The sequence below is a fragment of the Nomascus leucogenys genome, chromosome 13 (genome assembly GCF_006542625.1).
Source record: "Nomascus leucogenys isolate Asia chromosome 13, Asia_NLE_v1, whole genome shotgun sequence".
NCBI classification, from domain to species: domain Eukaryota; kingdom Metazoa; phylum Chordata; class Mammalia; order Primates; family Hylobatidae; genus Nomascus; species Nomascus leucogenys.
Genome location: NC_044393.1, coordinates 56,719,075 through 56,837,484, shown reverse-complemented (window position 1 = coordinate 56,837,484; position 118,410 = coordinate 56,719,075). Strand labels below are relative to the sequence as shown.

Sequence of the window (118,410 nt, the reverse complement as noted above, 5' to 3'; positions counted from 1 at the left end):
CGCAGCTGCCTCCTGTTAACGGGGACACCTAGCAGGAGTGTGCCGAGTGGAGCTAAGGGGAGCGGATAGAAACCGAGGGAGGGGAGAAGAGAGCGCGTAAGGCTTGGCCGGAAGGAGAGGTTAAAAAGGAAAGGCCTAAAATAAGGAAGAGAGTTACCACAACAGGCAGTACCTAGTTCCAGTTCTTGGTCCCAGGAGTTGGTGGTTGTTGCTGCTTTCATCTTCCTCTGCCAAAACAAAAGGAAAGTGCCAAGGGGCGATTCCTAGGACCTTCGGTGCAGTCTCCACCTTGCGGACTTGGCTCATTTGTGTCCACTCCTTTCTCCAACCTTTTACACTTGATGCTCTTGGATGAATAGAAAGGAGCACAATTAATGGAAAACACAAGCTTGGGAGTCAAGGGATTTGGGTTCTATTCTTGTCCTCCCTTGGTGACGACATCATTACCTTGGGTTATTCAAGCTTTCAGTGCCAGAGTTCCTATATCAATAAAAGAGTATTACATTGATCTCTTAGAGAAATGTTTTCATGGTACTGAATTGCAAATAAAGTATATGTAGCAATGTGTTATATCTTTGTAGTTGTTCGGTATTAGCTGTGAATCATACTGTGATGATCAGTGCGATTTAAGTGCACCATGTTATTTGGTGATTATTTTCCTGAGATCTTGTAAAAGATTTTTCCGCTATATATATGCAGCTTTATAAACAAGTTTTTAGGTACGTTCACAATTAAGGACATTTGTGAATCAAAATTATCCCTGCTTTTTTTTAAATGTAAAGTTCTGTATTGCTAGGTGGTTTTCAAGATGCTTTCAGTTTCCGGGATTATTGTTTTGGGCATTGGGGCTTGCCTAACCTTTTTCCCATACCTCCCTATTTTTCTAAATACACTGTTGATATAGTCAGGCATTTTTCACCAATTTGGGTTTTTTTTTTTTTTAAGTTTTCACTTAGAAAGTACTTCTTTCTCTTTCTTTTTTTTTTTTTTTTTTTTTTTTTTTTGAGACGGAGTTTTGCTCTGTCGCCCAGGCTGGAGTGCGGTGGCGCGATCTTGGCTCACTGCAAGCTCTGCCTCCCGGGTTCACGCCATTCTGCTGCCTCAGCCTCCCGAGTAGCTGGGACTACAGGCGCCTGCCACCACGCCCGGCTAATTTTTTGCATTTTTAGTAGAGACGGGGTTTCACTGTGTTAGCCAGGATGGGCTCGATCTCCTGACCTCGTGATCCGCCCGCCTCGGCCTCCCAAAGTACTGGGATTACAGGCTTGAGCCACCACGCCTGGCCTCTTTTTCATATTAAAAAAATTTTTTTTAGAGATGGGGCAGCCCAAACGAGTACAATGGCACAATCAGCTCACTGCATCCTTGGACTCCTGGGCTCAAGGGGTCCTTATGCAGCAGCCTCCGGTGTAGCTGGGGCTATAGATGCTCACCACCACTGGCTTTGATTTTTTTGTTCTATCATACTTAGCCTATCAGCTAACGTTTAACCTTCAGATTCATACAAATCCAGGTTCAGAATAGTATTGTTAATGTCTGCTGATGCTGATGTTTAAATAATTAGAATTAAAAAGAGCTTTCAAATTGTATTTTATATAATTTAACCTGTAAGTTAGAAGTTTTGTTGGCATTTTATGGTGCATCAAGAAAATTTACTGAGAGAAGATGTACTTATTTTAGATCTGATAAAATGTTAAACATTTGTTTGATTTGATTTGACATCTCTTGCAGGCATTGCTTTAGCATCTGTGGTCTGTATTTACCCCCTTAATTGTGGTTGCCTTGAATTACCAATGCAGTAGCAGTGTGATAAATTCATTTCTTTACATATGTTTTATTACTGCCCTCTAGTATCTCTTTTCAGCGACCAGCGTGCTGTAACCAGTCATAATTTCTTTATCGAGTTGCCATTAATTTATAGAGCATAAGGTTTATATTAATTTATAGAGCATAAGGTTTATATTGCTTATATATAAGCTATATATAGTTTAGGTGCTGACCTAAGGTTTATAAAGGTGAAAACTTATTGTAATGGGCAGTCTGAAGCACTGAGGCGCACCTTTTTATCTTATTGGCAAGGCAATCTACTACGTATGAATTATAAGGTAGTGGTCTCCAAGATGTTTTGATAGCCTCCCATTTACATAGTTACTGTTTATGCTATGAGAAAAGTAAGAGAGGGGTATCAGAGAGCTTGTTTTCCCCAATAGCCTGTTACAGACTCCTCAGTACCAAGTAAGGACAAAAACCTTCATCTCCTAACACTCTTTCAACTGTATCCCACTGAGTGCCTAGGACTGCATAAGGCAAAAGCTGTATAAATAATGGCCCTTGCTTCAAGGATCCTACAGGATATCATTTATAGAAATATGTGAAGATCTATATAATTTAGTTCTAAGTGTTGAGAGGAAATTCAGTGCCACCTACATTTAGATAAAGTAGTGGGAGTGAGGGTAGTTAGATTGGCTTTATGGAGGGATTTAAGCTGAGCCTTATGTGAATGGATAAAATTTGGAGAGGAGGAGAGCAATAAAAGGCATATCACACAGAGAAAAGCAAGGGCACCGATGTGAGAATTGTATGGTTTATATAGAGGACAGTGAAGAGCTTTATTTGTACTCTTGATCCATGTTTGGGAGTTCTAAAAAAATAAGTTATTATGGAGCACCTTGAAAAAGTAAGATTTCAGAGTAACAGTAAAGAAATAGAGCAGTTAAGAAAACCTATCGTAATATATTCATATAAACAATATAATCCAGCAAGATATATTCAAAAACAATGAGCAAATCTTAACTTTGGGGTGGGGAGATGAATCAGTTGATGAACAATCAGTCAGAATTGAGGTGTAATACTATTACACCTAGACCAAGAACAATTGACCAGGAAGCCAGAGATACCTATGATGGCCAAAATGCCATGAAGTATGAATGAATTGTTAGTAAAAAAAAAAAAAAAAAAAAAAAAAAAAGATCCAGATAGTGTCCAGTATATGTTAATACATTCAATAAGCAGAAATGGAAAAGGCAGTAAAATATCCTGGTTAGATATATGCCTTATCAAGCTATGGTAGCCAGCTTTTCAAATACCATCAAAAACTGGGCAAGAGACAGATTCAGAGAATAAGAGGGAAATAGACTGTAAAAACAGAATGTTGCTAATTGAAGGCATTGTCCCATTCCTGTCTTGAAGGAGATTACATTCTTGTTGAGGCCTGGCAATATATGTATTCATTTGAAAAGGAACCTTTTGATCTAGAGAGGTCCTGCAGCCTTCCTTCTTTTCTGAGAAGGAAAATTTTGCAGTGGATATCCTTTGAGCTGGGTAGACCTGCCCCTCCCTACAGCTTCTTGGCTAATATAATTGCCTCCAGTTCACTACTAAAATAATGCTTAGGGTTTTAAACTGCTCTATAGTAAGCAACTAGTCTGTATATTGTTTCCTAAACTTAAGAAGGCTTTTGTTCAAGGGCCCCTGACCCTAACCTCGGCTGCCACTCCATGCCAGTTGAAAAAGGCTTTCAGCCTTCCTTGGTGCTATGGTTTGAGTGAAGGTATTCCTCCAAAATTCATATGTTGGAAGTTAAACCCCAAGGTGGTGATATTAAGAGGTGGGGCCTTTTGGGAAGTGATTTAGCCGTGAGGGCTTTGCTGTTATGAATGGTATTACCATTAGAGTCTTCAGAGAGCTGCCTGTGAGCCATGTGAGGACAGAGCGTTCATCCCCTCCGCTATATAAGCAACAGGGTGCTCATCTCAGAAGCAGAGAGCCCTCACAAGACACTAAATCTGCTGACACCTTGATCGTGGACTTCCCAGCCTCCAGAACTGTAAGAAATAAATTTTTATTGTTTATAAATTACCCAGTCTCAGGTATTTTGTTACAGCAGTACAAACAGACTAAAACACCTGGTCCACTTGGTTTGTAAGTAGATCCTGTTACTGTTAAATAAATGTTTCTGTCAGAAATACATTCTACGTCATAGTCCATTACATAAACTCACAACACCTAAGCATATATTTAAGTGTCATGAAACTATACTTACCCTTTCTATATGCAGTTCTCTCTATTTTTATTCTGTCCCTTTAAAAAAATGTTGGTTATAATACACTAAAATAATGTTAAAGTGCACTAATCGGTTATAATTCAAGTTTGAAAACCACTGCTTTATATCTCTCATGATGTTTTGAAGAGCTTTTTGTATTGGTCAGGGTTCTCTAGAGGGACAGAACTAATAGGATAGATAGATCCTATTATTATTAAATTATTAAATATCCTATTATTATTAAAGGGGACTTTAAATATTAACTCACACAATCACAAGGTCTCACAATAAGCCATCTATAAGCTGAGGAGGAAGGAGAGTCAGTCCAAGCCCCAAAACTGAAGAACTTGGAATCTGATGTTTGAGGGTAGGAAGCATCCAACATGGGAGAAAGATGTAGGCTGGGAGGCTAGGCTAGTCTTGTCTTTTCACATTTTTCTGCCTGCTTTATATATTCTAGCCGCCCTGAGAGCTGATCAGATGGTGCCCACCCAGATTAAGGGTGGGTCTGCCTTTCCCAGCCCACTGACTCAAATGTTAATCTCCTTTGGCAACACCCTCACAGACACACCCAGGATCAATATTTTGCATCCTTCAATCAAGTTGACCTTTAGTACAAACCATCATAAGTCTACTTCTTGAACCCATATACATCTCCCAAGATCATACATAATCTTCAAATAAAGACAATAATAAGGTCATAATTACATCTAACATGATACAACCATCCTTTGTACAAACGGAAAAGCACCAATTCCCTATCCAAATACTATTACATAAAGTTAACAATATTTAAATGCTGATGTGAAGTCAATAAATCTTATGTCACATGGTAACAGAAAAAGGAAATAAAATGAAGATATTTTCTTAGTACAAGTGTATACATGCACAAACATGTTTTTAACAAAAGAAGGAAGAAATACTCATGACAATTACAGTCCTTGTGTCTGCAGCTGGTCATGTGGTCGTAGCTGGTATTGATGACTACCTTCTTCTACTATCTGTTCTGTATTCCATTTGCCTTCAGTAGGCACCTCAGCAGGTCATGGTTTTTTCCTGGTGGAGTGACCCAAACCTTCATTCCTGAAGTGTCTAGGCCATTTGTAGTCCCGCTTGGATTGTGCTGTTGTAGTTTCCCATTAATCTTAATCACAGGGCATGGTAATACTAAGAGACACCCTAATGGATCTCCTGTATTCCATGTGTACTCTTCCCTACCTCTGTTGCGGAGTAGTAGACTGATTTTGTCTTGATAGCCCTGGTCATTCACCCCAGCCAACACTGTAACTCCCTTCTTAGCCTGTTGACTTAAAGGTAGTAGGAGCCCAAAGTGTCCAGGTAGCAATCTTAACTTCCAGTTTAATGGAATCGTTGTGTCTCCTGGTGGCAGCGTTCCTCCCTCTGGAACTAAGACCTCTAGGCCGGCAGAATGTAATGTTGCAGGAACAGGAAGCAAAAATTTTACTAGTGGATCACTAGGGGTGATGGTGAGTGGTGCCACTTCCATTTCCACCCCTTGATTCCTGGACTTGTGAATCCTGGCTATGGGAGAAACAGTACCATATATTGGACGCTGCTTCAGAGCATCTATGGCTTTCTGGAGAACTTTGGCCCAGCCCTGCAAAGTACTGTCACCTAGTTGGCGTTGTGACTTCAAAAGGCCATTCCACCATCCTATTGATAGAACAGTGCTTCAGGGTAATGGGGAACATGATAAGAAGAGTGAATTCCATGAGCATGAGCCCACTGCCACACTTCTTTAGCTGTAAAATGAGTGCCTTGGTCAGAGGCAATGCTGTGTGGAATACCATGACGGTGGATAAGGCATGCCATGAGTCCATGAGTGGTCATCTTGGCAGAAGCATTGCATGCAGGATAGGCAAATCCATATCCAGAGTAAGTGTCTATTCCAGTGAGGATAAGCCTCTGCTCTTTCTATGATTTAAGAGGTCTAATATAATCAAACTGCCACCAGGTAACTGGCTGATCACCCCGAGGAATGGTGCCATATCGAGGGCTCAGTGTTGGTCTCTGCTGCTAGCAAATTGGGCACTCAGCAGTGGCTGTAGCTAGGTTAGCCTTGTTGAGTGGAAGTCCATGTTGCTGGGCCCACGCATAACCTCCATCCCTGCCACCATGGCCACTTTGTTCATGGGCCCATTGGTCGATGGCAGGGGTGGCTGGGGAAAGAGACTGAGGTGTGTCTACACAACAAGTGGGTCATCCTATCCACTTTATTATTAAAATTCTCCTCTGCTGAGGTCACCCACTGGTGAGCACTCACATGGGTTACAAATACCTTCACTGTTTTTTACCCCTCAGAGAGGTCCATCCACGTGCCTCTTCCCCAAATTTCTTTGTCACCAATTTTCCAATCATGCTTCTTTCAAGTCCCTGACCATCCAGCCAAACCATTGGCTACAGCCCACTAATCAGTATATTGTTGGGAACAGGCCACCCAAAATCTGGCCATAAACTGGCCCCAAAACTGGCCATAAACAAAATCTCTGCAGCACTGTGACATGTTCATGATGGCCATAACGCCCACGCTGGAAGGTTGTGGGTTTACTGGAATGACGGCAAGGAACACCTGGCCCACCCAGGGCAGAAAGTCACTTAAAGGTGTTCTTAAACCACAAACAATAGCATGAGTGATCTGTGCCTTAAGGGCATGTTCCTGCTGCAGATAACTAGCCAAACCCACCCCTTTATTTTGGCTCATCCCTTCATTTCCCATAAGGGATACTTTTAATTAATCAAATATCTATAGAAACAATGCTAATGACTGACTTGCTGTTAATAAATACATGGGTAAATCTCTGCATGAGGCTTTCAGCTCTGACGACTGTGAGACCCCTGATTTCCCACTTCACACCTCAATATTTCTGTGTGTGTGTCTTTAATTCCTCCAGCACCGCTGGGTTAGGGTCTCCCTGACCAAGCTGGTCTCGGCAGTATATAATCACACATCTGGCCATTTCTCCTTCCATGCAAAGTGCACAACCAGGTGCACTGCTCAAAGTTCTGCCCTCCAGGAAGATTTCCCTTTACCACTGTCCTTCAGGGATGTCTTAGAAAGAGGCTATAGTGCTGCAGCTGTCCACTTTTGGGTGGTGCCTGCATACCATGCAGAACTATCTGTGAACCAGGCCCTAGTCTTCTCTTCCTCTGTCAACTGATCATAGGAAATTCCCCATGAGGCCATCGGTACAAGCTGGAGGAGAGAAGGCAGGGTGGCAGGATTGGAGACCATGGGCATTTGAGGCACTTTCTCATGTAACTTACTTGTGCCTTCAGGACCTGCTTAAGCCCAATCACGTTTGTACCACTTCCACTTCATGATGGAATGCTGCTGTGCAGGACCCATTTTATAGCTAGATGGGTCAGAAAGCACCCAGTTCATGAGGCAGTTCAGGTTGCATGATGACTTGATGACCCACAGTCAAACATTCAGTTCCCACCAAAGCCCCATAACAGGCCAAGATCTGTCTCTCAAAAGGAGAGTAGTTATCTGCAGAAGATGGCAAAGCCTTGCTCAAAAATCCTAGAGGCCTCTGCTGTGATTCACCTATGGGGGCCTGCCAAGGGCCCCAAACAGCATCCCTATCAGCTACTGACACTTCAAGCACCCATTGGATCTTCTGGGTCATATGGCTCAAGTGGCAGAGCAGCTTGCACAACAAACTGGACCTGTTGCAGAGCCTTCTCCTGTTCTGGACCCTACTCAAAACTGGCAGCCTTTTGGGTCACTCAATAAACGGGCTGGAGTAACACACCCAAATCAGGAATGTGTTGCCCCCAAAATCCAAATAGGCCCACTAGGCATTGTGCCTCTTTCTTGGTTGTAGGAGGGGCCAAATGCAGCAACTTTTCCTTCACCTTAGAAGGAATATCTCGATAGGCCCCACACCACTGGACTCCTAGAAATTTTACTGAGGTAGATGATTCCTGAATTTTAGTCAAATTTATTTCTGGTCCTCTGGTATGCAAATATCTCACCAGTAAGTCCAGTGTGTTTGCTACTTCTCACTCACTGGATTCAATCAGCATAATGTCATTAATGTAATGGACCAGCATGCTATCTTGCGGAAGTGAAAAGTGATCAAGGTCTCTCTGCATAAGATTATGGCACAAAGCTGGAGAGTTGATATACCCCTGAAGTAGGACAGTAAAGGTATATCGCTGGCCTTGCCAGCTGAAGGCAAATTGCTTCTGGTGGGCCTTATGGACAGGAATGGAGAAAAAGGCATTTGCCAAGTCAATGGCTGCGTACCAGGTACAAGGAGATGTGTTCATTTGCTCAAGCAATGAAACCTGATACAGCAGCTCCAATTGGAGTCACCACTGGGTTAAGCTTATGGTAATCCACTGCCGTTCTCCAAGATCCATCTTTCTTCTGCACAGGCCAAATGGGAGAGTTGAACAGGGATATGGTGGGAATTAGCACCCCTGCATCTTTCAAGTCCTTGATGGTGGCACTAATCTCAGCAATCCCTCCAGGGATGCAATATTGTTTCTTATTTATTATTTTTCTAGATAGAGGCAGCTCTAATGGCTTCCATGTGGCCTTTCCCACCATAATAGCCCTCACCCTACCAGTCAGGGAGCCAATGTGGGGGTTCTGCCAGCTGCTAAGTATGTCTACACCACTTATGCATTCTGGCACTGGGGACATAGTCATAAGATGAGTTTGGGGACCCACTGGACCCCCTGGACCCACTGTAAGTTGGACCTGAGCTAAAACTCCATTAATTACCTGACCTCCATAATCCCCTACTTTAACTGGAGAACCACAATGACATTTTCGGTCCCCTGGAATCAACATCAGCTCAGAGCCAGTGTCCAGTAGTCCCTGAAATGTCTTATCATTTCCCTTTCCCCAAGATACAGTTACCTTGGTAAAAGGCCAGAAGTCTCCTTGGCGAAGGATGGGGGAAAGATACTGTCGGTAATGTAGTGGGGTCCTTCATCAAGGGGACCCAGCCTCCCCTTCATTCAAGGGGTTCTGGGTCTGTAAACTGGCTCATGTCTGGAAATTGATTGAGGGGGCATGATTCTCTGTTTTTATAATTTAAATTAATATTTTATCCATTTGACCTAGAAGTTTTCTGCTTATATAAATTAAGTAGGAATGCAGTAGGCTTCCTATCAATTTCACTTCTAGGAACACTGTGATTAATTAGCCAATGCCAGAGCTCTACATGAATCAGACTATTCTGATTGCCACTTTGCCTCTGCTGTCCATTACAGTAGCTACACCCACCTTGCCTTTTACAGTTGAGTGCTGCCACTTTGCCCCTGCTACCTTGGGATCCAGTTATTCCCATTGTATTTAAATTTTATAGTTGAGTGACTGTGGTTCCCACTGTTAGCTCTGACATACAGAGAAGAGCAATTACAGGGCTCTTCAAAGATGCAGATGCTGCCCTCCCAAATATATTTGGCAAGGCATTGGTCAAGGATATAGCTTCTGGACCCTCTCAGGTGGGATGAGTAGGTCTAAAGTGACTAATCCACTCCACCATCCCAGTCTCCCTAAGCCTTTGGATCCCTTCCTCTACATTAAACCAAGAGAGATCAGGCATTTCCAGCTTGCTCACAGTGGGCCATCTTTTAATCCATGTTTTAGCTAACCAAAAAAATAAATTATTAGAACCTTTTTAACTCCCTGAGCTGCAACATTAAATAGTGTCCCTACTTAGTGGGCCCAATCAATAAATTCAGCCTGTTCTAATTCTATGTTCCTTCCACCATTATCCCACACCCTTAATATTCATTCCCATGCCAGTTCTCTAGATTTCTATTTATATAAATCAGAAAACTCAAGCAGTTCTTTTTGACTGTAGTGCACCTCCTTATGGGTCACACTCTGGGCACCCACCGGGACTTCAGTCTAGTTATAGGTCTAGAAGCAAAGAGAGGTGTTGGGGGAGTCTCCTGAGAAGAATCAACATTATCTTGCCTGGCAACTGCCTGAGGGGAGGCCATCACTGTTGCCTCAAGCATCACAGGTGTCTCCTCAGACAAAGGTGGAAAGACTGATGGCAGCATGGGTCAGGGAGGGGATGTTGCCACTACTGGGGATGGGGAAGCTGTTCCTTCTGGCAAAAAAATGTTCATCAGATCTTACAAGCTCAGTGTCCCCAGCTTCATTAGGGTCCTCCCACGCATCCTCATTCCAAGTTTCAGAGTCCCATTCTTTTCCAATCAATGCCTTCATTTTAACAGTAGACACCTGGCGAGGCTGTGCATGCACCTTTCATTGCAGGTCAGCCACTCACGTGATAAGAGCTTGTGTCTGTTTTTGCACAATTTCAGCTCTTTCTCTACAGGAGGTAAGACTCTCACTCAGGGCAATCTCAGCAGATTTGAGGCTCGGTGTCTGTTTCTGAAACTGGGGGACAGAATCCCTGAGTTCATTATTTTCTTTCATCATTTTGTCCACTGAACTTAGGAGCAACCAACTAACCAGCTTCATTATGTTCCTTGGTTCTCCACATATGGTCAAAGGTATTACGTATAGAGTCACTAAACTCCTTGTCTCCCACAAGCAATGAATCAGGAGTGTCAAATGCATTTATTTTGCATAACTCTCTAAACAGTTCACACCAAGGACTATCAGTGTTCTCTATACTATTAGAAGTAGAGTCCTTAGCATGTTGGGGTCTAATCATATTAAGCAGCCACCTCCAGAAACCCCCAAACCAACCTAACTACTCCATTCTTAATATTCTGTTCCTCTGAACCGCATTCCTGGTACCAAAATCTCATATATATATATATATATATATATATATATATATATATATGAGTTTATTCAGTATTAACTCACACTATCACAAGGTCACACAATAGGCCATCTGCGGGCTGAGGAGCAAGGAGAGCCAGTCCGAGTTCCAGAACTGAAGAGCTTGGAGTCCCATGTTCGAGGGCAGAAGGCATCCAGCAGGAGACAAAGATGTGGGCTGGGAGGCTAGGCCAGTCTAACATTTTCACGTTTTTCTGCCTGCTTTATATGTGCTGGCAGCTGATTAGATGATGCCCATCCAAATTAATGGTGGGTCTGCCTTCCCCAGCCCACTGACTCAAATATTAATCTCTTTTGGCAATACCCTCACAGACACAACCAGGATTAATATTTTACATCCTTCAATCCAATCAAGTTGACACTCAGTATTAACTATCATAAGCATACAGGCAAAAGACAGTCATTTTCAAACATGAAGGAACTCAAGCAACACAACATGCCTGAGTTTTTCTTGGGACGGGGGGAAACATCTGTGTATACGTGTATGTTTATTTATACACCCATATGCAACAATCAAATACAATTAGAGAGAATTTTAAACTCAGGAAGTAAAAAATTGGGAAAATAATTTATTGAACAACAAGTATTTATTAGTGCCTACTATGTGCCAGACATTCTTCTAGACACTTCAGATACATCAGTGAACAAAGCAAATAACGCATCATGCCTGCATGAAACTTACATTTTAGTAAAGTATAGCTGGTTTAAATATGTAGCTTTACTAATGCTAAACAACTATGGAAATTATGATTACAGAATAAAAGGCAAATATTTCAAACCTGGATAAAATAAATACCATGTAACTGAAAAATTGTTGTGGAGAGAGGAAACAAAGCTAGTAGGTACTAATTTTTCACAAAGTGTCTACTTTTACTGTTTAAAATTGAAAAGCAGTTTAAAATACAGTTATATGCTATATAATGATGTTTTGGTCAACTGCACTTGCAAAGGTAGCCCCATAAGATTATAACGAAGTTGAAAAATTCTTAGCACCTAGTGACATCATAGCCAACCTAACATCATAGTGCAACTCATTACTCACACGTTTGTGGTGATGCTGGCATAAATAAACTGGTGCTACCAGTCATATAAAAGTGTAGCACATAAAATTATATACAATACACAATACTTGATGATAAATTATTATACTAGTTTATGTATTACTGTACTTTTTATCATTATTATTATTATTATTTTTGAGATGGAGTCTTGCTCGGTTGCCCAGGCTGGAATGCAGTGGTGCGATCTCGGCTCACTGCAACCCCCGCCTCCTGGGTTCAAGCAATTCTTCTGCCTCAGCCTCCCGAGTATCTGGGACTACAGGCGCGCACCACCATGCCCAGACAATTTTTGTATTTTTAGTAGAGACGGGGTTTCACCATATTGGCCAGGCTGGTCTCAAACTCCTAACCTCGTGATCTGCCAGCCTCGGCCTCCCAAAGTGCTGAGTTTACAGGCATGAGCCACCATGCCTGGCCTTTTTATTGTTATTTTAGAGTATACTACTACTTGTTTTTTAAAAATGTCAGCTGTAAGACGGCCTCAGGCAGGTCCTTCAGGAGGTATCCAGAAACAGACATTGTTATCATAGGAGATGACAGCTCCAAGCATGTTATTATCCCTGATGACCTTCCAGTGGGACAAGATATGAAGGTGGGAGACAGTGATACCGATGATCCTGAACCTGAGTAGGCCTGTGCTAACGTGTATCTTTGTCTTAGTTTTTAACAAAAGGTTTTAAAAGTGAAGAACATTTTTTAATAGAAAAAAACTTACAGAACAAGGATATAAAGAAAAAATATCCTGTACAACAAAAACACAAACAGCTATATAATGTGTTTGTGTTTTTAAGCTGTGTTATTACCAAAAGAGTCAAAGAGTTAAAAATTAAAAAGTTTATAAAGTTAAAAAATTACAGTAAACAATTATTGATGAAATAAATATTTTATAATTTTAAGTTAGCGTAAGTGTACAGTGTTTATAAAGTCTACAGTAGCATATACAGTAATGTCCTAGGCTTTCACATTCTCTTACTGACTCACTCCATATATGGTAAGTGCCCTATACAAGTGTATGATTTTTATCTTTTATGCCATATTTCTACTGTACCTTTTCTGTGTTTAGATACATAGATACCATTGTGTTATAGTTGCCTACAGTATTCAGTACAGTAACATTCTGTACAGGGTTGTAGCTTTGGAGCAATAGACTATACCATATAACCTAGATGTGTGGTAGGCTGTACCATCTAGGTTTCTGTAAGTTCACTGTATGAAGTTTGCACAATGATGAAGTCACCTAACACAATTCTCAGAATATGTCTCCATCATGAAGTGATGCACGACAATTAAGAATAATATCAAGAATAAAAAATATTCAGCCTCTTGGAGATTTTCATAATTTCTTAACCTAGAAAGAGCCTTTGGAAAAAATACTTCCCATGTTAAAGAAAAAAAATTTTTTTTGAGATGGGGTTGCTCTGTTGCCCAGGCTGAAGTGCAGTGGCACGATCTTGGCTCACTACAACCTCCATCTCCCAGGTTCAAGCGATTCTACTGCCTCGGTCTCCCGAGTAGTTGGGACTACAGGCATGCGCCACCATGCCTGGCTATTTTTTTTTTTTTTTTGTATTTTTAGTAGAGATGGGGTTTTGCTATGTTGGCCAGGCTGGTCTCAAGCTCTTGACCGCAAGTGATCTGCCAGCCTCAGCCTCGCAAAATGCTAGGGATTATAGATGTGAGCCACCACGCCCAGCCTGAACTTTTTTTTTTTTTTACTTCATGTCCTTTTGTTGTATGAAATTTAAATAAAATTAATTAAAATTAGAACATTTAAATTAAAGAGCATCTATTGTAGAGCAGTCAGGGTCTAACTAGAAACTACTTCAAGTATTTTAAATGAGGGAATTTAATACATGGAATTAGTTATTCAGGTAATGGAAGAGCTAAATCAAACATAATAGTAGCAGGTGTGGTAGCACTTGCTTGTAATCCCTGCTACCTGGGAGGCTGAGATGGGAGGATCACTTGTGCCCAGGAGTTTGAGACCAGCCTGGGCAACACAGCAAACAAACAAAAATAGAAACAAACAACAATAACAACAAAAACCCAAAGCATGATAGTAAGTTAGTGTGGTGATTAGTAAGAGCCAGAAGCCACTCCGTTTTTAGACTGAAAGGACAAAGCAAGAAAGCAGTGTTCACCTGAACCACAGGGGCCCAAAGAAAGCACAGCTCCGCCAGGTGCAGTGGCTCACGCCTGTAATCCCAACACTTTGGAAGGCCGAGACGGGCGGATCACGAGGTCAGGAGATCGAGATCATCCTGGCTAACACGGTGAAACCCCGTCTCTACAAAAAAAAATACAAAAAAAATTAGCCAGGCGTGGTGGCGGGCGCCTGTACTCCCGGCTACTCGGGGGAGGCTGAGGCAGGAGAATGGCGTGAACCCGGAAGGCGGAGCTCGCAATGAGCCGAGATCATGCCATTGCACTCCAGCCTAGGTGACAGAGCGAGACTCCATCTCAAAAAAAAAAAAAAAGAAAAAAAAAGAAAGAACAGCTCATATGAAGACTATACCCCTAGCTTCTCCTTTTCTCATACCCTGCAGTTTCCACGAGTCTCTCATTGACTGCTTCCAGACAGATGTCAGCTGACACACAGGAGCCTGGGAAAGGCAGACTGCAGAGATGAAACTCCTTGCAGTACTGGTAGAGCAGAGGCAGGGCAAGGAACGGGCATGTAGGCCTTGGATTGAATATACAGTACTGTAGTACTTTAGAAGTTTTGTTACCTAGCTACACGTATAGATATACAGAGAGATAGTTGGGTGTGCTCTTCACCTGTCAGTGATAGTTGTCTTAGTCCATTCAGGCTGCTATAACAAAATATCATAGACTGGGCAGCTTATAACAACAAAAATGCCTTTCCCACAATTCTCAAGGTTGAGCAGTCTAAGATCAAGGTGTTGGCAGATTCAGTTTTGGTGAGGGCCCTTTTCCTGGCTCATAGATGGTTTTCTAGTTGTGTCCTCACATGGTGGAAGGGGAAGGCGGCTCACTGGAGCCTTTTTTTTTTTTTTCGAGACAGAGTCTTGCTTTGTAGCCCAGGCTAGAGTGCAGTGGGTCGATCTCAGCTCACCTCAAGCTCCACCTCCTGGGTTCACGCCATTCTCCTGCCTCAGCCTCCCGAGTAGCTGGGACTACAGGCACCCACCACCACAGCCAGCTAATTTTTTGTATTTTTAGTAGAGACGGGATTTCGCCGTGTTAGCCAGGATGGTCTCGATCTCCTGACCTCGTGATCTGCCCGCCTCAGCCTCCCAAAGTCCTGGGATTACAGGCATGAGCCACTGCGCTCGGCTGGAGCCTCTTTTTAAGGGCACTAATCCCATTCATGAGGGTGCTGCCCTCATGACCTAGTCACCTCTCAACAGTCCCACCTCCTAAGACCATCACATTGGGGGTGATATTTCAAAATATGAATTTTAGGGAGACATAAGCATGCAGACCATAGCAAAAGTTATTCCTGAGTAGAATGATTTAGTGTGATTCTTAGAATTTTATTCTAGTATTATTTGAGGGGTTTTTTAGTTGGAGTTTTAAAATTTTTCACCCACATATTTTGATGAGCTAAATCACTAATGAACTTAAGTTTAAAACTATGCTAAATTGAGGTAGAATTCTAGAATCATAAATATACAGTGTTTTTCAGTATTATCACCACATAAGTCAATCCAATATGTTTACTTGTGCAATTGATAAGCTTTCCGATTCCACTTAGGTAAGAAGTTTAAATTAAATCTGAGGCAAATTAATTATGCACTGTATTTTTGTAACAGCTTTCCCCCCATTTCATTGGTAAGAATTTCAGTATGAATCTCTAAAATATAACATAGTGACAATGCCATTATCACACCTTTGTCTCTTCAAAAAGTCAAGGTCATGAGGGGAGGAAAGGGTAGGAGGACTTTTTTGGATTAATAAAACTAAAGACATTTAATCATTATTATTTTAGAGTATACTACTACTTGTTTTTTAAAAATGCTAACTGTAAGACAGCCTCAGGTGGGTCCTTCAGGAGGTATTCCAGAAAAAAGCATTGTTACCATAGAAGATGACGGCACTTTTTCAAATGCAATGAAACTGACTGGATCCAAATTCAGGGGAAAATAGCTATAAAAATTTGGAGAAATTTTAATATAGATGGGCCAGAAGATGATATAAGAGAATTATTTTCTTGAGTGTAATAATGGTATTTTGGTTAGGAGATGAATGCTGACTCAGTAGGAGGTAGCATTTCGTGATGTGCAAGTTACTTTCAAAATATATACAGGTAGATAGGCACATAGATAAGGCAAGGATGGCAAAATGTTAACAATTGGTGAATCTTGGTGCTGGGGGTATACTATTGTATCCTTTCAACATTTCTGGTGTTGAAAATACTGTATAATTAAAAGTTGGGGAAAAAAACTCTAGACAGATTCATTTGTAACAAAAATAAATGTAAACAAAAGAAATTAAAATAAAGGATATCTGGTGCTATAAATTGAATATTTGTATCCTCCCAAATCCACATGTTAAAGCCCTAACCCCCAATGTTTATGGTGTTTGGAGATGGAGCTTTGGATGATAATTAGGATTAGATGGTCATGAGGGTGGGGCTTCATGGTGGTTTCAGTGCCTTTATAAGAAGACACACTGAAGAGCTTTCCTCTCTCTGTCTCTCTCCACACACACGTGCTTAGGAAAGGCCATGAGAACACACAGTGAGAAAGTAGCTGTTTACAAGCTAGCAAGAGAAGTCTCACCAGAACCCAGCCATACTGGCACCCTCATCTCAGACTTCCAGCCTTCAGAACTGTGAGAAAATAAGTTTCTTTTGTTTACATCACCCAGTCTACGGTATTTTGTTACAGCAGCCGAAGCTGATTAATACAGATTTTGGTACCAAGAAACGGGGTGCTGTGTAACAAATACCTAAATATGTGGAAGCAGCTTTGAAACTGGATAATGAAAGACTGGGAGAGCTTTGAGATGCATACTAGAAATATGAACATTAAGGGCAATTCTGGTGAGGTCTCAGACAGAAATGAGGAACATGTCATTGGAAGAATATATTAATTGGAGGGAAGGTGATCCTTGATATAAAGTAGCAAAGAATTTAGCTGGACTGTGTTCTAGTATTTTGTGGAAGGTAGAACTTGTGAGGCTGAATTGGATATTTTACTAAGCAAAGTGTCCGAGGAGTAGCTTGGTTCCTCCTGACTGCTTATAGCAAAATGTGAAATGAAAGAGGTGAACTGAAGAAGGAATTAAGCAAAAGGGAACCAGAGCTTGAAGATTTGGGAAAATTATCAGCCTATCCATATTGCAAAAAATAAGAAAGCTTGTCCTGAAAAGAATACTAAGGGTGTGGATGAACATCCATTTGATAAAAAGATCATGAGTGCAGTTAATGAACACAATCAGCCATTTCAACAGAAAGCAGGCACAGAGATGGGATTATACCAGCAGAGACACCACCTGTTTGAACTAAAGAGGACAAAGAAAGAGAGGTCCCAGTGCAGTGGCTCACACCTGTAATCCTAGCGCTTTGAGAGGCTGAGGCAGACGGATCACTTGAGCTCAGGAGTTTGAGACCAGTGTGGGCAACATGGTGAAATCCTGTCTCTACAAAAAATACCAAAAAAATAAATTGCCAGGCATGGTGGCATGCACCTGTAGTCCCAGCTACTTGGGGGAGCTGAGGCAGGAGGATTGCTTGAGCCCAGGAAGTTGAGGCTGCAGTGAGCTATGATCATGCCACTTCTCTACAGCCTGGGCAATAGACCCAGACCTTGTCAAGGAAAGGGGAGGGGAGGGGAAGGGCGGGGAGGAGAGGGGGTTGGAGAGGAGAAGAGAGGAGAGGAGAGGAGAGGAGAGGAGAGGAGAGGAGAGGAGAGGAGAGGAGTGGAGAGGAGATCCTGTCAAGGAAAGGAAAGGAGAGGAGACGAGTGGGGAGGCGAGGGGAGGGGAGTGGAGGGGAGGGGAGAGGAGGGGAGGGAAGGAGAGAAGAGGAGATCCTGTCAAGGAAAGGAGAGGAGAGGGGAGGGGAGGGGAGGGGAGGGAAGGGGAGGGAAGGGGAGGGAAGGGGAGGGGAGGGGAGTGGGAGGTATGACTGACTTCTTGGATTTTACAGGACAGGTCCATAGAGCTATTCAGCTGTGCAAGTGAGCTACTCTTCAAGAAAAAGGAAAAAAGGACCCCAAAGGCAGTTGAGAGATCATCAGGACTGCCACTCCTACCACAGGCTAAGAGTGCATGGGCCCAGGGGGACCACGTAGGGCAAGACTGCCTCCACCTTGGTTTCAAAGGTCTCTGCCCGGCAAGGCTGAATGTTTGTGGCCGCACATTAGCAGTGGGGGTGATGCTACTACCTCAATGAGTCTGGAAGGCCAAGCATTGAGCCAAAGAGGAATTTCCCTTGAGCCTTAAGATATAATGGAATTTGCCTTGCTAAGTTTTGGGCTTGCTTGGGACCCATCACTCTTCCTTCTTTCCTATTTCTTTATTTTTGAATGGGGATGTCTATTCTATGCCTGTCTCACCATTTTATTTTGGAAGCACGTAACATGTCTGGTTTCACAAGTTCATAGCTGGAGAGGAATTTTGCCTCAGGACAAATCATACCTCGAATTTTATCTGTACCTGGTTTAGATATTTAAATGAGACTTTTGACTTTAGATTTCAGAATTGATCCTGGAATAAGACTTTTGGTGATTGTTGGGATGAAATAAATGTATTTTGCATGCAGTAAAGACATGAATTTGGGGGACCAGGCGGCAGAATATTATGGAGTGTATTCTCCCCCAAATTCATGTGGATACTGTAACCCTCAGTGATGATATTTGGGTATGGGGCCTTTGGGAGGTAATTAGCATTAGATGAGGTCATGAAGGTTGGGCCCTCATGATGGGATTAGTTTCCTTATAGGAAGAAACACCAGAGAGCTTGCATGTGCCTGCCCTGAGGAAAGGTCTTGTGAGCCACACTGCAAGAAGGCTGCTGTCTGCAAGCCAAGGAGGGAGCTCTCATCAAAACCCAGTCATGCCAGCACCCTGATCTGACTTCCAGCCTCCAGAACTATGAGAAAATAAATTTCTGTTGTTTACACCACCCAGTCTATGGCATTTTGTTACGGCAGCCCAAGCTGACTAATATACCTGGGAATGACCTAATTTCCCTGAGTTGCACAGAAAATCCTTTGTAGTACCATGAAGACAAAATATACTAGAAAGAGAAAAGATTGGTACTTAATTGCAGTGAATCTCTCACTGAGAGGCTAGAGAATAATATACTCTTTCTTTGTTAGGAATAAACACTCCAGATTGTCGGAACAGAGTGTGAGCTCTCTATCTAATTTGCTATAGGGGGAGGAGAGTGTCAGTCTTTACCTAACTTTAGCTATTCTATTTATTGTTACTGTTTGCTTATCTCCTGCAATAAGAGGCAATACAAATGATAGCCTAGTTCTCCTTAACCTTTACCTAGGGCACTAGAGGAATTCAGAATGAATCTTGTCTGCCCAGTGTCCAATTCAGGACGTTTCTTTGGCCCTTTCTTAATGCCCCGGGGAACAATCTATGTGCCTCCTTGGACCCCGTTAGCATTTAAATCTTTTTCAGCTGTCTCTGGGGTGTTAAACCACACCATCAACATTCACTTATCAAAAGAAATTGTACTGATTTCTTTAATTGTAGAATTGACTCAGTGTTTTAGAATAGTAGTTAAAGGATTTGGGCTCTGGAATTTTAGCTCAGCAGTTTACTTCCCGAGTGGCCTTCCTTAGGCAATTCACTTAACCTTTCTTTTTCTCAATTTCCATTATCTTTAAAATGAGGATACTTGCTCCCACCTGTAGTGTTTTTGTGGCAATTACATTAGCCAGTGAGGCCAGGTGTGGTAGCTCACACCTGTAATCCAAATGCTTTGGGATGCTGTGGTGGGACAATTGCTGGAGCCCAGGAGTTTGAGGCTGCAGTGAACTGTGATTGTGCCACTGCACTCTTGCCTGGGAAACAGAGCAAGGTCCTGACCCTAAAAATAATAATAAGTAAGTAAATAAAAAATAAATTAGCCAATGAATTTAAATAACTAGCATCACAACTTTCACAATGCCTAACAAATAATAAACACTTAATGACTGTGAGTCATCTTCATCTTTGTCTTCATCACTCTCAAATTTGACAGGTAGACAAAAATCCTAGACAGAAACCGTTTTAGGAGATGGTGTCCACTAGGTGGCACCAGCCACAGGTAAATAAAGTCTCCCACATGCGTTTCACCAAAAGTTTGGAAGTCATGAAGAGTTGTAAAATATATTGCATTATTGCAATGGCAATAATACTATATATAGAGAGATATATAAATATATTGTGGCCCCAAAACTAGATATTTCCTCCAAAATAATTACCTAATGGATGTCTTACAAGCAAACATGTTCTGGTTTGTGATTCCCGGGCCCCAGGAGATTCTGATGCAGGGATCAGCAGACAAACTTTAAGAAACTCTCCTATTCTGTAGCTGGGTATGATGGTATGATACTAAACCTCACCATAGGGTCAGGTTTGGCTAACAACTGGAGCTTTTGTTTTGCAGAAATATGTTCCTCCTACTTATGTTGTAGCAGGTTGTGATTTGGAGAAGAACCCTGTTGAAGGTCAGAGATTTTGTACCTAACATTCTGTGGAAGGAAACTCTTTGTGGGCAGTAGGGAGGGGAGTAGACAGCTGACACAGGGACAAGAACTTGGAAGAGCAAGAGTTCAAATAAGGTTTTTAGGAAGTTTTTCTACATGGCAAGTAAATATCCTCAATCCTTTTGTAATTGGATGTTTTTCTGATATCTGAGAAACTCTTAGTAAAGCAAGAACAAAATGGGCTGGACATTTGAGTTATAATACTTTTTAACTTTTCTGTCTTGACTCCTTTCTGTTATCCCTAAGCCTTCAAGCAAAATCTTATTAAACATATCCTAGTTATGTTTAAGGGAAGTAAGGCTGTGTCCATCTTGAGATGTATTATTATACCAGTTGAAACTGAGTTATAGAATTAAGGTGACAAACTTTTAAAAATGTGAATGCACTTATTAATAGAGAAATTGAATAAAAGCCTGGAATTCCTACATAGGATGGACCGTTTTGTCATTTGGGTATCAGAGGGCAAGGTGATCCCAGAAGACTGACCATGGTAATACTCTAAATCAGCAGAAGACCTAGGGGCTGGAGATGGATCCCAGATGGGAAGAAGTTGACAGAAAAAAAACATAAAAGGGTAAAAGTGAAGAGGAGATGTAAGCAAGTTGGAACATAATTAAATTGGGTAGAAGTTGAAAGGAGCATTTTGGGAAGTCGATCTGTCCTGGCCTTTCTGTCTTAGAAAGAAATAGAAGAGAGGCCTGTGGCAGAACCATTCCTTCACCTTCCTGACCCCCCACTCCCATCCCGTCCTAAATTCCTTTCATCCCAGAGAAAGGGGAGTATTCATCCTATACAAGTTAGATCCCCTCTTGTCTTTTGTCCACACACCATCAGTTATCTATTTCCTTTTGTACATTTTCAATTCTTCTTTCATTACTAGTTCTACTCTCTAAGTATGTATGTATGTGGGAGGATCCCTTGAGCACCAGGAGTTTGAGACCAGCCTGGGCAATATAGCAAGACCCTGTCTCTATAAAACAAAAAATGCAAAAATTAGCCTGGCATAGTATGGCAAGTCTGTGGTCCCAGCTACTCAGGAAACTGAGTGGTAGTTTCACTTGAGCCCGAGATGTCAAGGCTGCAGTGAGCTGTGATTGTGCTACTGCACTCCAGCCTGGGCAACAGAGGGAGATCCTTTCTCAAAAAAGAACATAGTATCAATGGTCACCAATATTTTTAGCTTTCCTTCCCTTCTTAGACATTTGGAAGTATTATATTTGCCCACTTTTTTTACTTTGGCCACCGAAATGTGAGTGAAAGTTACATGTTGCTTCTGGGTGGAAATATTTGAAGCAGGTTCACAATTCTTGCTTTCTTTATTGTTTTGTTTTGTTCTTCCTTGCCTTCAAGAAAGGCGATCCTGTGTTGAGATAATAGATGTCTAAAATCAAAGCAGCCTAGAATGCTAAGTCATCACATGGAAAAAAAAATTGCCTTGACCCCCACAGCAAATATTCAGCAAGAAAAAACCACCCCAAACTTTTCTTGTATAAGTCACTAAAGTTTTGGTCTTTTTAGTTCTGAGGTATGAATGTGTTAGGTTACTGTAGTATAATTAAACCTATCCTGACTAATATAAATGCTATGCAGACACATATTTTAAATACATCTATTTTAGCCCCCACTTCCAACTAGCTGGCCACCCATAAGCCTCCCTAAACAGAAATTATGGAGCTGCCAACGCTTGTGAACTGACCCTCTTCAAGTCTCCCATATTTCAGTAATTATCATCACCATCCACTTAGTTACTCAATCCAGAATTCAAAAACAGGGATTATCTTAATTCTTCCCTCTTCCTCCCCTCACAGTCTGATCACTAAGTTTCCCTAAGTCTGTCTCAAATAGATCCTGAACATCTGCAATGGCCTTCTTCCTGTTCCTACTTCTGGTCTTGGAATATTTTATACATACATGTATTATATATATATATATATATATAATACAATACCTTCTTGTGGTACAAAATCAGAAGTTAATAAAGGGTCACAGTAAAAATTCTGCCTCGAACCCCTGTCCCCAGGTACCCAGTTCCTTCCTGCAGGCAACCAAAATGACCAGTTCCTTTTGTATCCTTTGAGACATGCCCTGCACATAGAAACAAACAGTCTACACTTCTCTCAGAATAATCTTTTTTTTCTTTTTGAGATGGAGTCTTGCTCTGGAGTGCAGTGGCACAATCTTAGCTCACCACAACCTCTGCCTCCCAGGTTCAAATGATTCTCCTGCCTCAGCCTCCCAAGTAGCTGGGTTTACAGGCGCGTGCCACCAGGCCCTGCTAATTTTTGCATTTTTAGTAGAAACAGGGTCTCACTATGTTGGCCAGGCTGGTCTCGAACTCCTGGCCCCAGGTGATCCGCCTGCCTCGGCCTTCCAAAGTGCTGGGATTACAGGTGTGAGCCACTGCGCCTGAGCAGAATAATCTTTTAAAAATACAAATCTGACCATATTTTCCCAGTCTGAAGCCTTTCAGTGCTTTCCCATTACAAACTTTTGATTGTTTAGCATCCTGCTTTGGTGACTTGCTTGCCTTTCCTCTCTCTTACCACCCTCCAGTCCTGCTGGTCTTTCGCTTCTGAGACAACCTCCCTCCCATTGAGTTCTATCCTGACTTAGGGTGTTTACCTATGCTGTTCCCTCTGCCTGAAAACTTTTTCCCCAGATCTGTACATGCCAATTCCTTCCTTCAATGTTACCTCTTTAGAGAGTGTGCCATTCTTGTCGTTCTCTATTATTGCCCTCCATTTGTCGCCTTCAGTCTCTACCTCCTTATAATGGCTATGGCTATGTAAGTAGTCATTATATATTTATTGGTATGTTTGCTTCTTCATTGACCATCTCCCATGTTAAACTATAAGTTCCATGAGAATAGAAACTGTTTTGTTTTAATCATTCCCTGGATACCCAGCCCCTAGTTCTGTGTCTAATACAAAGTAGGTACACATTAAACATTTGATGAATGAATGAATGAGGAACTAATGGAAAATCTAATACTTTGGGGTAGGAATGCAGATGGGCAGAGGAAGATGAAACTAAAAAGAGAAACTAGCCTCAACTATTTAAGCAGGCAAATTTGGCCTCCATATTGTTTCTCCCCTGAGTGTAGGTTTTTATCCCATGTCTGCTTACACCATGTGGCTGGCTCTGCCTCTGGTTAGGCCAGCCACTTACTATGCAGAAGAAGGGCTGGGGAGAAAGAAGAGCAGAGAATCACTCCCACACTTTCATGCCCTTTAATTCTTTGGGAGAAGGTGGCAGTAAGCACAGAATGCTCATTTGCCACAGCTTGTATTTTGTTGTAAACATTTAATAACTGGTTTAAACAGAAATATTGAGCAATTGCTCCTTGCTTTGTTTAAGGGACCAAAAGTTTCTTTATTACAAGCAAGTAAAATCAGATGAAACAATGACTCCCACATAGAAACAGTAACATGTTTATAAGGAAATTTTAACTCCACAATCTCAAATCAATATCTACTTCTACCTATATGTTTTTAAATAGCACATATTTCTTTTTCTACTCATAAAAGTAGTGCTTCCTATAATTATAAATAATAGAATACTAAAATTATCTTTAAAGGACAGGCTATGAAAATAAAAATCACGTCCATGGAACAAGCCTTTTATTTCTGAATCACAAAAGCTAGTATGTCTGCTTTCATCTCTTACTCTCCTTGGAAACTAAAAAACAAAAGCCTCATTCATGTCCACTTTAATTTCACCTTCTGAATTTATTTCTAGATACCTAGATCACCTGATTGGATTAGTGAGGTAATGTAACCCAGCCATTTGTCTTTATCTCTTACCACACTGGAGGATAAAACCCAGGCTCCTTTATGTAGTATATAAGGCTTCTCGTTAGCTGGCCCCAGGCCACCTTCCAGCCTCATTTCTTACCACCTTCTTCCCTTACCCACTTAACTGGGAACTTACTGGAGATAGGTCATGGGCTCATGTGTGTGTTCTAAAGGTCTAGCCCTCTCTTACTCAACCAAATACTTCTGGGTCAGGGAATAGAAAGATGTCCAGACCTCCTTCTTTTGTATATGGCATAGGCTTGAAGGAATGGGTTAAATGATCCTGCTGTGCTGGTTTACTGCAAATCGATGAGCTAGGAAGTGAATGCAACTGGAGTGAGTAGGCTTGACTACTTTGGTCAACATGCGGAAATAAGAGCCATCCTCAAGTGTTGGGCAGTGCCACTAGTTTACAAATGCCTTGATGAGAGTCATACCTGGTCTTTCTTGTGAAGAGTCTCCCCCAATTTGCAGTACTGGCTGGCCAAGGACTTGTAAAATTCTTTAACATCTAAAAGGTGACCTTTACATGCTCCCCAGTATCACCTAGAGCTCCTCCATGGCTGAGGTGGCTGTGGGCAAAAGTGAAATTGCAAAGAAAGAGTATGTCCTCATTGGAGGCTCATCAGAAGTCATTGCAAATGAATTCTACAACAGAATATTCAGTGTTCAACTTACCCTGACTATAGAAAGTCTAATATCAGAGCTATTCCTCTAATTCAGAATGTCTTTGTTCAGCCATAAGTCTGGGAATGGTGTCAGAAGGAGAGGTATATCTGCACTTGGAGTGCATTTTTAAAAGGGTCCCCAGAAGGAGTCTTGTGCTGATGGCATAGTTAAGCTTTTTGATTGTGGTGGTGTTTACACAAAGCTATACATGGGATAAAATTGCATAGAGTGCCCCAACACACACACACACACACACACACAAACACACACACACACACACACACACGAGTCCATGTATAACTGGTGAAATGTGAATAAGGTCTATGGTTTATACCAATGCCAATTTCCTGTTGTTTTTTTAAATTGTACTGTAGCTAGGCAAGATGTTAACATTGTGGGAGGCTGGGTGAGGGGTGCATGGGAATCTTGCCATATATTTCTTTGCAAATTCCTGTGAATCTATAATTATTTCAAAATAAAAAGTTTTAAAGGAGCTGGAAGGGGACTCAGAGTATTGGAGCACTTGATCTAAAACAATGCTTTGGGAATCACTTTGAAACTAGAAGACCTTATGCAAAGACAGTACCTCAATGTTCACGCCCAAAAATGTTCCTGAAGAAAAGGATGAAGTGGGCTGACTTGGTTGGCATATTCAAAATAGATATAGACATTAAAGGGCCTTTAATTCCCTGAAGCTCTGTTAACATACAAGTGAATTCCCAGCCCCTTTTCTGGAGACCAATAGGTAAGGCAGACAGGCAAGCAGGTGAGCTGTCACAGTAAGTCTTTGGAATAGGCCTGCAAGCTCAGGAAACTCTGAATGTCTCATGTACTTAATGACTGCCATTCTCAAATTACGTTAACCTTACTCAGCATCATTGACTTTAGCTTAATGTATTCATCCGACAATATTTATTGCTCCTCTACTGTGTGTCTGACACTCTTTACTTTTCTGAATACTTGGGATATGTTGAGGAACAAAATAAAGAACCCTGCCTTGGTGGAGCTTATTTCTAGTATAAGCGAGGCGGCAGGAAGAGAAACAGTAATAAATGAATTACAGAGCATACTAGAAGCTGATATTAATGAAAACAGCTGGATAAGGGGGACCAAGAATTCAGGAGATGGTGTGGCATGTGGGGGAGGGAGTGTTGCTCACTTCTCTGAGTTCTTGAAGGATGTGATTATATTGAAATCAATCCTCTATTTGGATTTTATTTTCCCATTATGAAATTCTCTACCCCACCATTCCTTTCTTCTTCTTAGTCTTTCTCTTCCTTCTTCTATTTTACCTTCCTCCTTATCTTTTTTCCATTAATTTTCTCTTTCTCATTTCTCTTCCTTCCCTAATTGTCATTCTTTTTCTCTGTGGTTCTCTTACCTTTTTCTCCCTTACTTTCCCCTCTGACCTTCCTTTCCTTCTCCCCTCATTGTTTCTATTTTTTCTCTCTTCCATTCTTTTTCTAGCTATTTGTCATTATGTGACTTTCTTACAGAACTGAACTTCATGTGATTTAAATAAGTTCATGCGGCTTTTGTTACACTGTTAAATTGTTTGCATGATAAATGCTACTGTAACTGAAATCCAACCTTCTTCAGATACCTAACCTGATGCAAATGGAAAATAACCCTAATTTCATTGATTCTCACCTCACAGATCTAAGCCCCAGATAGAGGAACCCCACCCCGCCAAATATTTCTGGAATGTGCAAGGATGCCTCACAAGAATGTTCATAGTAGCACTATTCATGAGAGCCCAAAACTGGAAACCACACAAATATCCACAAACAGTAGGATGAATAGATAAGTGGTGATAAATTCTACAATGCAATATACAGCAGGGAGAATGAATGAATAATTGCTATATTGAATAAGATGGATGAATCTCTTGATTATAATGTTGAGTGAAAGAGGACAGACACAAAAGAAAGAGGCAAAAAAGAAATAATTTTTGACTCCATTTCTATGCAATTCAAAAAAACAGATTTTAGAAGTCAGGACAGTAATTGCCCCCGGCAACCAACTAAGAGGGAGCATGAAAGAGTTTATGCAGTGCCGGTGGCATTCTGCTTGTTGATCTGGGCACAGGCCACCCTGGAGTGCTTGTTTTGTGAAAATTCTTCAAGCAGTACACTGTGATTTGTATCCTTTTTTACGTATGTTGTGCCAGAATGAAAAGTTTGCTTAAAATAATAATAACCATTGCAAAAAATAAACTGGAAATATTTGGATAAGAATCACAAGGTTTAACTGTGATATTTGTGAGTAATGTTTATTTCACTGATAAATCTACAAAAAGAAATTACAAACAGAAGTGGTGCTATAAAGAATGCCTCATAATGATGACTGATAAGAGCAATGACAAACTTAGAATGAAGTATTTTTATTATATTATATTTTATTTATTTATTTATTTATTTATTTTAGAAACAGGGTCTTGCTGTGTTGCCCAGGCTGAGACTCTAACTCCTGGGCTCAAGGGATCCTTCTGCTCAGGCTTCCAAGTAGCTGAGACTACAAGGACGTGCGCCACTGCTCCTGGCACATTCTTTATTATATTTAATAGTTTTGTTCAGAAAGGACACATCGGAGTAGTTTAAAAGACACTTGACATTTATTTTTAAATGTTGCAAATATTTTCAAATGTACATGATTTGATTTTTTAATTTATTAAAACTCATATGCAATACTGGAATCTTAATCTATAGGTTAAAAATATAACAAAAGGCAGCTTTAATTTCAAGTGAAATTTCCACTGATAATACAAAACTAAAATTATGCTTACTATTCATAAAATACATAGAAGAGACAGTATTCCCACAGTTTACTGACTTATGTCATCACAAATGAACCCAGAATTTACAAACTCTAGCCTTGTTGTAAAATGTAACTTTGGCGTTTCCTTCAAAAAAGTGAGCAGTGCATATTTCCTTTATTGAACAAAGGTATTCATTCATTTTCTGCAAGACTATTACATTCACTCTTTTTTTTTTTTTGATGCAGTCTCGCTCTGTTGCCCAGGTTGGAGTGCAGTGGCATGACCTCGGCTCACTGCAAGCTCAGCCTCCCAGGTTCACGCCATTCTCATGCCTCAGCCTCCCAAGTAGCTGGGACTACAGGCACCCACCACCACGCCCGGCTAATTTCTTTTTTTGTATTTTTTGGTAGAGATGGGGTTTTACCATGCTAGCCAGGATGGTCTCGATCTCCTGACCTTGTGATCCACCTGCCTCGGCCTCTCAAAGTGCTGGGATTACAGGCATGAGCCACCACGCCCAGCCTACATTCACTCTTTAGAGAGATGCTTTGTTGTCAATATAAGCAGGTAGTGCTGTCAAAAGGAGACAGCATTATAATCCTAGTTATGCTGTAACCAGATTTACAACCAGAATTCAGGATTAACCAATTTGTATAATCATTAATCATATTCTTTCAGAAATAGACACATTGTTTCTGGTTGTATTTCAGAAGAAAAACAGAGAAGCCATTCTACCTTTGGGCAGGGGTGACTACAGGACTTGAGTGTGTACAAATTTTGGTAAATGCAGGGGTCCTGGAGTATACCAAGGGATGATGTAGTTTTCAATCAAGCAAGACATTCTCAATTGGGGACCTGGGTATTACTTTTCTCTAGAAATGAGGTACAACTTCATTCATTCCAGTGTGAAATATATGGGAAAAGTCCCCAAGACCAAAGCCTGTGTTATACATAATACCTAGAAGATTGTTGGCACTTAGGGAAAAAATAAATAAAAAGAAAAGATATAAAAACTTTTGGTCAAAAAAACCTGTATTTTTCAGTATGTACATTCCAAATGAATGTTTTTATACTGAGTTCATTTAGAATGCTTTGTTTTTAAAAATTCACTTTAAACATAGACTACTATAGGCAGTTCAATTTTTAGATTTCTTTTTAAGTGGTCAGAGTTCAGATAAAGATTACTTACTTTATATACTGCTAAAACTTTTGAGAAAAAATATAAACTCATTTTAATCACCATGGTTACATAAGCACATCAAAAAAATTTTCACTCAAAATAGCACTGTTTTTATGTCAGATTTTACATAGATCATACCTATATATGCCTCCATGCAATGATCATTTCTATAGACTAAGATAATTAAAACTACGTTTTTAAACAAAATAATCTGTCATATATTTTTCTTTGATCTCAGTTGTGATCATGATTATTATCATATCAAAAAAATGATTTTTATAAACCATGAAAATCTCTTTATTATTTCATTTGTCTGCATCGATGTTTCAAAATATATTGGCCTGGTTCTGTAGCTTTAAGGTAAACCATTTCCAGGATCAAAGAGATCCTCAATTCTGGCTATATGTAATAACACTTCATTATTAGATACTAAGCAAATTTGCATTTTTAAAACTCCAACTTATTATCCAAAGTTATTTTCAAAGGCTTTTATTGATAAACGCATTAATAATTTTATTTCAGCATTTACTAAATGTGACCTTACATGGTGATCAGTGCAGCTCATGGATATCCAGGTCAGTCAAAAACTGACTTTTCTTTATGATTAATCATTCGTGACTCACCTGACCACAGAGGCTGTTGGGTCAGCACTCACTCTAACTGAACAGAGATATGCCAGTACCCACGTGAACATTATTAGCAAATCTGTGATGTGGATCAGCAGCGTATTATAACACCAGCTTATCCTGGACACTGCCAAATCGTCCGAATAATTCTTGCCATTTTGTACATGTTAGGGATAAGGTGTTTATAAATAAAGCCTAGAAACAGTCTTAGTACTTCTCTTTCAATGGCTTAATAGAAAAAATAATGAGTGTTTTGAGTCTGAAGAAATAGTCAATGCAGTGAGGAAGTTTTGTCTTGTATTCCTTGCTCATAGAGACCTGCTGAGCCCACTTTCAGGATGCAAGTGTACGCATAGCCTGCGGAAGCAAGGAGAAAACAAAGTGTTGATACAACTGAATTTTCCTAAAGTCTGCATTATATTTTTTATAAATATGTTTTTATAGTATTGATTGCTTACTGCCACTCATCTTACGTGTATATCATCACAATAGAAATAGAGTAAAAACTTAATTTTGTATTCATTATGCTTTTTTTTTTTTTTTTTTTGGAGACTGAATCTCACTCACTGTTGCCCAGGCTGGAGTGCTGTGGTGCGATCTCAGCTCACTGCGACCTCTGCCTCCCAGGTTCAAGCAATTCTCCTGCCTCAGCCTCCTGAGTATCTGGGATTACAGGTGCCCGCCACCACGCCCAGCTGATTTTTTTTTTTTTTTCAGTAGAGATGGTCGGGGGGGTTACCATGTTGGTCAGGCTGGTCTCAAACTGCTGACCTCAAGTGATCCACCTGCCTCGGCCTCCCAAAGTGCTGGGATTACAGGCTTGAGTCACCGAGCCTGGCCTGTATTCATCATACTTTAATTAGATTTATTTAAGAGCAATGATTATTATTTATTGAGCATTTACTATGTACAAGGCACTGCTCTTGTTACTTTACATGTATCCTTTAATTTTCACAACTCTGTGGTATTATTACTACTTTACATGAAGATACTAATATTAAGACAGGATAAGTAATTTGTCCTGGGGTGCACAGCCAGTAAGTAGCAGATTGAGGACTAGCACCCAGGTCTGTCTCGTCCTAAAGTCCATGCCCTTGAAACTATTGTGCTATATTGTTTTACCATCTATAGAAACCCTCCCTGAATTATTCTTTTACGTGGCAACCAGTAAATATCCTATAATATAGCAGTCTTAGGTTCTAATTTTGACATATGAGTTTTTACTCAAACTAAGGCACCCTATATCCATAGAGTCATAAACTACTAGAGCTAAAAGGACTTCTCAGGTCGATAATGACTTTCCTGGGCTCACTAAGCTAGTGGGCCAAGATGCAGGTACTGTGATTTTCACTCTAGCAATGTGTTTCCTCCACAGAAATCTCTGCCTGTCATCCTTACTGCCTGATGTCACTATAGGGGGTTGAATGTTTTTCTTTGCAACATTTTTTCAAGACCTAGAAAAAGGCAGAGAAGGCAGGCTTATCAGATTTGATTATGACACCAGGTAACAGGTAGTAGGGTAGACAGTATCCTGGATGATACATTCAAAACACAAAACTGGCCAATGTGATGGCTCACGCCTGTAATCCCAGCAATCTGGGAGGGCAAGGCGGGTGGATTACTTGAGGTCAGGAGTTCAAGACCAGCCTGGACAACATGGCAAAACGCTGTCTCTACTAAGAATACAAAGAAAAAAAAAATTATCTGGGCGTGGTGGCGAGCGCCTGTAATCCCAGCTACTTGGGAAGGTGAGGCACATGTGAGAATCTCTTGAACCCGGGAGGGAGGGGTTGCAGTGAGCTGAGATTGTACCACTGCACTCCAGTCCAGGTGACAGAGTAAGACTCAGTCACAAATAATAAATAATAATAATAATAATACAAAACTATGTCAGTAAACAAGAACCAACAAGATGCAATCTAGCAGAAATAGGTGTAGTTCTGTATTAAGGTCAAAACTCAATTAAATAAATATAAGTAGGGAACTCTACTAGACCATAGCTCGTATGAAAATGCCCCAGTCTTTAGTTGGCCCCTGCTCAATAGAAGCCAAAATTCTGACGTTGCTATTATGAAAGGAAACACATTTTTAAGCTGTAGTAATAGGAGTATCTTGATGAGATCAAGGTAGATCATGGTTGAATAATCTCCATGCTGGCCTGGCCACATTTAGGGTTTTGTGTCCCCATCGTGACCAGAGAAGCATTGACTGCATGTTTGTAAGGAATAGAAGGAACTAGAAGAGTCTCAACTGGAAGAGAGTCTGCTGGAGACATGAGAACTATTCTCAAATATTTGAAGGGCTGTTCAGTGGGAAGGTTTGTGTTGCTAAGGAAGGCAGATCTCAGTTCACTAGGTGGTTACTACAGAAAGGCCAAATTCAGTTCTGTAAGCACAAGTAACATTTAGAGACTTCCAACCATGTAACAAACTCCCTTGAGAAGCCACTAGTGGCCAATGTCTGGAAATGTTCACATAAAAGCTGAATGAACATTCATCGGGGATGGTGTAGGAAGGATTTCTGCATGGGCTAGAATGTTAGACTACTTGATTCTAAGAAATCTTTCAACTTTTTACAATTCTGTGATCTTCCTTCAGTGTTCACCTCTTACCCAGTGGTGAAGCTGCAAAATTTACTCAGATGCTACTAGTTCAGGCAAGTTTCCTAGGAATAGTCTGATGTCACAAGAGCATCTGAAATACACAGAATCAGTCTAGGGTGGGGAGAGTGTGTTTTTAAAGCCTTTATCAGTCATATGAAGGAAGGTCATAGGCTTTCTGCTCCTCACATACTATTCCTGAGGCTTATAAAGTTCCTGGCTTAGAAATTTCCTCTATTTGGCCGGGCACGGTGGCTCACGCTTGTAATCCCAGCACTTTGGGAGGCCGAGGCGGGCGGATCACGAGGTCAGGAGATCGAGACCACGGTGAAACCCCGTCTCTACTAAAAATAGAAAAAAAATTAGCCGGGCGTGGTGGCGGGCGCCTGTAGTCCCGGCTACTCGGAGAGGCTGAGGCAGGAGAATGGCGTGAACCCGGGAGGTGGAGCTTGCAGTGAGCCGAGATTGCGCCACTGCACTCCAGCCTGGGTGACAGAGCGAGACTCCGTCTCAAAAAAAAAAAAAAAAAAGAAATTTCCTCTATTCATTTTTTTCCTATCCCATGGCCTTACATCTCTGGAAGAGCAGTATGCAGAGGTGTAGGGATCAAATCAGGAGCAGTGTGTTGGCTCTTGCCAGTTGCTGATCATCCCCAAATGCCTGGGTCAAAAGATCCCCAGGTACTTAACGTCTTCAAGGGAGAATTTTTATTTTCTCTTTTTCCCTGCTATGAAGCCATCTTTTTTGCATTTGGGGGAATTATGTTCCCTGACAGTTCTTAATCACATATATTCACTATTTGTATTGCTCTAATTATTCAAAATGTAATCCAAATATTTTCTTCAGAAGAAAATGATCATACCTCATCCTGGACATCAAGTTCTTCTTCTGTCAGCTCTGTTTCTATTAATTCAAGGGTATCTTTACAGTCTTGAATGAGGGTGATCTTGAAAAAGAGAACACAGGGTAGAAACAGAGTAGCATCAACCCACCTGATGCTCCACTGAAAATGATTTGAAGCTTTCCTGGTGCTTCTCATCTATCTTTATATACATCAGAATCCTCTTCAGCTGTATTGTTCTTTTATATTTCCCAACGAAAATTTTTTGTATATCATTTTTTTGCACATTCAAAGGTGAACTGGTATAGTTCTCCATTGTCTAAACTCCTTTTCAGCTCTCTTCCCCAATCTCTCGAGTGTATGCCTCTTAACAAGTCACCCCCTCTGCCTAAATGATTCAGCAGTCAATAGTGCATCTCTCAATGGCTAAGCTAAGAGCACTTAGCACAGCGTTGAGTGTGCAATGAATGCACAGTGAAGAGCTTGTGACTGATGACGAAAAACAGTCACAAATGGAATTGGATGGAAATTAATTCTATTGGAGATGGAAACCAATGTCTATGGACCAAGTTGGTTATTCAGAAAAGCTCTACTTTTTAGAGGTAGCATGTAATTTAATCTTCTACACAGAGGAAACCTACAACAACTTTGCCTTTGTGTTTTGCATGGAAAAGGACATTTTCAAAGCAACTCCAAATATATTTCCAGGCTAAAATGACATTTTGAAATGCTACTTAACTACTTTTCAACTCACAAATAGCCCAATTCTCTTAGCTAGTATGAGAATGAATTAGAGGTTTAAGTCCCTTTGCAAATGGTATGACATAATAGGAAAGGTAGAGGATAAGTCTAACTACAAGTTGTGTCCTGAGATAGTCCTGTGATGGTAAAATAAAGGTATAGGAAGAGGGTTGTGTCATTGTAGTCACAGTATCTGTGATACAGAGGGACCCTTCTTGAAGGAAAGCACCACAGGTGAGGTTTATCATCATTCACCTACTTATCACATATAAAGCTTTGTGCTAGACTCTGAGAAGACACAGAAATATAAGCCTCTTGATCTCACAGGCCACCAGGAATGTCCAACCCACTTTTAGTGGACCAGTAAGTATATAATACAAGCATTCCGTTATGCTTAGTCTATTCGTTTAAGGTCCAAAAAAATCCATCCCAGCCACTCACAATGCCTCTCTGATTGCAAACAAAATTGAGTCTAACCTAGTAGATACACTCTTGGTTAGTGGTTTTTATGACATTCATAGCCTAAAATCTTAGTAAGAATGGGTATAAAGAAATAAAATAACTGTTTTCATGTTGAGAAAGAACTTGATACCTTGGTTCTGTTTTACTTTTAATGTGGGTCTCTTAAAGATACTTCCTATGATCCTGCTTTCTTATCACCTATGGGTTAGATAATTTTAAGTTGGATAGAAAAAGGTTTATGAATTTTCAACAACAAGCAGTTTTTTTCTTTAGATTTGTAGCTTTACTCTTTTTTTTTTTTTCCTATTTTATATTTAAGATCCACAGCTTGGTAGTTAGGACTAGTATTTTACCAAGGAACATTAAAAAGAACAATCTCTCCACTACTAGTGCCTAAAAAGAATAATATAATATCATTTCCTAAGTTAGTTTTCTTCAATCAACTGCCAATCTACAATAAAGATCTATTTATTCTATTTTTAGAAAAATGGGAAGCAATTTAAAATATCCACTATGTCACTGGAATCATTATTGTTATTACATCTTGATAGGTATTTGCTTTAGTTTCCTAAATTCACTATGAGAAATGAGATTCTTGTACCACCAGCAGCACCATTAGGCCAAGCCCAATGAACCAGACCAGAATGCTCGCTTTTTCTGGGTATTTGACAGAAGAATTAACAAAATAATCCCCATGGGAAATCAGGGCCTATTCTGGAGCCAGATGCGCTACTGTTGTGCCACGAAGCCTCCCATCAGGGCATATTCTATTTTGTAGGGAAAAATTAACCCTGGGCTTATTTGTGGCCTGATTTTTTAATTTCTTTTTCAAAGATCACTTATGGCCCGATGGATCCTGTTTAAAGACGTTTATAATTCAAGGTTTTCCAGATTGCTGAGAATTTAAGTGGAATTTATGTACACAAATCACAGATCACAGAAGATCTAAGATTCGATATTCTAAAAAGGCATTATAGCTAATGCCCACTTTTATTAATAAACCTACACATTGTAGAACTATTCAGTACTGGGTACTACCAGGTAATTTCCTATAAACTATCTTATTTAGTCTTCATATCTACCTAGCAAGGTTAATGTTTTTACTTCCATTTCACTGATGAAAAAACTGAGGCTCCAAGAAGTTATATAGATAGCTTAAAATTCAACAGCTAGACTAGACTTGTGTAATGTTTGCCATTTATAGAAATCATGATAGTTTAGAAAAGATAGATCTGTAGAAAGGTTGAATATTTACCGTTTCTAAAATGGAATCTTGACCCTCTTGAGATTTCACCTGGTTCTGTAGATAGAGTATAGCATCATGGACCGTCAAAAAGAATGTGTCCTTTCTAATGTTGTCGTCAAAGAACCCGCATTGCTCCAGCTTTTCTATCACATAATCTTCAAAAGAAAAACACAATGTTTTGTTAGTTCCTAGGAAAAGAAATTTTTGTTTGTTTGTTTTTGAGACAGAGTCTCATTCTATTGCCCAGGCTGGAGTGCAGTGGCATCATTGCTCACTGCAACCTCCACCTCCCAAACTCAAGTGATCCCCCCACCTCACCCTCCCAATTAGCTAGGACTACAGGCACACCCCACCGTGCCCAGCTAAGAAAAGAAATTTTAAATCATCAACCTATACTAAGTTTTTGTAGCTCCTCCTTTTATTTATTTATTTTTCTCTTATCCAAAATGTGACCCAGATTTGAAATGACAGTTTCTTTTCCAGTAGCATATAGAATGGTTATCCCATAACTGGTTGTAGTCAACCTTGTGGACGATCACATCCCTTTGGCCAAGCCAGTGTATCCATCCTCCTGCTGCTGTGGGCTAGGCTGCTAATGTTTCACAGTTGTGCCCTTCTCTGGAGACTTTCCCTTGCCCGTTGGGAGCTGTGTCATCTAAAGAGGACTGGGCCTGTAATTCCAGCACTTTGAGAGGCCAAGGAGGGCGGATCACTTTGAACCCAGGAGTTCTGGGCAATATGGTGAAACCCCATCTCTACAAAAAAATACAAAAATTAGCCAGGTGTGGTTGTGTGCACCTATAGTCTCAGCTACTCAGGAGGCTGAGATGGGAGGATCACTTGAGCCCAGGAGTTCGAGGCTGCAGTGAGCCACAATTGCACCACTGCACTCCAGCCTGGGTGACAGAGCAAGACCCTGTCTCAAATAAGTAAGTAAATAAAGAGAATTGGGAGGTTTCATCCCCACGCATGGCTGGCCTGCGGCCACTGACTGACTGATATTGGGGGAGAAAGCAGGTCCCCTTGCCTCAAGGAGGCATAACCTTCTGGTACTCTTCCTGCGGTGGTGCTCCCTGTGAAATCAGGTATCTACGCTGGACTTCAGAAACCATGTCTTTGATCAGCTTCTTCCCCTTCCCTATCCTGCTCCCCTCACTGCTTCATAAATTTCCTCAGGTGTACTCTCAATAAATCTCTTGTGCAAGAATACCCATCTTGGGCTCTGCTGCTAGAGAATTAAACCTAAGCGTTAGCACTTTCCTACACACATACATTCATAAAGAAACAGACACAGAGACTCACACCCTTGAGAGTCCTCCTGTTCTAAGGAATCTAAGTAATCTCCAGCTTTGCTCTCCTCATAACAATATCCCCCCCATTGTCAATATCCACCCCACCCCCACCCACTGTCAAGACACACATTTCCATACATTACCAGCTCTGTGGCACAAATTGGAAGTAATATCTTTCTGGGTTCAAAAATGTTCTCAGAGTTTTTATGCTTTTTGTTTTTTAAAAAAATCATAATAATAGAGACGGGGTCTCACCATGTTGCTCAGGCTGGTCTCAAACTCCTGGCCTGAAGTGATCCTCTGACCTTTGCCTCCCAAAGTGCTGGGATTACAGATGTGAGCCGCCATGACTGGCCTATTTATTTGTTTAAATCTTAACTCTAGCTTGGCAGTCAGAGGTTATCTAAAGGTTGTTTCTAAATATGGACTTAGGAAGGAAATCAAAACAAGGCAGAAAGGAACTGGTAGGTAGGAAAGATGTGGGAAGAAATTTACAAGTATGAAGAGATAAAGAAAATTGAAAAGAGAGTAATTTTTTCTTTTGTATAGGAGAGAACCTCATATGGTCAAAATGATAAGGAGAAAAGAAAAGTAAATCTTTGTCCTAAGGTACAATGCCAATTTTAAAAGAGGAAGTATAGGACAAAATGAAGGTTTAAGCAAGTTGTAGAAGGTTTGTAGAAGATAAATATCATGAAAAATTTTATGTGATTGAGTTGGCTAAAAGTAGAAGGGAATTATTTATAAGTTTTTCTAAAAATTGAGCATTAATATTAAAGTACACTGATGGAAGGCTAAAGTTTGGGCCTATGTGTTGGAACAATAGAGTTTTCTCAGAGGATTGGTTTGCTCTTAATGGAAAATTGTGAGAGGATTTTCTCTTCTAGGTAACTGGCCTAGAAAACAGGGATTTCATGTTTCATCAATATAACTCTTCTTGTGCTTTGTGCCTTTGAACTCTTTTTTCACTTTGGTTTTATTTCATAGTGACCTATGATCCTATTTTGATCAAATGTTTTAAGCCTTCGGTATTTGACAAACATCTCAAAAATCAAAATTAATTCTTTTTGACCTTGAACTAACTTTGGGATGTTCCAGAGGACCCTGGAATTTCTTAAAGAATCTGTAAAAGAGAGATGTTAAACCAAATGGCCTTATCTGATAGGTTAAATTATGTGGGAAGCACTGTTAAAATAAGAAATGATGTTTAACCTTCTTTGTGCTATATTTTTATAGATATGTTATTAATATGTTCCAAAATTATATAACATTCCTAGAAATGTGATAGGTCTTGGTATAAATGCTACCAGTCAGAATTTTGGTTATTTTAAATTGTCGTGTGCCACAGAAATATCCAAATATCCTTGTCAATTGGGTAACTCACATCAGATCTTTAAATATAGCCACTTTAAGGCTTGTTGTCCGCAGTTAATTGTCTTGTTCTGATACTTTTTCTGAAAGTTCTTTGTAAGCCATTATAATTCTAAAGTGCTGTGACTTCAAAGAGTTACATGGGAAGAATGAAAAGAACTCTGACAAATACAGGTTTCTAATAACTTTGAATTCATACCATTCGATGGAATTAAACTGCCAGCCAAGATCAAACAGAGCAAGAATTAATTACATGAGACTGAATGAACTGATGGAGAAGAATTACGGGTTTTATGGCTTTTTTATTCGAAACATTGCTGGTTCTTTTAATATTTGTTTTCCAGATTTAAAGAAAATTTTTCTTTAAAGCTATCTGTAGTTTACAGCCACTTGGTTAAGCATACTTTTTTTTTTTTGACACAGGGTCTCACTCTGTCACCCAAGTTGAAGTGCAGTGGCGCCATCTGGGCTCACTGCTACCTCCACTTCCCCAGCTCAAGTGATTCTCAGCCTCAGCCTCCATGCCCAGCTAATTTCTTGTATTTTTTGTAGTAATGGCATTTTGCCATGTTGCCAGGCTGGTCTCGAACTCTGAGCTGAAAGAAGTTGTCCGCCTTGGCCTCCCAAAGTGCTGGGATTACAGATGTGAGCCACCGCACCCAGCCTGGTTAAGCATACTTTCATAAACAAAAATTGAAACATTTGCTTTTCCTCTCTACCTGATCCTTCCAGAATTTGGAAACTCTTCGTGAGTATTCTTATTTTTATGGCAATGTGATTATTTACATAAAGTTCAATAAGAATCTGTTCTTTTAAATAGAATTGGAAAACATTGGTTATATTATCAAGGCTTTGTCTAGAATATCATATTTGAAAATGTGCACAGAATTCCTGGCTTCAAGGGCTCCTAGCCTTACAGTGAGTGAACAAAAAGTTGTTCCTTCTTGGGAGGGCCAGTAACTTCAAGATATTAGATACATCAGGCAAAGTCTAATGTCTTGACTTCATAGCATCAAGACGTTTTAAAAAGTCCAATCTGAGATTCCTTGTCAAAATTTCTAGCAAAGCAATTATTTTTTGGAGACGTGGTCTCACTGTATCGTCCAGGCTATAGCGCAGTGGCTATTCACAGGCACAGTCATAGTGCACTGCAGCCTTGAATTTCTGGGCTCAAGCAATCCTCTCACCTCAGCCTCCCAAGTAGCTGGGATTACAGGCACGCAACACCTCGCCTGGCTTGGCAAAGCAAATTTAAAAGCAGTCACCTATGTAGTTATTCTTGCTGTACTGTGTAAATAATCAATCAGGCCAAGTTTGAGACTAAACTTATTTTGTAAACAAATTGGTCTACCATGATTGCCTTTGATAGAAAGGGAGGCGACTATAGAAAGAAAAACATATGGTTCAAAAGCAAAGCGTAGTAAAACTGTTCTCAGACTGTAGCCCTGTTCAATGTTTATGAGTTTTTTTTATCTACCTGTAGACTGAACTGGATTCTTAATTCTTTTAGCTTTCACTAATATCTGGCTACAACACTCCAGTGAAGACCAAGAACTACTCAGTTCCTAAAGCTCTATAAGCTGAAGCTGAAAAACTCAGTGTAAATTTCAAGAGATGAATCTCATGCTTAAACTGTGGGCCACATAGAGAGTTCACCAGAATGCTGGATGCCACAGCTAGAGACAACAAAACTACAAACCAAAACAAGAAGTTGCCAACTTCATGCTGTAGACAGCTCCAAGACTGTCAGGACAAGACGCCCTATCATAAGATTCTCATCCCTTTTAATTTTCCCTTACTTGTGCCTACCTCTTTCACTTGGCGGGATAGTGCTGTAGTTAAAATTTCACAATCAGTAGCTTCTTTGGGTAACTTACACTTTATGCTTTAATTTAAACCAGTCGTGGAATGCTAGATTACCTGCTAACTCAACAAGGAAGCATCTGTGCAGTTGAGTGACACTTCCTGTTGCACATATATAAATACATCAGGTACTACAGAGAAGACTTCTTGGTTAAAATAGGTAGTCTCCTTGTCAGGCTATTCAATTTTAGTTGGTTTGGTTCATGGGAATCCTGGCTGAGGAGCATACTATAAACCCTTGGTGTTTTCTTCCTGATAGTCATAATAGCAGTCTTCCTGGTACATTATACCCTCTCAAAGTTTTAAATGTTTCCAAAAAGCCACCTGTCAGACATCAAATGGTCTCTCTCTGAAACAACAAAAACTCAGAGAAATATATGATAATGAGGAGGGCACCATAAGCTACACATGACCTCCTGAGACCAGAAACCCAAAATGATGGTAACAGAGTAGCGCTGATGTCCTACATTTTGTTCACTCTTACCTAGGTGAGAACCTGATCAAAAGGGGGGAAATCATCAAATAAAAATGGTAAAGGCCATTGTTTTAGTCTTCTTGAGCTTTGCCCTGCCAAAGCTTTGCAGCTTCTAGTAGCCAGAACGAAGGAGTAGAGCAGCCTTCAGTGGCTCAAGGGCCAAGCAGCTGTGCTCATCCTGGGGTCATGCAAGGCACAGGCACATAGTAAAATAAAAAATAAAAATAAAAGGCTATTGTTTTAGACTAAGCTCCTGCACTAGGCCCCAACAGACAAGACTAAAAATCAAAATGGAGTCACTCATGCTAAAGTTTCAAGTTATCAAACCTAAACTAAATTGTTATCTGATGCTTGAAGAAATCAGGAGAGAGAGGTAATAGCAAATTTCCCAAAACAGGCCAGTTTAAATTTCCAGTTGGCATAATAATAAAGCTTCCTCTGCAATAATCCTCATACAAAAAAGGATCCTGACATGACCTCATGTTAACCAATCCATTATTTTCTTATTGTTCTGTCTCACTGTCTCTGACTTACAAGAAAGTAACTTCGAATGGACTAATATACTCTTGGTTGTTTGCGTTTGCTGTCTTTGGCCTTTTCTGTCTATAATACCAACCTCCCGCTTAGTTCCTTGGAACACTTATTCTGTTTTATGGAATGAAGCAGTGCCAGATTCTAGAATTGCAAATAATGACAATTGAGATCTTTAAAAGAAAAAAAAAAAAAGGCCTTCAGACATAATGTGCCCACAGTCCCAGGTAGGAGAAAGGGCTTATGGGAAAGTCTTACAGGTAGATATGTAGATATATGTATTTACCTTGAAGTGATGCAAAATACACATTCACATCAATTCTTTGGAATTCTTTGACAATCTAAAAATAAAAAAGGAGAGTGTGTAACAATTAATAACCTTATCTGCCCATAATTCAGTAGCATTCAGTTACTTGCTCAGGAGAAACATTATTACTTTCATGGTTAATGAGGACTTTAAGGAAAGGTTATTATTGCAAAACCATGGAGGTTTTCAACCTACAGTGATGGTATAATTAGGATTATATCTCAAGAGATGGCAACATCCAGCACTCAATAGCACAGTACTTGATAGCGTGGAGGTGCTAAATAAACATTTGTGGAAAGAAGAGAGTACAGGAGGCTTCTTAACATAGGCCCTGCTGATTGGTGAAGAGATATGGGTGTGGCTATGCTCATCGGGTTCCAAATGTTACTACTGACCTAAAAGTCAAGGCCTCTATTTTGAATGTCAGTGTCCTGACTGTGATTTTATGCTACAGTTTTACAAGATGTTACTCACTGGGAGAAACTGGGTAAGGGGTACATAGGATCTAAATATTATTCCTTACAACTACATGTGAATTTACAATTATGTCAAAATAAACATTTAATTTTTAAAAGTCAAGACACAAGACCCATGGTCAATAATAAAAGAGAATTTGAGAACTATGGAGGAAAACAAATCAAGACTTCTGTTCAGGTATAAAGTTTGGAGTCTTCTTTAGCTATCATAACTGTCATTATAATATTTGAAAGTAAATATTTGTTGTGTGGGAAATATTCTGGCATTAAATATGTTAAGACTCTCCCCAAAAGTAATTCATTGAACTCTCTGGCCAATATAGTCTACAATGGATCTCAGCCAATGCTTAGAGTGAAATGTACAACAAAGAACAAGAGTGTTTTCAAATGAGCTAATAACAAAATCTGCTAAGAGAACTAGAACAGAACCTGTCAGCATATTCTCATACTCTTTTGCCAAGCACAACCACTTCTCTACCTTACCTACCTAGTACCCACATCCTGGAATCATTTCCTCCCCTTACAGAGGTAGCAAAGAAGACTTAGCTAAGCGGAACCTCAGTTAGGAGTCAGCTTTATATTATTACATCTGATTGTTGGTGTCTTGACCTGCTTACTTTTCTGCCTGACCCTCTTGATACCTACCTGAAGCTTCACTAAACTTGATGCTTCAGGTGATGTCCTATTCATCTTCTTTGGAGCACTTACTACAGTTGTTATTTATAAGATGACTTAATGTTTGCCTTCTCCTCCAGACTGCTAAGTCCCACATAGGTAGAAACTGTGTCTACTTCATCACTAGTCTCTTGTGCCTGGCAGAGTGCTTAGCACATATTAGGCATTTCATATCTATTTGTTTAAAGAGTTAATGAACTTCAGCTTGCATAACTGGTTTGTGATATCATTAATGTTTCTATCCTGCATACTCCTCAACTCTTGCTTTGACTTTCTAGATGCCTGACCTGCTTCCTACTCTAACCTCTTAATAATGCCTGGCTTTTCCAGTCCTACCATACAACTGGTATTCCTTATCCTGTTGCTGTTGACATAACAAATAGAAATGTAATACTTAAAAATTTTTGCCCATTTTTTCTTCTTTTCATATTCCATGTGCTATACATTCTCAGAAAGATAAAACGTAACAAATGTGAATTAATTTGCTGGGGAGTATCTTTGAACCAGATAGTCTTTTTTTTTTTTTTTTGAGATGAAGTCTCACTCTGTCACCCAGGCTGGAGTACAGTGGCACAATCTCAACTGCAACCTCCACCTCCCGGGTTCAAGCAATTCTCCTCCCACAGCCTCCTAGGAGCTGGGACTACAGGTGTGCGCCACCATGCCCAGCTAATTTTTGTATTTTTGGTAGAGACGGGGTTTCACCATATTGGCCAGGCTGGTCTCGAACTCCTGACCTTATGATCCACCTGCCTCAGCCTCCCAAAGTGCTGGGATTACAGGTGTGAGCCACCACGCCCAGCCTGAACCAGATACTCTTCTAAACACCTTATATCTATTAGTTTATTTAATCCTTGTAACAACCTGTGAAGGTAGATACCACCATTACCTCCATATTACAGATGAAGAAACTGAGATATAGACAGATTAAGCAACTTGCCCAGGGTCGTACTGCTAGTAAGTGGTGAAGCCAGTATCTACCCCAGATAGTCTGGCTCCAGAGCCTATGCTTTAAAATATTACACTTTTTTACAAAAGCATTCACCTAGAAAAACTACAAAGCCCATGCATTTGCCCTGTTGCAATACTGGACAACCCATATCATTTTACTATTGCCAAAGCTCCAAATGTATAATTCAGAAAACCAGAACCTTACCACCCGCAGTGACCTCACTCCAACAACGTCCAGGAAAGATATAGCTCCACAGTCAAGCACAAGGCTATGGATTGGCACTTTGGGAACGTTCACTTTGACTGGAAGCTCAGAGTTCCAATCCACTTGAATCTCTATTTCCTTAGTTGGGATATCAAGTTCCTCTGGATCTTCAATATCTTCATCAGGCTCAAAAGCATTATTTGTTGAACCAGCATCACTTATGATGCCATTCTAAACAAAGAAAACACTGTCAACTTAATTGTCAAAGATCTGAAATCTTTCAACCATTCATATCAAATTATCCAAAAGAACTACACGCTGTTCCTTGGTAAGCAAGACATCAAGGAGATGAATTTTTAAGGATGGGTTACACCTCAGCCCAAACTTTGATGTTGTCTAGGAAGAAAACTGGGAGAACAGAGGAGCCAGGAAACTTTTGTTTCCTGGAAGATTGTGGAACTTTGCCAAGAAATACACTGGCCAGAGAGTCTGAGTAAAAGTTAATAGCTCCAAAAGTTTATGGACTTACTGCCTTCTATGGTGGGTAGTTTTCTGGCATTGAATTTGCACTTATTTTGTTCCTTTCAGTAAAAATAAAGTATAGAAAATAATGCAGACACTGTTCATGGTGGGGAAAAAATCACATCCTGTGTTTCCAGGCAGCGCTGCTGATTTTATTTCATTCCCTTCCACTCCCTCTTGCCTATAAGAATAGCTCAGTTGTTCTTTGATACATACATGTCATTTGTTCATTCACATCTGGATACTAAAGGCAATAGATTTAATTTTAGACCATCTAACTGCTCTGGGAAAGGAAGTAATTTAAGGGGGGAAAGAAAGATGTCTTCTCACCTTTGTTGCTCTTAATTGTCCATTTTTTATTAGTTTCTGTATTTTCCTCAGTGCTTTCAGCCTCTTATTATATACTCTAATGGCATCAAATCCAACCTTTGGAAATAAATGTCAAGTTACTTAAAATGCCTGGCACCTAAAGCTTATTAATGGCAACTGTTATCTGGAAAGGCTATTTCTCAAAGGGTATAATTCCTTGAGCTATCCTGCCAAAAAAGAAATTGTAAGGTCTGATGGAGAAGATCTGTGTCTACTCCCAGGCTACCCTACTCCTACCCAGAAGCTCTGAGAAGACAGTAGCATATTAAAGGCTCCAAGACAGAAAAAGACAAAACAGCAAACAAAAAAACAAACAAAAAAAACTCACACACACACACACACCAAAATACCCTCTTCAGTTTAAGTCTGGGTTTTCCAAATTCCCTTGGTATCACAGAGCCCTTTTGTTATTATCTGTGAACATTCCTCTGAATCAGTTTGCCCTGGAACTCACTTAGAAAAACACTGGTTTAGAGGCAAACTCCAAGTTCAAAGCATAGCATGGCATTCAGTACCAGAATTTTCTACTTATTTATTCCAGTAGTACATTTTACTTTTTGCTGCAACTGGGCAACCCTACCTCTAATACATGTTTCCACTGTCTCTCAGCTCACGTAGCTCTCAAACACTTGATATGATTTCTTTCCTTCAGCCAACTGCCGCACAAAGCCTGTTAGTCCAACTAATCTGGATCTCTTCCTTCTATGAACTCTCAACTGTCTATACTACTTATTTGGAACTTACTCAAATTCCGCCTAGAAACATCTCTAATGTTTTTGTCTGGCATAGTTATTGCTACCTGGATTTTAACATATGTGTTTTTTTAATCCCCAAATAGACTATAAATTGTTTGAAGGCAAGGATGTTATATTTTAATTCTCATTGCCCTACACAAAGGGAAGAGGGTCTAGGGCCTATTCCTGGTTGGAGCCCAATAAATACTTGTAGAATGAATAAAGTCTCAAAAGAGGTTGGAAAACAAATTTCTAGGGATAAAATACTTACTGTGGACTTGATACATTTTTTAAAACCATCGACATTGCCATAGAAAATAGGACTGGAAAATCTAAGAATCTTCACTCCTTGAGGTTCTTCAATCTGGCATTAAAAGAAATTGTCTGGGGTTAAATAACTTCAAGCCTCAAGTATTTAATTACATTTCTGGCTACTTAGCAAGGAGCCAAGTCACAGTTGCTCAGAGGAGCTGGGTAGCAGCACTCAACTTTTCTTTCTTTTCTTTTCTTTTTTTTTTTTTTGTGATGGAGTTTCAGTCTGTTGCCCAGGCTGGAGTACCGTGGCACAATCTCGGCTCACTGCAACCTCCATCTCCTGGGTTCAAGTGATTCACCTGCCTCAGCCTCCCGAGTAGTTGGGATTACATGTGCTGCCACCACACCCAGCTAATTTTTCCATTTTTAGTAGAGACAGAGTTTCGCCACATTGGCCAGGTTGGTCTCAAACTCCTGACCTCAAGTGATTCGCCCACCTGAGCCTCCCAAAGCGCTGGGATTACAGGCGTGAACCACCGTGCCCCGCCTCTTCAACTTTTCTTGAATAGGGAGGCAACGGGTTACACAAACTCTTAGACCTCTACAGTCTCATAGAAGGTCAAAGTTAGAAAGGGCCTTAGAAAGCAATTTATTTAGCCCTCTGATTTCCAGATAAAGAAACTGAGGCTTAGAACAGCGCCATGATTTGCCTGAAGTTCATACCACTGACCCTCCTGATTTTGCTAACGTTCTTTAAAAGTAGCAAAGAAAAAAAGCAAAATCGAGGGGATTTGCAGAATTGAGGACTGTAATATCATCTGCTGTTCTCACCCTGACATACAATGGCCACACCCAAAATAGAACCCAGGAATCATAGAATCATAGACTTTTCTAGTCTTCAGGAATCAGCAATTTTAGTCTAGCTGCTTCAGATGAGAAAACTGAGGTCCTGAGAGGCTGAATGACTTGGGCAAAGTGTCACCAAGACGGAGCCTGGAAGTCAGAATTCCCTAACTCAGCTTAGAGCTCCTGCCCCAAAGCCAAAAAAAATCTCTAAATCATTTTAGCTCTTAATGGCACTTGGCTCAACATAACAGAAAGATCACAGAAATAAATTAAGTAGCAGCTACTGAAATCCCAGGTTCAATGTCCAACTTTTTTTTTAATGTTAAGGTAAAATTAGACTACAACTTCCTAGGGTTCACATTATTATTATTATTATTTCCTAAATTTGTATTTTCTTAATTTACTTTCTCTGCTTTTTTATCTTTGTTTCCCCTAGTCACCACTAAGCAATTTTATTTGCAGGTGACACAAGTCCATCAATGGGATGTTTAATTTCTTTGTTTTTCATTTCCTGTGTCATATTTTATTTCTTCTAATTCCAAGGATAAAGCAAAGTGTCAAATAATAAGGTCTTGGTCGTAGAGAACTTGATAATCTCTTGTTAGAACTGAATAAAAAAAATCTTACAGAAGATAAGAATTACATACCAGATAAATAAAATTTTGGATGAACATCTAGAAATTGCCTATTATTTTTAAATTCCTCTTACAACGGTTTTATATTAAAATGACATTCAGCTGGCCAGGTGCGGTGGCTCACGCCTGTAATCCCAACACTTTGGGAGGCCAAGATGGGCAAATCACTTGAGCTCAGGAGTTTGAGACCAGCCTGGGCAACATGGTGCAACCCCGTCTCTACTAAAAATACAAAAATTAGCCAGGCGTGGTGGCACCTGCCTGTAGGGAGGCTGAGACAAGAGAATCACTTGAACCCAGGAGGCAGAGGTTGCAGTGAGCTAAGATCGTGCCACTGCACTCTAGCCTGGGTGAAGAGTGAGACTCCATCTAAAAAGAAAAAAAAAAAGACATTCAACTAGCATGGACAAAATTCATATAAGCCATGGGTGTCAGAAGGTGCACTGGATCAAAAGTTTTTGTGACACTCCCTGTGGACTAACAGACTTTCCCAACAGGCATTTCTCCCTTTGGCTACCTTGTACGTAAAACGGAGCTGCTGAAATTTCAGGCTAGTAAACCCAAGTCTAGCAAATGTCTCACAAAGGCACTTACGTTTTTGTAATTCTTGGTACTTTTGTAGATATCTGTGCTAGGGATGCTTCCAAGGCCATTCCAAGAAGGACTAGAAGAAAAAATATCAAGGTCAAGATTTTTTGGAACAGCCATATTTTGGAATAAAAAGTTAAAAACAACAGCTACTAAAAAGCCCATCATTCTGGTGTTTTGGACTCTGTCTTTATTGCAGATGACATTTTCCTGTAGCTAACTCTGAAATGAACAGCTGGTGTTTGTGTGGAATCGGCAGGGGAGGGGAGAACTGTGCCTCTCTTCTGATGGCTGAGAGAAATAATGAGCATCATACTTGCACGTGCACAACACGTTATAGGATTAGCAAAGAGCTTTCACGCATGTGAAATCTTATTTAAGCCCTGCCATAACCCTGAAAGGTCATCAGTATTATCCTGATTTTTATTGTTAAGTAAACTTCTTAAGAGAAGTGAGAAAAGGCCTGGAGGTAAAGGGCAGCAGAGCCTCTGTCTTTAACCCCTGGGTCTTCCAGTGCCTGGCACTTCTTTGTGGCTTAGTCATTTTTTATAGAAATAGGAGACCGGGAGGACCAGAAATAAGTCCTTCCTGTCAACCAGACTATTGATTTCCTGTTCCTGATGCAATCAGATAAATTCCGTGATTCTTCTTGTGTGACTAGAGACATGCTAAATACAATTCCTGAAGAAAGAGTATCTGTTTAGTGTACTTTCAGCATTGTACTCTCTGGATCAGCATGATAATTACTGGAAATTAAATACTGTGGAGGATACTGCTTTTTGTTGGCTAAAAGCCTAGATACCAAACTAGCAGCTAAAATGTGCCACCAGTTATTCCTTGGCTTGCAGGGTTGTGCTGATTTTTAACTTAAAAGTTCATAAGCTAATCCCTCTCTGTAAAACCCTTCTTTTCCAACCACATCCAAGCAAGAAAAAACAGACACTGAGGCATATACAGCATGAGAGACAGCATCTTCTAAGGAGGGTTTCTGAGACGTGTCCTAGCAGCAAATTGGGCACTTTGGGAGCCTGCAAACCTTCTCAGGCCCTTGGGCAATCATTTAGGGTGCTGAGGTAGGCACCAATATGCCAAGGTAGGGAAGGAGGGCAGGAAGGAGAACTGGCTGGTGGAACAGGAGAGGTGAGCTGATGCTAAGCTGAAGACATCTATCTTGATGTTTTTCCAGGTGTCTTCTTCTTTCATGGCCCAAGCACAGGCAAAGCAAGGGCCAGAAGTCTGGAAAGATGATGGACACATTGAGGAGGGAGAGAAAGACTCTGTTCCCCTGTAGGCCCAGGAGGGCACTTAACTAAGGCCTCTCTAGAATCAAAACAAAACCAACCCAAAAACCACCTTCAGTCTCCTCACCTTCCCTCACAGGATGTTTTCCATTATTTAAATCATGTCTTTGCTGCCTTCACTCTGCGTATGAGCTAACTGTTTCCTTCACATAATTGTGTGGTTTATTGGTTATATGCCTTATTGGTTATATGACAGATTTAAATGAATTTTGGCTGTCATCAGCTATTTTAAAGTCCTCCTGTTCTGGGTTATGTAACTTTTGGTTACTAGCTTTAAAAAATAAAATTAACTATAATATATAACAGCTGTCTTTTCCCAAGCCTGGGGCCCAGAGCCTTGCATTCCTCATCTCATTTAAAGAAGAAACTACAAAGCAACTTCAGCCTTTGGCTAAACTATGTACCTTTTAGTCTTACCACAACTAAAAGGAGAGCACAGCAGTGGAGGACATGAGTAGGTACACAGGTTCAAATCTTAGCTCTGCCACATACTAGCTGTGTGATCTTAGGGATGCTTCTTAGCCTTTCTGAATTTCTCTTTTCTCACCTGTAGAATGAGACTAATCAAACCTATTCATTGGCTATTTTTGAAGATTAAGTATGTCTGTAAAACACTGTGTGCTTAATGCATAGAAGCACTCAATATACAGTAACTATAACAAAAGAAAGTGGCTTCACTATATTTATCAAAATGGTATAAGAAAGCTCAGAGTGTGTTGTTCTGTTTATAGGAAATCTGGGTTTTACGTTACTCACAACTGAACTCTCAGGACCACAGTCAATAGTCCAAATATAAGGCCAGCTAGTAAACCGAGATCCAGCCCCAGAATGATGGACACTATACACGTAAACACCCAGATAACCTAGGGAAAAAAATAGAAATGAAAAGAATTATATTAATGTATCAGGTACCATCATGTGATAACTACCTATAAAAATAAGATCAATTATCCACAAACAAATTACAGTTTTTTTTTTTCTTTTGAGACAGGGTCACACTCTGTTGCCCAGGCTGGAGTGCAGTGGCACCATGATAGCTCACTGCAGCCTCCATCTTCTGGACTCAAGTGATCCTCCCGCCTCAGCCTCTCAAGTAGCTGGGACTACCCCCAGGTACATACCACCACACCTGGCTAATTTTTAATTTTTTATTTGTAGTAGAGACAAGGTCTCACTCTGTTATGCAGGCTGGTCTCAAATTCCTGAGCTCAAGTGATCCTCCTGCCTCCCAAAGTGCTGGGATTACAGGCCTGAGCCACTGTGCCTGGCCAAATCACAGCTTTTTAAAAATATTGTGACTTCATTCATTTTATATTTAAGTAGCTGTAGAAACTGGGCTTCTCAATTAAGACCAACTGTCCCATTTTATTTATTTCTAAATATTTGAATAGCTAATATATTTGCATGGTTCATAAGGGAATTATCATTAAAAAGGAGAATACTCTTGCTCACAACCCTCCCCCTTCTCCACCCATTCCCAAATTCCCTCCCTCTTTGTATCCGCTTTTATTTCTGCCTGTGTCTGTGCTTTTCCCCAGCATTTCTATTCTGGTCTCTTTTTCACTTAACGATTTGTCTTGGAAAATTTTCCATATCAATATGTAGGAAGTCTTCTCATTCTTTTTATGGTTTAAATTAGAGAGGAACTCTGAAGGATTTAGCTTCTGATTTTTAGTTTCTCAAAATAGTTGTGAAGGTTATGTTAGTCAGAGTTAAAGTCAGCATGGGTTTTTACATTTTGTATTTTGTTTTTGCATTGTTTTGTATGTTGTTTGTCCTTCTAAACAAGGGTGTTTAAACATTTTTTTTGCTTTTTGCGTTTAGAAGGCCAAAGGTGTATGAATGAGCCTCATAGGGGATTCTTGCTGGAAATTGACCCTCCCAGAGATTCATAATCTTCACAAAATGCAGCTCACATGGAAGACTTCATGGCTTTGATTTATCCCCACAATTCGAATTTCTCCTCTGGAGTTCCCAAAGCGCAAGTGAGACTTAGGGGATGGGGGGAATATAGTGATATGGCAGGAAGCATATAAGAACCAAATCTTATTTCAGATAAAAATGGGTGGTAGGTGACTTACAGCATCAATCTTATTCTGCCTCCACAGACGAGGAATGTCACACACCTGCATAAACATCCCTTTCAGGTTGGCAATTACGACAGCTGCCAAGACCGACTGCCAAGAGAGACAGAGAAGGCTGTGTTATTCAGGGAATGGTTTTCCATGTGACGATTGTTAAATCTCCTGTTATTTATCTGGTAGCAGAGTAGTGAAGGGAAATTACGCAATCAGTATGCAGAGAAGCAGGGTTATACCTTCTGCAAGGGTTCCAGAAGCTTCCCCAGGGCAAGAATGGCGATCATCACAATCGCAGCAGAGATGATGCCAGCAACCTGAAAGACACACACCTCCCATGAAAAGGATTCTTCCTTCTCCCTTGTGTCTTCCAGCTCACTGGATGTGTATATGAGACAGCTGTTCACAGACACACTTCATACTTCCCTGCCTCCCCCTTCTGCTCCATACTGTCGAGAAAAGTGAGAGTTATTTGCTCAAGCTACAAAACTGAACAAAAATGGCATCTGTATATGCTATGGCAGAGAAGTTAAAGAAAATACGGAAACTGATCCTATGAAATTAAAGCCAGTTTGACAGGGATTTTATTTGGAGATAGTACACACCTGCAGTTTCGGCGTCCATTCAGGCCAACCTTCTAGTTATTTGCCATGGCAGGAAACATGGACCAACCCCCGCCCCCTTCCCAACAACAGAGATCATTGTCATATTCTTGGGAAATAAATTCTCATGGCACATAGCTGATTCTTCTGCATTATTGAAGCTGCAGCTATAATAGCAACTCTGATAACACTTCGTACTTGTAGCACATGGTCTCATTAAAGTCTCAGAGAAAATAAATTTACTCATCCTACTGCAAATTCAAAATGCCACATTTGCACATTGAGAGGTGGGATTGTGTCTGCTGCTGCCTCTGACAGTTCCACGGAGGCAGGCTCAGAGCTTTGCCCCAAGGCAGCCTGAAACAGTGGCTATGGAGTGATGGGGCAATAGCAGGGGTAAAAGGAAGCTTCAGAAACTTTACCTTTGCTGGCAAAAATAGCTCTCCTAAGATCCGTAATAGTTATGAGAAAGGCTGAGGGGGTGGGGACTACTCTCTTGTTTGATTAGATGACCAGTGAATTCTCTGCTGAGACAGCTGGGGCAGAGCCAAGATGAAGATTAGAAGCTCTGAAACAAAGAAGAAAAGGAGACAGGGAGCTACAAGCAAAGCAATCAGAGAGGAAGCAACTGGGAAGATTGCGTTGAGCACAAGTACTGCCTAGTGCAAGAGGTCTGAGTTAGGGGAGACAGACACAGCAAATATAAACAGAAAATTAGAAAGCACTCGCTCTACCTGGCAGATTGATCATTTATATTTAGATTATAGTTGGGTCAGCCTGAGGCAATATGATGTGTACGAGGTACTAAAAAGCGTGCTTTGTATGTCTGGCTGCCTTTTCTGTGCTCTTCCTATCCCCACCCTAGATTCCCAGTACCCTGGTGCTCTTTCCCTTCTCCTGACTAAGCAGAGAAGCTGATATCCTCCTTCCCTCCCTTCTCTTCGCTTTCCTTCATATTCCTTCCCTTCTTCTCCCTTGTCCTTCCTTCCATTTTCTTCTTTCCTTCCTTCCCTTGTCCCTCCCTTCCTTCCTTGGATGCAATTACTCAACCAGTATTTACCGAGCCACTTGCATCTCACTGTGAATGGGGAGCTCTGTGAACTGGAGAAAGATACGGAGATTCGGGGACAAGGACCACAGACAGCTGCCAAACTCATGCCAGGAGAGTGGCCACCTACTTGCCAAGTATATGTCATAATGAGTTTCCAATTATAGGTGGCCAAGGCTCATTTTGGCCACTATATTAAAATCGGTGAGTGATCAATTATTTGTACTTACTTGATAAGGCTTGTTTGTGAGAAACTCTGTAGCCTTTAAATCTACAAGCAGATTCAGTTACTAAAAAATTATTCTGTTAAGGGAGGGGGTAATCAGAGCTAAAGAGTTGTTTGTAATCAGAATTACTTTTCCGTGAGTCAGTGGAAGTCAAATGGGGGTGAGGGAAAGAAAAAGTTCCAATGTTTAATTCTTCTACAATCTGTAGATGTGCTAAAAACAGTTCGTGTCCACCAATACTCATTCTTCCATTCATTCATACAGCAAATATATGCCAGGTGCTTCTTATGTGCCAGGCACAATATATGTATCATAGATGCTAAGATGCTATTCTTGCCTAAAGGAGTGAAACAATGAGCATTTACAAGTATGTGCTAAGACTTTACATTTTCTTGTTTAATTCTCACAATATCCCTATTAGATGGATGCAACTATCATTTCCATTTTGTAGATGCTGAAATCGAAGTTCCAACATAAGAGAAAACACGAGAAGCCACACAAGAGAAGCCCTGCCAGTTTATTTGTCCATCAGTCTCTGGATTTCAGTTCAGGCACTTAGACTTTTAACCCCAGAATTTAGTATACATTTCAATAATTAAACATGAAGCCATTTCTTTACTCGTTTCATTCTTTAATGCTGAAATCCTGGCATCCTTCATTCCTAAATATAATACATGCCAGTATGTGGCGGGGGTATTAGCTTACCAGAACACCATTATCCCCCAAACCCTCTGCCAAGGAGGTCACTTTACATGGGCATTCTTACTGGGACAGCCAGCCCATGCCTCATTTGAGCCTGGAGGTAACATCAGGAGAATGGACATCAGCAGTTTGAGATTTGCCTGCACCCGCTAAAGACCATGTGCTCTGGAGAGCTTGTCAGTGCTCTGTCTCAAATGAAAGCAGCAGAAGTTCCTGCTGCTGACAGCTGCAGCCTGAAATGGGCACAGCTTTGGAAATTGGCTCTGACCTCTTCCCCTTGACCACAGATCTCTGGCTATGCCTCCGGATATGAGCTGTATTATTTTACCTGCTCCCTCAGAGCTGGAAATATTTGCAAAAAAAAAAAAATTAAGAAAAATTCTGAAAATAAATTTTTCTGTTGAAAAGCAGCCAAAAAACTGGAAAAGGCCGATTCTTCCAAGATTGTCACAAGATCCATTATAAATAGGAAAGGAGCATCACATGCATATTGGGGACAATTAAAGCTCTCCCTGGGCAAGTCACTGTTGGAGTCATTAGTTTTTTCAGTTATTCTCATATATATATATATATGAGAATATATATATATATATTTGTGTGTGTATATATATATATTTACATATATATGACACAGAGTCTAGCTCTTGTCACCCAGGCTGGAGTGCAATGGCATGATCTCGGCTCACTGCAACCTCCACCTCCCAGGTTCAAGCGATTCTCCTGCCTCAGCCTCCCAAGTAGCTGGGATTACAAGCATCCACCGCCACACCTAGCTAATTTTTGCATTTTTAGTAGAGAAGGGGTTTCACCATGTTGGCCAGGTTAGTCTCGAACTCCTGACCTCAACTGATCCGCCCACCTCAGCCTCCCAAAGTGCTGGGATTACAAGCATGAGCCACTATGCCCGACTTATATTTATTTTTTAAGTGTCCCCACCTTAGTAAAACCCATTTGAAGACTGTGAAGACTCTGTGTGTGTGCGTGCATGCGTGTGTGTGTGTGTGTATTGCACTACGTAGTTTGGGTTTGTTGTTCCTTGTAGTCTCAATGCACTTCTTACTCCTAAATAATAGTTCTTTCTGTGTTGGGAAGATAAAGACCTCAAGGCATAAGAGACAGAAGCACAATTCCTGAGTCTGTCCCTTGTGCCCATCTGCTTGGTGTGGTCTCTTCGCCTGCTGGAAAGAGTGGCCGTTGAGCATGGCTCCTGAGCTTTCTGAACGCTGAAGGAGGGATTATCCAGAGAATAACTAGGATGCTGGCTTTTTGGCCACCTTGTAAAGGCAACAACTGCAAACCACATTCAAAAGATAAGATTAAACCCACATGTAGAACTTCAAGAACATAAATCTTACTCAGGAAGAAATGCCAAAAATGTTACAACAAAAATATTCTTGGCTAGCAAACTGTTGTTCTTTGGGACCAAATACCCCTGGAGGAAGTTCCTGATCCTTGTAAAGGAAATGTGAATAGAGCTTTTCACTTTCCTGAAAATAGAATAACTCCTAAAGCCAGGAAGTGCTTTTACTAGGGCTGTCTGTCTCCCCAGGTAACAAATTAACAAAAATCAGCATCCTTCATTACTGATTCCTTGTCAGTTGTTATTGACCATGGAGAAGCAGGTAAGTGTAGCTACATGTCAGGTAAGCACTGACAAATAGATTTGAGAATCACTGTATCAGAAAACCATACATGTTGTTTTTTAAGAGATTTCAGGTGAGGGAGTGGAACAAGAGGAATAGGCCTGAGGTGAATCAGATTAGGAAGTACAAGTCTGAAAGGCAAATTGTCCTGCTAAGCTCTGTGCCAGCCTTCTTCGGTTGCCATTCCTCGACTTGTTCTCTGAGATGGATATCATAAGGCTGTTGTTCCTACCTGTGTCTTTCCTCCAGTGCTCTCCTGGACGGCCGTGCGGGACAGAGCAGTGGTGGCCACAAAACAAGAGAAGAATCCTGAGAAGATGTTGCTGATCCCAAAGGCAATGAATTCCTAAGGGAGAGACTGGATGACAACGATCCTACAAATTGAATCTTTGCAAGACCTTCGCTGAGTATTTCAGGAAGTACATTAAGAACGAAAACTCCCATGCCCACCCTGCGTGGTGGTCTAGTTTACTTTTTACCGTGATAGGTACTTGGGGTCCTTCTACGACATCAGGAGTTTGGACTCCATACCATCTGAGAGAGGTCTCATTGCTCTCGATAATTTTTAAAGTTGACAAGACATAGCACCTGATCGTTTGCTAAGCTTTTTCACTGCCTAGTGAATGGAATGTCTGCAGCTCTCACCTAAAGTGTTTTTCTGTGGTTGAATATTCGCTATGAAGCATATTACGACTAGCAGTGCTGTTATTCTGCTTGATTACTAACCATTTAACCACTGTCATTGCTATACTGTATTTTCAGAAACAGACACAGAACTTGCAAATTTGCAAGCAGTGTGAAATCAGCTTACCTGGCAATGTATCACATGCCTACAAAAATTGCCTGTATATATTAACTGCACAGTGAACCACCTCAATTTAAAGTGGTCACAACTATTATTAATGTTTGTTGCACTGTTTTGTCACATTATAACTGCCATTAAAAATAATTGCCAAGAGGTAGTGGGTTACATGAAGAATTCTCTTTCTGACCTAATATGTTCACTTTGAATGTTATTTATGACCTGACTGAATTAGCTCTTTTAAAATTAGTGTTATTTCAACTTATTTCTTAAAAAAGCAAAGTGATGCAGTGTGCCTATTCCAAAATAATTTCTAATTAGCAAACGCAAGAGGAAAACCAACCCAATAAGGTCTGGTGAAAGAATCCAACCCCTTCTTTAGCTGACACCAAAATCTTTTCCATTTATGTTTTTTTCCCGTTTCCAGCCCTATAAAACCAGTTCAGCAAAAGGGCACCCATACCTGGTTCCCATCGATGGTGTAATCATACTTGGTGGCATATACTTTTCCTACTGACACTGCAATAGCATAAGCCACCACAGCGATGGAAAATGATGCAGCCAGCATCTCCGAGAACAAGCTCACAGGTGGAAGTTCAGGAGGCAAAAACCTAGTGAGTTTTTAAGTGAAAAATGCTGTGAAGATTTGACCACCATTCTTTCTCCCCATCTCATCAAATGCTATATCTGCTCAGTCACATATTAGACGTGAAAGTACTTGATCCAAAAGAACAAAAAGCACATGAAATACATACATGGTAGTAGCAGCTTTTATAATGTTTAATCAGAAGTTGGTGTTATCTCACTGGCTGATTTCTTTGTCCTCTATTTTCGAGCCTACCCATGCTGACTCTTCTCTATCTCTCACATGAATAAATCTGCTGTTACTGATTCTTTAATATCATACAGCCCCATCTGTGCCATTTCACATGTTAGTGTTTCTTCTTCCACAATTCCATCTTAAAGGAGGTCTTTGAATTTAAAAGAGATTCTAGCCATACTATGAGATTTACTGTGTTTGAAGAGGTATCAGGTCTGTTAAAGAGACAAAGAATGTATGATGCTAAAAGAGCTCAGTGGAAAATCCTTTTTTTGAGAGCCAGGACATTTAAAATCTTCTTAAGGCAAAAAAGATTAAATTAATGTAATTATCACAATGCTCCATAGTGACTAAAATATCTCAATGATTGTGGGGTCCAATGACTACTGTTTTACAAAACCAGAGCTACCCTACAAACCATATAAAAAAATTAACCTACACGTTATACCATGAGGTTGTTTCAAATATGAAAATTTGGGAGATAGACCTATATCTTGATGACGATCCATATGGTGTAATTCCAGAGGCCCCCAGCCATGAACGATCTCCCTGACCTACCTCACTTATGCCTAAAGTTTCTTTAATAAGGAAACCACATTTTCCCCTATAATTAGAGAAGAGTGGTAAAAATAAAATAGAAATAAGGTTCTGAGAGAAAACCATAGAGAAAGTTAACCTAGCAAGCATCCTAGGTATTGTTGAATCCACCGCTCTTGTCTTGTCTTGTTGATAAAGGAACTTAGACCTGGAAACATGAAGTGATTTGCTTGAGGTCAGTTAGTGGGTCCAGGTCTAAATGTTAGATATTAGACGATTTCCTGCCTAACAAGATCTGTCTGGTTCTCTGTCCTTGTAGCTTTACTCTCCCTACCAGTGAGGTTAATTTTCAGACTCCTTTTCTCCTTATATCCCATCCTACACCACAACGAGACTCTGGAATGAACCCCATCTGTAGACAGACAGGATGTTGGAAACCCTGATCCAACAGTTGGGCGACTCAGCATCACATCACCTGCTAGTTGGGATGTGACTTGGGACCACACTTCTCAAAACAGGCTCCTGACTTGCTCCTGAGACCCAGTCAACCCTACTTCAGGTCACTAGGACTTGTCAGGGTAAATTTCCAGTTTCACATACAGTTTAGTTTTGATAGCAGCCTAATGCACTTTGCCTGCCTGGCTGCCTAGTTCTCCAAATATGACCTGATCCTTGATTATCCAGGGTTGCAAAGTGTAAAGTGCAAAGGACGAGAATCACTCTCAAATGACTTTAGGCATGTTATTTAAACCCACCACGTCCCGGTTTCCTCAGCTGTCAAATGGGGACTATATACTCTTCTCATAAGATTCAATGAGGAATCACTCGTGTAAGTAATTAGTGTCTACACATATAGTAGGTTCTTGGTATATATTGGGAGAACCCAAGTCTGTCATACTCCTGCCATTCATGTCTGCTGTCTTGCTGAACCCTAAGTATGCCAATTATTTGCCCCAAACCAATTGAAGTCCCATCTGGATATCTTCTCATGACCTGTAAGTAAGCCTTTTTTCCTTGCCCTTGCCCTTGCCCTTGCCCTCCTTCTGTGGATATAACTCTCCAAATTTTTTGCTCAGTGGGCCTGTTTGGATCCAGCCAAGCATGTCAGGCCTGATCATAAGACAACACTATGAAGAGCCCAAGGGAATGAGCATGTGAACACACACTTATCTGAAAAGATGAAGATCAGGAGAAGTGAACCCTGAAGGGCCCAAAATTCCACAAACGACAGGCCAGCGTCATAAACAGAATACCAAACAGAATACCAGAGTACTTCAGACTGGGTCTGAACACTTGGCAAATGCACCACCACTCTGGCTAGAGGAGAAGAGTAGCCCTCAGAAAGCAGCCATGAAAAAAACCCTGTAGTTTTGTTGGCTTTGCCCCTGTGCCACGCTTTCAAGTACAACTGCAAAGCACATACTTTAAAAACAACAGTAGGCCTGAGTTCCCCAAACCAATGAATGGAACCCAGATTGATAGGACAGAGCATGTTCTGTGGGCCACCTATAACTTGATACATCCTAGGAAACCTGACAAAAGGGATCTATAACAGTGCCTGTAATCCCAGCACTTTGGGTGGCTGAGGCAGGTGGATCACCTGAGGTCAGGAGTTTGAGGCCAGCCTGGCCAACACGGTGAAACCCCGTCTCTACTAAAAATTAACCAGGCATGGTAGTGTGTGCCTGTAGTCCCAGCTACTCAGGAGGCTGAGGCAGGAGAATTGCTGGAAGCTGGGAGGCAGAGGTTGCAGTGAGCTGAGATTATGCCACTGAATTCCATGCTGGGTGACAGAGTGAGGTTCTGTTTCAGAAAAGGAAAGAAGGAAAAGAAAAAGAAAGAAAAAAGAAAGAAAGAAAAAGAAAGAAAGAAAGAAAGAAAAAGAAAGAAAGACGGAAGGAAGGAAGGAAGGAAGGAAAGAAAGAAAGAAAGAAAGAAAGAGAGAAAGAAAGAAAAAGAAAGAAAGAGAAAGAAAAAGAGAGAGAAAGGAAGGAAGGAACAAAGGAAGGAAGGAAGGAAGGAAGGGGAAGAAAAGGAGGGAAGGGAGGGAAGGGAAGGAAGAAAGAGAATGAAAGAAAGAGTAACAAACATGACAACAAGAGGACCTCTGGAACTGACGAGGACAGGAGGCAAGAGAGTGAATAGGGATTAAAATTTAAAGGACAGAGCTGTCAATCTTCTTATGGGTTTACACATACACATGCGCATCCACACACGCGTGCACACACACACACACACACACATCACTGTAACAGAAAAGGTAAAAGAGAAGCCTGGGCAGGATGAGTGAGGAACTGGGCAGATTATGAGTTGCAGATAAGGACCAGTTGCATGAGAAGAGAGGCACGTGACTGGCCCTCATAGTGTCTGCTGGTTAAGAAAGCACCCAGGATGAGAGAATGAGTGAATCCTAGTGGGGCACTTAGATGTTGACTGGACAAGGAAAAGTTGTATGTTTCTACCAGGAAAGGGAGTGGAGAGAAGGGCATGGAGCCACTGTTTTTGGCTGTCCAATGGGACGTTGTTATTGGGGACTAACTTACGGTCCTAACCTATGGTCCTGGGTTAGGAGTGATCCTAATTTATGGTCCCCACCCTCAGTAGGATAAAGGGAACTACCAGCAGCAGCCTTAATGGAGGATTGAAGCAGGGAGGAGATCAAAAGGGGGCATATCGCAATCTCTCTGTCCCTCTTCCTTTCACTGTGCTCACCTCAGGGCCACTTTAATACTCTGCTTGCTTTTTTCCAATCTCTCCACTCCACTCTTTCTTATTCAGGTTTGTTAATATCGTCAGAATTGCTTCTGTGCTACCAAGTGAGATCAGATAACCAAGGCCTTTGTTGTGGCTTGTTTATAATGACATAGGCTTGGGTATTTTATTCCTTCAACAAATGTTTTCTGAGAGCTTACTGTGAGATGAGCTCTGTGCTCTGGGACAGAGTTGAACAACACCAATGGGGTCACTGCCCTCGTGGAGGAGCTTAAAGTCCCCGGGGCCAGGCAGGTTAAACTAGCTGACCAAGCTGACCAGGTGGTCTGTCAAAGCATTCAGCTTCATTAAACTCAAGGGCCAGAGGCTAGAAATCTGTTCTCAGGAGGAGCGCACAGGAAAGCTCTGCAGAGGACCTGGAAGGATAATTTAGGGCAGAAGAAATGAGTTCCCCAAACCAACTAATGGAACACGGATGGATGGGACAGGGCCTGCTCTGTGGACCACCTATAACTTGATAGATCCTAGGAAGCCTGACAAAAGAGATCTGTAAAGTATCTTTCTCTGTAATTGTTTCTAACTAATGAAATTATCTAATTGTTTGATTAGATTTGTTGATCCTCTCTTAAAGAGTTTCCCCAGTTTCCTTGAGGGCAAGAATCACTTGAGGCACTTTTGAAAAATATTAATTCCAGAGCCCCTCCTCTGGAAAGCCTGATTCAACAGGTTTGGGGTAGGAACCAGGAATCTGTGTGAAAAAGGATCCCATGTGATTCTTACAAAAATGTAAGTTTGAGAAACACTATAACGGATAGCATGTCAATTAAGTCCCATGTACCCAGCTGTGCTTTTTCAAATAGTTTGGAACAGATTATTAGAAGAAATTATAAGATTCATCAAATGGGAATACAGCGGTTCCCTGTAGAATAAGCTCTGGGAATAAGCTTGCCTGAGGAAGTTTCTACTAAGAGCATGGAAAACAAACACTGGTACCAAACAGTGGCTCCATGCCCTTCCCTTCCCTCCACTCCTTTTCCTGGTAGAAACACTGGTACCAAACTCTTCTAGTCTTAGGGAAAACTAGTACTTCTTGATTAATAGCAAGTCTGGTCTTAAATGTTATGAGTGAAAGTTACAAATATGATAAACATCTAGGCTTCCTTTGTAACCCCATATGAGAAGATTGTGGTGTAGGGTATCTTGACTACGCTTCATTTCATGAGAGATCTCACTGGTGTTTCATAATAAGCTTGAGTTGAGGCTTCAGCTGTTTTCACTATCCTTGTCTTACATAAGAGAATCTCCTCAGGTCACAAAACTGGAAGGTGACAGAGATGAATGCAGGACCTTGGTCTTTTACTCTTCTAATTCACCAAACTACCAAATGTTTCTAAAACTTCCCTTGAAGATAATGCATTTTACTTATAGGTACGAGGGATATAATTATTATCCAAAATTGATTAAACTAAATGATAGAGAATTTAGGCCAGATGTCCCTGATTCCTTAAGCAGATTGTTCACAGTGCAATAGATGTTACTAAGAAATGATTCTATTTATATTATATTATAATGTTATGTATAAGTTTAAATCAGGAGTCTGGTGTTAACTGTACATGTCCTGCCATGTTTTAAGAAAATGAAGAAAAAAGAGCATACACGGGCTGCTTTTAAACAAATGGCTTGACGTTTATCTACACACATACTGTGTGTCTTATGGTTGTTTCTTCAAGATCACACACAAATAGGACTACTGAAGGAGCATCAGTGAAATGAAGCTTGAATAAAAGGTTTCATTTAAATAAAAAGGACTGACTTACTGACTTAATGTATTAGTACTGTCTAAGAGGAACAGCGCACTCACCCTCTTGGGATGGATTTAACAATGCCAGCATTGTAATTTTTTTCCAGGTTGGCTCCATATGAAATGGCAGTAGCAATTATCGTCTGAAATAAAACAAAAGATGTTAAAAACACCATTGGTCTTAATAATTCCTTGCTTGTCAACCAAATAATGCTGAACTTTCTAACTACATATTCTACTTACCACAATTACTTCTATAGGAATAGGGACTGGGATTTTGTGTCTAAACCGATCATTTAATTCCTTAACCACCATACAGACGACAATGGTGAGTAATCCAGCAGTGAAATCAGCAAGATTGGTATCACCAATATTTTGAAAAATCTCAACCAGTGTCTATAAAAAGAAAATAATTTTATATACTTCCTGCTGCTACACAGACACGAGCACACACACACGCACACACACACAATGAATTCTCATATGAATCTTTCCACATGAAAAACCATGATATAAGCATCAAACAACATTCAAATTTTCAGTAAAATGATAAAAATGTGTTGGTTGATACAGAGACCATTACATACATACAATTACTGCAATATATATATATACATCAAGTTTTTTATGATTGTTTACTTGGAAAGGAAAAACTGGGTGATTTCTACATTTATTTTTGCTTCTCTGTATTTTTTATGATAATAATAAAGATGTCTTAAAAGAAAAAATACTTTACATTATTATTGTATAATAATAATATTATATAATAATACAATATAAGATTATATGTATATTATATAATCTTATATAATAAGCTAAGATTATACAATAATATGAGATTATATTATATAATAAGATAACATTATATAATAATATGAGATTATATTATATAATAAGATAAGATTATATTATATAATATGAGATTATATTATATAATAAGATAAGATTATATTATGTAATAAGATAAGATTATATTATATAATAAGATAAGATTATATTATGTAATAAGATAAGATTATATTATGTAATAAGATAAGATTATATTATGTAATAAGATAAGATTATATTATGTAATAAGATAAGATTATATTATGTAATAAGATAAGATTATATTATGTAATAAGATAAGATTATATTATGTAATAAGATAAGATTATATTATGTAATAAGATAAGATTATATTATGTAATAGTATAAGATTATATTATGTAATAGTATAGGATTATATTATGCAATAGTATAGGATTATATTATGTAATAGTATAGGATTATATTATGTAATAGTATAGGATTATATTATGTAATATAAGATTATACTGTGTAATAATAGAAGATTATACTATGTAATAATAGAAGATTATACTATGTAATAATAGAAGATTATATTATGTAATAGAAGATTATATTATGTAATAGAAGATTATATTATGTAATAATATAAGACTATATTATGTAATAATATAAGACTATATTATGTAATATAAGACTATATTATGTAATATAAGACTATATTATGTAATATAAGATTGCATTATGTAATAACATAAGATTACATTATGTAATAACATACGATTACATTATGTAATAACATAAGATTACATTATGTAATAACATAAGATTACATTATGTAATAAGATTGCATTATGTAATAATATAAGATTATATAATAACAGATGAGATATTATATAATAAGATTACATTATATAATAAGATAGGATTATATCACATAATAAGATAAGACTATATTATATAATAAGGTCATATCACATAATAAAAGACTATATTATATAATAAGATAAGGTTATATTATATAACATAAGATTATATAATAAGATAAAGTTATATTATATAAGATAAGATTATATAATAAGATAAAATTATATAATAAGATAAGATTATATAATAAGATAAGATTATATTATATAATATGAGATTATATTATATAATAAGATAAGATTATATTATGTAATAAGATAAGATTATATTATATAATAAGATAAGATTATATTATGTAATAAGATAAGATTATATTATGTAATAAGATAAGATTATATTATGTAATAAGATAAGATTATATTATGTAATAAGATAAGATTATATAAGATAAGATTATATTATGTAAAAAGATAAGATTATATAAGATTATATTATGTAACAATATAAGATTATATTATGTAATAATATAAGATTATATTATGTAATATAAGATTATATTATGTAATAATATAAGATTATATTATGTAATAATATAAGATTATATTATGTAATATAAGATTATATTATGTTATAAGATTATATTATGTAATAATATAAGATTATATTATGTAATATAAGATTATATTATGTAATAATATAAGATTATATTATGTAATATAAGATTATATTATGTAAAAATATAAGATTATATTATGTAATAGTATAGGATTATATTATGTAATAGTATAGGATTATATTATGTAATAGTATAGGATTATATTATGTAATAGTATAGGATTATATTATGTAATATAAGATTATACTGTGTAATAATAGAAGATTATACTATGTAATAATAGAAGATTATACTATGTAATAATAGAAGATTATATTATGTAATAGAAGATTATATTATGTAATAATATAAGACTATATTATGTAATAATATAAGACTATATTATGTAATAATATAAGACTATATTATGTAATATAAGACTATATTATGTAATATAAGACTATATTATGTAATATAAGACTATATTATGTAATATAAGATTACATTATGTAATAACATAAGATTACATTATGTAATAACATAAGATTACATTATGTAATAAGATTGCATTATGTAATAATATAAGATTATATGATAACAGATAAGATATTATATAATAAGATTACATTATATAATAAGATAGGATTATATCACATAATAAAAGACTATATTATATAATAAGATAAGGTTATATTATATAATATAAGATTATATAATAAGATAAAGTTATATTATATAAGATAAGATTATATAATAAGATAAGATTATATTATATAAGATTATATTATATAGGATTATATTATATAAGATTATATTATGTAAGATTATATTATATAAGATTATATAATAGGATAAGATATTATATAATATTATATAATAAGAAAAGATTATCTTATATAAGATTATATAATAGGATAAGATTATATTACATAAGATTATATAATAAGATAAGATTATATTATATAAGATTATATAATGAGATTATATTATATAATAAGATAAGATTATATTATATAATAATATAAGATTATACTTAACGACATAGCAATTAGACTCTACAAAAACACTGAACAGTACTTCTAATTTAGTTTACTGTTAAAATACCATAAAATATGTTAATAGTATGGATACACGTATGATTCTGTATTTTAACTTATTATTCCAAGTAATTCAAATTATGATAATGAATTTTTCATTATAGATAATATTTTACTGTATTTCCTGTTGTGTTTGGAAAATTTTAGGACAATTTCATTTAGATAATTTCTTTGTTCTTGCCCAGGATTACCTGGGTTTATGAAGCCATGAGAAAAAAATTATGCCCAATAATGTGTATGAGAAAATTGATCGGTTTACTATTGGAGCTGAATTTATTTTTGTTTTTTATCTCCATGAATATCACCAACCCTTCACAACCACCTTTTGCTGTCACGCATTTCCTTCCATATCTTTTGTGTATACATGTATATATCAATCCTTAAAGTGTTACTCTAATATAATGGTATAAATTTTACATACTGAAGTAGGTACAAAGTAACAAATCTAATCAAGCTTAGTGGTGGCTTTCAAAGCTCTCACCCTTGTCTACTGAGACAAACCATTCAAATTGAACGGTGGAAAATCAACCCCTAAGTGGACTGGGATTTGCTTAGATAACTGAGTAGCTACATGGTAGCATCAAGGGTATTAACTAACTCTAAATTGCTGCCAATACCCTGTCATTCTCCCTTCTGCCTCCTACATCCAGTATCTCTGACATTTGTAAATTAACTGATTTCTTTTTCTTCTAATATTTTCTCCCCTATTTCTTTGCATTCATTATTTCTAGCTGTCAGTGCCCCTTTGGGGGAGAGGCCAGGACAAACCAAAGTGCAACCTTAGAACAAAGATAAGTTAACATTCCAGGTAAAGTATTTTGCAACAATCTTACAATCTTTCCTGGGAGAATCCTCTACTACTCTGCCTTTATTGAAGGATTATTTCATGTATAATTGTAATGCTGATGTCATAAGCAAAATTCTCTGTTCAGGGACTAAGCAGCTCATTTAACCCTACGCAATCATTTTCAGACCTGCTGTTTTTTGTTTTTTTTTTTGTTTTCAGAAGAGCAAACTTATATTCACCACCATATAGAGATGACTGAAATACCTTCTCCAACTTGGGTGGCCTGTGAGGAGTTTCTTGCAAAATTCTATGCTGTATGCTAAACTGAGACTTCAAGAAAAATATTCAACAGGAAATAAGTTACATAATGACTGCACTTGGTTTAAAAACTATTTTTGACCTTGGCCTAGTGTTTCCTGGTCACTTTTGTCCCTGTCAAAGTGAAATCATTTGCAGAAAGTTTCTTATTAAACATAATCCCACAAGACCAGAACTATTTCTCCTGTTCTGCAGGGGTCCTGCAATGGCCATGGACCCAGGTCAACAATTAGTTTGGACCTCTTGTGATCTGTGTAGATGAAGGCCTAGCAATGTTTGCCCAATGAGGTGAGTATACTCAGTAAGAGATGTCTTGGTAGGTTAATGAGTCACTGGGTTTGTATAGGGAGTGAACAGTGCCTGGCACGTGGTAAGTATTCAATATATGTTTATTGAATAGATAAACTGAATGAATGAGAATGAAGGAATAAATGAGTGAACATTTGATGGAGAAAATGTAAAAGTAAGTAAAAGAAAGATGTGCCAGGGGCTGCAAAAGTTACAGAGCCTGTCAAAATAAGGCAGCCAGAGGCTCAAAAAGAACTAAGGATTGGCCAAGTGCAGTGGCTCACACCTATAATCCCAACACATTAGGAGGCATGCAGTAAGAGGACTGCTTGAGGCCAGGGGTTCAAGACCAGCCTGGGCGACATTGCAAAACCCCTGTCTCTACCAAAATAAAATCTTAAAATTTTTAATTTTAATTTTAAAATATGGGCTGGACATGGTGGCTCACTCCTGTAATCCCAGAACTTTGGGAGGCCAAGGTGAGAGGATCACTTGAACTCAGGAGTTTGAGACTAACCTGGGCAACATAGCGAGACATTGCCTCCACTAAAATTCAACAAAGAAAAAGAAAATTAGCCAGGTGTGGTGGTGCACGCCTGTAGTTCCAGCTACTCATGAGGCTGAGGGGGAAGAATCACTTGACACAGGGAGATGGACGTTGCAGTGAGCTATGACTGTGCTACTGTGTTCCAGCCCAGGCAATAGGGCAAGACCCTGTCTCAAAAAAAAAAACTTCCTTTTTAATAGAAAACTGAGGATTTGACAGGAAAAATATATCAAGAATGACCCATATAATGCTGAATCAAAAACTTTTGCTAATGTTTCATAATAGGCTGGGTCCAGAGGAAATGAACGGCGAGCTTCATGAGGTCTATTCATCTGTGATAATAATAATAATAATAATAAACTCAATTCTTACTATGTGCCAGATATTGTGCTAAGTGCCTTACACATATATTCTTTTTCAATCCTCACTGCTCTAAGAGGTAGCTACTATTAATACTCCCATTTTACAATTGAGGACACTGAGGCTTAGGGAAGTTGAGTATAAACATCATGGGTAGTGGGTGGAGAACCAAGACGCCAACTCAAGTCTATTGAAGTTCAAAGTCCGTGATCTTTTTTGTTTGTTTTTGGTTTTTTGTTTGTTGTTGCTGTTATTGTTGTTTGAGACAGGGTCTCACTCCAATCACCCAGGCTGGAAGGCAGTGGCATGATCTTGGCTCACTGCAGCTTCAACTTCCTGAGCTCAGGTGATCCTCTCACCTCAGCCTCCCAAGTAGCTGGGACTACAGGTGCGTGCCACCATGCATGTCTAATTTTTTTTTGTATTATTAGTAGGGACAAGGTTTTGTCATGTTGCCCAAGCTGATCTTGAACTCATGGGCTCAAGTGATCCACCTGTGTCAGCCTCCCAAACTGCTGGGATTACAGGCATGAGCCACCACACCTAGCCTCATGATCTTAATCACTATGTTATTCTGCCTCCTCTGTCTATTCTCACTGTTTAGCATAGTACCCGGCCTGTAGTAAGCACTTGGTAATATTTGTTGAATGGATGGAGTGTAATAGTATGGGATTATGGCACTGTTATAAAATTGAGCAATTCTTGACATACTCACCAATTCTCAGATATGTGTACATGGCCTTACATTGTTTTAGAAGCTAATCGGTGGGTCTTTAAAGACTCAAACTCCATTCTTAATGTTGACACATTATTTTTGTATGGTATCATTCCCCCCAAGCTAGGATGACATCATGTTACTATTATCACCATTTTTCAAGCATCAATAACATGCTTTATATAGAACACATTTTTAGATCCCAAACCTTTTTCAAATCTAATTAGTGTGATCTACATCCTGCTTTTGCATTTCTTTTGCATGGTGAATCATCTCTGAATCTAATGTTCCTTTCCATCCATAATTGTTGAGACATTTACATTATGCATTTTATGGACCCTCATGGTTAGAAAAAGCTTTTAGAGATACATCTCCAATCATTTCATTTCACTAATGAAAAAGAAAAGATGCCTTGAAATAATCATTTCAAAATAACTCCTTTAGAGTACTTGTTATGTACCAGCCCCTGGGCCAAGTGCTTATCTATTCTTATTTAACAATCCAATGAGGCATATACTATTACTAACCCAATTTTGCAGAGAAGGAAACTGAGGCATGGTGATTGGCTCACATGGCTAGTAGACACTAGAGCCAGAATTTGAATCAAGGTCTATCCAGTTCTAAAACTGAGCTTTCAATTAGCACCCTACATGATGTATCCAGGGTCACTTACCTGTTAGAGACAAAGCTGAGGCTGGAAATCAAGTCTGTTACATTCCAGAGCAGCCTTTACTTCATTAGACCACTTTGTTTTCATTAATGTTTTTAAGTACAATGATATTTCTGACAGAAGCAACCAAATGTTTTCAATGGCTCCCAAAGTATGCATAGAGAAATGTGGGTGCTCCAGACTCAAGTTTTGTTTTGTTTTGGTTTTGTTTTTGTTTGAAACAGGTTCTTGCTCTGTCACCCAGGGTGGAGTGCAGTGGGGCGATCACAGCTCACTGCAGCCTCAACCTCCAGGGCTCAGGAGATCTTCCCACCTCAGCCTCCCAAGTAGCTGAGACTACAAGTGTGCACCACCACACCTGGCAAATTTTCAGATTTTTGGATTTTTTCTATTTTTTCTTTTCTTTTCTTTTTCTTTTTTCTTTTTTTTTTTTTTAGAGATGAGGTCTCACCATATTGCCCAGGCTGGTCTCAAACTCCTGGACGCAAGCGATCTGCACACCTCGGCCTTCCAAACTGCTGGGATTACAGGTGTGAGCCACTACGCCTGGCCCAGGCTCAGAGAATGAATACAATTGTTTCTGGAATGAACAGTGACCTACCCCTGGAGCAAGAAGCAACACTTACATAGATAATAGAGAGAACTCCATTATAGTTTTTGGTTGAAACATTGAGGACAATCTTTAGCTGTGAGACCAGCACTTGGAAGGCAGCAGCTGTTGTGAAGCCACCAACCAAAGGATCTGCCAAGTACCTCACTATGAATCCAATCTGCAAGCCGCCAAATATCAACTACGATAAGGAAAAGGAAAGAAAAATTAAACGTTTGCCTGAGATAGAAACCTACTCTCTGGAAATACTAAATCAAGCTTAATACCAATGAAAACACTAGTAGCCTGCCTGTAGCACAAAAATACTGGTAGAAAAAAATATGAATTTCTTAATGCCCTATCACTCGCCTCCCTCCGCCACTCTAAAATTTGAAAACTAAGTGTAATAAAAACCTTGAAGTATTTCCATACATGTACTCAGAAAAGCAAAAATCCATAGCTTATTTCTGTGGCTTTCAGTCCTGTGTCTCCGCTCACCAGAACACTTTTTCTCCTTTGTGGATTCCCGTATATTTCCCTTCTCTCATCCTCAATTGAATCTCACATGTTCTTCTGAGCTTTTTTTCTGTCTCTGACTTTGATGATAAGTGAGCCTTAATAAGTGGGGTCTTGCTGACTATTTTAGCATCTGACCTAAAACAACGTAACTTAGAAAATAATTTTGGGTTTCAGGAAATTACTTTGTTTTGTTTTTAGAAGAATCTTAAGTCCATATGCTTTAAAGTTAATTTCAAATAAAAATTACACCAATCTATATTTTACTTGTAAGTTCATTACCTGTATGATTCCAACCAGCAGAGTCAGGGCACTGGCAATCAGGACTCTAGCTGTATCTCTAGCTGCAGTGTCTATCATGGTAGTATTTAATACAGTTCCATTGCTGCTGGATACGAGAAAGTGTTCGTCGGGGGCCATGCTCAGAACAACAGATCCCACCATTAAACTCACCACTGGAAAAGGTCCTGGGGGAAAAAAGTCTCTAACAATTAATCAGTTATTAATCACAAATGTTCAATGTGTCTGCATAGGATTTAAAAAATGTATAAAAGATTTAGCTGTGACTAGGAAAATATTGTTTGTTCACGAAAGAAGCTGAGCCGGACACAGTGGATCACATCTGTAATTGCAGCACTTTGGGAGACTCAGGTGGGAAGATCACTTGAGCCCAGGAGTTCCAGACCAGCCTAAGCAACATAGTAAAACCCCACCTCTACCAAAATAAGACAAAAATTAGCTGGGTGTGGTGCTGAGTGCCTATGGTCCCAGCTACTTGGGAGGCTGAGGTGGGGGGATTGCTTGAGCTGGGGAGGTGGAGGCTGCAGTGAGCTGAGATCATGCCACCGCACTCCAGCCTAGATGACAGAGCCAGATTCTGTCTCAACAACAACAACAACAACAAAAAGAAGCTAAAAAAGCAGATATCTCGAGGCGTTCATGACCTAGAAATAGGCGAAAGAGACATGTAGGTAGATTATTATAATACAACATTCAGGATGCTTCGTGAGTATATCAAAAGGTCGTCTAACCTGTCTATGTGTGATCCTCATGTGTATGGGTGGTGGGGACGGGGATGAGAGTTGTCAGGAAAGGTTTTCTGGCAAAGGTAGCACATACATTGAGTGTTTACTTGTTCCACTCAACTTTTATTTCATATAATCTCATTAATTTCCTAGAGTGTCCAATGTCCTGATGATCTCTATGGATCTGAGTACCTTGATCGATATCACAGGGTCCAAGTTAGGATTAAAAAAACAGCAAAGGGAGTATGAAGTTTCTTTCCCTTTTTGTAAGAGAAAACATTTTTTCATATCAAATGTCAACCTGTAAGATTTTATATTTTAAAAAATATTATGTTTTTCCAGCAACTGCTCCGTTCACTACTGTTATTTTTATCCATGATGATGATGATGATTCTACCCTTTCATCATGGAAGCCTTTATGGTTTTGAGGTCTCAAAACCCAACCCCAATCACCTGGAATATCTCAATGTATAGAATACCAAAGAGAAAAATCAGCTTCCACGTTCCTCATCTAGTCAAGCACTCAACACTAATTGATTCTCCAAGGTGTGGAAGTTCTTTCAATCAATAACCTCTTTCTGATCTCCTTCTGAGGAAATACAAGTAAGGACAAAAACATGGGTTGGAGATAAAGTAGATGGTTGCATTTATTTCAAGAGGATCATCGAGGTAGGCATGTCTAGCCAGCAGATGGATGTAGGAGCAAAATTTTCTCTGGTATAAATGTCAAAGTCACAAAATAGCATTAAAACACTCATTTACTAGGACATTCTAACAAGCGAGAATTCAAATTTTAGGAATAGCAGGAAAACTTATTATAAGCCATACCAAAAAAGAAAGCCAAGCTTAGCTTCTAAATTGTTTTGGTAAGATTTTGCCAGTCTTTTAATATTAGTGATTTAAAATAAGTATGCTCTTTAATTAAATCATGAACATGTATTTGATGACCATACTTAGTAATTTCTAAGTTAATCTAGTAAAATGGTTGGTTCAAAGACCTTGTGTCATTTTTTCCCGGTCATTATGACTCCAAAAATGGAGTCAAATTTACTACGTTTTTAAAAACCAAAACATGCTAAAATGTTAAGGTAGGCTGTCATTTTCAGTTTTTCGATTTTTCCCCCTTCATTAAAAAAGTTACCTAACATCATTGAATACAAAAAGCAGGCAAAACACTGAAATCCCATTTCCCTGAGAACATTAACACAGATATATTAGGTTGGTGCAAAAGTAATTGTGGTTTTCACAATTAAAAGTATAATTGCGAAAACCGCAATTACTTTTGCACCAATATAATAGAGGTATAATGCACTTAATATAGCCAAAACACTTTAAATATGAGAAAATATAATTGTAAAATATGCTTATAATTACCAACTGAGATATGTCTTGATGTTCCAAAGATAAAGTATGTCAGGATAGGGAAAAACGCAGAGTAGAGACCATATCCAACAGGAACTGCAGCTAGTAGGGCATATGCCATCCCTGAAAGCACATCCAAAGTGATTACATTCACAAACCAAAGTTATAGTATGCAGAAAGTCCTCAACTTACAATGGTTCCACTTATGACTTTGACTTTATGATGGTGCAAAAGCAATATGCATTCAGTAGAAACCATACTTTAAGTAACCATACAACCATTCCGTTTTTCACTTTCAGTACATTATTCAGTAAATTACATGGGATATTCAATACTTTATTATAAAATAGGCTTGTGTTAGATTATTTTGCCCAACTGTAGGTTATTATAAGTATTCTGAGCACCTTTCAGGTAGAATAGCCTAAGTGATGACGTTCCATAGGTTAGGTGTATTAAGTGCATTTTTGACTTAAAATGTGTTCAACTTGCAATGGGTTATTAGGATGTAACTCATGATAAGTAGAGGAGTATCTGTCTTTCTACTGCGTAAAGAAGGGCCTTTACACAGATACTCTCCATTTACAGTTTCAACAGATCAGCCTGTCCTGAGTTGGTCTCCTTATCTTGCATGCACACTGGCTATGCTAGGATGCAAACAGGATCCAAATCACCTGCAACAATGATTGCATCTACAAACATCACCTGCTCAAATGAATTGACTCAATTGATCAGTAATTCAGTCTTCCACTAATCGGATCAGCAGGAAAAAAAAATCAAGTCAAATGTTGATTAAAAACTTGGTCAGGCCCGGTGTCCTACGCCTATAATCCCAGTGCTTTGGGAAGCCATAGGAAGGAGTAGCAGTTGAGCCCAGGAGTTTGAGACCAGCCTGGAAAACATAGCAAAACTCCATCTCTACAATAAAATGAATGAGCCCAGCATATTGGTTCACACCTGTAGTCCTAGTTATTAAGGAGGCTGAGGCAGGAGGATTGTTTGAACCCAGGAGTTTGAGGTTACAGCAAGCTATGATCGTGCCACTGCACTCCAGCCTGGGCAACAGAGCAAGACTTTGTGTCTAAAAAAGAAAAAAAAATTTTTGGTCAATTCACTCCAAAGGCTCAGATCAGTTTTGCACAGAAGTAGTTGTGTCTGAGCTCAGTGTTTCTCTGCGTTCTGAGGGACAGAGTCATTGTTACACTGCCCTTTCTCCTTTCTTGGTGAGGAAGAAAAGTTAGACCCAAAGCAAAAATATGATAATTATACTCAGCAGCAGACAAGACAACTCTACCCTGGGGAAGTTGACCAACTCCTCCACTAGGCAATGGCAGCAGCCCCAGACCCACTAATGCTTGACTATAGAGAAATCAACATTCTAGTTTACATGAGGGTTAGAAGAGGATAATGACGTTCTTTTCCTTGGTTAAATACTTAGGTAGTCAGCATATCTTACTCTGTTTTACCTCCTCACCCTTCACTCACTCACAATGAGAGAAAATCAAGCCTTTTGACCCTTGAGTCATTAATAAGGAATTACATTTATAGTAGTTTATTAAAAATGGCAACAGCCTGAATATGCTGGCCCCCAGGCACTCAGTATTACTTATCAGATAAATGTCCCCAAGCAGGGAAGTGGTTAACTAAGTTATGCTTCATACTCGTAATTCTATGAAATGAAATTGATGTGATGCTCAGAAGTACATTCACTAACGTGGAGAGATGGGATAAAGGGAAAAAAGTGAGTAAAATCAAGATTCAAAACTGATAGGTATATATGCTCCTACTTTTATAAAAAATACACTCCCACTCCAGCCTGTGGGAGTGTATGCATTAAAGAATCTGGAGGGGCCGGGCATGGTGAGTCACACCTGTAATCCCAGCACTTTGGGAGGCTGAGGTGGGTGGATCATGAGGTCAGGAGCTCAAGACCACCCTGGCCAAGATGGTGAAACCCCATCTCTACTAAAAATACAAAAATTAGCCAGGCGTGGGGGTGGGCACCTGTAATCCCAGCTACTCAGGAGGCTGAGGCAGAGAACTGCTTGAACCCAGGAGGCGGAGGTTTCAGTGAGCTGAGATTGTGCCACTGCATTCCAGCCTGGGCAACAGAGCAAGAGTCCATCTCAAAAAAAGTTAAAAAAAAATCTGGAGGTATTTTGAATAAAATATGAAGTAATTCACATATACAAGAAACACAATACACAGTGAATAATATAATAAACTTTCATGTATCCATCATCTAGCTTAAGAAATAAATTACTGCCATTGCAGTGGAAACTCTCAGTATACTCTTCCTCAATCAAATCCTCTTTCCTCCCTCCACCCTCAGAAGGCAACAATTATCCTGAATTTGGGGCTTATTATTTCCAGACATTTCGTTAGACTTTTATATAGATAAGTATTTATGTGTCTAATAAGATATTTACTAAAATATCAATGGGTTATCTGTATGGTAGGATCAGAGGAGACTTCTAGTTTGTGGTGAAGGTATTTTTTCATGTTCCTTATATGTATTTTCTAGTTTTCTACAATGAGCATTCATTCATTCAACAACAGTTGATTATGCACCTACGATGCGTCAGGCACTGTTAAAATAAAGTCTCTGCCCTTGTGGAGTTTGTCTTCTAGAAAATATATCTACTAGTGCAATTGTTTTAATATATAAATTACAAACAGGAATTGCAATAGTCACTAGTCCCAAGAGCATGGAATAAAATAGGAAGGTGACTCCACAGAAGGAAGACAAGAAAAGAAGGAGCAGGGGATGAAAGCACAACTTGTCTATTTCATATGGACATTTTTCAAGTCCTTCTAAAACTTCCATTTCCCCAAACTAGGCTCTGCAGTTCTTAATATGCCTGGAAAAGGGGAACTTTTCAGTTTTGATATAGAGTGTCCCATTTAGGGACCACTACTACTCAAATATACTGGAATCATCTTTATTATAAAGAAACTTGGGGCCGGGCGCGGTGGCTCACGCTTGTAATCCCAGCACTTTGGGAGGCCGAGGCGGGCGGATCACGAGGTCAGGAGATCGAGACCACGGTGAAACCCCGTCTCTACTAAAAATACAAAAAATTAGCCGGGCGTGGTGGCGGGCGCCTGTAGTCCCAGCTACTCGGAGAGGCTGAGGCAGGAGAATGGCGTGAACCCGGGAGGCGGAGCTTGCAGTGAGCCCAGATGGTGCCACTGCACTCCAGCCTGGGCGACAGAGCGAGACTCCGTCTCAAAAAAAAAAAAAAAAAAAAAAAGAAACTTGGTACAACAGTTTTAAAATTACACAATTTGTAAAGAAATCTGGGGCCAGGTGTGATGGCTCATGACTGTAATCCTAGCATTTTGGGAGGCTGAGGTGGGGAGATCACTGAGGCCAGGAGTTCAAGACCAGCCCGGCCAACATGGTGAAACCCCGTCTCTACTAAAAATACACAAATTAGCTGGAGGTGTTGGTACATGCCTGTAATTTCAGCTACTCAGGAGGCTGAGGCACAAGGATAGTTTGAACCCTGGAGGCAGTGGTTGCAATGAGCCAAGGCCACACCACTACACTCCAACCTGTGTGAGAGAGAGTCTCAAAAAAAAAAAATTAAAAGAAATCTGAGCCATCGATTTAAATGATAGAATTTCTCTGTTGGTAGTCATGATTTATAGGATGGTGACATATACTGACAAAGCAGGTGCTAATAAACAGTTGAAATTTATATTAAATTTAAATTTCTTCTAAAGGTAAAGCCTTCCACCATGTGAGGATGCAGCAAGGAGATGGGTCCTCACCAGAAACTGAATCTGCAGGCACCTTCTTGCTGCAGAAATAAATTTCTGTTGTTTGAACAAACAAATAAATAAAAGTCAAAAGGAGAAAGCAGACAGCAGACTCCTTAAAGTTGTGAATAAAAATAGCACTACAAGGGTTGCATCTATCTTTTGCTGTCTGATGGGAATTTGTTTTAATAACAAAAATCAGAAAGATCCCATCATCCTTAGCAACTTCCTGGCTTCCCAGTAACCTGAGCTGGTCTTCTCGGAGTCGTTCTACTACTCCTCAGCTGCTCAGCCAGTGGTTACGTCATGGACATTGTCAACACTGGAAACCACACCACCACCTCCAAAATCTGAATTTTGAGCCTCTCTCCAGCTACAGCCTCCAAGCCTTCCAGCTCACCTACTCCAGAATCCTTGTTGCAACATTTATTTGTGCTCACGAGGCTTCTAATCAATTAACCGATCCACTTTCTCCCTATCCTCCACACCTTCCTGTCTTCACTTCCACCCTTGCCCACACAGATTCCACGGAATTTTGCAAATATTCTTAACTCCTTTTTTTCACTTTCCCCTTCCTTCCTTTTCTTGTCTGGCAAAACTCCAGTTTGCTGACTTCAAACATCCACCTTTTCCATGACAGCCTTTGAGCAGCTAGATAAACTGGACAGAAGGCATCTACATCTGGGCTAACCAATTTCACGTAAAATGTGTGACCACAAGTGCTAGATGGACACTCAACACTGCCTGGGGACCCAATTACATTTCCTCAGGCGGTGTGCCTTTCCTCTCCTTGAGACAACTATTCAAACCTCCCCTACTTACCTCAATCTGCCCAAACCCTTCTCCACCAGACTCAAAGTTAAGAGACATATTTTGCATTTAATCGAAAACACAGAATCCATGAGATGCTCCCAAGTTGCTTTTCATCAAAATTTCAAACCTGTCTGCATCTGCACCATTTGGGCTATCTTCCTTTGAAAATGGAAGAAATATCCCTCCTGCCTTTAAGGAGTAATTCTCCTAGTTCTGTTCTCAAACCCCTCCACGTTTGCCCCTTTTTACTACTTTGCTTCTAGTTATTTATCTTGTACTTCTTGCACCACAGATCTCTTTCTTTCTACTAGGTCATTCCTATCGGTTCACAAATATGTTCTAGTATCTCCCATATTGAGAAAAACAAATTCTCCCTTCACTCTATTTTCATCTCTTATCTGCCTCTGATTCATGGCAAAACTTCTTAAAAGCAGTCTGTAATCCTTCATCATACCCCACCCCTCAGGCAAATTCAACACTCTCGGCCCCTCTATGCTTTTTTTTTTTTTTTTTTTTAACCTTCTCTCTTGGCTTCTGATCCCACATTCCTTTGGTTGTTCTTTGTCTTCAACTTCCTGCGCCCAGCTTTCTCAGGTTCTTGGCTGCCCCTCTCCTTGCCTTCCTAACTTCTAAATACTCTGGCTCCCTTTTCTTCTACACCTGCCCTTTCTTCCTAGGTAATCAGAGGCATTCCCACTCTTGTAAGTATCACCTCTTCAGCGATGCTTTCCTGATTTTTATGTCTAGCCTAGACCTCCCCTCTGACCTTCACACTTGCAGTAGCTCCCACTTCTCTATGTGGCATCTCCACTTAGATGTCTCACCCCTGCATCTCAAACTTAGCATATCCAAAAGGAAACTTGATTTCCTATCCCAAACCTGCTCCTCAGCCTGTCTTTGCCATTTAGATAAATGATGTAATGATCTATCCGGTTGCTCAAGCCAACAACCTTGGAGGCATCTGTGATTTTCATCCACACTCATCATTATGTGTCAGTGATTCTTGCTGTACAATATTTTCTAGATCTTGCAGCTCTCTTCATAGCCTGCCGCATCTAGTTCAAGCTGACACACCTATTCTCCCTTTAATTCACAGCAATATCCCCACAGGGCCAGGAATAGGATGAGGCAAATGAGGTGCCTAGGATACAATATTTAAAGAGGCATTCTGAGAGTGAGTGCCTCCCTTACCTCATCCTAATCCCAGTCCTGCCTCAATTTATTTCATGGTTTACTCACCCTCCCCCACTGCACTCACCCACACTACAATTCTTCCTTTTCCTCCCTGGAAAATACTAAGTTTTCTGGCCTCAGGGCCTTTGCACCTTTACCTGGTACACTCTTTTTTTCTGCTTATCACATGGCTGTCTCCTTCTCATTCTCTTGTCTTTGACTAAATTTCACCTTCTCAGTAAGGTCTTCCTTGACCATTATATCTAAAATAGACCTCCATTCCTGGCTGGGCACAGTGGCTCACACCTGTAATCCCAGCACTTTGGGAGGTCGAGGCAGGCAGATAACTTGAGCCTAGGAGTTCCAGATCAGCCTGGGCAACACGGTGAAACCCTGTCTCTACAAAAAATACAAAAATTAGCCAAGCATGATGGCACATGCTTGTAGTTCCAGCTACTGGGGAGGCTGAGATGGGAGGATCACCTGGGCCCAAGAGGCCAAGGCTGTGGTGAGCTGTGATCTCACCACTGCATTCCAGCCTGAGCAACAGAGCAAGACCCTGTCTCAAAAAAATATAAAAATAAAGACAATTAATCCCTATTACAGTATATTTAATCCACCACAATAAATATTGCAATCTATAATTATTTTTCTATTTATTTACTTATTTAATTCCCATCCCTACCCCTCAAAATAATTTTGCAAAGCTCCATGAAGTCAGCACCTGTGCCTGTTAATGAACCACTGCATCCACATGGCTGGATACCTGACCTACAGAATTAGTTTGTAAATATTTATTAAGTGAATGAATGATAAATGAATGTATAAGTGAGCCAGATTAACCTCCCAGAAATTCACCTTACACAGAAAACTTTATAGAGATAATGTTTCTAGAAAAGCATATTACCCATAAAGTAAGGAACTACACAATAGACACCGGATTAAAATCCCAGCTGTACCACTTACCAGCCACATGACCCTGGGCAAGATTTAATAGATTTTTCCCCTACTGAAAATGAAATAATAATAGACCTACCTAGCAGGATTGTTATGAGGATTAAATGAGATAACTGGCAACATTCTTACTTAGCATAGTGTCTCATGCTTATAAACAAAATGAATTCTTATAAGATACTTGTCTATGAAAACTGGGGAGACATGGAGCATGAACCACCATTTTTCATATATAAAGAAGATTCATTATCAGGAATGCAATTCAATCTTTTTCACTAAATATACCATCTATTATGTGCCTGTCTCTGTGCTAGGCACTTGCTGAACAAACATGAATTAGGCATGGTTCCTGCCCCCCCAGAGTCACAGGGTGTCACCATGTCACAGCCCTTGGAGCACAGTGTAGAATACTTGGCATTGTTTAACTTAGGAACCGCACAGCCCATTCTAGTCTCTCTTCCGTCCACCTTTGTAATTAAGAACATGCTTGATCAGGCTGAGGCTCCACCCTGGGTTCATAGGCCATCCTCCTTCTCTGCGGGCATCTACCTGGCCTGATCTGAGCAATCTTGAAAGCTCCATAGCCAAATTTTAGCTCACAATATTGCTCAACATTCATTACTAGCTTCTGAAATAGTCTATTTTCAAGCCATCCCCCCCCACCCTACTTCCCATCACTTGGCAAACTCAGACTTAGCCATCAGGGAAACTCAGCTTTGACATTCAACTTCCAGGAAGCTATTCAAGATCCCCTAAGCCCGCTTTGAGTGAACCTCATTTGCACTCCCTTAGCAAGTAATTTGCACTCCCCTGCCACAGCCCTTATCACATTGAATTGTTATCTCTTTCTCCATTGGACTATGAGTTCCTTGGAAGCAGAGGATGCATCTTATTCATGTCAGCATACCTAGTGCCTGGAACATATTAGGTGTTTCACAAATTATAATAAATAACGAAATTTCTGTTTTCATGATTCAGGGTCTTTGGGAAATTGGTCAGGGTGTTGAGGGTGGGGCAGAAACGAGATGGGGATAGGGGACAGAGAAGAATGCCATACTGCTAGGCACCAACTATACAACAGATTTCTAAGATGCTTATGGGAATATTATGGTATGAACTCAGTTTATAAAAGAACAAATAACCACCTATGTTGGCACATTTTCCCACAAAATAAAAAGAGGATGAATTTTTTTAAAAGGGGATGAGGGGCAGGCAAAACATTCATGTGGAGTCCAGGCTAGGAAGCTCCCTTCACTTTTCCTTAAGCCAGTTTCAAACTGCTTAAGATCCATGTGTGGGAGGCTGGGTGTGGTGGCTCATGCCTGTAATCACAGTACTTTGGGATACCAAGGTGGGCGGATCACTTGAGGTTAGGAGTTCCAGACCACCCTGACAACATGGCGAAACCCCATCTCTACTAAAAATACAATAATTAGCTGGACATGGTGGCACATGCCTGTAGTCCCAGCTACTCAGAAGGCTGAGGCACGAGAATCACTTGAATCCGAGAGGCAGAGAGATTGCAATGAGCCAAGATCGTGCCACTGCTCACCAGCCTGGGTGACAGAGCAAGACTCTGTCTCTAAAAGGCAAAACAAAACAAAACAAACAAACAAACAAAAAAGATCCACGTGTGGATATAAAATAATTTAATGTGCTGCAATCATCATTTAAAAAACCTAAGCATAATAGAATAAAGTGAAAGATTAGCATATTGTAATAATAAATATTTTACAGGAACTTTAGATATATATGTATATATCAGGATGTAACACATATATATATATTTTTTTAATCTTGACTTGAAACTCTTTACACATTTCTTATTGAATTGTGGTCAATGAAAATTGAGAAGCTGGCCGGGCGCAGTGGCTCACGCCTGTAATCCCAGCACTTTGAGAGGCCGAGGCAGGCGGATCACGAGGTCAGGAGATCGATACCATCCTGGCTAATGCGATGAAACCCCCTCTCTACTAAAAATACAAAAAATTAGCCGGGCATAGTGGCGGGCGCCTGTAGTCCCAGCTACAGGGGAAGCTGAGGCAGGAGAACGGCGTGAACCTGGGAGATGGAGCTTGCAGTGAGCCGAGATTGTGCCACTGCACTCCAGCCTAGGTGACAGAGGGAGCCCCCATCTCATATAAAATAAAATTTAAAAAAATTGAGAAGCCACTGCCTAGTAGACGCCTCTAAATTGGACCTCTGCACCTAGTGGGGCAGCAGTTTCCCAGGAAGAGAACTCTAAGGAAGGGGAGAAAAGAGGTGACTCTCTCCACTAAGGGGCTCTACTGGAAAGACAAAGGCCTTGAAGGGTAAGCAAACATCTGTCACAGACCTATGGTCGCTGGGGAGAAGTGTTAAACTCCTGCTGGAGACCAGAACTCTCAATCCGCCAACATCTTACCTTGCAGTGTGGCCACTAGCCCAGTACTAACTCCCGAAATGATGTCACTAAGCAGCCATTCCTTGACTCGGTATTTGGGGAGCCACTCCAAGATGGGCAGGAGAGTCTTTAGCACACCAAAGGCTCTCTTTCTTGAACAACTGTCAAAAAGCAAGAAAACTGGGTTTTCAATCCAATCTCAGCCACAACCAATCTGCAAATCACAAAGTTATGAACTGGATTCTGCTGATGTTTATAACTATTTAGAAAAAGAATAAGAATTTCCTGGAAAATAATAACCCTGAAGTGCTTACCATGCTTTTGCCCAGACCTGTATCTATCCTTTTAAATGCACTCTTCGAGAGAACACAGGATTAAGTGTCCCACCCCTCGCTCACCTTTTTAATCCTCTGAGAAAATATTCTTACACAAAAACCTATTTTCTGGTCCAGCCAGAGACTGATGGATGTGGAGTCTCTAAATGGAGATTAATTTTCAGACTCGTAATCCAGGTGCCTTATTATTATTATTTTCTTTAAAGAAACACACTGAGTATATTTTGGCAATACAAGCCTGGAGCTAGTTTTTACAAAAATCTTAGCATGAGGAATGTATACCTTATACCTTGCTACTTAGTAGTTTTTAAGTTCAATGACCTATAGATAAAAGAAAAATATCAAAAGTAGGTGGTATAACTCCTGATTTGAATAAATTGTTTTTTAATTAAGGCATTTATGGGACGATTGGACATTTTAATAATGACTCAGTTTTTGATATTAAGGAGTTATATTCAGATATTAAGGTGTGATCATGAAATGTGGTTATATTTTTTAAGAGTCTTTAAAGATACGCAGTAAAATATATAAAGACAGTACGCTGTATGAGATTTGCTTAAAAATAATACTGGAGGGAGCAAGTAGGTGTCGATACAAGAAACAAGAGTAACTTGGAGTTGATCACAGTTGAGGCCGAGTGATGGGTTAAAAACGGTGGGGGTGGGGAGTTCATTATACTACTACGTCTACTTATGCACATATTTGAAATGTTCTATAATGAAAGGTTTTAGAAACTCTAATTTCTTCATGTTTGTGACATCTAGTTACGGCACGTTTGGGTTTAGAGACTGAGGGTGGCTCTCCCTAGGGGTCCCACCGCCTGCTGGTGAAGTACTTGGCACACCCCGCGCTCCCCTGGGTTCTAGCTTGCATTCTGGTCTCTAACTGAATGGTAGCCCGCCTACTTAGCTTGAGGGTTTCAAGAACTCCTCCTAGTCAAGAGCTGGGTTTCCCTATTCATTTCATTTAAACGAGCTCCCAAGAAGGCAACAGGGACCCACTGTACCCCAAAAGGCACTCCAAGTTTCCTTCAGAGAGGAAAAAGAGAGATGGGGCTCCCAGAACCCGCTCTCCCCAAAGGCGAGTTTCCCAGGTAAGTTCATTTCGGGCCCGAGACTGATGGAGCCACCCTCCGACCAGAAGGGCGGCGTGGAGGACCGGAGACCGAAAGTCGGGCCTCTGGGAGAAGCAGCTGGCGCCCAGAGGCTCCGCCGCCCGCACCCCACGCTCGCCCGCTGGGGACGCCCTCCCCACCCCAAGCCGTGGACGCCCCGCTCCGCTTCTCCCTACGCGGGCCCGCGGGGCCGCTACCTGCAGCACTTGGCCAGGCTCTCCCGCAGCGTCTTGCGCTCCTGCAGGCGCCGCTCGTGCTGTTGCTGGAAAGCGAGCTCGCTGTAGACCGGCCGCGACACCACATAGCTGCAGCTGTACTCGGGGAGCTGCGGCGGCTCCGACCTGCCGCCCGGCGCTGCCATGACCTGCGAGCCAGAGGACAGCGAGGAGGGAGGAGATGCGGTGCGGGAGGACGATCAGAGGTGAAGAGCGAGGAACAGAAAGAAGAGGATCACCTGTTGGCTGCCGCCCGGCCCCCCTGCACCGCGAGTCTGGTCCGCGTCCTGCAGCCCTCGGCGCTCGCAACAGGCGCCCCACGGCGCGCACGGCCAGCCTGCAGGGGGGCACCTGAGAACCTTCGGGTCTCGTGGCCTGCACCCGCTGCCCGGGGTTCCCCAAACTTGAAGAGAGTTAGCCCTGCTTTGGGGCCTTCCCGAGCTCCACCCAGTCCCCTATGGCCCGCAGCCAGGGCGCTGTCCGCGTCCTGAAATCTCCCCCAAACCAAGAGGCTGGGGCAGGGGCCAAGGGCGCGTGCAAGGCTGGAAGGGGACACTAAGAGTCCCTCCCTCCCCTCACCTGACCCGGGACGCAGCTCCAGGCGCGCACTGGAGGAGAGGTGCAGGCCCCCGGGCCAGCCGTGGAACCCTCAGGGCGCGCTCCGCGGGTCCCCAGGAGGCGGACGCTGCAGGCACATTCCAGCAGCTGTCGCAGCCCTCCCGGGGGCAGAACTTTCAGCTTATTGAGCAAGTCTCTCACCCCGTCCTGTTTTCCGAGCAGCCTGTTCGCTCTCGGAGTCTCAGAAAGAAAGCTGTACTGCCCCCTGCCCGCCTGATCCGTGCCCACTCAAGAGTCCCATCCGCAACCCTCGAGGCCTCCCCGGGAGTGGAGCCCGGGCCGGGGGGTGTGGGCATCTTCAGGGCGAACTCACCTGTCTCTGCTCGCGCCCCGCCCGGAATGCCCCGCGGACTACCCTTCCGCTGCATTTATAGCGCTCTCAGAAGGCAGTGGGACGTTTTATTTATGGAGCAACAGACACCTTGATCGAAGGGAAAGACACACACAAGCTGCGGTCTTTCCCAACCGATCTATCAGGAAAGAAATCCTACCCCTCCTGCATTCTTTCCCTTTCCCGAACCGGGAAGACTGAGACTCTTACTGGCTGCCACGCAGGGGCCACCCGGATCCTCACTCATCCCGTTACTAATCTCAAGGGCTGCGAGGTCAGTGGCGGGCCAGGCCCTGTGGGACTCCTCAAAGGAGAGCAGAGCCCGCCTAGAGGAAGTGGTCCGTGGTCTTTGGGAGTGTGCCACAGGTGCTCTTATACCACATGGGGAGGAGAAGAGGAACAGTGGCCAGGTTACTGTATTAATAAGTCCTTGAATTTCTAGAAAGTCTTTTAGGAGTATTCAGTGGGTGGAGGATACAGAGAGATCACGATTTACTCAGATTTTAGCCACTTATTCTACGTGTGCACGTGTGTGTGTTTTATTTCACAATCCAAATCAAGCCGTCCAGGTGGCCCTTTCTTACCCGCCAGACTCTGTTTTTTCTTTTTTCTCATTCTCCTGGACAATCAGAGAAGGAATAAACTGGACTACATGGAAATCAAGACTAGAAGAGAGGGAGGAGGAGCCAGAGCTATCCTACCTCATCAGTGTTTTGTCTTCTGTTGGGATGAACTTTGCTAAAACTAATGCATGGTTAAGATGAAAGGCAGAAGGAAGGGTTTGATAAACCAGAACATTCTCGCCCGATTACTAGCGTTCTGAAGTAAATACAGAAGAGGCTCCAAAATACAGACCTCTGTACATCAACCTTCCGTTATCCACCTACCTTGAATATACAGACCATGACAATTCTATGAGCTCCTGGAAACAGAACTCAGAACTCCTCCCCAGAGAACACTGATGCGAATTCTCTGAAATGGTAGTCAGCATGTGCGTTTTCCTGAGAAGTGAATGAGTCAACAGCTTTCAACAGATCTTCAAAGGCTTACTTCACCCAATGAAGTTAAGAACCACTAAAGAAGAAACCTAAAAAGAAAATCCAGGTCATGAACTTTGCAATTTTTATTCACATACAGAGAAGAGGGGAGGAATCTCTTGTGTATGTTTTACTTATGTATACCAGTGGTTCTTAATAAAGGGCTTTTTTTTGCCCCCAGAGGTCAATGCCTGGAGACATTTTTGGTTGTCACACCTAGAGGGATGCTATTGGGATCTAGTAAGTAGAGGCCAGGGATGCTGCTAAACATCCTACAATGAAGTTTGCTATCACTCAAAGGTTTTGCATGTGACTTAAACTGTACATTTATTAATAAATTGCTACATGTACTAAAACATGTATCTCTCTCCATATATGTATATATGTGTGTATTTTTTCATTATTGTTGGATGTACAGCTCAACGCCACTACAATAGAGGAAAATATTTGTTTTAAAGTAGATTCTGAATATACTCACTCTATATACCCTCATCCACACCTTCAAGATCTGGTGAAAACACTATCTCTTGCATGAACATTCTTTGATGCTGTATCCAGTCCCTTTTCTGTATTCTGTTAATACCTTATCTGATCCTCTCTTAAGTTACCTCTCACTATCTACCTTAGTAACACAATTTTATTTACATACAAGTCCTATCTCCCTCACTAGACAAAAACTTCTTGAGGGCAAGCACTGCATCTCCTTTCAACCATTATTATCTTCTCTCATGTTTTTTGAACAGATTTATCTATAGCCCAAACATACCTTTTTAAAAAACTAAAAATTACTTTACATATTTGATCTAAGGCTTTGTTTTTCTCAATTAAGACCATGCTGTGGATATCTTTGCAAGTGAGCACATAAGGATTTTTCTTAACCTTGGAGATGGCTGTCTAGGATTTCAGAATATCAACTCATATTTGTAGCTCCATGGCAACTCACCTACACAACTCACAACTCTTTATTGAAGGCATTCTATACCAAATAAATATAGTCCATATCCCATTCTAATATGGATTTCTGCTCCTTGTTGCTTGCTATTTTGAACACTTTTAGTCTGGTCCAGTCAGGCCTATAAACCACTTTGCATCAGAACTTGGCAATGGTTTGCTGGTTCAGAGGATTAAGGAGTGGGGTAAGGCTGGCAGGACAGAAGAGAAAAGACTTGAATAACAACAGGAGGCAAAAGAGTAACTTCGCTTGGCTAATAGAATTCTTATTTGAAATGCATCTCTCTATATAAGAGTTTGGTTCAATGATCACACTATAATAAGTCCTGCATGTATCTGGATGAATATAATTGCTTTTTTCTGTTCAATGCTTTTCTATAGCAGAAATAGCTAGGGTAGAACAGAATGGTATCTCTGTTACAGGATTCTATAAGGGTATAGAACTGCTTTTCTCATAGGTAAAAGGCAGACCGTTTGAATTTGGCCATTTTAAAAACAGAAGAGTAGGAGGAAAAAACAGCTTGCTCTCCCCACCCTATTGAATTGTGATATTAAACACCTTAGATTACTCATTTGGGCTTTACAAGGCAACCTTCACCTGTTTCACACAGAGGTGGGTGGTTCTTATTTATTAGATTTTTAAAATATTCAGGACTTCTTTCCAAAGAAATAGATGCATCACTTAAAAATAAATGTCAGACAATATTATTGTTACTTTACAGTACTTATTTAGCAGTTAATACTTTTTAAAAAGGCATTTTCTTATTTATCATTTAGGCATTTGCAGTGTAAGACAAACTCCTTTGTTTGATTATACATTCACTTGTTCATTCATTCATTCATTCATTCAAGGATTTATTAGGAAATTATTTGTGCTGGCTGTGGGTACAATGATGAACAAAAGCTTGTATCCTGGCCTCATATTTATGGGTGCAGTAGACATTCATCAAATGGTCACAAAATGTGTATCTTATTTTTTTATAAGATTATAAAATATGGATTTTTCACATTTTATCAGGGTTCATGTTATAATTGATTATCTACTATATATTATAGTTTAATTGATAGAGTATTTTGTGATTCATAAAATAATTATGAGTTTTCTAATAGAATTCTATAATTAATAAAATATAGATATTTACATAAATTTATAGTATATCTATGCCTTTTTTTTCTTTTTTAGAGATGGGATCTTGCTGTTTTGCCCAGGCTGGACTTGAACTCCCAATCTCCAGAATATCTGGGACTACAGGCACACACCACCACACCTGGCAGAGTATCTACGCTTTTGAGTGACCACATGTGCTACAAGAATGATTTAATTGAATCCTTCGTTTATTTAACTTAAGAGCAGTCAATCTTGCTACATTATTTTTGTCTGAGAGCAAATATTTTGGTATAAATTTTTTCTTTCTTTCTTTTTTTTTTTTTACAATTTAAAATGTTCTCTAATCAGAAGAATTGCAAAAGAATGCAAACATGTTGGCTGGGCGCTGCGGCGCACAGTGTCATCCTAACACTTCGGGAAGCTGAGGCGGGAGGATCACTTGAGCCAGGCCTAATCCTGAGCTTTTATTTCATTATGCGGGTTAATTTTCTCAAGATAGCAGATGCTAAATTTCCGCCATACTTATACAAAAAGAGAACTGAACTGAACTTTCTTTCTATATTTCTGATCTCTTCTTCTCTGAACAACTTATTGGGCTTATTCTCAGTAATCACACAGTTTTGCACTCAATTGTTTTCTTGTTTTTTTGTTGTTATTTTTATCTTGCACTCAATTGTTTTCTATTTGTTTACTGTATGCTACTTTATTTTCTTCTCCAGTTATAAGATATGCTCCCTAGGGACATAAATAATATATGTCTTTTATGGTATTACAAAAATAAGGTGTGCCCATAGTAAATAATTTGGAAACTACATTAATGTATAATATAGTAATCATATTTTATCTCATTATCCAGATAATCACTGTTTTGCTTATTTCTTTTTTTATTTATTCTTTCTATGCAGACATAGGTGTACATTTTTATTAAAGTAAAATTATAATGCTAGTCTCCTTATTTTCCTACACAATACCTCGACAAATTATGACAATATAATAGGTACCAGACTTGTTAAATTATTGATCAATTGATTGTTTAACAATGGAATTTTGAGAAATCACTGGGTAGAAATAAAACTAGTTTTAAAAGAAGAGAATCCAACCCTTAAAACATCAAAAAATGAATTACTTGTAAATATTATGTGGCAATCCATTCAATTTTAAACAACTTACAGTGTCAATAAAACTATAACTCAATAAATTTCTCAGGCAGAGCCCATCTGCCTCTTCTTTAATGTGAATGCAAACTTCATATGTGGTTTAGTAAATTGCTAGAATGAAATGATGGCATAGTTTTGGGTTTTGAAGGGTTTTCCATGTGTGTGTGTTTGTTTGTTTGTTTTAAACAGGGTCTAGCTCTGTCACCCAGGTTGAAGTGCAGTGACACTATCCCAGCTCACTGCAACCTTCACCTCCAAAGCTCAAGCCATTCTCCTCCTCAGCCTTCCAAGTAGTTGAGACTACAGGCATGTGCCACCACACCCGGCTAATTTTTGTATTTTTTGTACAGACAGGGTTTTGCCATCTTGCTCAGGCTGGTCTCAAACTCCTGTGCTCAAGCGATCCACCTGCTTTGTCCTCCCAGGGTGCTGGGATTACATGTGTGAGCCACCACACCCAACTGGGTTTCTTTGAATGTTTATTTTAATGATGATTTCTTTTTTTTCAAGAGATGGGGTCTCGCTTTGTTACCCAGGCTGGTCTCAAACTCCTGGGCTCAAATAATCCTACCACCTCAGCCTTCCAAAATGCTGATTATAAAATGAGATTACAGGCATAAGCCAACCGCACTTGCCCTGGATGTTTTCTTTGTTTTTCCTTTTTAGAGATGGGGGTCTCACCTCAGTCCCTGAAGTAGCTGGCATTACAGGCCTGTGCCACTATGTCGAGCCAATAATGGCATAGTTTTCTAGGGAAAGAATAATTTGAGGACCCTTCCAAATTTCTTATTATTTAAGTGTATTGCACTTTTAAAGTTATCCTTGCATATCTTATCTCATGAAATCTGTGGTTCGTTAATGGAGGGAGAAAAGGGAAGCTTGAGGATTGTTTCAAGTAAACACTGATGTGCTGTGTTACCACGAGTTGGATGTTTAAGTATTCCATTCATTCGTTTAATTATTCATTCATTGATTCATACATTTATTGACTTACACCCTGAGTATTTAGTGAGCTCTTAACTTGTATCAAACACTATCTAAGTGTTGGGGATACAGCAGTGAAAAAGTTTGTCAAAGTTCCTGCCTTCAAAGTACTTATATTCTAATGGGAGACAGCGACTATCAGCAACATTAAATCAGATAACATTCTGTTGTGATGAAAAGCTATGGGAGAAAGAAACAGAAAGATGTCTTGTGGAATTATTGGTGGAGCAACACACAGCAAAGGGAGGGGGAGGACCACTTTAGAGGGGGTGTTCAGGGAAGGCCTTTCTCTTTCAGAGGAAATGACATTTGAAGAGAGACTAAAGGATGAGAAAGAGACAGCCTTCCTGGAAGAGGAAACAGCAAATGCAAAAACTCTGAGTTAGGAAAGAACTTGATGCACTTGAGAAACAAAAACAAGGCCGGCAAGACTGAAATCCACATAAGTCAGACACGGGCACAGCAAACTGGACGTCCTCAGTATATATGTGGCAACTGAAACCAGGCATTTAGGATGAGGAGAGAGGCAGATAAAAGACCAGCACCAAGCCCTCAGACAGTCCAACATTTAGAGGTCATTTATAGGAGAAGAGGAGGGGCCTCTTCTGTAAAATGCTGAGAATCCTTGAACTCAGGTGGTGAGGAAAAAACACCCCTAAAATGTTTTGAACTTCTTGGAGATATTTCTCTCAATAAAATTTCTTTTGTACCTGTATCTTTTAATGACACTTGTAAAGGGGAAAAAAATCTGAACATTTGAAACTTGTCCCTCCTTTTTTTTTTTTTTTTTTTTTTTTGTGAGTCAAAGTTGCACAGGCTGGAGTACAGTGGTGCAATCTCAGCTCACTGCAATGTCCGCCTCCTGGATTCAAGTGATTCTCCTGCCTCAGTGGTACAATCTTCGCTCACTGCAACATCTGCCTCCAGGTTCAAGTGATTCTTCTGCCTCAGCTTCCCGAGTAGCTGGGATTACAGGCATGAGCCACTTTGTTCCAAGATCTCATCCAGGTTACCACATTACACTGGGTTGTCCTGTTTCCTTAGGCTCCGCTTGGCTGTGATAGTTTCTCAGGCTTCTCTTGCTTTTCATAAACTTGACAGTTTGAGAAGTACTGGCCAAGTATTTTATAGGATGTTCCTCTTTTGGAATTTGCCTGGTCTTTGTCATTACTAGACTAGTGTTTTATGGGAGAAAAACCATACAAAGTGCCATTTTCCTCATATATTATCAAGGGTACATAGTTAACATGACTTATTGTTGATATTAACCTTGATCACCTGAGAGGTAGTGTTTATTAGGTTTCACCACTATAAAGCAACTCCCCTTACCTCTCCCCTTTGCCATTCTTCTATAATCTCTCTTACTCCTTTTTTTTTTTTTTAAAAACATGATCTCATACTGTTGCCCAGGGTGAGTGCAGTGGCACCTTCATGGCTCATTGCAGTCTCGATCTCCCAGGCTCAAGCGATCCTCCCACCTCAGCCTCCCAAAGTGCTGGGATTACAGGCATGAGCCACCTTGCCCAGCCCATTCTGCAATCTTCGGAAGGAAGTCACTATATGCAGCCTACGCTTGAGGAGTGGGGAGTTGAATTCCACATCCTTGAGGGCGGAATACCTAAATAAATGATTTGGAATTCTTCTGCAAGAGAGATTTGTCTCTTCTCCTCCACTTATTCCTTTATTCAATTATTTCTTTATGTCATAAAATCATGAATATTTATTTTATATTATTTTATATGTTGCATTATAAACCAACAGTACTTTTTAAGAAATCCAGTTGTTCCAGGCTTGGCCATTAGGACCTCTGTGCCCTTTGACATAGCCCCACCAATGTAGGGTGGTTTTGTCTTTTGGTTTTGGAGCATTTTCTTACTTTTTGGCACTGTAAGATGCTCCAGGCTGATCTTGTGTATTTCCTGTCGTAAAATCAGCCATTTCTCAAAGGAACACTTGTTCCTTTTTTCGGTGAATGGTATCAGCAACCAAGATCTGGGTGATAGAGTGTGTCTTGCTGCAGGGGAATTGTTGCTCTAGGCCCTTTCAGCTGACAGAGCAAAGAAATATGTGTGTATATTAACCAAGGCATATACGCACATCAATAATATTTCTATATCTAATCAGCTATATCTCTATTAAATTAAACATAAGTTCATACTAATTAAGAGATATTTTTATTTTATAGTATTTTGTACTATTTGAGGTGATTTTTTAATAGGTCAATTTGTTAGTTTGTCAGTCATTTTAAAAGAAATTGTGTTTGAAATGCCCTAGTAATAAGATAAATTATATATGTGTATGTCTTGATAGTTGTGGATTACTAGATGCAAAACAAATGGTCTATTGGTATTGTTTGTTTGTTTGTTTGTTTTAGAGACAGGGTCACACTCTGTCACCCAGGCTGGAGTGCAGTGGTGTGATGATAGCTCACTGCAGACTCGATCTCCTGGGCTCAAGTGATCCTTCCACCTCAGCCTTCCAAATAGCTGGGATTACAGGCATACACCACCATACCTGGCTAGTTTTTAATTTTTTGTAGAGATGGGGTCTCACTATGTTGCCTAGGCTGGTCTTGAATTCCTGGTCTCAAGTGACCCTTCCACCTTGGCCTTCCAAAGTGCTGGGGTTTATAGGCGTGAGCTACCGCGCTTGGCCCCTGTATAAAAATTTTGTGAATCAAACTTCTTTAAATATGTTAGGATAATTAGATGATTAAGATAACTCACATGAGTTATTCTTTTATTAAATAAAGAATGAGGCCAGGCCCAGTGACTCATGCCTATAATCCTAGCATTTTGGGAGGCTCAGAAGGAGGACTACTTGAGCCCAAGGGTTTAAGACCAGCCTGGGCAACATAGTGAGACCTCAACCCTAAATAAATAAATAAGCCAGACATGGTGGGGTACATCTGTAGTCCCAGCTACTTGAAGAGGCTAAGGTGGGAGGACCACTTGAGCCTGGGAGTTCGAGGCTGCAGTGAGTTGTGATCGCACCACTGCACTCCAGCCTGGGTGACAGAGTGAGACCCTGTCTCAAAAAAAAAAAAGAAAAAAAAGAATGATCACCACATGCTTTCGTATGTTGCATGACACCTCAACGTGGTAAAAAATGAATTAGTTCCTTCTTCCAACCCCATTTTTTAACCTACTTCTCTTCTTGGCTTTCCCGTCTTGGTGAATGGCATCCCATCCATCCCATTGCCCAAGCCAGAAATGTAGCAGCCACTTCGATTCCTTCTTCTCCGTTATCTTTCATGTCATCTATGGTCAAGTCCACATTTTGAATAGCTCTCCAGTTCTGTCTGCTTCTGTCCCTTTCCACTGCTACTGCCTAGGGTCAGCTTAGGATTACCCCAAAGCAATAGCCTCCTCTTTGCCTCTTCTCTTGTTCTGCTCACAAATTATTCTCCAAAGCAGCCTCCAAAAGTCTAAGAAATGCAAATCAGGTCAAGTTCCTCCTTAGTTTAAAATCTTTCAAAGGCTCTCCATTGCCATTAGTCTCATCTTTCTATGCACCCTTGGCACTGAGCTCTCTTTTATCTCTGGACCTGGTGACTTGCTTCCTCCTCTGCCTGGAACTCTTTCCCCCTTTCTCCATCCCTTGCTTCTTAGTTTAGCTGTCCCTTTGATAATTAATTCCCTAATAACCAAAGGCAAGTTTAGATTACCTTCCTACATATAACCTTAGCACTCTTAACTATGTGTGTACTTACCACACTGAAGGGTACTTGTCTGAATCCAGTATTAGACTATAAACTTCCTGAAGGTAAGGAGTTTGTTTGTTTTTACAGAGACAGGGTCTTGCTTTGTTGCCCAGGCTAGAGTACAGTGGTGTGATCCTAGCTCACTGGAGCCTCGCCCTCCTATGCTCAAGCCATCCTCCTGCCTTGGCCTCCTGAGTAGCTGGGACTACAGGCACATGCCACTGTGCCCGGCTAACTTTTAAATTTTTGTTAGAGATGAGGTCTCGCTATGTTGCCCAAGCTGGTCTTGAACTCTTGGAATCAAGCAATCTTCCCACCTCAGCCTCCCAAAGTGCTGGCATTACAGGCGTAAGCCACCACCCTCAGCTAGGAAGGACTTTTTAAAGAATACAGTGGAGACATGTTTTCTCAGTTGCAGTCCTAGCTCTACCATTTTCTACCTGAGTGACCTTGAGCAAGTTATTTAGCTTCCCTTGACTCAATTTTATCATCTTTTAAATAAGACTATGTGAGAATAGTACCCATCTCGTAATGTTGGTGTAAAAAATAGTTGCAATGCCTGACACATAGTAAGTACTTGATAAATGCTAACTATTATAATTGAGGTCTGGAGCCCTGGGAGCAGTTTAAGTTACATCTTGGTATATTTTGAGCTTCATTCCAAAAAAAAGGTACATGAGTATATGTATATGCTATTTGATGTTGCCAGGAATAGCTAATTTTATCTGTCAAAAATTTCTTCCTAGCACACTCTTTTGAGTCACGGATTTTGGCTTTTAAGTAAGCTAAAGGTTGTTAATTGGGAGAATGGCCAGAAAAACTTATCCACAGCTTTCGAATCACATGTTGAACAAATCTGGCATCACAAGCGTCAAGCTGCCTTCTGTTTCTAATCATTTTTCTTTCTAATTTAGTTTCTCCCACCCAAAGAAATTATAATTTATTTTCATTGCAGAGTCCATGAAAGATGTCACAAGATGTAAAAGCAATTATTTTCAAGAGGATGAAACTCATATTTGCTGAACATCGCAGTTGGCTTCATGCCAAATGCTAAGCAGTAGCAATACTTCCCTGGATTGAGACAACGTGTTACTGATCTGAGAAGGCTGGCAAAAGTCTTGGCTGAGAAAACCTTTCTTCTCTTTTATATCTCTAAAATTCTTTAAAAATGAGCGTGCGTGCATGTGCATGTGCACACACACACACACACAGAGTGCAGCATCTTAATTGTGCAAGGTTCATAAGACCATGCAGGTCAGTGGCCTGGGCCATGAAAGTTTTGAACCCAAGCCATGTTACAAAATAGACTTCCTTATGGGAGTTTCACTTTTCTTCCTTACGTTTCACTTTTCTTTTCTAAGCTTTTCTTTCTTTTCATTTCCAACGTCTACTTCTTGCCCCCTTACTATAACCTTAAGGGAATAACCTCTTTGCTCTTGATTTCCCCTATTTGGTCTTTCTCTTACATATCTTATGGTTTTCTAAGTTTAGGCATCTGTCCCTGCTTAGAAGTTCCTATAAAATGATGTAAATCAGGAAATAACCTTTTGTCAACCCTAAAGCCTATATCTTGTAAAACAATAAAATGTTTACAAAAAAAATTACAAATATAGAAAAGAACAAAAGTCAGGAACAATGCTGTTTATTCCTCCTCTCTATTTATCCAAATCTATTCATCAAGCCTTACGTCACAACCTCCTTTTTCTCCAGGATGTATCACCAGCATCTCCCCTGGACTGAACACTCTTTCCTCAGAGATTTTACTATATTTTTATTTCTACTACAGATTCGATATTATCTTCTAGTTATGCCAGTTCCTTCTGGTTTATGTTAATTCCCAGCAGAAATAAGTTTCTTGAGGGCTAATCCTTATCTGTGACCTTGGGCAAGTTTTCTAACCTTTCTTACAACTATTAGTAAGTAATAGTCATTAATTACATTGTCATAATAATGAAATACCATGATAGAACTTTCTGGGCCATAGTAATGAGCTCAATAAATTTAAATCCTTTCCCTTTTCTCCGTTTTGTGGTCTCCTCCATGGTGCCCATTGCCATCCAGTGGGAGGTGATATAGAGCACTGATTCAAAATATGGGCTGGAGTTTGATTCCCAGCTTAGTCACTCCCTAAGGAATTTAGGAAGCATACTCAGTCTCTTGTCAACTTCAAGTAATCAAAAGAGTTAGAATCTAGTTTAAAGAGAGTTTATTCAAGCACAAAGTTGAGGATGGCCGCTTGGGAAGCACAGCTTCCAAAAAATGAAAGTCAGTGTTCGCAAGTGTAGAAGTTTGGGCTTATTTACATAAATAAGTTTGGGGAGCTTCACAAAATTTCAACCCTTTCTATATGAGGCTTTATCTTATTAGTTACAGCAGTCTTTTTCTTTTCAGGAAAGGTAATTTTATATTCCACACTGAAGATGTAACAGTCATGGAGTCTTTTGCACCATCTGGTCTGAATTAGGTACAGGACAATAAAAGAGGAGGATAATCTATAACAAAGATTAGTGATCGGAAGGAGAGAGGATCTGGTCTCTGGTCTCTCCTAGTCATTTACAGAACACAAACAATGAGGAACAAAATTAATCCATAGTGTAAAGAGCATATTGGCCGGAGAGGCCTCTTGTAGAAGGTACCGTTATGGGAACTGGAGCTGCTGATTAAGCTTGATTAAGATGACAACCTTCCGAAAGCACTGAGGCTTCACAGCAGAGCCTATGGGGGAAAAGCAGTGGGGAGTCTGGCCGGTATTGGCAAAGTGCTGGGCAAGAAGCTGGAGAAAAGGGGCTTTGACAAGGCCTGTGTTGTCCTTGGCCGGTGCTAAAGAAAGAGGAAGACCTTGCCCAGGTATGGCTGAAGGACACATGTAGCACCAAAGCCAAGTATCCCCAGGACTGCTTTGGATGCCTTCAAGAGTGGTGTGACGCCTTCTTGTGATGCTTTCTGGGACGCCCTCAATGCCCAGCCCCAGAATTGCGTCTCCAGAGTTTGCAGCCAAGTGGCGTACTCCTCCTCTGTACTCTACAAAGGAAATGATTGCTGTTGTTGTGCTTGTGTCCAATGGATTCCAGGGGTGTTTTGAGAGTTTTCTCCCCTAACCATTTCAACTTTTTTGCATTTCTAACTCTTTCATGCACCTCCCTTCCTTTTCCTCTGCCAGTTCCCTGGTGACACTTGCCAACTTTCCTGATGGATTTCTGGCCCCGTCCCTCACCCCTACCCTCACTTCTAGTGTTTCACGCCATTTGGTTCCTTTTTTTCACAGAACAGTCATGGTCTCTGTGAAGATTTTTAGATCAATAAGGTCAGTGGCTATAAAAAAATAAAAAACAGAAGGTACAGCCACAAGCTACATAGCACAGACCACAGTCACATCTCACTCAAAGCTTAAAGTGTTTTATGGGGTTTGAACAGCGTTTTAACTTTTATTTATCTTCACATTTCCCCCTTTTCATCGAGGTCTTTCGAAGAAAGCACTGCAGATGATCTCAATAGTTTTGACTGCTTTTATGTTCAGGAGTTTCATCCCCCAACACTAGGAAGGCTCATTCCTAGGATGTTATGTTCCATACTGAGGCGGGATTAGATTTCTTAAGGAAGTCAATATCTGGGAGATCTCAGATATCACAAATATATATGAAAAGTAAGTTGAGCTCTCAGTGTATCCCTGAGGCATGACTGTCCATTGTACTGTCTGTTCTCCCAAATGAAGGCAAAGAGAAATTGACTGTCTTTATCCACAGGAATACTAAAACATGCACTGCATAAATCTATCACAGTAAAAAACTCACCTTCAGCGGGGATGGTAGTCAACAACATATGACTGTTTGACACTAGCAGATGGCAAGGAATAACTATGTTGTTAATTGCTCTCAGATCCTGTACAAACTCCATCCTCTGTCATCTGTTTTTTTTACAGGATAGGTTGGAGTGTTACACAGGCTTCTACAGGGAATAATCAGACCTGTTTTTATATAGTGTAAAACTATAGGTTGTATTCCTTCTAAAGCCTTTGGCTTTAAAGAATACTGTTTAAGGTTTGGAAGAGGTTTTGATGAGTTTATTTAAATTTTGACTGGAGAAGTCAGGATAATTTTTCCAGTATCAGTGAAAGACTTTGACCACAGCTAATCAGGTATTGCCTTTAACAATTTTTGTATTTGTTTATCAATCAATAATTTGGTCTCCTCTATGGCAATATAAATTGTGGCTTGTGAATTTAAAAGGATCAGATTCTGAAAAATTCATGGTGTCTAGTAATTCAACTTTGTCTTCTAATTCTAAAAACATTTTACCCTTTTGGGAAAAAGAAATATGGGTATTATATAGTTCTAAGAAATTTCTTCCTATCAAATGGATAGTGGCTTAGAGAACGAAGAGAAAAATATGAGTCTCTTGTAAAGGACCTACTTGAAAAGCTGTAAGCTAAGATTTATGTGCCAATACAGGAGTATTAGTGACACCCACCATTTAAATGGTTTACTTTAAGGAATGGGACCTTGTAATAAGGTGGGATTTACTACAGATAATGCAGCTCAGTGTCAATAAGAGCTTATGTTTGTTCTCCATTTCAGATACTTTCTGTTTCTCCCAGAATATTAATATGGAGGAAAGGCAAGGTCTCTTTAAGTTCCTTGGAGCACCCTCCTTTTCTTTTTTTCCTCTGCCTGTTGTTGTTGCCTCCATTTTAGTTTTCAGCAATCTTTCTGAAGGTGACCAGGGTGTGTTTGACAAAACAGAGGGTTAAATTCATTCTGAGGTTTTTGGGGTATGTTTTGGAGGTTCAGACTGGGTAGATAATTGTTTTAGTTATAAATTTATAATCTTCTTAGCCTTATTCTTTTGTTTGGCTTCTTTTTCTCCTCTTTAGTTAAGGCATGAGATAATTGATCAGCAAAATTACCCAAATCATGAATGTGAGCAATTGTCCAACTACGGTGTTGTCCTTCTACTGTTAGTCCTAATTCTTCATCTAAGTAACCCACTTATGAAATCAAAATTGAGGAGAGTATCATTTTGATGATTAGCCTAACTCTCTTTGGATAATCCTGAATATGGTTTAAATATTTTTTCAAATCTCTCAAAATATGTCATTTCTGACTCATCTGAATTTTGTTGACATTGTGGTATTTTATTCCAGTCGACCATTCTTTGGAAGGGCAGCTGAAGGGGTGGCTTGAGCAAAGCCTTTGAAACCTCATGGTCACATTTGTGGTCTTCTGAAACTGTTTGAAAGTCCTCCAAGTGGTTCCTCCAATTTACCTTAGCTCTTCCAGTCTTTAGCTTTATTTTCTGATACTAACATGTGAACTACTTAATACAAATTGGAAAAATCAGGGTTGTAAACTTGAATATTTAGTTCAAATTTCCTGACAAAACCAATAGGGTCCTGGTGGGAACGAGGAAATTCCTTAATTATGCCTTTAATGTCTACCTTTGATCATAGTTGATAAGTTAAGGCAGGTTCTCCTCTACCAGATACCAGCCATTCACAAAATGTAGCTAAAACAACAGGAGTGGGAAGAAGGGGAAGGGGAGGAAAAGAAGGAAAGGCTGGGCAGTGTCGTTCAGATGAGGAAGAGATGGGGAATAAAGAGACGGGGAAGCAGAAGCAGGAGCAAAAGAAGATTTGGCAGGTTTTTTTAAAATTTATTTAGAAATGGTTTTAGGGGGCTTTTAATTTTCTTCCTGTAGAAGAAGAACTTTGTCAGAGCGCTTTTCAGATGCTTCTAAGTACCGTTAGAAGTAACTCTCCCAATTATTTTGTTTAATTTTAGAAATAGCTTTTTCTAATTGTGCACATAAATAAGCTAATTTAGGTATTTCAAAGATAGCCCACTTTGTTGTTTGGGGTCTTCATGGGTTAAGAAAGACAATTTTTCTAGATATTGACTAGAGGTTGCACCACAATATTATACAGGAATCCAGCTTGAATTTCTAAGGGTGGATCTCTCCTTAAAAAGGAAGACTCAGTTTTAGATGGATGATTGCCCATAATTTGGATTCTCTTTTTAAGTGATCAAAGATGAATTGGGAAAGGTGTTTTTGATCTGGTATGTTGCTTAATGGGGATTATTCCTTGAGGTGACACCAGTGAATCACTTCTCTCTTCTTACCTGTCTTGGTGAAAGCCAGGAATCCTGGGCACTTAAGGCACTAGAAGATCAGCCCTTCATATGTGACCACCAGGTTAAGCAAGATTTCCTGTATGTTCTTCTTTGAGAATTCCCTACAGGACTATTGCATGTTATGAGTAATGAGTTCAGACACTCCCACAAGACCTTATTAGCCAACGATGCCTTTTGGCCAGGAGAAACAATGTCCCTTATCTTTGGTACTTACATTCATCCTCATAGAAAGCTTTTCTCTCTCTCTTTCTTTCTTTCTTCTTTCTTTCTTTCTTTCTTTCTTTCTTTCTTTCTTTCTTTCTTCTTTCCTTCTTTCTTTCCTTTTCTTTTCTTTCTTTTTTCCTTACTTCCTTCTTTCTCTTTTTTTTTTTTTTTTTGGCGGAGTCTCACTCTGTCGCCCAGGCTGGAACGCAATGGTATGATCTTGGCTCACTGCAACCTCTGTTTCCCAAATTCAAGTGATTCTCCTGCCTCAGCCTCTTGAGTAGCTGGGATTACAGGCACATGTCACCACCCCAGGCTAATATTTTGTATTTTTTGGTAAAGACAGAGTTTCATCATGTTGACCAGGCTGTTCTTGAATGCCTGGCCTCGAGTGATCTGCCTGCCTAGGGCTCCCAAACAGCTGGGTTTACAGGCATAAGCCACCGCATCTGGCCATCCTCATAGAAAGCTTTTCTTTTTGGTCACTCAAAAACAAACAAAACACCTTTAGATATGTCAAATGAACCAAGCTTCAGAGTTTAGCCAGGTTTTTTTTTTTAATGCAAATTTTGCTTAAGCCGCATTCACTTCCTCTTTTCAGAGAGAGAAACTTTCTTTCCCTGACCAAAATTCAAATGAGAGAAAAAGCTGTACAAATGTTAATGAGCAGTTACAAATAACACTTAACCTTAGAGAGAAGTGAAAACCACAAATCTGTGAACAGAAGAATATCTAGAGAACAAACAAAAACTCTTACCTTAAAGCAGAGCTTCAATTCCAGCTCCGTCAAGTGTGGAATTGGGTCACTTGAGTAAAGTCTGATTCTCAACCCATATCAGGGAGATTCAAAACCTGAGAGGGTCTTCACTGGAGACCCTCTGCTGGCTCCAGTGAAGTCAGGTGAATGAAAACTGTTCATGCTGGTACCAACATCCTAACTGTGGGCAATGCAGTGGGGAATCAACAGAGCCCTGCTTTAGGTCCTTTCATAGTTGCCAAAATGTCAACTTGAAATAAGCATCAGAATCTAGTTTGATTTGAAGAGAGTTTATTTTGAATTTTGAAGAGAGTTTATTCAAGTACAAAGTTTGAAGATGGCCTCCTGGGAGACACAGATTCCAAAGAATGGAAGTCAGCACTTGGAAGTGTAGAAGTTTGAGGTCACTTACATAGATAAGGTTTAGAAAGCTTAACAGAATTTCAATATTTTTCTGTATATGGCTGAATGTATAGTTATAGTAATCCAATTAGACAAGGTAATATTTTTCTTTTCAGGAAAGGTCTATTTAACATTCCACACTGAAGATATAAAATTCAGGAGGTAATTAGTGCTACCTTAACTGAGTTAGGTACTGATAGGGTTTGGTTCTGTGTCCCCACCCAAATCTCATAGTGAATTATAATCCCCATAATCCCCACATATCAAGGGAGGAACCTAGTGGGAAGTGATTGGATCATGGGTGCAGTTTCCCCCATGATGTTCTTGTGATAGTGAGTGAGTTCTCATGAGATCTGATAGTTTTATAAGGGGCTCTTTCCCTTTCATACACTCTCTCTCTCTCTCGCCTGCCACCATGTAAGATGTGCCCGCTTCTCTTCTACCATGATTATGAGTTTCCTGAGGCCTTCCCAGCCATGTGGAACTGTGAGTCAATTAAACCTTTTTTCTTTATAAATTACCCAGTCTCGGGCAATTCTTTATAATGGGTGAAAACAGACTAATACGGGTACAAAAAAGGAGGCAGTTAATCTATCACAAACATCAGTGATTAGAAGGAGGTCTGGTCTCTTGTCTTTCCTCGTCATTTACAGAAGAAGAACACTGAAGAAGAGAGTTAATCTATAATCTAAGGAGCAGAAGTTACAACTCCATGCTCCTTGGCTGAGATCACAGTCACATCTCTCAAGACTTAATGTGTTCTCTGGGGTTCCAAGAGCTTTTAAATTTTATTTTCACATTCTCTATGACTCATTTTTCTTATCTGAAAATTGGGGGTAATATTACTACTTGCTTCATGGGCTTGCTGCCATACTTAAATGACAAACAGTACGTAATGCAATTAGACCCTAGCACATGGTGAGTGCTCAAGGAACACTGGCTGCTCTTATCACAGGATCAGTGTATAGTAGGCATCTAAAAATACGTAAAATAAATTTGAAAAAAGTTTATGGCATAGAAGTAGATAAAGCAATCAGAACCTAGCACATGGTGAGTGCTTATTAAAAAGTACAAGTCCTTTTATTTATTTTTACATATTTATATTTTTGAGATGGGGTCTTGCTATGTTGCCCAGGCTAATCTCTTGGATTCAAGTGATCCCTCTACCTCAGTCTCTTGTGTAGCTGGGATTACAGGCATATGCAACCATGCCCAGCAGTATGATTTCTTTTTTTTTTTTTTTTTTTTGAGACGGATTGTCACTCAGTCGCCCAGGCTGGAGTGCACTGGCCGGATCTCAGCTCATTGCAAACTCTGCCTCCCCGGTTTATGCCATTCTCCTGCCTCAGCCTCCCAAGTAGCTGGGACTACAGGTGCCCACGACCACACTCAGCTACTTTTTTTGTATTTTTAGTAGAGACGGGGTTTCACCGTGTTAGCCAGGATGGTCTCGATCTCCTGACCTTGTGATCTGCCCGCCTCGGCCTCTCAAAGTGCTGGGATTAGAGGCGTGAGCCACCGTGCCCGGCCTATGAGTTCTTTTAATAAACGGATTGACTGAGGTAAACTTGGTCACTGTTTTCTACCCAATGACTGTCTTCTTTTCTATTTAGTTTGCCAATCTGTCTTACACCTGGATTGTAAATGATTTGCTGCACCAGTTCAAACTGTGTTTAAGTCATAAAAAGGAGAAGTTTGGAAAACCAAAGTCAGAAATAATTAGCAAGTGAAATTATAATCAAACAGGAAAGGTGTTTAGCAAGCGTGAATGAGAGATTCCCAGTGGCATACATCTTATTTAAAATCTTAATTAGAGCTCTGGAAAAGGCAAAGTCATATGCTAAAGTAATGTTAATGTAATTACATTAGAAATGGATGGAAATGTGAATACAGACTGATGACCTATATAAAGAAGACTGAGGGCCAGGGCAGTGGCTCCTGCCTGTAATCTCAGCACTTTGGGAGGCGGAGGCAGGAGGACCACTTGAGGTCAGGAGTTCGAGACCAGCCTGGCCAACATGGTGAAACCCCATCTCTACTAAAATTACAACAATTAGCCAGGCATGGTGGTGTGTGCCTGTAATCCCAGCTACTCAGGAGGCTGAGACAAGAGAAGCGCTTGAACCGTGGAGCCAGAGGTTGCAATGAGCCAAGACTGCACCACTGCACTCCAGCCTGGGTGACGGAGCAAGACTCCATCTCAAAAAAAAAAAAATAAATAAAGAAGCCTGTGCACACTGATTGCAATAGGGCAAAAATAAATAAATAAATAAATAAAAAGAAAGAGGTAAAAATAAGGCTTTTTTTTTCTTTCCAAAGAGCTCAGAAAGTATTATAAACATCTCATTAATCTGTTCAGTGTTTCTAGAAAAGATAAGGTACTTAATTGAGTCACATTGCTTAAAATTTTTTTAAAAAGTTCGTCATTCTTATATTTTAAGAAATCAACTAGTTCTATAAAGGATGAGTAAGAGAAACCACAGTCCTCAGCCCCTTCTCCCAAAGATCTTCTTTTCCCAAAGGTAACCACTCTCAAATGCTTTAGCTGATTCTTTGACAGGTCGCTCTATAACTGTAATTAATACTCCTGCATTTCTGTTTATTTTTTCTCACTTTTCGTGATGAGGATTTGGCTCTCTTTCTTGTGTGCCCACCACTACCAAACCTCTGCACACTCCCTATTCCTCCGTCCTCCTTAATACAGGGTCATAATTTTGGTCAGATCAAATTATGGTATTAATGGTATTTGGATTATTATAATATGTTTTCTATTCAAAATGGAGGGGCTGGGTGTGGTGCCTCATGCCTGTAATCCCAGCACAATGGGAGGTTGAGGAGGTAAGATCACTTGAGCTCAGAAATTCAAGACCAGCCCTGGCAACACAGTGAGACATTGTCTCTATTGCTTAAAAAAAAAAAAAAAAAAAAAAAAAAATGAAGGTGTGTAGTAAACCACTACTACTTTTTATCTGTTAGACATTTTTTGGGGTGAGGGTGTGTTCCTTAGAGTTTTGTCTTGTTTTTTGTTTGGTTTTTCATCTTGCGTTACTTGCTTTCTTTTCTGAGACCAGTAATATCTATCACTATTCAACCCCAATTTTCCAGCTTATCCCTACGTCTTTCAGTATGTTGATTCACATCAGGTATCTAATCAACTTCATGTTCTAGAAAAAAACCCCACCCAAAGTTGTCTGAGCTGTTTCACAGCTAACAATCTCCCTTTACCAACATCCTGTAGACCTCTGCCTCTCCCTGTGTAGATCTCCTTTCTCAAATATTTTCCCATCCTTTTGGTGGAGTACATCCTCTATCCACTAGCTTCCCAAGAAAGGGTACAAGGGAGGTAAAGCTTATGAGAACTTGCAAGCCTGAAGTATGAATCTTCACTCATACTTGATTTGCAACTTGACTGGCCCATAGAATACTAGGTTGGAGATAATTTTGAAAGCATTGTGTATCAGTCTGTTCTCACATTGCTCATAAAGACATACCTGAGACTGGGTAATTTACAAAGAAAAAAAGGTTTAATGGATTCACAGTTCCACATGGCTGGGGAGGCCTCACAATCATGGCGGAAGGCGAAAAGCATGTATTACGTGACGGCAGGCAAGAGAGAATGAGAGCCACATGAAAGGGGAAACGCCTTATAAAACCATCAGATCTTGTGACACTTAATCACTACCATGAGAACAGTATGGGGGGGACAGCCCCCATGATTCAATTATCTCCCATCAAGTCCCTCCCACAACACGTGGGAATTATGGGAGCTACAATTCAAGATTAGATTTGGGTGGGGACATAGCCAAATCATATCACATTGTTTTACTGTCTTCTATCTTCCAGAGTTCCTTTTGGGAAATCTGAACTTGTTCAGATGCCTCAACCTTTGCGTGTTGTGTTTTCTGGAAATGTGTAGAATTTTCTCTTTGTGCATTATTCATCAGTATGGGTTTTATGCTATAGTTTGAATATGTCCCCTCCCCTCCAACATTCAGGTGTTGAAACTTAATGGCCAAGGTGATGGTGTTAAGAGATGGGGCCCTTAAGAGATGCTTAGGTGATAAGGGCTCCTGCCCTTGTGAATGGGATTTGGTACACTGAAAAAGGGGCTTGATGGAGGAAGTCTGTCCTTTTTTGCAGCCCTCACCAGATACCAAACCTGCCAGTGCCTTGATCTTGGATGCCTCAGCCTCCAGTACTAAGAGAAAATAAATTTGTTCTTTATAAATTACCCAGTCTCAGGAATGTTGTTATAGCAGCACAAGCAAAATAAGACAGTTTATTTTCGGGCATTGGGCTGAGGATTTAGTGAGACCTATTTTTTCCTGAGGGCTCTTTTTAACTTTCTGATTTTTTTTTTTTTCATTTTTATTATGAGACCAGGTCTTGCTCTGTTGCCTGGGATGTAGTATAGTGGTGTGATCTTGGCTCACTGTGGTCTCGACCTTCTGGGCTCAAGTGCCTCAGCCTCCTGGGTAGCTGGGACCACAGGCATGTGCCACTACATCTGGCTAATTTATGATTTTTCTTTTTTTTTTTGTAGAGATGGGGGCTCACTCTGTTGCCCAGGCTGGTCTTGAACTCATGGACTCAGATGATCCTCCTGCCTCAGTCTCTGAAAATTCTGGGATTATAGGTGTGAGCAACCATGCCTGGCCTGAAATTTTTTTTTATACTTTTCAATTCTGATTTGATGAGTGCATTGTAATAAAAATTCATGATGTTTCTGAAGATATTGAGAGTTTTGTTGTTCTTCCCACACACTTTCTGTTTTCACTATGTATATATTTTTCCTGTTCAGGTGTTTCTCGAATCTCTCATGCTTGATTACCTGCTCATATTTAAAAGTGGAGGCTTCAAGAGCTGCCTGGAAACTGAGTAAGTGTGTCAGGCTTGATCATGGTGAGATTTCCTGTAGGGTGAGCTACCTGGGCCTTTGGTTGGGGAAGCCCTGATGTCAACATCCATGTGAGTGTATTTGGATCTTTCTTCTTGGGTCTGATAGATTCCCACCTACAAAAGACTTATTTGGTGTTCTGCCTGGAAGTAAATAACTGCTGCCATCATTCTGAGATGAGGAGGAAGTTTTGTGTTTAGTAGGCATACATCATTTACTTAACCCTCCTGTTTTTTGTTTGTTAAAACACGCCCTCTGCTTTACCCTCTTCAAAGAGGAAGACTGTCTTCTGCTGGGGTGAGGGAAGGAAATCACCCAGCATTTGGAGGAAGAGAGGGGGCATCTAGGGATATAACTGCTTCTCAAACAGCTTTCAACCAACCTTCTTTCTTCCATCACAGCCTTGCCCCTCTTTTCTAGGAGTAGTTGTGCCTTCAATGCCTGAGCCTTGATTATTTGGTGGTTTAAATTGACTTGGTTCTTGGATTTCCCCAGGAGGAAAAAGAGTTCAATTTCTCATCAGTTTTACCAAGTCCATACCACCTGTTATCTGTTTTGTAGCTTTCAAAAAGTTGGTGCTATTTCTTCTCATGTTCACTGTATCCTTATAGGTTTATGCTTAAAAAACAAAACAAAACAAAAAACCCTTTACCATACCATAGTTTCAGTGCAGTTTAGGAGAGAGTGAAAGTGTGTGTTCAATTAGCCATCTTTTTGCAATTCTGCTTTTTTTATGGTATATTTTATAGTGTCTAGAGATTTTTTTGCAGCTGCCTTCTTTTGGAAAAGCCAAAGGCAGCAGACTCTGGGCATGCTGAACTGGGGCTACTTGCTCCATTTCAATTCTTAAATTTAGAACTATGCCTCTGCTTCCCTCACAGACAGTCCAATTAAAAATAAAAACTCTCCAAATCAAGAATCAAGAAACAGTTATGGGACTGTGATTGCAGAAAGCATTTTCGAAAGCATTTAGCATTCAAATAACTTACCCACTGAGATAGACAGAACAATGGTCTCCCAAGGATATTCACATTCTAATCCCCAGAATCTGTATGTCAAATTACATGTCAAAGGGGAATCAAAGTAGCAGATGGAATTAAGGTAGCTAATCAGCTGACTTTAAAATAGGGAGATTAACCTGGGTCATCTGCTTGGCCTAATGTAGTCACAAGGATCCTTAATTGTGGATGGGGGAGACAGAAGAGTTATTGTCAAAGTTATACGATGTCAGAAAGACTTGACCATTTCTTCCTGGCTTTGAAGATGGAAGGGGAACATGAGCCAAAGAACGCAGGTAGCCTCTAGACACTGGAGCAGGAAAGGACACAGATTCTCCCCCAGAAGCTCCTGAAGGGAACCAGCTCTGCTAACAGCTTTTTTTGGCGGGGAGAGGGGGATCAATTTTTATTTGGGCTCCTCACAGTGGTTATAGTCACTCTTCAGAACAATCTCAGCACAGGAAATGCATCACCGAGACTGCCTAGAAAAGTCTGGCTGGGCGTGGTGGCTCACGCTTGTAATCCCAGCACTTTGGGAGGCCAAGGCGGGCGGATCACGAGGTCAGGAGATCGAGACCACAGTGAAACCCCGTCTCTACTAAAAATACAAAAAATTAGCCGGGCGTGGTGGCGGGCGCCTGTAGTCCCAGCTACTCGGAGAGGCTGAGGCAGGAGAATGGCGTGAACCCAGGAGGCGGAGCTTGCAGTGAGCCGAGATCGCACCACTGCACTCCAGCCTGGGTGACAGAGCGAGACTCCGTCTCAAAAAAAAAAAAAAAAAAAAAAAAAGAAAAGTCTGACCAGTAGCACCTTACTGCTTAAAACACACATATTCACAATAACTGACAAATGATAAAGTGCCTCACGCAGGAACGTGTTCACATTTGCAAATCTCTCAACTGGCTCTAGCATCAAACCCTCCACCAACCCCTTCCATCTCATTCACCTGGAAAACCAGTCTGAATCACATCTCCCGGCCCCGGAACCAATTCCTTATTAAATCTCTCCCTGAGCAGGGTAGCCTCCTATAGCGGGGGCCAGACTGCGACTTGAGAATCAAGTCCAGCTCCACAGGTTGCATTTCCATCTTCTTGTGCATTTAGGGTAGGACACTGCAATGAATCCCACAGTTAGCACTCCACCACTTCCCCACTCTAACTGGGGAAAGGAACTTGAGAGAGTCAGAATTCATCCATTTGATCTGTTCACTGAAAAAGGATTCATTTTGGTAGAACTTGTTTGCCTTTCAGACACTTCAGTGAGTTATCTGGGATTCTTTAAAAAGGTGGAAGGAAAGGCGTCTGAGGGTTATGACACAATCCAGCCTCCTTTGGCCACATGCCAGCTTGCTTGTGCCCACTGGACTCGGCAGAGGGAGGCAAGCCCTGCAGTACCCCCAGTGCCCTCAAAGCCTCCTCCTGGCAATTCTGGGCAGGGCTGAGGTCTGGGCCACAGCTAGTCCAAGACAGTCTTTGAAGACTCAATCATGCTTCTGTCTGAAATTCCACCTTCTTCTGTCCCAGGTGGTTGTGGACACCCCTAGGGGCTGGTACAGAGGACCAGGCACAGCCGAGGGAGGCAGACAGGCTCAGAGCACATTTCCATTTACAAGGAACAGAACACAGGCTCCCATGTGTCCCCGGAACAATGTGCAAGTTGCAGTGGTGAGTAGAGTAAAACCTCTATGTTGAGCACAGTTATCTCTGGCAAACACAGGGGCCTATAGTCAGTTACACCTGAGTACATAGTCAGACATTTGCCCCGTAAACAGTAAATGCGTAACATCAGTTACTTAGAGAGGGCCGTTTGTGCTCCAGACATGCGGTTTGCATGAGGAGAATGGCTGTCACTCCAAGTATCTTCCCAGGGAAACAGGACTCGGGCTCACACACAATGGACAGGCAGGCAGGGTTCACCCAAAAAGTTACGGTGTACGGACTTCACTCTGTTCAACGTGGATTTTGGTTTTGTGGAATCCAAATGCACTAATTTACCTCACAGCCTTGGATTTGTCTGTTTGGGGACATGTATTTTATATATTCTTACCATAACGTCAATGCATTGTCTGACTATCATCATTGTTCAAGGGTGGGGGGAAATCAGACTCTTCATATGAACAGGGCTGCCCGAGGAATGTTCATTTCAGCTGTTTGCCACCTCCATTCAGATTATTCCTATCACAGCTTAGCTGGTGACCCGAAGCTAAGCAACAGGCACAAGGATCCTGCGGGTCTTCCAGATGGCTGTGTTCACCTATCTGAGAGACTCTTTACACAAAAAATGAGTTGCCCCACTCAAAAGGAGTGGGGACAGGGGCAGGGACAGGACATGAAAACCACAGATAACCAAGGTGTTTCTTCCAAGTGGTCAGTTTAAAACAGACAACGACCAGCCATCCAGCCCCGCAAAAAAACCAAAAGACAAACCACAAAAAAAAATTTATTCAGAATCAAAGACAAAATACTGTGTGAGAGCCAGGCTGGAGGGGCCCTTACTCAGGGTCCATCCCTTCCTCAGTCTCCTATCTCTTTCCTCCTGTGTGAGGAACAGTGAGACATAAAGACCCGTGGAGCATGTGCTCAGGATGGAGGCTGACGCCGGCCACCTGTGGGCACAGACCAAGGGGCAGAGATGCAGAAAGCTGCACATCTATCCACCACCATGGCTTAGGGCCACCTGCTCACGGAGGTTTCAGAGACAGCCTCCACTTTAGCCTTCATACAAGACATCTCCTTCTGGCTGAACTGCAGCCAGGCTCTTTGAAGGCCAACTTGGGAAAGAGCTACAAACGTCATTTTTCTTTTTTCTTTTTTTTTTTTTTTGAGACGGAGTCTCGCTCTGTTGCCCAGGCTGGAGTGCAGTGGCGCAATCTCGGCTCACTGCAAGCTCCGCCACCCGGGTTCACGCCATTCTCCTGCCTCAGCCTCTCCGAGTAGCTGGGACTACAGGCGCCCGCCACCACGCCCGGCTAATTTTTTGTATTTTTAGTAGAGACGGGGTTTCACTGTGGTCTCAATCTCCTGACCTCGTGATCCGCCCGCCTTGGCCTCCCAAAGTGCTGGGATTACAAGCGTGAGCCACCGCGCCTGGCACAAACGTCATTTTTCAGAAGAGAATTCTTGCCTGCTCACTGGTGACGTTATTTTCAGTTGTCTTTTGTTGTCTGTTTTCAAAGGGAAAATAAAAAAAAGAAAAGGCAGTATAATCTTTCACACTGGAACCAGCCTGCAGCCAGCCAGAGGCCACTGGGAAAGGGCCTCTTAGTGATGCACACTGGGTGCACCCATCACCTGGAATTTGACAGATCAACAAGCCCCCTACCAACCTATCATACAACTGCCCATCAGCTCTCATCCTCCCACAGGATTAGCTCAGTGCTGGCTCTGCAGAAACTGGGAGCCACAGGTGACAAAGCCTGGGCCTCTGCAGGCTTCCTTCTTCACTCAGGGCTAAGATGGGTTGCCTCTCTGGGACTGAGTCACAGTGACATTCTCTTAAACTAAACTCAGAGCACAAATCCACTTTGTCACCAAGAATCATCTCAGGGAACAGTCCCAGCCTCCTTCCTTGGGGGCCTTTAAAACCCATCCCTCTGACCCAAACAGGTGGGTGAGATAGGACTTTAAAGAGAGAATAAAGTGGATAGGGATGGGGTATGAGGAATGAGAAACAGAACCAACTTCTCAGCCCTCCACAACATTGTGCCTTTGTAGGGCGAGAGGCATCCACACCCCAAACTGTACCTGGAGATGGAGGAAAATGCAGGAGAGGAGAAAGAAAAAAAAAAGAAGGAATCAAGTGGCTGTACCACTTTCTCTGAAAGTCATTTAATGCTTCTCTCATGGTTCTCCCCTACCCTGGTTGCTTTGCCAAGTTCTTGGGTGCTGGCAGAGCCTGATCTAGCTGCGGGAGCTGCTGCTCTGGGAGTTGGGAGAGTCCTGCTCATTGACGGTGTTTAGCAGCAGGCATGCAGGTAGCTGTGGCAGGTGCAGGTGCCCAGGCTGTCAAGCCTGCTGTTCGGAGGGCTGGAAGAGGCCTTCCTCCTCATCACCAGGAGGCTGCACATGGGAGCTGTCACAGAAGTCCAGGGGCCCATCCAGTGCATCAGCGATGAGCATGTTGAACTCTTTAAGGCGATGACCATGGTGGCCCTGGCATACGCACTTCAATGCCCGAGTCACCAGTGAAGTGGCGATGTCTCCTGATCATCTTCTCTTTGCTGTCGGGCGGTGCGCTGCCATGTTCAGAACTGTCATCTTTCAGCAGCTCCTCTTACATTCTGCATCCTTGTCCAGGAAGGCCCCTGGGTCCAGCTCTCCCAGGCTGGCTACAGAGCCACTGGGCTGCATCCCCAGGGCTTTGGTGGCGACTCGGTCACCTGGTAGGTCAGAGGGCTCAGGATCAGCGACGCTTGGGGTTCTTGTGATGCTTCTGCTGGGCTCAAACAAGAGATTCCCTTGGATCCCCTGGTGGGATTGGCGCCGGGGGACTGCCACCTGCCAGGCTGCACTGTGGAGGCAGAAGCTGCTGCTGCTGTGTAGCTGGAAGGCACAGTATGCTGGAGGAGGAGATGGAGGCTGGCTCACCATTTCCTCATAAGGAGGTAGTTAAGTAGTTTAGCAAAAACCTGAAATAAAAAGGCAGCACTGAGTGATTGAAGGCTTCTCGGCAGGGGATCAGGTTGATTTCATGTTGCCGATGCTGGGCCTGAAGGCGGTGCTTGGCTTGGTGGTGGTGGCCAATGTAGCAGCAGCTAAGGATGATGATGATGGTCCACACCAGCCAGAGCTACCAGAGTTCCTAGCAGTAGTTGCAGCACTGAGACTGTCCACAGCAGTGTCCTGTGTCACAGATGTAGCTTTGATTATTAGTATCCACTCAGGCTTCCTTATCCTGTGGGGGTTCAGCTCTTGCTGACAGGGGGCTGGGCAGCACCGGGAGGAGCAGGAGCGCCATGCCACCTAGGAGCCTTCTCCTCTCCATCCCCCTCCTGCTCCTGTCCCTCTGCCACAGCACTGCCACCTCCCTCCTCCCTCTCCTCCTCTACCTTCTTCTTCCTCGTTCCTGCTTTTTTCTGTTCGACAATTTGACTTTAGCCCAGTAAGACTAATTTTGGACTTCTGACTGCTAGAATTGTAAGATAGTAAATTTGTGTTGTTTTGAGTCACTAAGTTTGTGGTTATATGTGAAAGCACCAATAGGAAATGAATACACTCACTATAAATTAAAAAATAAAGTATGATTCATATTACCTTAAAATCTGAGAACCCAGAAACAAATCCATGCACCTACAGTGAACTCATTTTCTACAAACGTGCCAAGAACATACATTGGAGAATGGACAGTCTCTTCAATAAATGGTGCTGGCAGAACTGGGTACCATATGCAGAAGAATGAAACTAGGTCCCTATCTCTTGCCATATACAAAAATGAAATAAGGTTTGGTGGAGCCAAGATGGCCAAATAGGAACAGCTCCGGTCTGCAGCTCCCAGCCTGAGTGACACAGAAGACGGGTGATTTCTGCATCTCCGTTTAAGGTACTGGGTTCATCTCACTAGGGAGTGCCAAACAGTGGGTGCAGGACAGCCGGTGCAGTGCACTGTGCGCGAGCCGAAGCAGGGCGAGGCATTGCCTCACTCGGGAAGCGCAAGGGGTCAGGGAGTTCCCTTTCCTAGTCAAAGAAAGGGGTAACAGATGGCACCTGGAAAATCGGGTCAGTCCCACCCTAATACTGCGCTTTTCCAATGGGCCTGGAAAATGGCACACCAGGAGATTGTGTCCCGCACCTGGCTCAGAGGGTCCTATGCCCATGGAGTCTCGCTGATTGCTAGCACAGCAGTCTGAGATCAAACTGCAAGGCGGCAGCGAGGCTGGGGGAGGGGCGCCCCCAATTGCCCAGGCTTGCTTAGGTAAACAAAGCAGCCAGGAAGCTCGAACTGAGTGGAGCCCACCACAGCTCAAGGAGGCCTGCCTGCCTCTGTAGGCTCCACCTCTGGGGGCAGGGCACAGACAAACAAAAATTCAGCAGGAACCTCTGCAGACTTAAATGTCCCTGTCTGACTGACAGCTTTGAAGAGAGTAGTGGTTCTCCCAGCACGCAGCTGGAGATCTGAGAACGGACAGACTGCCTCCTAAAGTGGGTCCCTGACCCCTGAGCAGCCTAACTGGGAGACACCCCCCCAGTAGGGACAGACTGACACCTCACTCGGCCGGGTACTCCTCTGAGACAAAACTTCCAGAGGAACTATCAGACAACTGAATTTGTGGTCTCACAAAAATCCGCTGTTCTGCAGCCACTGCTGCTGACACCCAGCCAAACAGGGTCTGGAATGGACCTCTAGTAAACACCAACAGACCTGCAGCTGAGGGTCCTGTCTGGTAGAAGGAAAACTAACAAACAGAAAGGACATCCACACCAAAAACCCATCTGTACATCACCATCATCAAAGACCAAAAGTAGATAAAACCACAAAGATGGGGAAAAAACAGAGCAGAAAAACTGGAAACTCTAAAAAGCAGAGCACCTCTCCTCCTCCAAAGGAACGCAGTTCCTCACCAGCAATGGAACAAAGCTAGATGGAGAATGACTTTGACGAGTTGAGAGAAGAAGGCTTCAGATGATTAAACTACTCTGAGCTACGGGAGGAAATTCAAAACAATAGCAAAGAAGTTAAAAACTTTGAAAAAAAATTAGACGAATGGATAACTAGAATAACCAATGGAGAGAAGGGCTTAAAGGAGCTGATGGAGCTGAAACCCAAGTATCGAGAACTACGCGAAGATTGCAGAAGCCTTGGTAGCCGATGCGATCAACTGGAAGAAAGGGTATCAGCGATGGAAGGTGAAATGAATGAAATGAAGCGAGAAGGGAAGTTTAGAGAAAAAAGAATAAAAAGGAATGAACAAAGCCCCCAAGAAATTTGGGACTATGTGAAAAGACCAAACCTATGCCTGATTGGTGTACCTGAAAATGACGGGGAGAATGGAACCAAGTTGGAAAACACTCTGCAAGATATTATCCAGGAGAACTTCCCCAATCTAGCAAGGCAGGCCAACATTCAGATTCAGGAAATACAGAGAACGCCACAAAGATACTCCTCGAGAAGAGCAACTCCAAGACACATAATTGTCAGATTCACCAAAGTTGAAATGAAGGAAAAAAATGTTAAAGGCAGCCAGAGAGAAAGGTGGGGTTACCCACAAAGGGAAGCCCATCAGACTAACAGCTGATCTCTTGGCAGAAACTCTACAAGCCAGAAGAGAGTGGGGGCCGATATTCAACATTCTTACAGAAAAGAATTTTCAACCCAGAATTTCATACCCAGCCAAACTAAGCTTCATAAGTGAAGGAGAAATAAAATACTTTACAGACAAGCAAATGCTGAGTGATTTTTGTCACCACCAGGCCTGCCCTAAAAGAGCTCCTGAAGGAAGCACTAAACATGGAAAGGAACAACCGGTACCAGCCACTGCAAAAACATGCCAAATTGTAAAGACCATTGAGGCTAGGAAGAAACTGCATCAACTAACGAGCAAAATAACCAACTAACATCATAATGACAGGATCAAATTCACACATAACAATATTAACTTTAAATGTAAATGGGCTAAATGCTCCAATTAAAAGACACAGACTGGCAAACTGGATAAGGAGTCAAGACCCATCAGTGTGCTGTATTCAGGAAACCCATCTCACGTGCAGAGACACACATAGACTCAAAATAAAGGGATGGAGGAAGATCTATCAAGCAAATGGAAAACAAAAAAAGGCAGGGGTTGCAATCCTAGTCTCTGATAAAATAGACTTTAAACCAACAAAGATCAAAAGAGACAAAGAAGGCCATTACATAATGGTAAAGGGATCAATTCAACAAGAAGAGCCAACTATCCTAAATATATATGCACCCAACACAGGAGCACCCAGATTCATAAAGCAAGTCCTGAGTGACCTACAAAGGGATTTAAACTCCCACACAATAATAATGGGAGATTTTAACACCCCACTGTCAACATTAGACTGTTATACTTGTATATATTAAAATAACATTAAAGTAAGTATACTTTAGATCAACAACAACAACAAAAAAATGAAATAAAAATGGATTAAAGACTTAAATCTAAGGCTTCAAACTATGTAACTACTACAAGAAAAAATTGGAGAAACTCTCCAGGACATTGGACTGGGCAAAGATTTCTTGAGTAATACCCCAAAAGCACAGGCTACCAAAGCAAAAATGGACAAATGAGACTACATCAAGTTAAAAAGCTTCTTCACAGCAAAAGAAACAATCAGTAAGTGAAGAGACAACCCACAGAATGGGAGAAAATATTTGCAAACTATCCACCTGACAAGTGATTAATAGTATATATAAGGTGTTCAAACAACTCTATAGGAAAAAATCTAATAATCCAATTATAGAATAGGAAAAAGATTTGAATTGACATTTCTCAAAAGAAGACATTCAAATGGCAAACAGGCATATGAAAAGGTGTTCAACATCACTGATCATAAGAGAAATGCAAATCAAAGCTACAATGAGATATCATCTCACCCCAGTTAAAATGGCTTATATCCAAAAGACAGGCAACAACTCTGGAGAGGGTGTAGAGAAAAGCAAACCCTTTGGACACTGTTGGTGGGAATGCAAATTAGTAAAACCACTATGGAGAATAGTTTAGAGGTTCCTCAAAAAACTAAAAATAGAGCTACCATATGATCCAGCAATCATACTGCTGGGTATATAACCCCCCAAAAGGGAAATCAGTGTATCAAAGAGATATCTACACTCCCATGTTTGTTGCAGTACTGTTCACAATAGCCAAGATTTGGAAGCAACCTAAGTGTCCATTAGCAGATGAATGGATAAAGAAAATGTGGTACATATACACAATGGAGTACTATGCAGCCATAAAAAAGAATTAGATCCTGCCATTTGCAACAACATGGGTGAAACTGGAGGTCATTATGTTAAGTGAAAATAAGCCAGGCACAGAAAAACAACTGTTACATGTTCTCACTTATTTGTGAGATGTAAAAACCAAAACAAGCACATAGGGATAGAGAGTAGAAGGATGGTTACTAGAGGCTGGGAAGGGTAGTAGGGGTTGGTAGAGGGGAGGTGGAGATGATTAATGAGTACAAAAAAATAGAAATAATGAATAGAACCTAGTATTTGATAGCACAACAAGGTGACTATAGTAAAAATAATTTAATTGTATATTCTAAAATAACTAAGAGTATAATTGAATTATTTGTACAAAGGATAAATGCTTGAGGGAATGGATATCCTGTTTTACATGGTATGGTTATTACACATTGCATGCCTGTTTCAAAACATCACATGTATCCCCATAAATATCTATACCTACTATGTACCCACAAAAAATTAAAAACTAAAAAAAAAAATTAAAAAAAAGAACTCCAAAAATTTTTTGAGGTTTTTCAACAGATTGATTACATTAACTCTGCCCTTCCATTCCTTACCTAGGGGAAGATTTATATGGAAGTAATGATAGTGAAGCTTCAGGGCTTTTGATTACATTAACTCTGCCCTCCCATTCCTTATCTAGAGGAAGATTTATATGGAAGTAATGATAGTGAAGCTTCAGGGCTTTTGGTACACAGGTATCAAGAATACCGGAGTTGTAGAGTGTCCTAGGTAGAAAGGAGAAGCTAGGTTGCAGCCGGGAAGCATCCCTGGTGAATTGTCCCAAGAGATCTTAGGAGAAAGGTGTCTGAATCTCCAAAGCTCCAGTTATTTGTTGCAATTTCTGTTCCTATTCTGAATAAATTCATACCTAATTTTGTTTTGGTAATTTTGTATTGTTTTTCTTATAGAGAACTCCCCAAGTTGTATCTGCTCTAGGCCCCAAATATTGAGATCCACTCTGCCCTTGCCTTTTTCTTTTTTAATTATTTATTTAATTTTTTTATTGAGATGGGGGTCTCACCCCTTTACCCAGGCTGGAGTGCAGTGGTGCAATCACGGTTCACTGCAGCCTCTGCCTCCCAAGCTCAAGCAATCCTCCCACCTCAGCCTCCTGAGTAGCTGGGACTACAGGCATCCACCACCACATCTGCCTAATTTTTGGTGGAAAAGGGGCTTCACCATGTTGCCCAGGCTGGTTTCGAACTCCTGAGCTTAAGTGATCCACCTGCCTTGGCCTCCGAAAGTGCTTGGATTACAGGCATGAGACACTGTGCCTAGCTGCATTTTTCCTTTTTAAATAGATGTAGGCCAGGCCTGGTGGCTCACATTGTAACTCCAGCACTTTGGGAGGCTGAGGTGGGAGGATCACTTGAGCCCATGAGTTCGAGGCTAGCCTGGGCAACAAAGTGAGAACCTCCCCCGCATCTCTACAAGAAATGAGAAAATTTAAAAAGGCTTGGTGGCGCATGCCTGTAGTCTCAGCTACTCAGGAGGCTGATGTGGGAGGATCACTTGAGCCTGGGAGGCCAAGGCTGCAATGAGCCGTGATCGTGCCACTGCATTCCAGCCTAGGCAACAGAACGAGACCCCATTTCAAAAAACAAAAAATGTAAAAACATCATAATATATGTGCATATATACACATATATGTAATTATTTTAATCATTGAGAAAGGAAAAAAAAGTTGCAGTTAACGTTCAAGTGACTAACAAAACACCCCAGACCCAGGCCCTTTCATAATATCAAATCTGCCAATGGGATCTGAAGTGAAATACATCCATGTCTGGATGTATTTTAAGAATGTTGGTCAAAATTGCATCTGATCCTATCATAATCTTAAGACAACGGGACACACTCTGAAGATGGGGAATGGGAAGAGTCATCTGAAAAGAATCTGACACACTAGAATTGAACTGAATTCAAACCAGATAAGCAAACATTAGTTGCATACCTGAGCAAATGGGGCTCTGTGCTTTCTCTGAGGTGGAAGAAGAGGGGTGGCAGGGGAATGACTGATCACAGTTAAGAATAGGCATCCTCAGGCCAGGCATGGTGGCTCACACCTGTAATCCCAGCACTTTGGGAGGCCGAGGTGGGTGGGTCGCCTGAGGTCAGGAGTTCAAGACCAGCCTGGCCAACGTAGCAAAACCTGGTGTCTACTAAAAATACAAAAATTAGACAGGTGTGGTGGCAGGTGCCTGTAATCCCAGCTACTTGGGAGGCTGAGGCAGGAGAATCACTTGAACCTGGGAGACGGAGGTTGCAGTGAGCCGAGATCGTGCCATTGTACTCCAGCCTGGGAAACAAGAGCAAAACTCTGTCTCAAAAAAAAAAAAAAAAAAAAAAAAAAGGCATCCTTAACTATCCACCAGTTTCAACACTGTGCATTTTCATTCCAGAAAACTAGGGGGTCCACCTTTTGTTTCCCAATGTTTTCAATGATGTAAAATGCACTTACAAGTGGTTAATATGGTTAATACTACAATATGAATGTAGTTAATACCACCTAACTATACACTTAAAAGTGGTTAATACTAGTAGTTAATACCAAAGAGGTTGTACTAACCAACCACTTTTAAATGTATAGTTCGGTGGTATTAACTACATTCATATTGTTGTGTAACCATCACCACCATCCGTCTCCAGTACACTTTTTACTTTTAAGACATTTTAAAATTCCATTAGATTATTGTTTTTAGATGGGGAAATTTATGACTGGGCATCAGTCTTTGTATAATATTCAGAATAGTTTACGATGAGAAACTGTTAAACGTTCTTAACATGTGTCAACTCGTTTAGTCCCATCAGCAAGACTTCGAGGTAGAGTCTAAATCACCTTAAAGATGAAGAAACTGAGATGCAGAATGGGTAATAAATAAAGCAGATGAGATTTGAACACAGGTAATCTACACATGTAACCACTATGTTCTATTGATTCCAGAGCATTTTCTGCCAATAAAGATTCTCATGAAATGTCATCAACAGGGGATAAGGTAAATACCTTGTCATAGGACGATGGGTCTCATCCACCTTTTCTGCTCTCACATACTGGATGGTTATG

At 40.5% G+C, this 118,410-nt stretch overlaps 1 protein-coding gene and 2 pseudogenes across 2 annotated transcripts; 1 reads left to right on the top strand and 2 right to left on the bottom strand.

Annotated features, from left to right (window-relative positions):
- Positions 1 to 27,547: 27,547 nt before the first annotated feature.
- Positions 27,548 to 85,456, bottom strand: SLC26A4 (solute carrier family 26 member 4). Of its 2 annotated transcripts, none has more exons than XM_003268136.3 (21): positions 84,075 to 85,456; positions 83,126 to 83,292; positions 81,501 to 81,640; positions 72,407 to 72,517; positions 70,290 to 70,474; positions 69,529 to 69,693; positions 62,113 to 62,265; positions 61,930 to 62,012; positions 56,463 to 56,610; positions 55,430 to 55,543; positions 51,215 to 51,292; positions 50,979 to 51,074; positions 49,654 to 49,760; positions 47,603 to 47,672; positions 45,544 to 45,636; positions 44,500 to 44,595; positions 43,648 to 43,878; positions 41,320 to 41,374; positions 35,511 to 35,656; positions 33,074 to 33,157; positions 27,548 to 29,969 (listed from the first exon to the last, which is right to left on the bottom strand). In XM_003268136.3, exons 2-21 carry the CDS (start codon positions 83,287 to 83,289, stop codon positions 29,946 to 29,948), a joined length of 2,343 nt encoding a protein of 780 aa, XP_003268184.1. In that variant the 5' UTR covers positions 83,290 to 83,292; positions 84,075 to 85,456; the 3' UTR covers positions 27,548 to 29,945. The 2 variants fall into 2 exon arrangements, with proteins under 2 accessions (XP_003268184.1, XP_030682376.1); XM_030826516.1 differs by having other exon boundaries at positions 29,894 to 29,969; positions 84,980 to 85,456.
- Positions 85,457 to 95,707: 10,251 nt separating this feature from the next.
- LOC115838013 lies at positions 95,708 to 95,969 on the top strand (annotated as a pseudogene).
- A 14,348-nt stretch (positions 95,970 to 110,317) lies between these two features.
- On the bottom strand, positions 110,318 to 111,401 carry LOC100596994 (annotated as a pseudogene).
- Positions 111,402 to 118,410: the final 7,009 nt, after the last annotated feature.

Excerpts from the sequence above, each read along its gene's own strand:
- SLC26A4 (XM_030826516.1), bottom strand. Across the intron at positions 69,694-70,289 it reads TGCTGGTTGGAATCATACAG|TTGATATTTGGCGGCTTGCA; the intron begins GTAATGAACTTA and ends TCCTTATCGTAG. Across the intron at positions 62,013-62,112 it reads TTCCTATAGAAGTAATTGTG|ACGATAATTGCTACTGCCAT; the intron begins GTAAGTAGAATA and ends GTTTTATTTCAG.